Consider the following 144,179-nt stretch of genomic DNA (forward strand, 5'->3'; position numbering starts at 1 on the left):
GAGTCTCTCCTCAGTCTTATCTCCTCCAACCCTGTAGTCAAGCAGTTGTTTTTCATCAGTGTTTTTACTCCCACAGTTTATCCTCTGCTTGTGGGTAATATTTTTTTTTTAGATCCCTGCGGATTGTTCAGGGAAATTGCATTGATACTAATGGAGAAGTCTATCACCTTCGATTGTACCACAATGTATCAGTCTCTGTGTACAATGTTTTCCTGGTTCTGCTCCTTTTGCTCTGCATCACTTCCTGGAGGTTGCTCCAGTCTCCATGGAATTCCTCCACTTTATTATTCCTTTGAGCACAATAGTATTCCATCACCAACATATACCACAATTTGTTCAGCCATTCCCCAATTGATGGGCATCCCCTCATTTTCCAATTTTTGGACACCACAAAGAGCGCAGCTATGAATATTCTTGTACAAGTCTTTTTGTCCATTATCTCTTTGGGGTACAAGCCCAGCAGTGCTATGGCTGGATCAAAGGGCAAACAATCTTTTATCGCCCTTTGGACGTAGTTCCAAATTGCCCTCCAGAATGGTTGGATCAGTTCACAACTCCACCAGCAATGAATTAATGTCCCCACTTTACCACATCCCCTCCAGCATTCATTACTTTGCATAGCTATCATGTTAGCCAATCTGCTAGGTGTGAGGTGATACCTCAGAGTTGTTTTGATTTGCATCTCTCTGATTATAAGAGATGTAGAGCACTTTTTCATGTGCTTATTAATAGTTTTGATTTCTTTGGCTGAGAACTGCCTGTTCATGTCCCTTGCCCATTTGTCAATTGGAGAATGGCTTGATTTTTTGTACAATTGATTTAGTTCTTTATAAATTTGAGTAATTAAACCTTTGTCAGAGGTTTTTATGAAGATTGTTTCCCAATTTGTTGCTACCCTTCTGATTTTAGTTACATTGGTTTTGTTTGTACAAAAACTTTTCAATTTGATGTAATCCAGATTATTTATTTTGCATTTCGTAACTCTTTCTAATTCTTGCTTGGTTTTGAAGTATTTCCCTTCCCAAATGTCTGACATGTATACTATTCTGTGTTCGCCTAATTTTCTTATAGTTTCCTTCTTTATGTTCAAGTCATTCACCCATTTTGAATTTATCTTGGTGTAGGGTGTGAGGTGTTGATCTAAGCCTAATCTCTCCCACACTGTCCTCCAATTTTCCCAGCAGTTTTTATGAAATAGTGGATTTTTGTCCCAAAAGCTGGGATCTTTGGGTTTGTCATATACTGTCTTGCTGAGGTTGCTTGCCCCCAGTCTATTCCACTGATCCTCCTTTCTGTCTCTTAGCCAGTACCAAATTGTTTTGATGACCGCTGCTTTATAATATAGTTTGAGATCTGGGACTGCAAGACCCCCTTCCTTTGTGTTTTTTTTTTCATTATTTCCCTGGATATCCTTGATCTTTTGTTCTTCCAAATGAACTTTGTTATGGTTTTTTCTAAATCAGTAAAAAAAATTTTTGGAAGTTCCCTTGGTATGGCACTAAATAGATAGATGAGTTTGGGTAGGATGGTCATTTTTATTATATTGGCTCGTCCTACCCATGAGCAGTTAATGTTCTTCCAATTGTTCAAGTCTAGTTTTAGTTGTGTGGAAAGTGTTTTGTAGTTGTGTTCATATAGATCCTGTGTTTGTCTCGGGAGATAGATTCCTAAGTATTTTATTTTGTCTAAGGTGATTTTGAATGGGATTTCTCTTTCTAGTTCTTGCTGCTGGGCTGTGTTGGAATTATATAGAAAGGCTGATGACTTATGTGGGTTTATTTTGTATCCTGCAATTTTACTAAAGTTGTTGATTATTTCGATTAGCTTTTTGGTTGAATCTCTAGGATTCTTTACGTAGACCATCATGTCATCTGCAAAGAGCGATACTTTGGTCTCCTCCTTGCCTATTTTGATGCCTTCAATTTCTTTTTCTTCTCTAATTGCTACTGCTAGTGTTTCTAATACAATGTCAAATAATAGAGGTGATAATGGGCATCCTTGTTTCACTCCTGATCTTAATGGGAATGGATTTAGTTTATCCCCATTGCAGATGATATTAGCTGATGGTTTTAGATATATACTGTTTATTATTTTTAGGAATGACCCTTCTATTCCTATGCTTTCTAGTGTTTTTAGTAGGAATGGGTGTTGTATTTTATCAAAGGCTTTTTCTGCATCTATTGAGATAATCATGTGGTTCTTGTTGGTTTGCTTGTTGATGTGAGCAATTATGTGGATAGTTTTCCTAATGTTGAACCAGCCCTGCATCCCTGGTATAAATCCTACTTGATCATGGTGGATGACCCTTTTAATCACTTGCTGGAGTCTTTTTGCTAGTATCCTATTTAAGATTTTTGCATCTATATTCATTAGGGAGATTGGTCTATAATTTTCTTTCTCTGTTTTTGGCCTGCCTGGTTTTGGAATCAGTACCATGCTTGTGTCATAAAAGGAGTTTGGTAGAACTCCCTCTTTGCTTATTATGTCAAATAGTTTGTATAGTATTGGGATTAACTGTTCTCTGAATGTTTGATAGAATTCACTGGTGAATCCATCAGGCCCTGGGGATTTTTTCTTAGGAAGTTCTTTGATGGCCTGTTGGATTTCTTTTTCTGATATGGGATTATTTAAGAAAACTATTTCTTCTTCTGTTAGTCTAGGCAATTTATATTTTTGTAAATATTCATCCATATCACCTAGGTTGGTATATTTATTGCCATATAGTTGGGCAAAGTAGTTTTTAATGATTGCCTTTATTTCCTCTTCATTGGAGGTGAGATCCCCCTTCTCATCCTTGATGCTGTTAATTTGCCTTTCTTCTTTCCTTTTTTTAATTAAATTAACCAGTACTTTGTCTATTTTGTCTGTTTTTTCAAAGTACCAGCTTCTAGCCTTGTTTATTAGCTCAATAGTTCTGTCACTTTCTATTTTATTAATTTCTCCCTTAATTTTTAGGATCTCTAGTATGGTTTTCTTCTGGGGGTTTTTAATTTGTTCATTCTCAAGTTTTTTGATTTGAATTTCCAATTCCTTGGTCTCTGTCCTCCCTAATTTGTTAATATATGCACTCAGGGATATGAATTTTCCTCTAAGTACTGCCTTGGCTGCATCCCATAAGGTTTGAAAGGATGTTTCGCCATTGTCATTTTCTTCAACAAAATTGTTAATTGTTTCTATGATTTCTTCTCTAACTATCCGATTTTGGAGTATCATGTTATTTAATTTCCAATTAATTTTTGATTTGGGTCTCCATGTACCCTTGCCAATCAATATTTTAATTGCCTTGTGGTCTGAAAAGGCTGCAGTTAATATTTCTGCTTTTCTGCATTTGAGTGCCATGTTTCTATGACCTAGTGTATGGTCTATTTTTGTGAATGTGCCATGTGGTGCTGAAAAGAAGGTGTATTCTTTTTTGTCCCTATTTATTTTTCTCCATATGTCTATTAACTCTAATTTTTCTAAGATTTCATTCACCTCTTTTACCTCTTTCTTTTTTATTTTTTGGTTTGATTTATCTAAATTTGATAGTGGTTGGTTCAAGTCTCCCACTAATATGGTTTTACTGTCTATTTCCTCCTTCAATTCTCCTAGTTTCTCTATTAAAAATTTGGATGCTATACCATTTGGTGCTTACATGTTGATTAGTGATATTTCCTCATTGTCTATACTTCCTTTTAGCAGAATATATTTACCTTCCCTGTCCCTTTTGATCAGGTCTATTTGTACTTTGGCTTTGTCAGATATCATGATTGCAACTCCTGCCTTCTTTCTATCGGTTGAGGCCCAAAAGGTCTTACTCCAACCTTTAATTCTAACCTTGTGAGTGTCAACCCGTCTCATATGTGTTTCTTGAAGACAACATATGGTAGGGTTTTGGGTTCTAATCCAATCTGCTATTTGTCTACGTTTTATGGGTGAGTTCATCCCATTCACGTTCAAAGTTATGATTGTTATTTGTGGATTTGCTGGCATTTTGATATCTTCCCCTAGTTCTGACCTTTCTTCTTTAGCTTTCTCCTTTTGAACCAGTGATTTACTTTAGGTCAGTCCCCCTAGTCCCCTCCCTTGAGATGCTTCCCTTTCTATCCCCCTTCCTTTTTATGCTCCCTTCCCCTCCCCCCTCTCCTTCCCTCCCTTTTTGTACTCCCTCTCCCCTCCCCCTCCTTGGGTTTCCTTTTTTTCTTGCCCTAATGGATAAGATAGAATTCAGGATCCCACTGGATCTAGATGTTCTTCCCTCTCAGATTTGATTTCACTGAGAGTAAGTTTTAAGTAATTCCACTTCACGCTCTCTTCCTCTCCTTCTCATATGAGAGTTCTTCCCCTCCCCTTCCCATGTGTATCTTTATATGGGAAAGTTTATTCTATTGATTCCCCCCCTATTTCTTGAAGTTAATCTTAGTATTATCGCGGTTCCCCCCTCCCTTTTCCTTTCTTTGCCCCAACTTTCCCCAAATCTTCTTAATGCCCCAATCTTTCCCTATGCATGTTTCTTCTAACTACTCTTATGATGATACAATTTATGAGAGTTACACAAAACATTTTCCCCACATATTAATATATATAATTTGATGTAAATGTAGTCCTTATAGAAGAGAGTTTGACTTAAAGAAAAAGATAAGATTTATCTCCTTTTCCCTTTCTTTCATATTTACCTTTTCATGTTTCTCTTGCTTTCTGTGCTTGGATATCGAACTTTCCACAGAGTTCTGGTCTTTTCTTAGCAAATGCTTGGAAATCTTCTATTTTGTTGAATGCCCATACTTTCCCCTGGAAGTATATAGTCAGTTTTGCTGGGTAGTTGATTCTTGGTTGGAGACCCAGCTCTCTTGCCTTTCTAAATATCATGTTCCATGCTTTGCGGTCTCTTAGTGTGTTAGCCGCTAAGTCCTATGTGATCCTTATGGGAGCCCTCTTATATCTGAAGCTCTTCTTCTTGGCTTCTTGCAGGATTTTCTCCTTTACTTGGAAGCTCTTGAATTTGGCAATTACATTCCTAGGGGTTGTCTTTTGGGGATTTAGTATAGAAGGTGTTCTATGAATCCTTTCTATTTCTATTTTGCCCCCTTGCTCCAGAACGTGGGGGCAATTTTCTTTTATAATCTCCTCTAGAATAAAATCCAATTTGTTGTTTACCTCTGGTTTTTCTGGGAGACCGATGATACGGAGATTTTCTCGTCTTCCTCTGTTCTCCAGGTCTGTGACCTTCTCAGTGAGATATTTTATGTTTTCTTCTAATTCATTAATTTTTTGGGTTTGCTTTATTGATTCTTGCTGTTTTATCATCTCACTTTCTTCGAGGTGCTTAATTCTGGTCATTAGGGACTGGTTTTGCTTTTCAGCCTTGTCTGCCCTTCTATTGGATCCTTCGAGTTCTTTTTCCAATTGAGCATTCTTATCTGTCAGACAGCTGATCTCTTTCTCCCATTTTTCTTTCCAGGTTTCCATCTTTTGGATAAGTTCCAGTTTGAGATCTTCCAGAGCTTGTTGATAGTTTCCATTTTGGGAGGCGTGTTCTGAATTTTTTTGGATTTCCTCCTCATTCTCCTCTTTTCCTTGGGTACTTCCACCATAAAAGTTTTCAATAGTCACTTTTTTCCCTTTCTTCCTGGAGGCTTGATTTTGGGCCATGTGAGCCATCCCTTTGGTGGTTTTATTCCCCTTTCCTTTTTGGTCTGGGATCTGGGTTATATGTGTGGTTTTTCTGTGAATTTAGGTTGCTTCAGACTAGTTCTTCCCAGGCTCCAAGGTTTGTTAGAGCGCTGGGTCCCTGGTCACAGCCACACTGCCCAGGTATTCAGCTCCGCCCAGATAATGATGGTGTTCAGCGCAGCCTGCCCCAAGTACAGTTCCGATGGATTCCCCAGTGAAACCACCCTGAGACGTTTTTTCCTGGCAGTCCCCAGATCCCAAGGACCCTGGAGTGCCCCCCCAGACAGAGACGCTCCCCACTCACTCGCTGTCCCGGTGAGTGCTCAGGTAGCTCACTATGGTTTAGTGGGGGAGGTGGGGTGGGGGAAGGGCGGCTCAGTTCACTTTTCTGTGCAAGCTTTTCCTTCTTATTTTAGTGTGGAAATGTTCAAGCCCCACGTACCTTTGCCTCTGTGGGGTACTGGGGAGTCCTTCTGTTCCTCCAAAGGTGATTTTATGCTCCTTTGATGTAGTCTATTTCGTTTGGTGCCGGGGAGAGGAAGCGTGCGGCGTCTAGATTGCAGCCATGATTACCCGGAAGTCCCCATTTTTCCATCTTTTTAAGTTTAGGAGGATGAAAACTTGAGCAGATGTGTAGACAAAGAGTGAAAAAAAATTAGAGAAAAGGGAGACATTGCCCTTGTGAAAGACAAAGAAAATCATCATTGGAATAAGGTTTTAGAAGAGGCCAGAGGGAATAAGAGTGAGAAAGCAAGATGTTGCATAATAATAATAATAATAATAATAATAATAATAATATTCAGATAAGAATTTAAGATTTGTAAAGTAACTCTTTTATTCTATCAACATTGTTGTGAATGTCAGTTATCATTCCCTTTTTACAGATGAGAAATATTGAGAGAAATTAAATAATTTGCTCAGGTTACACAGCTATTGAGCTCCATAGGTAGAATTGTCACTATAGCCTCTTGGATTGCATGTCTTCTGCATAATTGTCTCAAGTATAAATAAAAATGATCATGGAGGTTGGGTGTATGGGTTCTGGGTGATCCACATGACCTCAGGAAGTTAGGGAATCTCTAGAATTTTTTTTATATCAGGTAAGGAAGTTAGACTAGATAATCCTTAACTTGCCTTCATTTCAATAGTTTTTTCAAAATGAATCCCTGGATATATTGACTATTTAGGTACCAGAGTCAACATTGTAAACCTTAGATTTCAAATATATGAAGACTTTGTTGATGACTCAGTCTTTATTTCCTTATTTACTGAAAAGTCAAAATATAGCCTCTGAATTCCTTTACTTGGGGAATAGATCTCAGTTCCTTTCATTTCTGTAGTGTTTCAAGGCTATCAGTTTTTATTACTTTCTTAAATATATTTTAGTGGAAGAATATTGAGATATGTTTTGTGATCTATAGATCTGATTTGATTTGATTACTTAACTTAAAAATTCCATTATTTTGTTCCTATGTTTCAATATTTACACACATTCAGCCTTTTCCTCCACATTGTTCTAATTTTAAATTACTCAATATGTTATAATGGAAATATCAATAAACAGTCTCCTATGTTGAGTTCCCAAAGATGAGGATGGCAAAAATTACCATAGAAACTTAGCTGACATCAAAAAAGTTGCAAAAATTGCCCCAAAAATACAGGTGTGAGGGGCATATTGTTTTTCACTTAGGAACACTTCAGAAGTTTGATATCTTAACTTCCAACAGCTAGAGTATTTGCAGAAGATGAAATGAAATGTGTCAGACTATGTAAATGAATTTCAAACTCACTTCTTTCAAAAGATGGAAAAATGTTTATTTGATCTGCCTACTTATAAATGCCACCAGGTAAAGGTACAGTGAAGAGAGTCTTGGTCTTGGAATAAGGAAGGCTTTAATATCTTTCCTCAGTCATTCATTAAGCACTTATTAAATACCTACTGTGTGTCAGACACTGGGATAAACCTCTAAAATACATTATGTGATCCCAGAAATATAATTTAAATTCTCAACAATTCAGGGAACTCTCTGATATCATAAATTGCAGGCCAGATACAAATATGCTTTGGTTGAGGGAAATTTCCTCATGAGAAGTTGCTTAAATCAATGAAACACAGGTCTAATCCCCATCTAAAATATTAAATATAAAAATCTCTAATTGAATATGCTGATAGACAAATTACATGTGAAATATTTTAAACATCTCCAGGATAATTTTATCCCCCCCAAAGGATATTTAGAAGTTTCCAATCTCAAAGAGTTATTAGGTATTTTTCTAGTTTGCTGATTGAGACCTTCTCAAGAATGAGGTAAATGTTGGGACTAAAATACAAATTTACAGTGCTAGTAACCTAAAGCTTTATTCCTCCAAACACCACTTGATTGTCTAATTTTAATGTGTGTGTTATTGTTGTTCAGTCATATCTAACTCTTCATGATCCCATTTGGGGTTTTCTTGGGTAGGATACTGAAGTGATTTGCTATTTGCTTCTCCAGGTCATTTTAAAGATGAGGAAACTGAGGAAAACAATGTTAAATGACTTTCCCAGGGTCACCCATTAAGTGCCTGAGTCCAGACTTGAAGTCAGGAAGATACGTCTTCATGATTCCAGGCCCACAACTCTATCTACTGTGCCATTCAGCTGTCCTCTGTGTGTCATAGGACCATGAATTTAAAGTTATTAAGGGATTCAGAAGCCATCTACTCCAACCCTACATTTTATAGATAGGGAACTGAGGCACAGAGAGTTTAAGCAGCTTGCTCATGGTCATGCAGAGAGAAAGTGGCCAGGTTGATATTTGTAGTCACTTATTTAGACTCTAAATCCAACACTTTCCTCATTGTACTCCTTTGTATTCACAGGGTCATTGGGTCAGTGAGAAATTGGAACAAGTTCTTCCAATTTTTCTCTGAAGAATGTTATCTTAGATTTATTCTTAGAATAAGAAAACTTTATAGTAAGGAAACTTAGAAAATCATGATAAAGATGAGCTAGAAACCAACATTCTAGTAGCATAACACCTGCCATTTATGTGCTCATAATCACTTTCTTGAGTTGGAAAACTTGTTACCTATACTTCAGAGAGAAGGCCAAGAAAAATTTAAAAAAAAAATTATTTTCAAGCTGCCAAGGGGGCAGTTCTAGGAACAAGACCTCATTTTCCTGATAATCTAGAAATTGGCCTTCTGATATGTCTATTGAAACCACTCTAGGGCTACACTTTTGGAGACAAGAAAAGAAAGATGCCACATTTTAAATCAAAACATCCTGGGAGTGCCCAGAAGAGCTAGAAGAGTATAAGGAAGCCTGTGGGCTGCTTTCAAAGATGAGAAAGACAATAGCATGAAAGGTGATGATGAAAAGTTATATTTTGAAACTCCTAATAGCCCTATTATATTGGTCTCTTCTGAAGTTAATATTAGCTAATTTGACTTATAGTTAAAATGTATTTGTATGGCCACCATTTTATTGTATCCCCAGTTGTTTTCCTTCTCAACTAAGTAAAGAAGCCTAGGGTAGACTTAAATCCCTTGAATCACCCTATCAGACCAAGACCAAAAGCAATAATTTTCTAAAATCCCTTTCCTGTCAAGGAATTTTGAATATCCACCAATAGCCATTTCCCCAGAAACTTTCTTTTCCTCAGACTAGCATGAATCTGTACCATTTACCAGGTCTAGCCTCTTGGTTTTGCAAATTGGAATAAGAAACGTATAATAGATTATCAGACTTTACTGTGCTGGGAGGAAGGGTGACTTATTTTCTTTATTGCATCAATAAAATGCCTAACTTGTGCAGAACTTCAATAGACTTCCCTGTCTTCATTTTTCCTATATTTTGTGAGTAAAAGTATCTCTTCCCCATCACAGGGGATAAGGACAACCCCATGATTTGGAAAATCCTCATAAAATTTGTTGGCCCTCCCTTTGTATCAGTGAAGGATTCTGAATTATTTTCCTTTTCATTCATCGGGTATTTACAGTAATTATAAAATGTGGATTAAGTGCTGATGATAGGCTTTATTTAGGGCAATGTTAAAATGCCTTTATATTTCTAGATTTTGTGTGTCATCTGCTGTCTTTCATATTCTTTTTGCAAATTTTAATTTTTACTTATTTTTACTTTAAAAATTCTGTATATTTGTGGTATTAGAAAATAATGTTAATGCTAATACTATGTACAGATTTGGTGGATTTCTGAGTTTATAAACTTTTACTTTGTCATCTACTGGACTTTGCGTATCATCTGCTGGTCTTGCAAAACTCTCCAAAAATTCCCACTTAATTTCTGATGCTCACCTATGATGCCTTAAAATCTGATGAAAGTCATGGTGTTGAAGGGCTACTTGTATTTTCTCTCAACAAAGGTGACTTGCTTTACTGAATTTTTACATAGTTCACATTTCTTTGTATATATCAAAATACATGGGAAGTAGTTCTAGGTATGATCTTCCTTGATACATTAGCAGACTGACTCAAAGGTAAAATTTGAAGGTCTCAAAATGGATTCCTTGTTCTTAAATACTTCCCCCAACCCAATGCAGCCTATGAACTGAAGTTCCTAATAAATGATGGCTCCTCTACTGTGTTAGGTGGTCTTGAGATTCAGGAAGACTTTCATTTGAAACTTGTCTCAGGAACTTAGTAATCTATTTGATACTGAGTAAATTATTTGACATTATTAAGGTTCATTTTCTTCATATATAAATGAGGATAAGAATAGCACCTATTAACAAGCATATGTGAAGATGAAATGATATATGTAAAGAAGCTTGTAGATCCTATTAGTTACATAAGTATAAATAATAACTATAAATGAAAAATCTCCATGATTATACACTTATAAATAAATAAGTTATGTAAATTAAATTTATTATTATTGACACAAATCAACATATATTTTTGTTATATTATGGATCTTTTGCCTGTATTATATTTAGTGGATCAAATGAAATATGTTAAAGCACTTTGAAAACCATAAATACTATATAAATCCTAGTTAATAATCATCATCATAGTAATAATAATAAAAATAGTTCTAGACTTTAAGTTTACTATTTATAGAAAGCTACAAATAAGCTACCCTAGATGATCATGGCATCTGTCCATTATCCTAAATCATCATAGATTAATTCACCATGGTGTCATCATATTTATGACTTAAAGAAGCTTTAAAGCTCACCTTTTTTCTCTTTATTCTTATAAAAGAAGAGACTGAGAAAACTGAAGCTGAGTATTGTGAAATAACTAGCCCAAGAATCATTAAGATACATATATTCCATAAATGGTAGAGAGAAATGCTGAGGGGTAAAATTAATCCAAAATATCACTATTGTCATGTCTAGTTGGTCTGAAGGTGGCTTAAGTAAAACTTTTTGTGTAAATATACTAAGGTTATATATCCCTCGCCACTATAGATTAGGTAATCTTGCTTTTTTTTATGTCCTGAACAACAACTTTGGCATTTTGGTGAAGTCTTTGTACCCTTTCTTAAAATAATGTTTCTAAATTTCCCAAAAAATAATACACTAGGACCTCTTTTTACATGAACTCAATACATTTGAATGAATTGTTTTGCCTTTTTTATTATGAAAACAATACATAAAATGAGAAATTTTAATTACACACTAAATCCATAACATTTTCCCAAATGGTGCAAGATATCATAGGGTCTCACAGAAATTTGTCCAATCATACTTATTCTCACTCTTAGAAATGTTAGTATGAGTCATAATATTGTTTTTGTTTCAAATATTAACTACCATTTCAGTCTTTGGCTGTAGTTCTCAGTTGTAACAAGTCATATCCAAGTCAAAGCAGTGTTTCTCTTTGTTTCATTAATGTTATTTAATTAGTTATAAAGGTCCTCAAGAATAATAGTAGTGATCCTGTAGCTCTGATAAGCCCAGAAAAGTCATAAAGTGCCTAAGTAATTTATATGAGAAATACTTATTAAATAATAGTTAACTAATATGCATGATTTTCAAATTACAGCCAAGATCTTGCAATATATTAGTTCTATAAAATGAGGACTTACAGTATATGAGATTACCAAAAGTTTTTATTTATTTTTATTCTCCCACAAATTTCACCTGTCTTACCCAACTTTTTTCAGCAAGGTTTCCAATGGTCTTGACTTTGGTTTATAATCTTTTTATCTTGTTCACCTATGTAAATACTTAACTGCTATTACTCAGACTGTTCATAGCTATTGAATCCTAGCTTATTAAATTGGAATGATTTGACTTTCCAGTGAAAAAACTGACCAGATACTCTGGATTTGATAACATGGAATAGAAATCACTATTAACCACTTTTTCAATTTACAATTATAAATTACAAATTACAATTACAATTACCATATAAAGTGTGTATGTAATATATATAATATACACACACATATATAAAACACTTTTTCTCTCATACGTAATTAGTTCCTCCTAAGTAATATAAGTAGAATTAGCTAAATGTAAAAGGATATGCAAAAGTTCATGGAATAAAATTATTCCTTAAAATTTATAAGTGGGGAAGGAAAAGCTAATACTTTCATGAGGCATCAAAAAATTAAAGCACAACAAAAATAGAAGAAAATATGAAATATCCCATTGAAAAACACTGACCTGGAAAACAGATCCAAGAGAGAAAACTTAAGAATGAATGAACTATAAATAATGAAAGTCATGACCAAGAAAAAATGTAGATATCATTTTATAAGAAATTATCAAAGTATTTCTTTCTGGAAGTGATCGGTAAAATTTTCAATTTTCAATTTATTTTCTTGTTTGAGGATCTCTGGGAAGTTTTGTGTTTTTTTTTTTTAATAATTTCTTGTAATGTGATGTCCAAGGTTTTTCTTGGTCACGGATTTCAGGTAGTTCAGCCATTCTCAAATTTTCTCTTCTAGATTTATTTTCTAGGTCAGTTGTTCTTTCTATATGATATTTCATGTTTTCCTCTGCTATTTTTTTTTCATTCCTTTGATTCTCCTTTATTGTTTCTTGGTTTATCATGAAATCATTACTTTCTAGATGTTCAATTCTGATTTTTATGAACTGATTTTCCTCTGACAGTTTTTGGCTTTCCTTTTTCAATTGATCCATTTCTCCTTGCATCACTTTCATTTCTCTTTCCCAGTTTCCTCCTGCCTCCTTTAATTGGTTTTTGAAGTCTTTTTTGAGCTCTTCTAGAATTTGTGTCCAATCCATATTTTTCTTTTGGGCTTTGAGTGTGTTTCCTTTGCTTTCACTGTCCTCTTCTGTGTATGTACCTTGCTCTTTGTCTCCATGAAAATTCTTTAGAGTTAGATGTTGTTTTTGTTGTTGTTTATTCATTTTCCCTGTCTCATTATAGGTAGGCTTGGGGGCTGATGTTATCCTTTGAGGGCTAAGATCTCTGAAAGCCCCTTCCCTCTGCTGATTCAGTTGGACCTTGTGATGCTGATAGCTTAAAGACTTGCCTCAAGTTTTGGTATAAGCTTTTCATCTCACTCTGAACTTGATTGGGTCAAGGGATGATCAAATTCTAGCCTCAGGCTTAAGTTTAAGTTTTTGGTCCCACTGTGTATTTGATCTAATCAGGCACACCTTTGATTACCCCTATCTTGGAACTCTGCCCTGAGATTTAGGCAAATAGATCAGTATTTAGTACTTAGTATTATCAGTGATCCCAAACTTTGTACTATGTCCTTATCCCAAGCCCAGACTAGGATTCCTGGTTTAGTTTTTCCCACATGGATCAGTTGACTTTAGCCCAGATTGCCCTATGCTGGGACTCTGGACTTCTCCACAGTTTTGAAATTTCAAGGGGTATGGGCTGACTTGTGCCACTATTTGCCCTAGCAGGATCTCAGAGTCTATATGTAGTCTTGGCCTTACTTTCCAAACCTTGGACAATAGATATGAGGTGAGGGGGTGTGGTATACTTTTCCCTATTTACTACAGCCTCTTTCTGTCACTGCTCTCCTCTCACCCCAGTGCTCCAGATATTCTTTGCCTAACTTTTGGGTTCTTTTCATGAAAGCTTTTTCACTCTGTCTTCTTGTTGATTCTTTCACTCCTGTATTCATTTTGTGTTAATATTTTAATGTTGGTGGGAGAGGATTCTTTTGGTGGCACAGAGCTCTTCTGGATATGGTGGCACAGAACTCCTCCTTCTTTGCTCCACCCTAGAAAGTCTCTGAGAGATTTTTTTAAATGGGTGTGTAGTACTTACTCATACAAAAATATTTATGGCAACTCTTTTTGTGGTGGCAAGGAATTTGAAATTGACAAGATGCCCTGGCTGAAAAATTGTATTGTATGATGATAATGGAATACTATTGTGCTGTAAGAAATGATGAGCAAGTTAATTTCAGAAAACATAGCAAAGATTTATGTGAATTGATGAGGAGAGAAATAAGTAGAATCAGGAGAACATTCTACAAACTAAAAGCCATAAAAGACTTAGCTACTCTCAGAAATAATCCATGACAATTCTGAATGGATTATTACAAAGAATGATATTCATCTTCCGTGAAAGAACTATTGGAATTGGAATGCAGATCAAAGTATACCATTTTCACTTCAGTTTATTTTTGTTTTTATTTTGAGATTTTGGTTTTACGTGAGTATTCTCTCACAACAATGATGTATATATAAATGTGTTTTGCATGACAATACTTTTATTATATGGATCAAATTGCTTATCATCTTTGGGACATGGGAGTGAATGGAGATAAGGAGACCATGGATCTTATAATTTCAGAAAATATATTTTGGTAATTTTTAGTACCTGTAATTGGGAAAGTAAAATATATTTTAAAAGAAAACAATAAAATAAAATAAAAAGATTAAGTTACAGAATCTTGGAGTCTATAAGAATGATGCCTTAATTATGGCCATTTTGTTGATATTCTTTCTCTTCTATATGGGGAAGGGAAAATAAGATAAGATATACTCAGATTTGTTTAACAAGGCAGACCTACTAATAGTCAAAATCCCAATCGTTGGATTGGACCAGAAAGGCAGTGGGATTTTGAAGTCTGTTTTAAGTTAGAGTTAGAATGGATGAGAAATAGCTCTTTTTGTCTGGATAGAGGAGGTTACAGTCTCAAGATTTATTCCCAGATCACTGTACATTCCCAGGATTTGGGGAAACATTCGGTTATTCTTACTAGTATCAGAGAAATTGTTTAATTATATTAGTATGGTAAAACTACCTCGGCTGAAATTCCCTCTACTAAAATAATCACAGGTACTATTCCAATTTATAAGAAGTGTCACTTCTAACATGCATAGTATTTATTGATAAGATGCTACATCCTCCTTATGTTCTCTTGGTGTCTTTCTATTATACTTTGGGTCATTTGTATTCCTAATTCTATATACCAGTGGATCCCTGATCTTTTAAAGGTGTTACCTTTTCATCACCCAATTGAAACCCTCCTTCCACTCAGAGACCAGGATAAACTAAAAGGATAATTATAACTAGGATGGAGACAATTATGACTTTCCACAGGACATATGCTGATCAGGAGCCTATTGCTCCTATTCTCAATGACACTACCACTATATTCCTCAGAGAATAATGGTACTTTCCTGCTCACCCTAGTCTGCTACTCCCAAGATCCATCATTAGGCCACATCATTCTCAGAATCTACCTCTCTTTATAAATCATGATAAGATTACGGAGACTATACCTTTTAGGAAAATAAATATATACATTACAAAGCATTATGGAATAGGTATAATATTCTGTACCCTATTTTATAACAGTTTTCAATTTCTTAAGGTAGGATTTCACAAATTTCATTTCTCAAAATTCTTGGAAATATCAATATTAGTGCTATTTACCTTATAAATATTAAATATGAGTTTACACACATATGAAGTGTTTATTATATGATAGTATTCTTCTTCACTTTCTACATCCAACCACATGTCAAATCCTTTCATCTCCTCCCGATCCTGTCTCCTCATGCTCTCATGCTACCACTATCATTCATGCCTTCATAATTTGTCATATGCACTGCATTAATGGAATCCTGAATGGCTTACTATTATAAAATCTTTCCTTCCTATAATCTCCTTCACATGATCCAAAAATATGGGCAGGTTTAACTATTATCCCAATTAAAAAATCTCTTCCCTTATCTGTGCTTATATATAATAAAGCACAAACAATTTTAAGTGTGACATTTAAAAGATTTCCAAGGAGTAGAAGGGAAAGGGAACAAGAACTTACTGAACAACAACAACAAACAAAAAAAAAACCCAAACAACCTGTTCTAAGTGGTTTACAAATGTTTCATTTGATCCTCCAACAGTCAAGGTCCAAACTATAGGCCAAAACAAATATTTATCCCTTCCATGATTTTATCTTTACCTCGTTCACTCTCCCAGATTTTACACCACTTCCATGTGCCTAGAAGATATCCTTTTCTCATCCCTATCAGATGAACTCACAGGGATTTAGAACCTTAAAAGATCTTAGAGGTCATCCAGTACACTCTCCACATTTGAGAAAAGAAGAAATGGATCCCTAAGGAGGTGAAATTATGTGTCTAGTCACACATGGACCTAGGCTTTCTTCTGCATTTCTGTCTACTGTATCATGTACTGTATTCACCTTCTCTTCCTCCCTTACCTTTTCCAGGTTATGCTCTTCCAGAAAGTCTTCTCTATAAACCTTTCTCTTCTCAATTTATTAATACATTTATCTTTCCTTATTCTCCCTTTTGGCTTGATTATGTTAATAAATAGATAAACCCAAGTAATTCATTCCTTTTCATTTTTACCAATGCTTAAAATCTTTTTTTTTAAATTTTATTTAATTTTTTAAATTTGATCATTTCCAAACATTATTCATTGGAGACAAAGATCATTTTCTTTTCTCCCCCCCTCCAACTCTCCCACAGCTTATGCACGATTCCACTGGGTATCACATGTGTTCTTGATTTGAACCCATTTCCATGTTGTTGGTATTTGCATTAGAGTATTCATTTAGACTCTCTCCTCAGTCCTATCCCCTCCACCCCTGTAGTCAAGAAGTTGCTTTTCCTTGGTGTTTTTACTCCCACAGTTTGTCCTCTGCTTGTGGATAGTGTTTTTCTCCTAGATCCCTGCAGATTGTTCAGGATCACTGCATTGCCACTAATGGAGAAGTCCATTATGTTCGATTGTACTACAGTGTGTCAGTCTCTGTGTACAATGTCTTCCTGGTTCTGCTACTCTCACTCTGCATCACTTTGTGGAGGTTGTCACAGTCTCCATGGAATTCCTCCACTTTATTATTCCTTTGAGCACAATAGTATTCAATCACCAACATATACCACAATTTGTTCATTCATTCCCCAATTGATGGGAATCCCCTAATTTTCCAATTTTTGGCCACTACAAAGAGTGCAGCTATGAATATTCTTGTACAAGTCTTTTTCCTTATTATCTCTTTGGGGTACAAGCCCAGCAGTGCTATGACTGGATCAAAGGGCAGACAATCATTTATCGCCCTTTGGGCATAGTTCAAAATTGCCCTCCAGAATTGTTGGATCAATTCACAACCCCACCAACAATGCATTAATGTCCCTACTTTGCCACATCCCCTCCAGCATTCACTATTTTCCTCTGCTGTCATGTTAGCCAATCTGCTAGGTGTGAGGTAATACCTCAGAGTTGTTGTGATTTGCATTTCTCTGATGAAAAGAGATTTAGAACACTTTTCATTTCCTTATTAATAGTTTTGATTTCTTTATCTGAAAACTGCTATTCATGTCCTTTGCCCATTTATCGACTGGGCAGTGGCTTGATTTTTTTGTAAAATTGATTTAGATCTTTGTAAATTTGAGTAATTAAACCTTTGTAAGAGGTTTTTATGAAGATTGTTTCCCAATTTGTTGCTTCCTTCTGATTTTAGTTACATTGGTTTTGTTTGTACTAAAACTTTTTAATTTGATGTAGTCAAAATTATTTATTTTACGTTTTGTGACTCTTTCTATGTCTTGCTTGGTTTTAAAGTCTTTCTCTTCCCAAAGGTCTGACATGTATACTATTCTGTGTATGCCTAATTTACTTATAGTTTCCTTCTTTATGTTCAAGTCATTCACCCATATTGAATTTATCTTGGTGTAGGGTATAAGGTGTTGATCCAAACCTAATCTCCCACACTGTCTTCCAGTTTTCCCAGCAGTTTTTATCGAATAGTGGATTTGGTTTTCCATATACCCTTACTGATTGTTATTTTTATTGCCTTGTGATCTGAAAAGGCTGCATTTATTATTTCTGCTTTTCTGCATTTGTATGCCATGTTTCTGTGACCTAGTGTATGGTCAATCTTTGTGAATGTGCCATGTGGTGCTGAGAAGGTGTATTCTTTTTTGTCCCGATTTATTTTTCTTCATATGTCTATTAACTCTAATTTTTCTAAGATTTCATTCACTTCTTTTGCCTCTTTCTTATTTATTTTTTGATTTGATTTATCTAAATTTGATAGTGGTTGGTTCAGACCTTCCCCTAATATGGTTTTACTGTCTATTTCTTCCTTCAATTCTCCTAGTTTCTCCATTAGAAATTTGGGTGCTATACTGTTTGGTGCATACATGTTGATTAGTGATATTTCCTCATTGTCTAAAGTCCCTTTAAACAAAATATAATTACCTTCCCTATCCCTTTTAATCAGGTCTATTTTTTCTTTGGCCTTGTCAGATATCATGATTGCAACTTCTGCCTTCTTTCTATTAGTTGAGGCCCAAAAGGTCTTAATACATCGTGTGTTTCTTGAAGACAATATATGGTAGGGTTTTGGATACTAATCCATTCTGCTATTTGTCTACATTTTATGGGTGAGTTCATCCCATTCACATTCAAAGTTATATTGTCACTTGTGGACTCCCTGGCATTTTGATATCCTCCCCTAATTCTGACCTTTCTTCTTTAGCTATAAACTTTTAAGCCAGTGATTTAGTTTAAATCATTCCCTCTAGACCCCTCCCTTGATATGTTTCCCTTTCTAGCCCCTCCCTTTTGGTTTCCTCCCCCTCCCCCATCTCTTTCCCTCTCTTTTTGTGTTCCCTCCCCTCCTACCCCCCTTGGTTTTCCCTTCTCCCTACCCCTGTTGGATAAGATAGCATTCAAGATCCCAATAGATCTGGATGCTCTTCCCTCTCAGAGTTAAAAATCTTTTTTTAATAAAACTTGTGGCCTTCAAAGCATTTTAAAAATACTAAACATAATATATATATATATATATATGCATAGTACAACAATGGTTTCCTCCTTAGCCACTGATATTATTAAATTGATGGCAAAAGCAAATGTCTTAATAGTAAGATTTTCAAACATATCACACTACAAAATGGAATTCTATTTTGGATAAAGATGTAGGTTTACTATTTAGCAAAATTTGGTAAAGAAGGCATAAAAAGGAACTGTCTATATTATTCAGTCATTGAGGCAGAAATTTGAATTTATCTTCTGCTTTCCCTTATCTGCTGACAAGCATTTACTGAGATCTTTGCTGCCTTTAATATAATAATATTTAATTGCAGTAGGACTGTAGAAAGTAATTTGAAGACAATGGCATATACTTATATGAACTCTTAGTTGACCACTTCAGTTCCCTCATTTATAGATGAAAATATCAAGAATAAAAGAAGTTGAATTCTATCAGATAAGAATCCAGTTATAGAACTAGGAATAGAAACCCAAGTTATTTAATATCCACTCCAGTTCCCCTTTGTACAGCACTTCATATCTGAAAACCCCCTCCCTTTCTACTAGTCAGGCGGTGATACATTTTTCTTCACCAAAACCTATGGGAGACGTTCTATTTTTTTAATAGTTTTTACTATACATTAAACTTTGAAAAACATTGTATCATTTTGTCATTACAAGTTTATGCAAATGGCCTGTCAATGATGAAGAATTCTCTTATTCCAAATAGTTGGCACTACATGGCCAGAGGATTTCCAAGAAACCAGTTGTTAATAAACAACTTATAATCAAGGGTAATCACTTCAAAAGCATAAGTAGGTTTTAATTACATGCTTATAAAATGCATTAATGAGGCTTTTCATTTCATTATTCTCTTAAGATTCTTTTTCACTGAAATATGGACTTCTAAGAGAGGATTTCTCAAATATTTCCAGAGTATAGGCTTAGCTAAGAGAACTCAATTCATTTGAAATTACTCAAAGTTCTCAAGAATCTACCCCTCCGGAAAAAGGTTATACATTTAGGTGCAGCAATGAGTTTATTCTGTTATGGTTTGAGATTCTGTTAATTGAAAGATAGAAAAATAGAATATGTATTAACTTTTTTTACTCTGTCAGGCACTGTGTTAACTGATAGGGATCCAAAAACAAGCAAGCAATAAAGGTCCCATCCTCAATGAGCTTAAATTTCAATGTGAGAATCCAACATATAAAAGGAAATCAGAGAGTAGGGCAAGGATGCCCTCATAGAATAATGTGTCATGGTAGGAGAACTTATAGTCCCCTGAGTTAGTAATATTATAAAAGTAGACACACATTGCTTATACTAAGGAAAAGTTCATCACAGAAATAAAGAACGGTATATTTCAGTTTGCATTTAGACTCTGTCAATTCCTTCTATGGTGGTAGACATCCTTTTTTAAGTCATGATTCTCTTGAAGCTGTCCTGGATATCTGCCTTGTTGAAAATAGTTGTCATTCATTGTGAGTGTGTGTGTGTGTGAGTGTGTGTGTGTGTGAGAGAGAGAGAGAGAGAGAGAGAGAGATCATAATGCCTGCCATTTCTTATAGCACAGTGGTATTCCATTATAGCCATATATCACAGGTTTTTCAATCATTTCCCAATTGATGGATATCTCGTTTTCAATTCTTTGCCACCACAAAAAGAACTGCTATAATTTCTGATATAATTAATCTCCCTTTGTGATAAAGATGAAATAGAGGGTAAAAGGTATATTCAGTTTGATGGTCCTTCACAGCTCCATAGTAATGTATTAATAATGTTCTGATTTTTCCACATCTCTTCCAACATTTATCATTTTACTTTTTTGTCATATTAGCCAGTCTGATGGGTTTGAAGTGGTATCTTAGAGTTGTTTTAATTTGCATTTCTCTAATCAATCATTATTTGTAGCATGTTTTCATATGAATAAAGACAGTTTTAATTTCTTTATCTGAGAATTTCCTGTGTGAAGACTTTGACTATTTTTTTCTGTTGGAAAATGGTTTTTATTCTCATAAATTTGACTCAGTTCTCTACATTTTGAGAAATAAATCCTTTGTCAGAGAAACTTGGTACAAAAAAATTTCCCAGACTGTTGTAAGATAAGTTCTACACTCATAGTGGACTTGAAATAAGCAGGACCTGAATTCAAGTCTTTCTTTGATGAATCTTAAGTGTATCATCTTGGACAAATCATTTGACTTTTCTGAACCTTGGGGTAAGGTCTTAATACTTGTCTACTAAGTTGTAGATGGATTACTTGAGGTATTGACAATGCTAATGTTCACCAGGATCATTTATAATATAATTAAACACATAGGAGTGTTTGAGGTGGATCTGAAGTCTTTAGCAAATTTTTTTCTTTTTCGTTTACTTTTTTCTTTTTGTCTAGATAATATGTTGATACAATTTTAATCATCATTTTCTTGATATTTTGCCCTCTCTCCAATTTCCCTCCCTCCCTAAGACAGTAGGCGATATGATATAATTTGTGTATGTATTATCACATAATACATATTTCCACATTTTTTATATTGTGAAAGACATATTGCTTACATACAGAAAAATTCATGGAGGGAGTAAAATGAATATTATGCTTCAATATGCATTCAGACTCTGTCAGTTTTTTGCTGTGGTGGTAGATAGCCTTTTTCCATATGAGTGTCTTGAAGTTGTCCTACATCATTGTTGATCATTGTACATTATTTCTGTTACCATGTACAATGATCTCTTGGTTCTGCTGACTTCACTTTGTATAACTTCCTGTAAGTCTTTCAAAGACTTTTCATTATATCTAGTTAATAATTTCTTATGGCAAAAGAGTATCGGATTTCAACCATATACCACAACTAAGTTAACCATTCCCCAATTATTGGACATCTTTTGATTTCCAGTTTTTCATCTACACAGAAAGAGCTGCACTAAATATTTTTGTACAGGTATGTCCTTTCCCCCTATATTTGATTTCTTTGGGAAAGAAATCTAGTAGTGGTATTGCACAGTTTTATGACCCTTTGGGCATGATCAGTTATTTTTTAAGAAGAGAAGAAAAACAGCTTTCTTTTACTGTTTAGGAAGGAAGTATTTATTCTGATCCTCCTCTTCATTACGCTCCTGATTGTGATTTTTACTATTTGAACTTCAATGCTGTATGTGTGCTAGGATAACCCTTCCTCTTGCACCTTTTAGCTTCCTTTTATATGTTGACTTTCCCCATAAGAATGTAATCTCTGAGCAAAATTTCTTTTTTTTCTTCTTTTTACTAGCAATTACGTGCACATGTTTCAGGAGCATGCTAGGTCCCTAGGGTTTAATAAATATTTGTTGTGTGCCCATTACCTGATCCTGATGAAATGAATATAACAGGAACAGAACCTAGTGGACAGTATAATTACCCATAGTTACATCACATTGCTTAAAATCAGAATATCAAAAGAGTTTGTTACTGTAAAAACTGATGTTGAAATCCCTTCACATGTAAGGATTTTCAAATATATAAATCAAATATATTTATTTCCTAAAGTTATAAATAATAATCTATCTATCATCATTCTATCTACCTACCTACCTACCTACCTACCTACCTATCTATCTATCTATCTATCTATCTATCTATCTATCTATCTATCTATCTATCTATCTATATCTATGTCATTCTGTGGCCTTATATATATATACAAAAATTTATTAAAAACAATAACATTTTATTTAACAGCTAGAATTATTCTGACTCATTCTTTGGGTATTTTTTCTTAGGGGAAAACTTGAGAACAACATATAAAAATATCAACTCTTTTTTTTTGTTTGTTTTGTTTTTAATTTTTTAATGTCTATGCAAAACACACTTGTATGTTGGACATTATTGTAAGAATAAACTCATATGTAACCAAAACTACCAAATAAAATCATAAATACACTGATATGAAATATGACACCAACAGTTCTTTCTCTCCAGGTGGATAGCATTACTGTCAACCTCCAGGAGGTTGGGGCACCCTTTTAAATCTCTGTCCTTCCTTGATGCTACGCTTAGCCTTATTTATTTGTTTCTGCAAATTTTTCTTATAAGATGCTATGATGGTCTTTGGGCTGGAAGTTCTGAGACACATGTTCCACTGCTGATTAAATTAACCCCATACTGTTGATAGCTCAAATCCTAGCCTCAGGCTTGGATGTAGGTTTTGACTCTCATTCTGGGTTTGATCACATCAGACACACAACACACAGCAGATTGCCCTTTCCTGGTTCTCTGCCTTGAGCTTTTGGGAAGGATCAGCCAAAGTCCCAGCATCAAGCCAGCACCCTGGGAGACTGCCCCTGCCAGAGATCAGGGGGCTCAGCTTCAGGTTTATGGATTGCCCCAAACTGGGATCTCTCTTACCATCATTGCACAGCACAGGCTGCCCTGGGCTGGAATTACAGACTTCATTGCAGGTTTGCTTGTACCTTTAAGGGTGTATGTTGGGTTGGACCACTATTGACACAGGCAGAGTCTCAGTGTCTGGATGTTCATTCACTTGGGCTCAAGTTCAGAAGATAGCACAGTAGATATGAGGTAGGTGTATAGAGTGTGGCTTGCTGTTGGCTTTCTTCTTATTTTTTTGCTGTAGCCTCCTTTTGGCTATGCTCCCCTCTCACCCCAGTGCCCCAGATATTCTCAGTCTAACTTTCACATTTTTCTCTTCATGAAATTTTTTTACCCTATCTCTTTATTGGTTCTTTCACTCATATATCCCTTTTGTGGGGTTATTTTAAGATTGACTGGAGAAGATTCTCATGGTAGTTTCAAGTTTTCCTGATTCTACTCTGCCATCTTGGCTATTGAACCAGACAAGCTTTACATGCCTGTCTGATGGAAATAGATATTTTTCCATTTTACCTCATCCTTCCAGGTCTCTACTGAGTGCTACCATGACATTAAAAATTTTCAAATCCACCACTTGGCAGCCAACTTCTCCTGAAACAGCTACAAAAAAACCCAGGTAATTATCTAATATTTATACTGTGGATCATTTGCCTACATTGAACTGATCCTCACTAATCCAGTTTGGACATTGGGCAGTAGAAAAATGGTATAATTTTTTTATGATTAGAAATTGAGTTTTATAATTTATTTGTTATGACTAAGTTTCTTGAAGGAAGTGCCATTTCCTCAGAAGACTGACATCTTTGATTTGTGGCATAGATTTTTTTTTTACTCATTTAAACCCTAAGTAACAGAGTGCTTCTGTCTTAGCATTGCTTCAGACCTCCTCATTGAAGTCGTGGGTTTTAAATCTAAGAAACTTTTCACCTATTTTTTATGTTCAGCTAACATATTTTTCTTGTATGAATCAGAATCCTCTCACTCTTTAATGAGAACATGAAAATACTTTATCTAGTTTTCTGAAGGTTTCAAGTTCTTTTACTAGAACAAACACTTTGGTTCATTGACTGATGATTTTTCAAAAATAACTATTCTTAGTGTTTGTTTTTATGGTTCAAATATATTCAGTACTGATCCTTTCTATCTGTTAAAGTTTATTTTTGAAATGAATCTATTGTTTTAAAATTTCCATTTTAATGGAAATTTAACAGCTTCATTTTTTATACATGATTATTTTTTTTTCTGTGCAAAAGGATATGACCTAGTCATTATTTTTGAAAAATAAGTTAAACCTACTTTTGTAGCACATAATATATATTATTTCAGCTCTATTCGGTAGCACAATGGTAACTATTTTAATTCAAAAGATTTGGGTTTTGTACCTGGTTTTACCAATCAATATCTATGTGATCCAGGGAAAATCACTTCATTTCCCTTGGGGTCAGTTTCCTTATATCTAAAATTAGAAAAATGAATTGGATATATTGTAAAGTCTTTTAACTTTGTTTAACCTAAGGTCGAATGATTATCAACCTATGAATGTCTGTTCTGAATCAAAATCAGAATAGTACAAAACTAGCCTAAGATATATAGTATATTAGAAAGATCACCCAGAGAGAGAGACAAACTACCACCACCTTCATCACCATCTCTTTTCAGGTTCAGAAAGAAAAAAATTGAGATCCCTGAAAATAAGGACATTGGTTGTGAAGATTAAATTAACTCTCCTTTGATCATTTTTGGATTTAATCACCAAGAGCATATACACCCCACTCACACTTGAGTGGGGGAGGTCTGTGACCCATGTGTGCAATAGTGGGTGACAAATCAGAATTGATTGACTGCTTTTTGGGCAGTCCTAAGCAAAAGCTTTAGCTGTAATTGATACATGTAAAATGAAGGAAGTCACAGGAAGTGACAAAAAGAAATTATCTTTAAAAATGCTAAGAATTTCCTGAGAGAGAGCTCTTGGGTCTTTTGCCTTCTACTTGACCTTGGAGATACTCAGGCTTAATATCTCAGACTGCATCCCTTTGGACTGACATGTCGTAAGTGAAACAGGCTGACTAGTTTCTTAGATTTTTCTGAAGGAACTAGCCTCAAGAGAGACCTACCCTCTTGAGAGATGCTCCTGCATCCTAAGGTCCTTGGCTCAAGGCCGAGGCCCTACTGGCCAAGGACTAATTATCTCTGCCTGTGTTGAGCCAAGGTCAGAGCAAAATAATTAATGTGTAGCCTAGATATCTTATCCTATACTCTCTCTGATTTTTCTTACTTTCACTATTTCTATATTTTATAAATAAATTATTAAAATAAATCTCTTTGGAATTAATTAAATACCTGGTAACACTATTCTTAAATCATCCTGTACAACCTTTTATAAAAAACCACTTTTCCACCCCTTATATATCCTTGGCATGATTAAATGATTCAGCATCATAAATTGATATTATTTTATCAGTGAAAATGATATTAAGGAAGAGGAATTATCATGTGCATTGCCATTGTGCTCTAAGAATCCTGGAAACTTTTCATTTGGCTTGTACCTAAAAACTTTCATATGTGTCATTTTCCCAATTAAAATGTGAGCTCCATGATATCAAACACTATCCTTTATATTAGTATTTCTAACATGGCACAATGCTTTATATGGAGTAAGCATAGTTTGTTTTTCTCATTCATTCATTTATTCATTCATTCCTCAATTTGGTTATCATTTGTGTGTCCTTGGTCAAGTTCCTTTGAGCAGTGCTTTAATGTCTAGCAGACTTACCTGAAAATAATTGATGCTTTATACCTATTTTCATGGGATAAGTGGGAACTGGTAGTAAAACTGATCACAGACAAGTACAAGCCACCTAGGTCCTTAGTCTTGGCAGAAGCCAAATTTGATACTCTGGGACCTTCCTAACCCAACAGCAAAGCACCACCAAACTACCTCCTGAAGTCTCAAGCTCTGTCAGTAGCCAAGAGGGAGTCTCAGAAGTCCATAACAGTTAACTATTTTAATCCAATGGTGAAGCTCTTTCTCCCGTGGTTTTGAGTCCTGTAAGCCATCATCAGAAGAGATTTAATAAATAGTTTTCAGAACTGTAAGCCCATAGGCCAAAAAACAAAGGCTGGGAAAATTAGCATACAGGAAAAGAAACACCTAACCAGAGAAAATGTCTAGGGAGACAAAGAAAAGAAGTCTCAAATTAAGTAGGAGAAAGTGAGATGAATGCAGCCAAAGGCAAAACTTCAAAGAAAAATGAGAATTGGTCTCAGGTTCTAGAAGAGGTCAAAAAGTAATTAAAAATCAAATAAAAGGTGTGGAAGAAAAATAGGTAAATGATTGAAAATAGTGGGAAAAGGTAAAATAGCTTAAAAAGTAAAATTGGTAAAATGAGAAAAGAGGCAAAAAAAAATCCAAAGAAGAAAAGAATTTTATGAAAAGCAGAATTGACCAATTGGAAAAGCAGAATCAAAAGATCATGGAAGAAAATTATTCTTTAAAAATTAGAACTCAGAAAATAGAAGACAATTACTTCACAAATGTCAAGAAACCATAAATCAAAATCAAAAGAATGAAAAGATAGTAGAAAATATGAAATATCTCACAAAAAAACTGACTGTGAAAATAGATATAGGAGAGATAATCTAACAATCATTAGACTACAGGAAAGTAATGATTTAAAATACAGAAAAGAAGAAATAATAAAAGCAATGTTTTCTTGTCATAGTGTAATAAAATTATAATCAATAAGAATCCATGGAAAGGAAAGTTACAAATTAATTGGAAACTAAATAATCTAATCTTTCAAAAGGGTGGGTCAAAGAACATATCATAGAAACAATCACTGATTACTTTAACTAGATTGACAATGAGGAAACAACATATGAAAATTCATAGGATAAAGCCAAAGTATTACTTAGGGGCTAATTTATATCTAAGAAGGCTTCTAGCAGTAAAATAGAGGAAAAATGTAAATCAATGTATTGGGCATGCAACTTAAAACGAACACTAGAAAAACAACAAATTAAAAATTCTTCATTAAAGACTGAATTGGAAATCCTTAAAATCAAAAATGAAACTAATTATCATTGAAGTAAAAGAACTATCTAACTAATAAATAAGACCAGGAGTTGTTTTTTTTAAAAGTGATTAAAATACAGTCCTAAAAATGGGAGGTCCTAGGTTCAAATCTGGCCTCAGCCACTTCCCAGCTGTGTGACCCTGGGCAAGTCACTTGACCCCCATTGCCTAGCCCTTACCACTCTTCTGCCTTGGAACCAATACACAGTATTGACTCCAAGAAGGAAGGTAAGGGTTTTTTTTTAAAAAAAAGTGATTAAAATAGATAGAGCATAGGTTGACTTGATTTTTTTAAAGGAAAGAATATAATCTAATTACCAGGAACAAAAATGAAAAGGGTGAAGTCAACTGCAATGAAGAGAAAGTTAAAACAATCATTTAGAGTGATTTTGCCCAATTATATAACAATAAACCTGCCAGTCTAAGTAAAATGGATGAATGTTTATAAAAACAAAAATTGCCCAGATTAACAAAAAATGAAATAGAGTACTTAATTAATCCTTATCTCAGGAAGAGAAATAGAATAAATCACCAATTATGTCTGTACCAAAAATTCCCCAGGGCCAGTTGGATTCACAAGTGAATTCTATCAAACATTTACAGAATAATTAGTCCCAATACTATATAAATAATTTGGGAAAATAATAAAGGAAGTAGTTCTACTAAATTTTTTTTATGACACAAATATAGTATTGATACCTAAACCAGTAAGACCAAAAATAGAGAAAGAGAATTACAGACCCATTTCTTAATATTGATACAAAAATCTTAAATAAAATATTAGCAAAAAGATTATAGCAATATATTGCAAGGATTATTAACTATGACCAAGATTTATTTATATTAGGAATGCAAGGCTGGCCTAATAAGAATAAGAAATTAAAAGAATTAAAGGTGGCAATGAGGTAACTAAAATAATTCTCACTCTTTGAGATATATTTGATCATCTAACTTAGGAAAACACATGTATAAATTTGTTATTACATGTACTTAGTAAAATAAAAAAAGTTAAAGAAGAAAGCCATTGGGTTTTACACATTCAGGTTTTTAGTCTACTGACTAGGGTTAGTCTACTTTAAAGAGGCAGTATTGCACAGTAAATAGACTTCTGGACTTGGAGTCAAGAAGGCTTATATTTAAACTATTTCTGATAGACATTTATTCACTCTGAGACTCAGGTGCTTGTTTTATCTATAAAATGAGGGAATTGAATTAGATAACATCGAAGACCTCTTCCAGGTCTAAGTCTCTAATTCTATAAGACATATATATGTGCATATATATATATGATTATTATATTTCTATAATAATTATTTAAGACCTATGAAAGTAGTCTTTCTACTATAGAGAAAGGGACAGTGATACCTGGTAATTGCTGACCAGCTGCCACTTATGAAGTAGAAGCAGGAAAGTTCCCAGAGGCAGAGAGAGGAGGCAGATCATATCAGACAAGTGAAAATATTTCCCTTCAATCTCATCTTCCCTCAGATCCCAAGATCTCTTAGTTGAAAAGTCTCATGAATAATGGTGTTGCTCCAGATTATCAGTTTTGCTTCTACACCAGTACGCAATACCACTGTCCAGGGACTTGATTCGCATGGGCATGAAACCAGACTTTGAATATGTTATAGGCCTTACCTATTAAATAACCATAGCCAATGAAATCCTATAAAATAGCAGTTCTCAACCTTTCTAATGTTGTGAACCCACAATACAGTTCCTCATGTTGCAGTGACCCCAAACCAAAAAATTATTTTGGTGGCTACTTCAAAACTGTAATTTTGCTACAGTTATGATTCGGAATGTAAATACCTGATATGAATTATGTATTCTCGTTGCTACAAATTGAGAGGTTGAGAACCGCTGCTATAAAAGAAAGTTCTCGTCATCAAAGTCCTTGGTACTACCAAATGGCTCAAAATTTAAAATGAATATTGTTTTGTCAAAGTTTAATTTGTATAAAAAGACATGTCACCAGGACTTTGCTGTTGTATCCTAAAAAGCTTCAGACCTTTTAAACTGATATGTAGCTGAAATCTCCCATATATGTTGTCTCTTTCATTAGAATGAGAGTTCTTTAAAAGCAGGGACTGCCTGGCTTTACTATTTACATATCTAACACCTACTAATGTTTCATACATACCAAGCATTTTAAAAATGCATTTTTCATTCAATCATTTATTCATTCAGTTTCATTTTGATCTCAAACATATTGAAGTTGTTTTGTAGTGAAAGGATAAACAAAGATAATTAAATTATTTGCTTAAATAATCTATGATAAAATATTTCCAGTGTTTAACTCAGGAAAGTATACAATCATTGCAATTGATAACAACTATGCATGAGAAAGATTATTCTTAAGTGGATACTTACTTCCTCTTTTATTTCATCTTTTTCCTTCTTTTATTTTCCTGACAAAATACCTGGAGGAAATAGAACAGGGGAAATTTAGATTAGACATTAAAATGACTTTCTGTAAGTAAGGAAGTTGAAATAGTTCTATTAATAAATGAGGTTATAGAAATCATAAAATTTAGGAATATTATTATGCTATTTGTATGCACGTATGTTATCAGAGGACTTACTGGTTGAAATCTCAAGAGCTAGTATGATGATAAAAGACTACTTTTTTACAGAAAAATTTACAGAAAAATGTGGGGCTCTGCCTCAGTTCATTGACCTAAGACAAATGTCTCCCACCAAAGATTTACAGAAAATCTGGGTCACTGTCTCAAGTCATTGACAAATGCTCCATCACTAGTAGAATATTGACATTTTTAATAAAGTGCATTTGCTTCAAGGAAATACTTGTTGATCTTATAAGAATTTTGTAATTTCCCAGAAGTGATCAAGCCTATGTTTTTCTTCTTTTTCAATGTATGACTCAAATCATTCTTTTTCTTTCTGCATTTCTTTTTCTTTCCCATTTTCTGCTTTCTCTGATCCGGTCTTTCTCCTCTCCTCTCTTTCCTCTTTTCTTCCAACCATCTTCCTTCTCCTATGTTTTCTCACTCTACTCCCCACACCCCAACATTCTTCAGAAACTTCTTGGCTGTTTTTTCCTATGTGGATATTTAAGTATAGACTACTTAACAAAAGTAATCATATATGAGTAAAGGCAACAGTCAAATAATCTCTCAATAATGGTATCCTTTTGGCAGAAGGACTCAAAACCATCTAAGAATACACACATTTTAGTAAGATTTTCATTGAGTATAATTACATTGCAAAAAACCTGATACAAGAAGAGAATTTAAAAAATTCAATAACTCAACATGGTTGAGTATACGTGGAAATAACAAGCTCATAAATTGAATTCCAATTTCTCTAGTTTGAATCAATCACTAAAATTAATGACTTAATCTCAAAATAAAATGAGAAATATCCACTATATCATATCTATCATTGTGGTTGAAGAGGAGAGGGTACCACTAAGAGAAATGATTATACATTACAAATGGATTAAGATAGTTAAAAAATTATGTCATGTGACTTAAAAACATGTATTTTTCTTAAATCCATCCAGCACAACTTGGTCATCTCTGCTTAATAATAATTATATTAAAATGAGCACTTGTAGAATGTAAATGTTATCATATATAAATTTGCACCAGTTGTAGTTTTATACTCCCCTTCTGTTTAGGTAATGATAAAACATTATTTTGTTGTAGTGATTCAATTAGACAATGTAGTAAAGCCTAAATAGGTATGACTGGTGTGGATAAGAGAGAAATTATAAGAAAATTCATGCAAAGGACAGAAGCTGGAGATGGGTCAGCTGTCAGTCAATTGAAGATTCCTTTTGGAATGAGACTGGGAAAAGTTGTTTGGAGCCAAGCCAACTGCTGGACTTTTTCTGGTCTTTGGGCTGATGGTGGTGACTGAAGGAGGAAGCTGAGTTTATCTCTGGGACTTGGAGAATCAAGTTGGAGGTGGCCTGGCTGATTTGAAGGCAGAAGAAGAAAGACAATAGTCCATATATCTTTCTCTGACTGGCTCTGTTTCATGCTAGTGACTGAATTGCCATTTCTCTCAATATCCTTCAACCTAAAGCTCATTGTAGATAATAGGGATATCCCATCCCTCTTACAGCCATCCTCCACCATTGTCCTGTCTTCCCCAAATAAACCCTTTGTTTGACAAAGAAGATTAAGAATTATTTCATTGAAACCTCACAGCTCACACTGAGTGACTTGAGGGAGACTGAAGAAGGGGGGAAGGGAGGCTGAAAGGCTTCTGAAGAGGGAGGTACAAAAGGGAGGAGGTTAGGCAAAAAGAAGATAACTATCTGATCCATTAGTTATCTAGTATCCATCAAATATACCCTCAAATATCATCTATTACACCAAACAATAATGTCTAAATTATTAAATTAAATAACTAAATTAAAGTATTAATTCTACAGATGAACCCTTGACAGAGCATACTTTAGTTTTCTAAACTTTTCTTTGAAATAGCAAGAATTTATTCCCTTTGTCACCATGGAACAAGAATTGGGCTGATGTGGATTACAGAACATATTTATAGTGATTCATGGTTTACAAAATTCTTTCCTTAAACCAATGATTTTATTAGTGTGAGGAATTACCATTATGGAAAATTCCTTACCCCCGTTGACATAGAACAACAACATTCTGTAATATAAATCCATAGTTTCATGAGATACTAAGAAATTAAATGACTTTCCCATAATCACACAGCTAGTTTGTTCTATAGGAAGGAAAGATGGAAGGAATATTAGGCAAGAGACAACTAGTGGAAGGAATGAGAAGAGACATGAAGAAACTATATGCTAAGAACTATACTAAGTGCTGTATAAATATTATTTTTTTAATCCTCACAACAACCTTGCCAAGTAGGTATTGTTATCATCCCTAATTTATGGTTGAGAAAAATGAGTTAAATACCTAACAAGTATCTGAGATCAAATTTGAATTAATCTCTTCCCAACTTCAAATCTAGTAATCTATCAATTTTACTACTGAGCTGCCTAGGAAAGACATTATAGCAGAAGTAGGATGAAGTTGAATCTTAAAAGATGAGTAAGCATCATCCAGGAGGAAGAAGAACATTCAAGGCTAGACGAGAAACTCAAGTAAAGGGTGATCTCCAAAAAGTTTTGACAAGATTAAGAAACAAAGAGAAAGAAATAAAAAAGAAAATAATTATTAGCATAGAATAGATCAAATACTTATTTCAATAATGCACTGATCTCATTCATCTGAAAAAGTTACCTGACCTATAACTAAGGAATGATTTGTCAATAGACAGAATCTGACTCCATTTGCATGAAAAAGTTCATAGTAAAACTTTATATTCAGAGTACCAATATATTCAGAGTAACCATTTTGTGAATTGCCTTAAATTGTTACTTTAGATAACTCTATCTATATCAACTCCCTATGTTGATATACAGTCTGAAACAGTTAATATTTTCCAAGGTTCCTGCCTTGTAACAAGATAATAATTTATACTCTGAGAGAATCTACCTTGAAATCCAATTTCCAGGTGGAGGCAGTAAAATCAGATATCTTTTAAATGATTGTTTAACACACTATACTTGGTTTCTCTTCTCTTGAAGGAAGTAATCATTTTGGAGCTCAAAATCTGCAGATCTCATTATTGTTATGTTAAATTAGAGAGATCAATCAAAACATTCTGTAAAGAAAAAAATAAAGTATATGTGGGACAATTAGAATAGAAAAAATTATGTAAAATAATAATAATTAAAAGGACTTTAAAGTTACCTAATCTAACCAATTTAATTATAAGAAAAATTAGTTTAACAGACCCAAATTTATAATAAATATAAACCATTCATAAAACACTGTGTACTTTAAAATATTACTAATTTTCTGTTTAATCACAAAATGAACATTTAGAAGCTCAGATGTAGAAGGAGCCTCTCCACCTCATAATTATAGGTGTATCTGAAAATCAGTTCCTTCTCCAATATATTTGTCGTGACCATCCAAATTTCACTTGAAAGTCTCTATTAAGGGAGAGTTTGCTACTCTCCAAGTTAGCCTGTATCACTTTGGAGGTAGTCCTAATTCTTTGGAAATTTTTCTTCCTGAAATTTGCATCCATTGTTTCCATCCTTTGCTAACCATTGGGTACAAGTAGAATAAAAGTAGTACTTAAATGTGATAGTCCCTTCAATGACACAGAGTCCTGTCTAATTTGCTAATTGTTTTTCTAAAATAAAATTCTCAGAACTGAATATAATACTCAAGATGAGACATGATCATAGAAGAGATAAATAGGACTATTTTTTCTTACTTGTTTTAGATGCTTTAATTCTTTTGATGCAATCTAATATCAGGACTATTATTTTCTTTGCATGTCACATTGTTAAAAAGTGCTTATGTATGTAATCATATTTTCAGCTGCTATTTTTTAAATGATCATTAGTTTTTTTCAAGTATTTTTTATTTCAAAAATAATTAGTGAAATCATCAATCACTAAATTGTAAAGATTAAATAATTTTGACATCATCATTATTCATAATAGTGAAAAAGTTATCTAGTTTAAAATTTAACCAAAGCTTGAAATCTCTTCTAGAATATAACAGGCATATCTTCATCCAACTTAATAACTCTACCTAAAGAGAGTTCTATATATTATAAGAAGAACATTCCAGAAGGAGCTATTCTCATTGTTAGCAAGGCCTTCCTTATTTTGAACTAAGAGCTTATAACTTCCATGTGTCTGTCCTAGTTCTGTCATATGAAATCACATAGAATAATTTGAATCATTTTCACATGAGAAGGATTCAAATTTACAAAGACAATACTCACATATCCTTTTAGTCTTCCTTCTCCAAGTCAAAAAACTTCTAATTTTCTTTATATAACATGGTCTTCATATGAGAAAATCCTGGGTAAAGCACTGAAAAAATTCTTCAAAAGATATGCCAAAATAGTTTTCTTACAGACTAAAAATTTATAAAGAATAAATGAAAACCACATATATGTGTTAGTGATATAAATAAATAAAAATAAAACCAATGATATTTAAATGCCACACTTTGAACATTAGTTTAAATACAAAATCATTGAATGACACACAAATTCCTTATTTAAACACACAACAAAATATAAAGAAGTTTATATTCAGAAGGAATCTCTCCTCCCAGCTATAGTCAAACCATTACAGTATCGTTGCCTTTATCTGAAAGTCAGGCTCTTGTAAAATAATCTTGACAGTTTGTCATGCAGAGGATGTAGCTTCCTATAATTTAGACACAAAGACAAGCAGAGGCAGCAAATTGAGTGTATGATTGAATACACACACACACACACACACATATATACTTAATGAAAACAAAACATTCTTGGTCACTGACCTTATATGTCATTGTTGTTGTTGGGCAGATTCACAGGGACCAATTGGGTAAGGAATCTTGGGGACTATCAGTGAGTGACCTAGACTTTGACTCCATTATTGATCACTAGAGCATTGTGATTTGGAAAACTTGTTAATTTTGCATTCATGGAATAAGTGAAAGTTCCTAAATTGTTTAGACACAGGAAAGCCTTAAGCATTCATTGCCTAAAAGATGGCAATTAAACTCAAGAATAATCTTGATTTATAAGAACTTTGCAGGGAGATCAATCAGCAATCAAACATGGGTCAGCAAAATTCTGACATTACAGACTCTACAGTGAATCAACAAGAATTTATTGAATGCCTACTATGTGCTAGTCATTGCACTATGTTCTTCATCATCCTAACAGCATTCTCTGAATTAATCCTAACTTTTGAATATATCTCCACAAATACAGTGGCCAAAAATACACACACTAATCTCAAGGAGGATTTATGAGTACAGGAAATGGGAGGATTGGTACTTACCTTGAAATAGATGTAATGAATTTTAATTCATTGCATTAACTTTTTTGAACAGCCACATTATACTCATATGTTGATCTCAGAATCAAGTACACACTTTATTAGTCTTTTCCCCATGAAGTGTTCTCCTCTCTAGTCTATTCTACCTTATACTTATATTGTAAACATTTTTAATTCAAGTAAAGGATTACATTTATCTTAATTGTATTTTTTCTTGGTTCATATCATAAAACTATGATTTGTTCTGCTTGTTTAGGCCTTTTTGAAGTTTGATTCCATTACAAGAAAATAGGTATTCTTCTGAACTTTATGACAGTTATGTTTTTGACAAGCTTTTCTTATATGCAGTCCCCATGTAATTGAATAAAAGTATTTTGGGGCCAGGGCAAAGGGCAGAATCTCATGATGTTTCATGACAGATTTCGTTTCAAATATTCAGGTTTATATGCACAATTACACCTAAACTATTCAGAAAACTGACATTTTAAGTGAAAGTGGCCTAGTAAGTGGACTGAAATGTCAATCTATTTTGAATCAGAAAGCTTCCCAAAAATTGTGGTCATGGTTTTCTTACAAACCTTTTATATGATTTAAGAAAACAAATGATCACAGTGCTCACTGGAAACAATTTTCCCCCCTAAGTCAAAGGATCTTACCTATTGTACATGGCAAGGTTTATTTTATTTATTTATTTTTTGATTGATTGATTGATTGATTTTTGTTTGAAGAAGTAAAGTTCTCTATTTCCTTCTATACAAATTAGGAATGATGGCACTGCTATTTACAAGGAATTATTTAAAGGTAATGTTAGTAAGGTACTGTTTACTTGAAGGGGAAGGAAGGTATTGCTCTGGATAGAGCACTAGGCAAGAAATCAAGAAGATTCATTTTCCTGATTTCAAATGTGACTGCAAACAATTATTAGCTGTGTGATCCTAGGCAAGTCACTTAACCCTATTTAACTCAATTCATCATCTGTAAAAAGGCGCTGGAAGAAAAAATGGCAAATAATTCTTATACATTTGCTAAGAAAACCCCAAACGTTTTGTGAACATTTGAACATGACTGAATAATAACTGAACAAGAAGTTCATTTTCTTGCTACTTACAACCTAATGTACAAATAGACCTGTAGCATGTAATTCTAGAAAGACAATAGAAATAATTTAGTCTAGCTTCCTTTTACTTATGTGTAAACAGAGTTATAAAGACGTGATTTGATTTTCCCAAGGTCAAGTAGCAGACAACAGAGTCAGGATTTGAATCTAGGTACTCCTATTGCCATTATGTAACTATTGGAGTTCTGGGGGTAGAGCCAAGATGGTGGCAGTTCTGTGCCACCATGAGAATCTTTCTCAACCAAAATTAAGATGTCACCACAAAATGAATACATGAGTAAAAGAACCTAAAAGGAGATAGAGTGAAACAACTTTCAAGAAAAGAAAAACAAAAAAGACAGGCAACGAATATCTGAGGCACTAAGGCAAAAGGAAAAGAGTCAGCAAGAAGCCATAGCAAGGAGGAAAGAGCAAGCGAAGAGCAAGCCCCACTCCCCACCCCACATCTGCTATCCGAGGTTTGGGAACCTATCTCTGAGGAAAAATCCAGACAATAAGATCCTATCTGAGCAAATGGAGGTAAAAGCCAACCCATATCTCTTGAAATTTCAAATTTGTGGAGAAGTCCAGAACCCCACCCAGTGAATTCTAGTCTGGGCTTGTAACAGGGACTTAATTCACACCTTGGCATGGATGACAGTTCTAAGTAATAGGTACTAATCTTGTTGCCTAAAGCTCAGGGCAGAGCTCCAAGACTGGACAATCCAAGGTATACCTGATTGAATAAAGTACAAAGTTAGCCCCCAAATTTGAGTCTAAGTCTGAGGCCAGAATTTTATCAGTCCCTGACCTGATCAAGATCAGAGTGAAATCAAAAGCTTACAACTAAATCTGAGGCAAGTATTTAAGCTATCATTATCAGGAGGGCAAATTGAATGATCAGGGGGAGGGGACTTAGAGCTCGCAGACTTCAAAACATCACATCACTCTAAGCCTACCTATAATTAGATAGGAAAAATGAGCAAACAACAACAACAACAAAAAAAAAAAAACCTCACTCTAAAGACTTTTTATAGAGACAAAAGCAAGGTAGTGATACAGAACGGGATGGTGAAGACAAAGGAAACACACCCAAATTCTGAAAGAAAAATATGAATTGGACACATACTGGAAGAACACAAAGACTTAAAAACAATTAAGAGAGACAGAAGAACATTGGGAAAGAGAAATGAAAATGATGAAAGGAAAAATGAAAGAAATGTAAGATGAAATGGACCAATTGAAAAACGAGAACCAAAAACTGACAGGAAAATCAGGTCTTAAAAAAAAGAAATGACCATCTAGAAACTAATGATTTCCTGAGAAATCAAGAAACAATAAAGCAGGATACTAGCAAAAAGACTCCAGAAAGTCATCACGAGGGTTATTCATTATGACCATGTAGGATTCATACCAGGAATACAAGGATGGTTCAATATTAGGAAGACCAACCACATCATTGACCATATTAACAAACAAACCGACAAAAATCACATGATTATCTCAATAGATGCAGAAAAAAGCCTTTGATAAAATACAATATCCATTCCTATTGAAAACACTAGAAAGTATAGGAATAGAAGGGCCTTTCCTAAAAAAAATAAACAGGATATATCTAAAATCACCAGCAAACATCATCTGCAATGGGGATAAATTAGAAGCCTTCCCAATAAGATCAGGAGTAAAACAAGGATGCCCATTATCACCTTTATTATTTAACATTGTACTAGAAACACTCGCAGTAGCAATTAGAGAAAAAAAATAAATCGAAGGTATTAAAGTTGACAATGAGGAGACCAAGCTATCACTCTTTGCGGATGATATGATGATCTACTTAAAGAATCCTAGAGAACCAACCAAAAAGCTAGTCGAAATAATCAACAACTTTAGCAAAGTTTCAGGAAACAAAATAAACCTGCACAAGTCATCAACATTTCTATATATCTCCAACCCATTTTAGCAGCAAGAATAAGAAAGAGAAATTCCATTTAAAGTCACCCCATGCAGTATAAACTACTTAGGAATCTATTTACCGAGACAAACACAGGAACTATATGAACACAACTACAAAACACTCTCCACACAATTAAAACTAGATCTAAACAATTGGCAAAACATTGATTGCTTATGGGTGGGATGAGCTAACATAACAAAAATGACCATCCTACCAAAATTAATTTACTTATTTAGTGCGATACCCATTGAACTACTTAAAAACTTCTTTAATGAAATAGAAAAAAAACATAAAAAAGGTCATATGGAAGAACAAATGATCAAGGATATACAGGGAAATCATGAAAAAAAAAATGCAAAGGAAGGAGGACTTGCAATCCCAGACCTCAAACTATACTATAAAGCAGTGGTTGTCAAAACAATTTGGTACTGGCTAAAAGATAGAAAGGAGGATCAGTGGAATAGACTTAGGGTAAATGACTTAAGGCAGGACAGTCTATGATAAACACAAATATCCCAGTTTTGAGGACCAAAAATCACTTTTCTGATAAAAACTGCTGGGGAAATTGGAAGACAGTATGGGAGAGATTAGGTTTGGATCAACATCTCACACCCTACACCAAGAGAAACTCAAAATGGATGAATGACCTGAATATAACGAAGGAAACTGTAAGCAAATTAGGCAAACACAGAATAGTATACTTGTCAGATCTTTGGGAAATGAAAGACTTTAAAACCAAGGAAGAGCTAGAAAAAAAATCACAAAATGCAAGATAAATAATTTTTATTACATCAAATTAAAAAAGGTTTTGTACAAACAAAACTAATGCATCCAAAATTAGAAGGGAAGCAACAAATTGGTAAACAATATTCATTACAAAAACCTCTGACAAAGGTCTAATTACTCAATTTTTATAAAGAGCTAAACAAGTTGTACGAAATATCAAGCCATTTTCGAATTGAAAAATGGGCAAGGAACATGAATAGGCAGTTTTCAGTTAAAGAAATCAAAGCTATAAATAAGCACATGAAAAGTGTTCTAAATCCCATAATGAGAGACATACAAATCAAAACAACTTTGAGATATCACCTCACACCTAGCAGATTGGCTAACATGACAGCAAAGGAAAGTAATGAATTTTGGAGGGGATGTGGCAAAGGTGGGACATTAATTCATTGCTGGTGGAGTTGGGAATTGATCCAACCATTCTGGAGGGCAATTTGGAACTATGCCCAAAGGGTGATAAAAGACTGTCTGCCCTTTGATTCAGCCATAGCACTGCTGGGTTTGTATGCCAAAGAGATAAGAAAAAAGAAATGTTCAAGAATATTCATAGCTGCTCTCTTTGTGATGGCAAAAAATTTGGAAAACGAGGGGATGCCCATCAATTGGGGAATGGCTGAACAAATTGTGGTATATGTTGGTGATGGAATACTATTGTGCTCAAAGGAATAATAAAGTGGAGGAATTCCATGGGAACTGGAACAACCTCCAGGAATTGATACAGAGTGAGAGGCTCAGAACCAAGAAAACAATGTACACAGAGACTGATACACTGTGGTACAGTTGAATGTAATGGACTTCTCCATTAGTGGCAATGCAGTGATCCTGAACAACTTGGAGGAATATACGAGAAAAACCACTATCCTCACCCAGAGGAAACACTGTGGTAACAAAAACACCAAAGAAAAACAACTGCTTTAATACATGGGTCGAAGGGATTTGGTTGGGGATGTAGACTCTAAATGAACATCCTCGTGTAAACAACATGGAAATAGGTTCTGATCAAGGACACAAGTAATACCCAATGAAAGTGCAGGTTGGCTGTGGGAAGAGTGGGAGGAGGGGAAGGAGGGAAATAATATGATTATTGTAACCAAGGAATAATGTTCTAAATTAACTAAATAAACTTATTCAAATAAAAAAAATAAATTAAAAAAAGGAAACAATATAGCAAAATTAAAGCAATGAAAAAAAAGAGGAAAACAGAACCTCTAGAAAGAAATTCTCAAGTGACAACTTCCAGGAATATACTTGTTAAATTCACGAGTCACCAAGTCAAGGAAAAATACTTCAAACAGTCAAAAAGAAACCATTCAAATACCATGGAGCTACAATCAGGATCACGAGGACCTAAAGGCTTTTATATTATAGGATCAAAAAATATGGAATATGATATTCAGAAAGGCAAAAGATTTGGGTTTACATTCTAGAGTCACCTATCCAACAAAACTGAGTATATTCTTTCAGGAGGAAAAATGGACATTCAATAAGATGGAAGATTTCCAAGCATTCTTGAGGAATAAGCCAGACCTAAATATTATACAACTCTTTATGTGACATTTCACCTCAGTGCCTTTTCTCTTCTAAGGTTTAACAATTTACTTTCCTTCATTCAATTATTGTCAGAAACATAATTAAAGATAAATATTTTTACCTGCTTCAGAGAAAAATTAAAGTCCAGACAGAATGTTGTCATGACTATCACAATCCCTGACAATCCATTTTCCTTATTTTTGCTATTGGTTTAAGATGATCCATACCTGTTCTAATTTCTCAGAACCCATTTGTACTTTAGTATATCATTGAGATGAAAAATTACAAATGGAAATCACAAAATTATCACTACATAAAAATTTACAATAAGCCTTCTCATTCTTCTAATCTCTAACTTTCCTAGTCACTCTTTATGTCTCAGGGGCTCTAGGCATACTGGATACTCAGTAGAATCCACTCAGATTGAATGCACATTTGCTGTCTCACTTTCAAGAATCCAAGGTAATAGTGGATACAGAATCAGCAAGACATTATATCAAGTTCCCAGGCAGAGAGTAAATCATGGCACCAGACAGATATTGAACGAAAGGGAGGAAAAAGAATTTGTTGCTATTGAGAGAAGGCTTGATTTGCTGAAACTAATGATTTTCATGCTGAGTTGCATACTGTGAGTTTTTGACACTCTTTTCTGTTTTTTTTAAAGAACAATACAAGGTCAGTATGTGTCATTTGTCATAGAAGGAGAATTGAGAAGTTTAAATAGAAAATAAATAATCCATCTTTCTGTTACAAGTGTTTTTTAGTAGCATCTTCTTAAATTAATGTCACCAAAAGATAAAGAAAGTGACAGAATTGTTATTACTAAACTTAAGGGTCATTATATTATAAAGTAACAAAATCAAGGTCAGTATTTTTAAATGACACAGGTACTAAATGCATTGTACTTGGTGTAAGGAAGATCCACTTCAAGGACTTAACTATATGAGGCACTAAATTTCTCAGTTTCCATAGCTGAAAAATGGAGTTAAAATATTTTATAATATTTACCCAACATGTTTTTTTTATCAGTATGAGATGGGATCCCAGAATTATAGGAAGTGAGGTATAACTGAATTCATTAGCCCTATATGAATTTCCACTGCAACACAGGTAACAAACTATATTTGAAGCCATACAAATAGAGGGAATACAACATCTCTTATGGAAGCCCATTCCATTTTAGCATAGTTCTATTTTTTAGGAATGTTTTCCATATATCAAGTCAAAATTGGCCACTTTGAAGCTTTAAATTATTATTAGTGCCTGCAGAAATCTGCCTGCTCTGGACAATAGAATAAGCATATTCCTTTTCTCTATCACTACCCTTCATGAAAAGAAATACTTAGCACAACTTTCATGTTTGTCCCTTCACCAGACATCTCTGCTCAGAGATAAGCATCCCTGTTTCCTTCAACAAATAACAAAAAATAAGTTTTTATTATTACAGTTTTGACTGCTATTAGTAGTTTCTTCAAAAGAATTTTATTCCCCTGAAATCTGATTTCTCTCCCTCACTTTCCTGGTACTGTTCTTAGTAAATAGTAATTTCCTTTTCGAAAAATTCAATGTGCTTTTCTCTAGACTTTAAGTAGTATTTGCAATTACTACTTCTACTGAACAGAAACAAACATTTATGAAGCACCTGTAGTACAAAGGTCCCCAGTATATATTCTGATTTTTACATTAATATTCTCTGATTCTTTTGGTTATTTGATAATCTACTCTTTTGGTTCTTTTTCTGTCACTACAATCATAAAAATGGGTTGCCCTTAGTGACTTGTAAAAGGCTTAATATTTGTTATAACATCAACTCTGTGAAATAGGTGCTGTTTCTTGTTTTATAGATAAGGATACTGGGGCTTAGGAAGTTTATGTGACTTTATTAGACTCACACAATATGTATCAGAGGCAGAGTTGAACCCAAAACTACCTTGACTAAATTCTGTGCTGTATTCATTACCCAACTTTATTGCATTAGTGTCCTTCTCTACAGACATGTCTCAGGAAAAAAAAAAAAGAGATAGGACAAGTCTGCTAGTAGTCTCTTGGTAACTGAGGATGACGATTGTCTTTGTGTGCTTTCATCAGTGATGTAGATGAGTGTGCAAAAAACACTTGTGTGTGAAGGAGATTTAAGTGGAAAAGTCGATGCACAGACAGTCCCACTCTCTCAGTGTTGGAAGCCTGGGTCCAGTGGCACAAAAAGTCATTACACCTGGAGACTTCCTCAGCTGCATTGGATGAACCTGTTGTCTTTTGTGCTCCAACATGTCCTAAGCACTCCACAGTGCTTTGCTGCGTTGCCCTCTCAGGCGTTGAACCTTCTTATTGGTTTCTTCCGTCTGTTCGGCCAAAGCAGTCTTCACATGCTAGGTGAGCAAAGCCTTGGTTCATCAGGGGTCGATGACCCAATGGTTACCCTCACAAGGTTTAGCCCGCCTGTTGAAGCCGTTGCCCCAGTGTGGCCGCTGCCGCTACTACTACTACTACTACTACTACTAGCTAGCTAGCAGCTACTAGGAGCCACAAGTGAGAGCTGGGTGTCAGGTAGGGGTCAGAGGCTGGAGAGCTGCCCTAAGAGGGCACAACAAGCCCTCCATACCAGAGATACTACTCCTCCCTGAGCACCCCATACACCCAGATAGGACAAGTAGAAAGCTACCAAACTTATGGAGGGTTATACACTCTTCATGGGCAATGGACACCTTCAATGGGCAATTAAGAATACTTTTTAAATAGTAGTTAATTTTTTGAATATGTGTTTTGGGAAATATGACCTGTGATTTCATTGTTGTTTTTTTCCCCTTTGGAGGTACCTCCAAGGCAGTATAGACTATTCCCAAGAAATGCATACATACTTACATATGTGTATGTTTATACATACACACACATATATATGCATATATATATATGTATATATACAATTCTAGCTCTGTCTGTTAGATTTTGTTTTTAATATAGGAATGCTGATATTTTATGTGGGCTTATTTAATATTCTGCTACTTTGCTAAAATTGTTAATTTTTTCATATACTTTTTTTAGCTGATTCTCTAGGATTCACTAACTATCACGTGTGGAAAGAGTGATAGTTTTTTTTTTTTCAAATGACCTATTCTTATTCATTCAATTGCCTTTTCTTTTCTTATTGCTATAAATAGCATTTATAATATAATATTGATTGATAATGATTATAATAGATATGCTTTATGAAAACTAATAATGTTGCAGAGGATTCTATTTCATCTTCCTTAGTTTCTGATCCTTTGTTTTAGATACTTATTTTAAGAAAAGAGTCTTTTATTTCTATGCTTTCTTATTTTCTTTTTTTAAATTATTTTTTAATTTAGAATATTTTTCCATAGTTACAAGATTCATGATTTTTCCCTCCCCTCTTCCCTTTCTTCTCCCTTAGCTGATGAGAAATTCCACTGGGTTATAGTGGCTCTCATTCCGCTGAGCCACTGAGCTGCACCAAATAGAGTGATATTTTAACACCCAAACCCCAAACATATCCCAGTTGATTCATGTGATCAATAATATGTTTTTCCTCTGTGTTTCTGCTCCCACAGTTCTTTCTCTTGATAATGCTCTGGATTGAAATGAGTCATTGCATTACTGATAGTAGAAAAGTCTATCGTATTCAGTTGTGCACAGTGTATCAGTCTCTGTGTACAATGTTCTCCTGGTTCTGCTCCTATCACTCTGCATCAATTCCTGGAGGTCTTTCCAGTTCACATAAAAATTCTCCAGTTCATTATTCCTTTCAGCAAAATAATATTTCAGCACCATCAGTTACCACAATTTGTTCAGTGATTCCCCAATCAATGGACACTCCCTCATTTTCCAATGTTTTGCCACCAAAAAGAGTGTGGCTATAAACATTTTTTCCGTATTATCTCTTTGGAGTACAAACCCAGCACTGCTATGGCTGGATCAAAGGGCAGACAGTCTTTTATCGTCCTTTGGGCATAGTTCCAAATTGCCCTCCAGAATGGTTGGATCAATGCACAACTCCACCAGCAATGAATTAATGTCCCACCTTTGCCACATCCCCTCCAACATTCATTACTTTCCTTTGCTGTCATGTTAGCCAATCTGCTAGGTGTGAGGTGATACCTCAGAGTTGTTTTGATTTGCATTTCTCTGATTATAAGAGATTTAGAACATGTTTTCATGTGCTTATTAATAATTTTGATTTCTTCATCTGAGAACTGCTTATTCATGTCCCTTGACCATTTGTTGATTGGGGAATGGCTTGATGTTTTTTGTAAATTTGACTTAGTTCCTTATATATTTGGGAAATTAAACCATTGTCAGACAGTTTTGTCATAAAATTTTCCTCCAGTTTGTTGCTTTTCTTTTAATTTTGGTTGCATTGGTTTTGTTTGTACAAAACCTTTTTAATTTGTTGCAATCAAAATCATTCATTTTATAAGTCTGTAATTCTATTGATTATGATTGTTGATGTAGCATATTCCTCCCCAGGAACCTCTCCATTCCTTACCCTGCAGTTCATGGTCCCTGGCTGTCTACCTCAGTAGCATTCTCCTCTAGCTTAGAATTCCATTTCCTCTCTAGTCAAACATACCTACCGTTCTTCAAATTATTTCAACATTCTCCTCTTTGCTTTTCCAGGTAACAGTTAATTAATTGAATAAATTAATCAATCTAAAACCATTAGAGCTAATGACAGCTTAATATAGTACCAGACCAAGGAATACTTAGAGTCCTAGAAGCATAGATTCTTTTTTAAAATTTTATAATATTTTATTTGATCATTTCCAAGCATTATTCATTAAAGACAAAGATCATTTTCTTTTCTTCCCCCCGCAACCCCCATAGCCGACGCGTGATTCCACTGGGGTACCACATATGTTCTTGATTCGAACCCATTACCATGTTGTTAGTATTTGCATTAGAGTGTTCCTTTAGAGTCTCTCTTCTGTCATGTTCCCTCAACCTCCATAGTCAGGCAGTTGCTTTTCCTCGGGGTTTCTACTCCCACAGTTTGTCCTCTGCTTATGAATAGTGATTTTTCTCCTAGATCCCTGCAGATTGTTCAGGGACATTACGCCGCCACTAATGGAGAAGTCCATTACGTTGGATTATACCACAGTGTATTAGTCTCTGTGTACAATGTTTTCCTGGTTCTGCTCCTTTTGCTCTGCATCACTTCCTGGAGGTTGTTCCAGTCTCCATGGAATTCCTCTACTTTATTTTTCCTTTGAGCACAAAAGTATTCCATCACCAACATATACCACAATTTTTTCAGCCATTCCCCAATTGATGGGCTAGCTTGTTCTCCAATTTTTGGCCACCACAAAGAGCGCAGCTATGAATATTCTTGTACAAGTCTTTTTCTCCATTATCACTGGGGTACAGACACAGCAGTGCTATGGCTGGATCAAAGGGTAGACATTCTTTTATCGCCGTTTGGGCATAGTTCCAAATTGCCCTCCAGAATGGTTGGATCAGTTCTCAACTCCACCAGCAATGAATTAATGTCCCTACTTTGCCACATCCCCTCCAGCATTCATTACTTTCCTTTGCTGTTATGTTAGCCAATCTGCTAGGTGTGAGGTGATACCTCAGAGTTGTTTTTATTTGCGTCTCTCTGATTATAAGTGATTTAGAGCACTTCTTCATGTGCTTATTAATAGTTTTGATTTCTTTATCTGAAAACTGCCTATCCATGTCCCTTGCCCATTTATCAATTGGAGAATGGCTTGGTTTTTTGATTTAGCTCTTTATAAATTTGAGTAATTAAACCTTTGTCAGAGGTTTCTATGAAGATTTTTTTCCAGTTTGTTGTTTCCCTTCTGATTTTAATTACATTGGTTTTGTTTGTACAAAAGCTTTTTATTTTGATGTAGTCAAAATTATTTATTTTACATTTTGTGATTCTTTCTATGTCTTGCTTCGTTTTAAAGTCTTTCCCCTCCCAAAGGTCGGACATGTATACTATTCTGTGTTTACCCAATTTACTTATGGTTTCTTCTTTATGTTTAAGTCTTTCACCCATTTTGAATTTATCTTGGTGTAGGGTGTGAGGTGTTGATCAATTCCTAATCTCTCCCACACTGTCTTCCAATTTTCCCAGGAGTTTTTATCGAATAGTGGATTTTTGTCCAAAGACTGGGATCTTTGGGTTTATCATATACTGTCTTGCTGAAGTCTCTTGCCCCCAGTCTATTCCACTGATCCCCCTTTCTGTCTCTTAGCCAGTAACAAATTGTTTTGATGACTGCTGCTTTGTAATATAGTTTAATGCCTGGGACTGCAAGGCCCCCATAATTTCTGTTTTTTTTTTCATTATTTCCATGGATATCCTTGATCCTTTGTTCTTCCAAATGAACTTTGTTATGTTTTTTTCTAAATCAGTAAGTAATTTTTTGAGAGTTCAGTGGGTATGGCACTAAATAGATAAATAAGTTTGGGTAGGATGGTCATTTTTATTTTATTGGCTCGTCCTATCCATGAGCAGTTAATGTTTTTCCAATTGCTCAAGTCTAGTTTTAGTTGTGTGGAGAGTGTTTTGTAGTTGTGTTCATATAGTTCCTGTGTTTGTCTCGGGAGATAGATTCCTAGATATTTTATTTTGTCTAAGGTGATTTTGAATGGGATTTCTCTTTCTAGTTTTTGCTGCTGAGCTGTGTTGGAGATATATAGAAATGCTGATGACTTATGTGGGTTTATTTTGTATCCTGCAACTTTGCTAAAGTTGTTGATTATTTCAATTAGCTTTTTGGTTGAATCTCTAGGATTCTTTAAGTAGACCATCATGTCATCTGCAAAGAGTGATAACTTGGTCTCCTCTTTGCCTATTTTGATATCTTCAATTTCTTTTTCTTTTCTAATTGCTACTGCTAGTGTTTCTAGTACAATGTCAAATAGTAGAGGGGATAATGGGCATCGTTGTTTCACTCCTGATCTTATTGGGAATGCATCTAGTTTATCCCCATTGCAGATGATGTTTGCTGGTGATTTTAGATATATCCTGTTTATTTTTTTTAGGAAAGACCCTTCTATTCCTATGCTTTCTAGTGTTTTTAATAGGAATTGGTGTTTTATTTTATGAAAGGCTTTTTCTGCCTCTATTGAGAGAATCACATGATTTTTGTCAGTTTGCTTGTTGATATGGTCAATTATGTGGATGGTTTTCCTAATATTAAACCAGCCCTCCATCCCTGGAATAAATCCTACTTGATTATAGTGAATGACCCCCCTGATCACTTGCTGAAGTCTTTTTGCTAGTATCCTGTTTAAGATTTTTGCATCTATGTTCATTAAGGAGATTGGTCTATAGTTTTCTTCCTACATTTTTGACCTGCCCAGCTTCAGAATCAGTACCATGTTTGTGTCATAAAAGGAATTTGGTAGAACTCTCTCTTTGCCTATTATGTCAAATAGTTTGTATAGTATTGGGATTAGTTGTTCTTTGTATGTTTGATTGAATTCACTTGTGATTCCATCTGGGCCTGGGGATTTTTTCTTTGGGAGTTCTTGATGGCCTGTTGGAATTCATTTTCTGAAATGAAATTATTTAAGAATTCAATTTCTTCTTCTGTTAGTCTAGGCAATTTGTATTTTTGTAAGTTTTTGTCCATATTGCCTAGATTGGTACATCTACTGCCATATAATTGGGCAAAATATTTTTTTAATGATTGCCTTAATTTATTTTTCATTGGAGGGAAGGTCCCCCTTTTCATCTATGATACTACTAATTTACTTTTCTTCTCTCCTTTTTTAAATTAGATTGACCAGTAATTTGTCTATCTTGTTTGTTTTTGCAAAGTGCCAGCTTCTTCTCTTATTTATTATTTCAATAGTTCTATCACTTTCAATTTTATTAATTTCTCCCTTAATTTTTAGGATTTATAATTTGGTTTTCAATTTGTTTGCTTTTAAGTTTTTTGATTTGCATTTCCAATTCATTGATCTCTGACCTCCCTAATCTGTTAATATGTACACTCAGGGATATGAATTTTCCTCTGATTACTGCTTTGCCTGCATCCCATAAGGTTAGAAAGGATATCTCACCATTGTCATTTTCTTCAATGAAATTATTAATTGTTTCTATGATTTGTTCTCTAACTAATCGATTTTGGAGCATTATATTATTTAATTATTAATTGATTTTTTATTTTGCTCTCCATGTACCCTTAGTGATCATTATTTTTATTGCTTTATGATCAGAAAAGGTTGCATTAATTAATTATGCTTTTCTGCATTTGTATGCCATGTTTTTATGACCTTGTATATTGTCAATCTTTGTGAATGTGCCATGTGATGCTGAAAGGAAGGTGTATTCCTTTTTGTTCCTATTTATTTTTTACATATATCTATTAACTCTAATTTTTCTAAGATTTTATTCTCCTCTTTTACCTCTTATTTATTTATTTATTTGATTTATCTAAATTTGATAGTGGTTGGTTCAGATCTCCCCCCAGTATAGTTTTATTATCTATTTCCTCCTTCAATTTTATTTGTTTCTCCATTAGAAATTTTGGTGCTATACCATTTGTTGCATATATGTTGATTAGTGAAATTTCCTCATTGTCTATACTGCCTTTTATCAGGATATGTTTACATTCCCTATCCCTTTTAATCAGGTTCATTTTTGTTTTGGCTTTGTCAGATATCATTATTGCTACTCCTGCCTTCTTACTGTCAGTTGAGGCCCAATAGGTCCTACTCCAACCTTTAATTCTAAACTTGTGAGTATCTACCGTTCTCATATGTGTTTTTTGAAGATTGTCATATGTGAATTCCCCAGCAATTTGATATTTTCCCCTAATTCTGACCTTTCTTCTTTTACTATAACCTTTTAAACCAGTGATTTATTTTAAATCAGTTCCCCTTGTCCCCTCACTTGTTATGTTTCCCTTTCTGGCCCCTCCCTTTTTGTTCCCTTCCCCTCCCCCCTCTCTTTCCCTACCTTTTTTACTCCCTCCCCACAGCCCCCCTTAGTTTCCCCTCTCCCTTGCCTAGTTGGATTTGATATAATTCAATATCCCAATGGATCTAGATGCTCTTCCCTCTCAGAGTTGATTTCACTGAGAGTAAGGTTTAAGTAATACCTATTAGCACTCCTTTCCTCTCCTTCTTATGAGAGAATTTTTCCCCTTCCCCTTCCCGTGTGTATCTTTGTGTGACAAAGATTATTCTATTCAATTTATTTCTATTTCTTCAAGTATATCTTAGTACCCTCATTGATTCCCCCCCTTATCTTTCTTTTTGCCCCCCCTCCAAATCATGTTAATACCCTGATCTTTCTCTATGAGTGATTCTTCTGGTTACTCTATTGCTTTTTGAATGTTACACATAATATTTCCCCCATATGTTAATATATACATAATTTGATCTAATTATAGCCCTTATAGAAGAGAGTTTGAATAAAAGAATGAAAAAAGACAATCTTCTCCTTTTTCCTTTCTTTAATATTTACCTTTTCATTTTTCTTTTGCTCTTTGTGTTTGGATGTCAAACTTTCCACTGAGTTCTGGTCTTTTCTTTGCAAATATTTGGAAATCTCCTATTTTGTTGAATGCCCATACTTTTCCCTGGAAGTATATAGTCAGTTTTGCTGGGTAGTTGATTCTTGGTTGGAGACCCAGCTCTCTTGCCTTTCTAAATATCATGTTCCATGCTTTGCGGTCTCTTAGTATGTTAGCCACTAAGTCATGTGTGATCCTTATGGGAGCCCCCCTATATCTGAATCTCCTCTTCTTGGCTTCTTGTAGGATTTTCTCCTTTTCTTGGAAGCTCTTGAATTTGGCAATTACATTCCTGGGGGTTGTCTTTTGGGGATTTAGTATAGAGGGTGTTCTATGAACCCTTTCTATTTCTATTTTTCCCCCTTGTTTGAGAATATCCGGGCAATTCTCTTTGATGGTTTATTGTAGTATGGCATCGAGATTTTTTTTAATCTCTGGTTTTTCAGGTAGACCAATGATTCTCAGATTTTCTCTCCTTCCTCCGTTTTCCTGATCTGTCACCTTGTCTTAGAGATATTTTATGTTTTCTTCTAATTTATTAATTTTTTGACTTTGCTTTATTAATTCTTGCTGTTTTGCAATATCATTGGTTTCCAGTTGCTCAATTCTGGTCCTTAAGGCTTGGTTTTCTGCTTTAATTTTTTGGCATTTATCTGTAATTTTTTGGTTCTCTAATATAATTTGTTGGTTTTCTCTTTGAACCATTTCCCTCTTCTCTTTCCAAAGGGCTTGCATCTTTCTGATGATGAGCTCCATTTGAGACTCTTCTAGGGCTTGTGGACAATTTTCATTTTTTTTCGGTTTTGCCTTCATTTGACTTTCATCCAGTATTTCCTCTGTAGCCTGGGTTTTTCCTCCATAAAAAGTTTAGAGGGTGACAGTTTTCTTTTTTTGATTTCTTGCTGGGATTTTGAAGCTCCTGTGCACAGTTAGCCATTTTTTCTGGATGTTTTCAATTCACTCTTTAGTCAGAATCAGAGTGTGCTGAGCAGGGTATTGTTTTGTTTTTTTGTGTATGGAGTTAGTGAGCAGGCTCTCAGTTTTCCTCAGTCCTTTGCAGCTTTAATTGGTACCTTACTCCAGGGGGTGTTCAGTGTCTGCACTCTCTTGCCTGCCTGGTTTTCCAGTTTATTTCCTTTTGGGGGTGGGTTCCCAGAAGACCTGGTTAATTTCCAAAGACCCCAAAACCACTCCCTGTTTGTTCCAGAGGGACTACTTTCTCATACCCTGGCTCTGGTGGGCACTGGCTCTGGGCACCTGAAGTCTGCTCTCTCTCATGTCTTGAGTTTTTCTGCCTAGCTGCCTTTGGGTGGGGGGGGATGCCCTGCTGTTCTAGTCAGCTCACAAGGGCGCAGAAGTGCCCTCTCCTCGCTTCAGAGGCTCCTCTTGCTCATTTGTCTCAGCTTGGGTTAGCCTAGGCTCTGGCCTTATAGGTCGGGGTGGGGCAGGCTGGATCCACTCGAGTTTGCATTTGGGTGGAAGCCCTTTCTCCCTCTTATAGGCTGGTAGAGCCTCAATCCCATGCACCTTCACTGCTGGTCCCCACTCTAAAGCTCCTCTGCTCTTCTGATATAGATTCTTAAGGTCTTTTGGGGGTTGATCATTATTGGTGTATGTTGGTGTGTGGCAGGGAGAGTGAGTAAGCCATGTTTAGCTGGCTGCCATACTTATCTGGAAGTTCATTTCTTGTTTTCTTAATAAAAAATGAGGATGTATTTTGTCAATGTTTTTTTTTCTGTATCTGCTAATATAATCATATTTTTGTTGATTTTTAAAATTGATATAGTCAATTATTCTTGTACTTTTCCCAATATTGTACCAGTAATGCACTTCTGGCATATATTTCACCTAGTCATAGTACATGATCTTTCTGATATATTTCTCTAATTTACTTGCTAGTTTTTCTTTTAATATTTGGTCTAGGATATTCTTTCTCTGCCTTTGTTCTTTCTGGAATAGGTGTTAAAATTATTTATGTTATTAAAAGAATTTGGTAGATCTTCACCTATTTTTCAATTAGAATATAATATATTATAATTAATTATACTTTAAATCTTTTGTAGAATTCACTTTGTTAATTCATCTAGAGATTTTTTCCTTAGGTAACTCATCGATGGATTTTTAAATTAATTTTTAAAAATAGATGTTTAATTATATTCAATTTATATTTTTAAAATATCCATTTCACTTATACTATCAGTTTTATTATTATATGATTGGGCAAAATCACTTCAATATTTGTTTTTATTTAATCTTCATTGGTAATGAAGCCACTCTTAATTTTTGATATGAATAATTTGACTTTCTTCTGCTGTTTTAAAAATAAAATTTAAGTTTAACTCTTTTTCTTTTTTCATGAAACCAAGTGCTAGTCATATTTTATTAATTTTTACTTTTTTTTCATCATTTGTATATTGGTGTTGGATTTTAAATTTATTCCCCTACATTTTAAACATCACACACTCAATTCATTGATCTAATCTTCGTTCCTTTATTCATGCAAGAGTTTAGCAATATAATGTTTTCCTTTATTATTGCTTTGGTCGAATCCCCCAAATTTCCAAATTTGCATACATTGTCTCATTGTTGTAATTCTCCTTAATGAAATTATTGATTGTTTATATGATTGATCTTTTGAACTATTTATTATTTAGGATTAGTTTTTTTCAATCCAATTTTAATCTATGCTTTCAAAGCCCTCAACTGAATATAATTTCTAACATTTTGGTCTGAAAAGGATTAATTTAATAATACTCCTTTTCTGCATGTATTTGTGATGTTTTTAATTCCTTCATATAGGTCACCTTTTTGCGAAGTGGCCATGCACAGTTGAAATATATAGAAATATATATGTATATATATATATATATATATATATATGATAGAAATATATATGTATATATATAATCTCTTTATTTTCCCATTTAGTTTTCTCCAGAGGTCTGTGATATCTAAATTACTTAAAATATCACTCATTTCTTTAATTTCTTTATTATGATTTAATGATTATAATTATCCATTTCTAAGAAGAAAAAGTTAAGATCATCCAAAGTATAGTTTTAAAGTGTATTTGTTCCTATAACTTTACATTTCATCTAAGAATTTGAATTGTCCACCTTATTTATAGTTCATATATTTTAATTATTGAAATTATTTTCCCCCCGTGGTGTCTTTTAGCAAGATGTGGTTTCCCTTTTCATCTCTTTTAATTATTTATTTTCCTTTTGTTTTGTCTGATATTATCATTCCTACCCCTGCCTGTTTTTTATATCAGTTGAAACAATTGATTCTGCTCCAGTGCCTTTTTTCAACTGCATGTGTCTTCCTGTTTCAAACATATATCTTATATATATATATGTATATATATATATAATATGTATATATATAATATTGTATTATTGTATTATATATGTTATATATAATACAATACATTGTATTTATATATATATATAATATTGTGCATGTACACACACATATATATTGTATTATTGTATTTTGATTTCTAATCCATCCTGACATCTGCTTCTGGTTTATGGGTGAAATCATTTTATTAACATTCACAATTGTGGTTAATCACTATATATTTCCTCTACCATTTTATATTCTGTTTATTCTTTTCTTTCTCTTTTTATTCTGACCCATCTAAAAATTTTACCTTGCTCTTGACTACTGCCATCCTTAAACTTTCTTTCCTTTTATCATCCCTCACCCCAAATTTTTTATTCCCTTCAACTCCTACTATATACACTCATACCTTTATGTATATGCATACATATAATATATATACACATATGTACATGTATACACATATTCAATAGAGCATAGAAATCTATCTTTGAACTGATCTATATTACAATATAGATTAAATATATACATAATATATAGATATAATAGACATTATATGTGTATACATATAGATAAAATTATATATATGCATATATATATACACATATACATATTTACACAATCTCCCCTCTTCAGATCACTCCTGATGACAATGAGTTTTAACACTGACCACCACTTCCCCCCATTTTCCAATCTGCTGGAAATGTTTTTTTTTCCTTTTAACTCTCTTATATGAGATAAATTCTTGCTGGGAGCCATCAGGCCACTATGTCTTCACGGTCACTCATGGAAGACAGTACATCGCAAAGTGGCTCCTTGGCAGAATGGAATTGCCCATTCAGCCCCCTTTGTATGACTTCTCTTATCAACATCCCTTACTAATTAAACTGACATGATTATTTTTGTTTCCCTAGTCTCAGAAGGAGTAATATAAGAGCAAAATGCTTGCACCAAAAGACCAGACTCATAAAACCAAACCCAAAAGACCATCATGGCTTAACTTTTGCTCAGGTATATAATTCCTAGCAAAAGTTGTGCCTACAAAGCCATGTCCAGAAATCCTCCATTCCCATGTACAGAAACTTATTCTCCTAAGCCAGTACATAAATCATTCATAAGGAGAGGCTTGTACAAAATGCTTTGGTATACCATGCCTCATTATGCCCCTGTGATTTGATTTACTGAACAAAACCTTTCCTGAAAAATTCCCCAAACCCTGAAAAATGACTAGTACCCCCTTTGATCCCTCCACTTTATTGTTGATTGTCTCCAGAATTTCTGGTTGATCATCTGTTTTTATCAAAGGTAATAAGTGATTTTCCTTGATTGTCTGTAAGCCCAAGCTCTGCACAGGTTAATGAGAAAATTAAGCCACCTGTCATGAAATCATTACTCTTGTGCAAAAATTTGTATATCCTGTCAGAATCAATGGTTACAATACAAGTGTATAGAATTATCTCAGAATGTTAATCAAACAATTTGTTAAAAGTTAATGTATTACTTATCCAATTATCTTTATTTGAATACATATGTTGAATAATGTAACTATGTACCAAGAAAATGGGTGTAAAAGTAAAAGCTAAACCTGGGCATTGTAAAGCAGCTACTTTATGCAGAGCTTTGCCCCAGGCAGATACACATATAGCTACCTTCAATCATTCTTTTCCTACTTGCCTTCACACCTCTCTGAAATCCCCAAAGCCATGAACTAGGCAGGTCCTGAGCTCTTGGCAAATTCTCTTTGTCCCTTACTCCTTCTCCAAGTGTATACCTCTTATCACATTTTTTTTGTTTTTTTTTTTTCAAATCTTCCCAATATAATCAACAGATAGTCATACTGTTTGTCTATGTTGACTCCTAATTTCCTTAAGAATGAAATTTTTTTTTGATTTATAATTATCATCTTCCCATGTAGGAATATACATAGCATTATTAATTACCTTATGGTTGCTTTTGTAAGTTTACCTTTTTATGCATCCCTTGAAACTTGTATTTGAATGTCAGATTTTCTATCCATCTCTACTCTTTTCATCAGGAATGACTGAAAATCTTCTGTTTCATTAGATATATTGCCACCCCCACCGCCCAGATTATACAGTTTTGCTGGATGGATGATTCTTGGATATAATAATAGATTCTTTGTTTTCCAGAATATCCTATTCCAAGCTATTTGCTCTTCTAATATAGACGTTAATTTTGTGTATTCTGACTCTGTTTCCATGATGTTTGAATGATTTCTTTCTCACTTGCAATATTTTTTCCTTAAACTGAGAGTTCTGGAATTTCGCTATAATTTTCCTAGGAGTTTTCATTTGGGAATTTCTTTCAGGAGATGATCAGTAGATTCTTTAAATTTCTATTGTGTTGTTTTGTTTTGTTTTTTGTCTTAGGATACCAGGTCAATTTTCCTTGATTATTTATTGAAATGTGATTTCTACACTCTTTCTTTGATTATGCATTTGAAATAGGCAAATAATTCTTAAATGACCTCTCCTTGAACTGTTTTCTAAGTCAGTTGATTCTCCTATGGGATATTTTCCTTTTCCTTTTATATTTTTAATATTTTTATTTTGTGTTTTTTTATTTCTTGATATTTCTTGGAATCATTGGCTTCCTTGTTTTAAAAAATATTTTTTTTTTCTGTGTGCTTTTTACTTCTCTTACCATTTGGTCAATTTTGCTATTTAAGAATTTTTTTTTCCTCCACTTAGGCTTTGTTCTAATATTATCATTTTCTTTTTTGAAGATATTATTTTCTTCTGTTTTGTGCTTTTCCTAACAAGCTATTGTCTTTCCTAAATTCTTGCATTATTATCACTTATTTTCCCATTTTCCCCTCCGCTACTTTTATCTTTCTTTTATTCTTCTTAGAATTCTTCTTAGGCTTATATCTATTTAGTGTTTTATTCTTTATTCCTTTGTAATTGTTTTCACATTATCATCTTCAGAGTTTGTGTCTTGACTGATATCATCTGTCTCTATATTGACTTTTCATGTTTTTTTTTCTTTTATTGATTTGTTTACTCATTTCCCAGCCTGTTTTTGACTGAGTTTTATTTTAAAGTTGTGTTTTGCTCACTTAATGGTTTTGAAGTGCTGTTGTAAGCTTTAGATTTTCCAAGCTGCTATTTTCAGTGCTAGTTCTCACATCTATGTTTTTTCAGTGCTTTGTAGGTGGTGTGAATTAGTAGTTAGGGGCATTACCCTCTTGGTTTGCATTCTGTCATTTATCAAGAAATCACCTTTCTTCCCCTGAAGCCATAGGCACCAGTACTTCCCTCCATCCTGGGACTGAGGCCCAGAATTATATAATGGAGTGGCCAACCAACTCCCATTTTTGTGTCTTATGTCAATTCAATTTCCCCTATAATTTCTTTCTGACCAATTAGCCATTCCCCTTACTATCTCATGACTGAGATCTCAAAAACGTGTTGCTGTAACTTTTTTAGTCATCCCCAAGGCCCACTACTGGTTTTTCCATGCTGCTTTATGTGCACTGGGTCAGTACATACTCCAATGTCATAGACCTCTCTTTCTAAATTTCTCAATTTTCTTGGACTGCAAAAAATATCTCAACCTGACCTTTATTTTTGGCTATGCCACACAAGAATGCAACTTGACATACTTTTTTAAAGATTTTGGGATGAGAATGTTAAGACAGTTTCGTTAGGATGCTACATCTGCTTTGCCTTGTGGACTCTACCTTCCATGTTCAATACAATTCAAATGTTTTAGAAAAATGTTTTAAAAAATGGAGGGGAGAAGTGAGGATGATAGAAAAATAGAAAGAAGGATAGTTCACTTTGTCATCTTTTGTTTGAGACCAAGATTGTCATCATTACATAACATTTTCTTATATTATTTTTTAAATTCATATAACTTTAGTCATATAGATTATTTTTGTGGTTCTGCTTACTTCATTATAAATTATTTAATTGAAAACTTTCCATTTTCTTGGATTTTTTATAATCCTAATTTTTTTTAATCAGTAATAGTTTATAACAAATTGCAGTTTTCTTAGTGATTTTCAGTTTGCTAGGTACTTGGTTTTCAGTTCTTTAATATCACAAAACACACTGCTATGAATATTTTAGCATATAATAATAGGAATGATAAATGATAATATTTATATTGATTTTCATGAGTAGCATTTATATGGCCCTTTAAGCTTTGCCACGCCTTTACATACTTTACTCATACCATCCCTACACATTTGTGGAGTATATTTTATTAACATCCCCACTGTATAGATAAAACTGAAGTATAGCTTGGTTAAATAATTTGCCTAAAGTCACATACCTCTTCTGTCTCTGAGGCAAGAAAAAGACTCAGGTCTTCCTGAATCAGATTTAATACCTTCCTTTAATTTTAGGGTTTTTTTAATTTGTTTTTTAATAACCTTTACCTTCCATCTTAGAATTAATGCTTTGTATTGGTTCTAAGTCAGAAGAGTGGTAAGGACTAGGCAATGGGGGTTAAGTGACATGGCCTGGGTCACACAGCTGGGAGGTGTCTGAGGCCATATTTGAACTGAGGACCTCCTGTCTCTAGGCCTGGCTCTCAATCCACTGAGTCACCTAGCTGCCCCCCAAACCTGCCTCTTTTAGTTTTTGATGATTTCTGGGTGAAAGAGCCTTAGTCAAAATTTATATTCATATTTTAGGATTGTTTGATTAATTTACAAAATCATCCAACATCACATTAGTTTCTTTGTACATCCTATACAAATCTACATGTTTCTATCTTTAATAACTGATCATTTGTTAAGCATCTGGTGAAGCCCCAGAAGTATTTAAATTTATCTTTTTAAAAATCTTAAATCTCTTTTATGATGAATATTTTATTAAATATTATTTTGAGAATTTCTTCGTGTCTTTTGACTATTATATGCTGGAGAATATCTCTCCATTTTACATTTTTGTGTAAATTCTTCACTCAGACAGTTATTTATCTGACTTTTGTCAGTGGTATTTGAGTCTTTTTCCCAATTTGACACAAAATTGATAAATGTTCCCTTCCTATCCCAGCAGCATTGATTTTATATTTTCCTCTAGGTTTTGAGTATTCAATTGTCTGTTCATAGTGTTTCTAAGTACCTTATTGCTCCTTCTTGGACTCTTTTGCTGGATATACATTTAAATACTCCCTTTAATCATGGATATCTCAAAGGACATTTTCCTGGGCCCTCTTCTCTTCTCTCTATACCATTCCACTGATGATCTCTCTATCCTGATGATTTCCAAAACTTCTTGTCAAAACAATTTGACTTTTATTTTCACATTTTTATATTTCTATTAGACAACTGAAACTGGATGTGCTGTAGACATCTTAAACTCAACATGTTCCTAACTGAACTCATAATCTTACCTGAGAAACCCTGTCTTTTCCCAAACTTGCTTGTTACTGGCAGTCACAGTTCTCTCAGGGGACAAGGCTTACAGCATAAGCAACATTTCAACTTCATTACATATCACTATCTCCCAGAAACAATCTATTGCAAGACCTATTGATTTTACCTTTACAATCATCTTCTTTTGTTTCTTTTTTTTTTCTTAATATAATTTATCCCCAAGTATCCCAGGCCCTCCTTACCCTCCTTGAATCACAGAAAGAATTATCCAGGAGACAGACATGCTCATAAAAATTAAATCTTTATTGTTTCCACCTTTCAATTTATTCTCTGGAGCTAACAGTCACAATTTATTCTTCCAGTATTCGTCCTGTAATTTTGTATGATGTTCTCTTGGACCTACTCCTTTCACTATTCTTTATCTCATTTAGTTATTTCAAATTTTTTTTTAAATTAGTCTATTCTTCATTTCTTATGGAGTAGTATTATACCATCACAATCATATACCACAATTTGTTTAGCCATTCCTCAGTTTCCAATGCTTTCCTATCACACGGAGAGGTACTATAAACATTTTGGAACATAGTTTCTTTTCCTTTTTTCCATGATTTCCTGGGGAAACATAGAGTAACAGTATTAATTAAATTTTATAACTTTCTGGGTGCAATCCCAAATTCCTCTCCAAAATGCTTAGATCACTTCATAGTTCTAACAACAATCTATTAATGTAATAATTTTCAGATATATTCACTTCTCTCCACCTTCCACTGCCTGAATTCTGTACCTTAATCCTTATGCCTGGACTCCTGAAATAATTTGCTAAAGGGTTATCCTTCCACAATTCTCTCCATGTTTTCTTTCATTTTCCACTCAGTAAACAAAGTAAATTTCCTACAACTCAAGTCTGACCATTTCACTCCCCTTCCCAGTAACCACCAGTGACTTTCTATCACTTTTATCAATTACATATTCCTTTCGAATTCCGTCGTTTGGTATTCAAAGCCATTCAAAATCTAGTGGTCTCCTCTATGTCTTTCCATTCTTTTTATACTTCCTACCACACTACAAACCTGTTTGTTATTCTTACGCCTTTAAACCACACAGCCCCCACATACTTTTTGATTCATTGATCTAGTCTGCTAGTTGTGCCTCACTAAAGTGACTCTATTTCTAAGTTCCAGATATTTTGAATGGCTGGTCCCTCTCCTTATCTCCACCTTTTGGTTTTCCTGGCTTTCTCGAAGTCCAGCTAAAATCTCATTTTCTATAGTAAGCCTTTCTTGATTCTTTTTTTTTTATTCAAGTGCTTCCACTCTTTTGATTATTCTCTTTATCCTTTATAAAGCTTGTTTGTGCATAGTTGTTTGAATTGTATCTCTTTCATTTGATTATGAAGTCCTCATGTGTGGTACTGTCTTTTGCCTTTCTTTATATCTCAAGTAATAATTCCTGTGCCTGGATCAAAGCACATACTTATTGACTGGCTTACTGATTGACAAAATCTTAAATTTTTTTTTTATGTAATCCTAATTGTCTCTTTTAAGGTAATCTCTATTTCTTGTTTCATTATAAAATCCTTCCAACAATCATAGGTATGAATGACATCTACTTCTGTTTTCTTCTATTTTTTCTTTTTATATTGTAATTACTTATATATAGATTTCAATGGTATATATTTACTGAATCCAATGAAATTACATCCAATCAACCAGGAAGCTTTTAAGTACTTACTGTATTCCAGAACCCATGCTTTCATTCATGACAAATTTCTATAATCTAATGTAAAGGTTAAAATTAATATTCAATAACTATTATATTTTAAAATTTTTATTAAAGTAAAAGTAAAAGAAGTAAAGTAACTTAAAACTAAAAGTAAAAAAAAAAAACTAAAGTAAAAGAACTACCTAAACCCAGCTTGGTCCCAAGAGAAGAGATCGAGAGGGAGGATCTATAGAATTTATAAGACAATAACATGACCATGCAAACATGGAGGCACAGGAAAGGGTAAAAGGTTTCTAGGTAATACAGAAAGGAATTTTGGGTAATGTAGTTTTAGGGGTTCAAGAACTTCCAACTATACACAGAGCAAGTGAACATTGATAATAAGAAAAAAAAAAACAGCAACCAGTTCATACCTTTATGCAGTATGCATTCTAATACTATACACAAAATGGAACGATTTCATTTGCATAGGGAATTCTTGTATGACAGAACTCCCTCTAGTGATATATCTTCCTAGCATCTTCCTTGTGACTCATAAAGAGCTATTTAGAGCAATTGCTCAGAATCCTCAGCTACTGGGACTCAAGTGCAAAATTTAAATCTTAGTTTTAGTAGAGAAGAGATGAACAAATGAAATCTCAAAAAAAAAATATTAAACCTATGGCTAAAACATAATTATTGGTTTCCCCTGCTTACTTAGGCCTTTATTGGAGAATTTCATCTTAGGAGATCCCATTATAATAAGGTGTCAGAAAATGAAGTTTTGATAGAAGTTAAAAAAAGTAAAAAAAATCATCTACCAAATAAGATTTGTGGAAAAAAAGGTGATCATAAGTCTCTATAAAGACTCAACTAGTTTTAAATTAATATTCCAAAATGAAGGCAGGCCTATAGCCTTGGTCTATATGAGAAGACCAAAGGACAAAATACAGTTTTTTTTTTCTCGTTACTTAAAAAAAAACAACACTCTAGTCTCAAATATTTATTAGTTATATGATCTTGAACAAATTATCTTATCTCTGTTTGCTTACATTTTTTGAACAGTAAAGAGGAAAATGATGATGATACCTCCCAGAGCTGTTGTGAGGATCAGAATAATATTATGATTGTGAAGTGCTTGATACAGTGTCAGCCATTAAGTAAACCCTATTTAAATATCATTTCTTGTTGTTGAATCTTTGGTTGGATGATGAATAATTAACTATCCTACATTTTATATCTTTTATAAATAAATGATCAGCAGGCTAGTGGGTTGAATCAAATGGGAGAATTGAGGGAATTATGGAAACTGAGTGAAAAACTGACTCCATCTCATGATTCAGTTTTGAATCTACCATTATCTCCTTTCTACTCAATTATGGGACTAGTTCAGTTTCTGACTGTTGAAAAACATTTTTTTTCATTAATGGGAATTGTGAGAAAATTTTATTACATTGTTTGAACCTAGCTTTGAATGGCTAGGAAGCTAGACCACCTCTCTCTATTGCTTAGGGACCTTTAACCCAAGGACCTAGGTCAGTGATGGAAAAACTTTTAGAGACAGAGGGCAGGATCCCATCCCCAGCCCACTCACCAGATGGAGTGCTATGTCCACCACCCCACCAGAGACCAAGTGCTATTCCCCTCTCCCCCCAGACTCTGAGTACCATGCTTCCCCTTTACCTCAGACAGGGGAGGGAAGAAGTGTTCCCATTGGGCAGAGGGGTAGGTGAATGTCCTCAAGAATCCATAGAGAGGAAGATGAGAGTGACCCAAGCACTCCACTTTTCTCTATCTCTGCTGCCTGTACCACCTCAACCCCTGTGCACTCACCTTGGACTGTGTGGTGGGGGGGGGGGGAGGTGGCATTAAAAAATGTGGTCAGGAACAGTGGAGAGGGGGAAGAGTGCATCTCTGCCCAAGTCCCTCTGCCTTTCTAGTAATGAACTTAGGGGTTTGGAGATAGGAGGGCAGCATGTGTGCCCACAAAGAGCACACTGTGTGCCATCTTTGGCACCTGTGCCATAGGTTTGTCATCACTGACCTAGTTATGCTATCTAGAAACCCAGTTAGATGAAAATATTGAGGTTTCTAATAATTATACATCTCAAATAACTCATATGTTTTATCTGAAAACTGACCCCATACGGGTCAGTCAATTACTTTTTCTTCCTATCTTTTGACTCAATATAGAGCTGGTATATCTTTTTCTGGTGTCAGGGAATTGTACCTTTTTGCTCCCAAGTTGGGAAGTATTTTTAATCTTTCTTCCCATTAGAAATCAGATGGCCTAATCTCACATCCTAGTTGATATCCTGTTAATTGTTTTCTTTTAATGTATAAAATCTATCTTCTGTTGTAATTGGGGTCTAGTGCCAAGCTGAGGAGTCCTCGTCTCAATTTGTTAGATAATTATCATGCATTGCTTAATAAATGGATATACCTGAAGGCTCAAACTTTTTGTTCCTCATCTATTTCAGATTTCACCCATCACAATCACCCTGGAAGTTTCTTCCTCCACTTCTCTACTCGTTATTACCATCCCCATCATGATTTGATCTTGCACATTCAGAAAGACTATCCTTTTTAGCTTACTTTGGTATATGTAGTAAGGTGGTAGTCTAAATTTGATTTCTGCAAAACTGCTTTCTACTTTTCCCAGGTCTTGACCAAAAAAGTGTTGAACTCAAAGGAAAGAAATTTCCTTTGGCTTCAAAGGATCACAAGTTTAAATGTAATGTTTAGGTTTGCCTACGTACTTATATGCTTTCCACATATAATTTTCCCTATAATTATGTGCTTCAGGTTTCTTGCTTAATGAATCTGTTTTCTACTGATCCTACTTTTTCTCATTATTATCAGTTTCAAATAGTTTGGGTGAATTCGGTTCACTTTTTCCTCGTTCTCTCTCTGTGTCATCATATATTCTTTAAGAAATTCTCTCTTCCCTGAAAACAGATACCACCCAGTAGTGTACTACACTCAACTTGAACTGCCACTAGAGAGTCAATTATTAGACTAGGAAGGTAACAATTTTGTTGCTGTTCTTGTTCAGTCAAGTCCAATTTGGCAGTTTCATTTATGCTTGATAAAATCAGAATGTGATTTTGTATTTTGTTGATTAACTAGACAATAAAATAATGTGGACATTATTAATAGTTCAGATTAAACTTTGAAGTAAGCCATGTATGTGTATGTACCACCCCCACACCACAAGGGCTGACTGCTAATCTTTATCAACACGCTACTGCTATAATTCAACATTTGAGAGCAATAAAGACAAAGCAAGTGACTGAATCCCCAAATAGCTGAATCCATGTGACAATATAGACATAGAGAGGGGAAAACTGTCCATGCTTACTTGGAGTAACTAATTTCTAGATTTAGGTAGCAAAAAAAGGTAGAGATTAATTAAAGGACTTTTTCTAACTTTTCAGTATTTGCTTCTCCTAAAACTCAAAAGGACATTGCTGGCATGGTCCTTATTTTCACGTTTCCTTCCTCTGATAGAGCAAGTATTTTTGATATATACTGCTATCCCTTATCAACCAAGGTATCAGCAGGGAAGATAGCCCATTTTCCATGGGAAAATCTAAACTTTAAAATAATTTTCAGTTCACATTCAGTGCTAAAGAAGTTTCAACTATGATTTTTTTTGGTATTTCTTAGTTTTCTTTTTTCCTTTCCTCACAGAGGCCATTCATCCTACTTGAGCTTTAATCAAGAAACAGAATGAAAGGAAATAAAACCTGGGCTGTGGAACAACAAAAGACCATCATTACCATTACCGAGGAATCTCAAACACTATGGCAAGATGAAAACAACCTTCCTGCTAAAGCTGTTAACTGTTATAGAAAATCCCTACTTCCTAACAATGAGCTGCCAGAACGACAATTTCTGCCACAGGTAGGCACTGGAGGCATTATAAAGTAGGTGGGTATGCAGGTGAGGGATCTCAGAACAAAACCTGGTTGAACAATAAGTGGGGAAGAATGGACCCTTTTCCTTGTGTACCAATTTCCCAAGCTCTTTCTCCTTTTTCTCAGAATGCTTACAAAACTGTGGACTCACAGTGATCTCCCCCTTTCTACCTCCATTCCCAAGCAAAAGAAGAATTAGTTTGAAACTTGTGATCCTTTGAAGCCAAAGGAAATGTCTTTCCTTTGAGTTGAACACGCATTCAGAACAGCAGTCTTTTTGCTAAACGATAGTTGGAGTTCCTTTCTCCTATGTACTGTTTGGGAAGGACGAAGGTGTAATTCAAATTTTGAATGGGAAAATTTTAGAGGAGAAGATCTATAGAATGACTGCTTAAGGGTGCCGCTTTGAGTGATATGTGTTCACAGGACTGAGGGCATAATTTGCAAGATGAAAGTATTTCAGGCTGAACAAAGTAAACCTGCAATCACAATATCCTGATTATCCCCAATATGAGCAACTTCCTCCTCAAATCGTAGCCTGCTCTGTAAAGAGTTTTCATATTCAGTTAGCAAATTAAAGGGACATAGATTGGAAACTCTTCCCAGAAAAATACTAGGTCCTTTATGATCATTGTCCTCCCAAAGCCTAGCTTAGAATCTTGTTCATTGAAATGTTAGCATTTAGTAAATACTTACTAAATTGAATCCACAATGATGGTGAGTGATTAAAGATACGACAATTGATAAAAAAAAAAAACAAAAAAACTATAGGACTATTTTTCTCTAAAGCAAAGAAAATAAAGGAAAACTCAATTACATTTTCAAAAAAAAAATACCTCAAGCAAGACATTTAACTTCTCTTTGCTTCAATTTCTTCACCTACAGAAGGATTGGGGATGGATTTGGTAATCATCAAGGCCCCTTAAAGTTCAAGCCTTCTAATTTATTAGCTTAGGATCTGCATAGAAGTTATTAAGTTGAAAAATTCTTTCTATCAGGAAGGCTAGGCTTAGTTATTGTCTCAGGGTCTATGAGAGCCATGCAAGCATCTAACTGCATATATGTGTCCTGTCTTTTCCAACATTCATGCTTCCATTTAGTTATCAAATAAGATATAAAATATAATGTACAAAGTTTAGACCACACAAAATGTTAGCTCTTATTATTCTAGCTGTAAATACCACCATATCAAATGCTCCCAGTAAAAAAAAAAAGTTCCTTTTGTTTGCTGAATTACCCAAAATGACTAGCAAAGTTGCTCAAATAAATCTGGAAAGTCAGCTTTCCCCTTCTATTTTTTATCTTTAGCTTCAATGCAAAATGATTAATTAAGAACATAAGGTCAGCGACCATATTGCTTCTTACTTTACTATTGCCCCATTGCCTAAAACAAGTATTAAAAATTGCTTATCACTTATGTGTTGATTGCCACTCCTCTACAAATAGTAGAAGCTTTACATTTACATAACATATATATACACACAAACACACATATGTACATAATATACCTACATACACTACATAGATAGATGATAGATTTCTTAAATTTAAATTAATTGTTAACTTAAAAGGGGAGAGAGGGATAAATAGTGCCAAAAAGGAAGAGGCACAGATGTCACCTCAGATAGGGTTTTGATTAAAAAATACATTTAAAGTTGAGCCCAACAGTCTTGTTTATTAAGTGATGAGGCTGGTATTAATATAGCAAAACATTTCTGAAAGGCAGAGACAGGTGGCATGTCCCTGAGGATAGCAAAAGTTGAATAAAGTCAAATAAATCAATGAATTGAAAAAAAAAAGTTTAAATAAGAGAGACCAGAAGAAGAGGTTATTACAAGGGAGATAATCATATTTAAGTTCAATGTCAATAATTTCCTGAATGTCAGAGGATAATTAGCCTCACTGGAACCTTGTTATGAAGAGCTAGGAATGCTTCCTAGTTGTAGTTCACACATACACACACAAGCACATATGTGTTTGAATATATAATAGATATATACATTAGGTATACTTTAAGTATAAAAAAGTATGAAAGTATAAAAATACATTTATAGATATGTTTTGTTTTTATGTTATGAAAAAACTGACATTATTCCCACTTTGTGAGAGAGAACAAAGTAAAACGTTAAAAATACCAATATATCATGAGTAACCTCATATATAATAAAAAAAAAAAGGAAAAAATACTTAAATAAGTTTTAGGACAAATGCTGATTTGTATTAACTAAGGGAGTTTCCTCATTGACTGCAATTTCATCTCAACAATGAAATAGCAGGTGTGTTACAAAAATAAAAAATAAGAATAACAATAATAAAAAATGGACCATATTGACATTATTGAAATGGGTGGTATAACTATTTTATCTTCATTTTAAAGATGAAGAAACTAACCTAAATTGTTAATAATAAATTGTTAAATGACTTGTTGAGGCTCATAGAACGATTAATATTTAATTAAATATTAGTATCCAGATTTAAATCCACTTCTTCCTGATTCCAAGTCCAGAGCTCTCTCAATATTGTTTAATATCTGGTTACTCCTCTAGACACTGAAGGAAAGGCAGAGGCAGTGTTTACATAGTTAAAATTGTGTTTGGGATCAATTTAGTTGGGAAGGCAGGTAGATGCAGATCATAGCCTCCTGTGGGTGCAGTCACACTGAAAGTACAGACCAGACTCCTACTTGGAATGGAACCAGAGAGGAATGTTAGTTAATTAGAATGGTCTGACAGTGAAGGGACTTGGGCTGAGGACCCTGGGCAATGTCATTGAAGAACATAGATGATTTCAAGGGAGAAATAATGCCAATGGCCTTAAGAAAGAGGCAACCCCTAGCTTCATGTTGGTATCCTGGGGAACCCACCACTAGCACCATCTTATAGATCTAGTTGAGGGTTACTATTCTGTTTTGTTTCACACACACCCAAATACCAGGGATAATTATTTTCTTTCTGGAGTCATCTGACCCTGATAATCAGCCAAGAATTGTATACCACCAGAAGCCAATTTCATTTCAACTAATGAATCCTTATTTCTTCAGTGCTCAATCCCAATTACTTCTGAATGTATGAAATGGGGGACATTATAAAGATGACAACTGTTTGTGTATACTAATGAATCAATGTTGCATAGATAAATCTAATTTTTCAAATGACCAGATGGTCAAAGACAAAAGTGGAGTCAGGAGATGAATTTGAGTATAGGGTCAGTATGCCCAACAATGAAGCCAACCAAAGGGCACTTTCTTGATCCTGGTCCTCTGTTTCTAGTCAATACACTGTGGTACCCAAAGGGAAAAGTTCAGAGGAGTCTAAAATTCAGTATATAAGCATCTGGCTGACAGAAAAAGAGATATTTCCCCAAATGGTCATGTTTTATATATTTCTGAATGTGAGCTAGCTTTTCATGTAGAGTTCCAGAAATAACAGTATGGATGAAATGAAACTTAACAATTAAAACATGATTTCTTATTCTACTGCCCAGAACTTTTTTAAAACATCATCAGAACCATAATTTGATATTATTAATTTAATTTTAATTCCTATTTTTTTTTCGCATTTAGAATCGTTATTTTGATATGAGGTCTATATGCTTTATTGCCAATGGAGTCCATAACATACACACAAAAAAGGTTAAGAATCCCTGCGTTAAAGGAAAGCATTCCATACAAAAACTTTTATTTTGATGTCATAATTTGTTCCTTTTTTTATTATTCCAATTCCTCTTTATGGCTGTCTTTGAGGTGACTCTGGGCTCTTGGAAGCTATGCTGATGAACCAAAGATAATTGCAAGCTCTATTAAGTAATGAAGGGCATGAAATATGGGTCCAGTGATGGACCTCATGTTCAAGAATCAAGTTAGCTTAGCTTTGAAAAGTTTGTGACCAGAATGAGGATGACTGGTGAGTTAATCCTTTTGTTCCCTATTTTACTCATGAAATAATTTTAGGCATAAAGCCATTATGATCTGCATTACTGGAGGGAGTAATGTTACTGATAACATAAAAAATCTCTTGAAATGTTGAAAAGATTATCAACTGATTTACTGAGTTTGGCTCCTACTCAGTATGACTTGTGGTTTGTTCAGTTTCTTTTATTTCCACCAATTTTACCCAATCAAATATTCAAATTTTGGATTAAAAGACAGGATTTTAATTTTACTGTTGCCTAAATTTCCCCCTTCATCTTTCCTCTTTACACTATCCAGAGAGCCATCTTCCATAACAGAATTATTTGGTCAAAATGTTTTCTTTTTGTATTAACATATATGTATATATCATAATATACTATATAACAATGATATACTATAAATTATTTATTACAAATATACAATAAATTACCATACACTTACCAAAGAGAAACACATTCTCACATTAGTTATGTCCAAAATAAATATAAATCTCATTTTTTTCTGACTCTCCCATACCTTTCCCATCTCCAAGAAGGCAAGTAATATGACATAGATTGTATATATTATCAAATAACCTACATTCCCTTGTTATTTGTGTTCTGAAACAAGATACATGTTGCTTACAGTAGAGAAAAGTTTATGGAGGAAATAAAGTGAAAATTTGTATTTCAATCTGCATTTGGATTCTGTTCCTTCTCTGGTGGTGGATATACTTTTTCATCATGAAACCCTTGTAGTCCTTGATCCTTGTCTTTATGATAATAATTATAATTCACAACTGATCATCATACATTATTCTTACTCTGTACAACATACTCTTGGTTCTGCTCATCTCACCTTGCATCACTTCATATAAGTCTTTCCAGGTTCTCTTTTGCGTGATCAACAGAATGTCTTTAAACATGAAAATCTGATTTATCTCCCTCTCAACCCAAACCCACTACCCCTCCTCAAAAAATTGTAACAATAGTACATAATCAAACAAAACAAATTCCTACTTTGGCCATGCACAACAACAGCAACATATGTCTTGATTTGTAATCTGAATCAATCATCTCATTGTCAGGTTATGTGCAGCATTTTATGAATCCTCTGGCATTATGGCTGGTTAGTGCATTGACAGACAGAATTTTTAAGAAGTTATTTATCTTTACAATGTTGTTACAAATCCTTCCAGGTTTCTCTGAAACCATCTATTTAATTTCTTATAGTACAATATGCCATAATTGTGAAAGTCTTCCCTAATTGATTTGAACTTCCTTCTTTTCTGAATCTGTCTCTGTCTCTGTCTCTGTCTCTGTCTCTGTCTCTGTCTCTGTCTCTCTCTCTCTCTCTCTCTCTCACACACACACACCCACACACACTACACACACACACACATACACACAAAACCCTGATATAACTATTTTGTACATATAGGTAATTTTTATCTTATCTCTGTTTTTTTTTCATATAGACCTGGAAGGCATATCAATCAGTTAAAAATATTCAAAAATTAGTAACTTGGGGGCATAGTTCCAACTTGCTTTCTAGAATATAAATTTAATAGCTCCATGTATATTACTATACTTGCTTTATTTATGTTAATGTTATTAGCTTAAGTACAATACAGAACAAACCATAGAGGCAAATACAAATGAACAAAGATTAAATTTCTTGAAAATACACAAACTCACTTTATTATAAACATTAGAAAGGTAAGTATACATGTAACATCTTTCTTTTATTGGATCTCCATCAAAAACTATAAATGTAGTTAGTATATCTTTAAATGTTGTAAAACATTTTTGTGGAAACAATTTGAGATACAATTGTAATTCTCATAGCTATCAAACATAAAATGCTTCTCTCTATAGAACCAGAGAGTCTGATTAATTTTGATTAATTCTGAGTTAATTTTGATCTATGACAATTTGATGGATAAGAAACAAATAAATATAGAGAAGAGGAACTTTCATTTCATTAGACTGGTAACTTGGGGGCTGGAGTCCATCAGTTCTCTACCAGGAGGTGGTAGTAGTCTCTGGGTAACCGAGAATGACGATTGTCTTTGTGCTTTTTGTGCACAAAGACAATTGTGCATGAAGATTTAAGTGGAAAAGTCGATGCACAGAGACAGTCCCACTCTCTCGGCGTTGGAAGCCTGCGTCCAGTGGCACGAAAAGTCGTTAGACCTGGAGACTTCCTCAGCTGCATTGGATGGCCATGTTGTCCTTTGTGCTCCAACACGCCCTGAGCACTCCACAGTGCTTTGCTGCGTCGCCATCTCAGCCGTTGAACCTTCTTATTTTCTTCCATCTTTCTTCTGGTTTCTTCCGTCTGTTCAGCCGAAGCAGTCTTCACATGCTGGGTGAGCAAAGACCTGGTTCACCAGGGGTCGACAACGACGACCTGATGGCTACCCTCACAAGGTTTAGCGGCCTGTCGAAGCCCTTGCCCGGGGTGTGGCCGCTGCCGCATGCCAGCAGCTACTGGGAGCCACAAGTGAGAGCTGGGTGTCAGGTGGGGGTCAGAGGCTGGAGAGCTGCCCTAAGAGGGCACGACAAGCCCTCCATACCAGAGATATTACCCCTCCCTGAGCACCCCATACACCCCAGGAGGTAGAAAGCATTTTTCATCATGAATCCTTTGTTATTTCATTGATCAGAATCACCAAACCTTTCACAGTTGATGATTTTTACAATATTGTTATTAATCTGTATGGTGTTCTCTTGATTCTGCTTATTTCACTTTATATCAATTCATATCAGTCTTCCCAAGTTTTTTCTGAAACTATCTCCTCCAAAATATTTTAAAGCAATATTCCATTGTATTCATATGCCATAACTTGTTTAGACATCCCCAGTTGTTGAGCATTCTCTAACTTCTCAGTTTTTTGCCAGCACAAAAATAACTGTTGTAAATATTTTTGGGCATAGGGATCATTTTTCTTTTTCCATTAATTCATTGGAATATAGATATAGGAGTAGCATGCTGAGTTAAAGAGCATGTATAGTTTTATAGTGCTATGGACATAGTTCCAAATTATTCTCCAGAATTTTTGGATTAATTTAGAGCTCTACCAACAGTGCAATTATGTATCTATTTTGCCCCTTCTAGTATTTGGCATTTTCTTTTCCTGTCATGTCAGACAATCTTATAGGTAAGAGATGGCACATTAGAGCAGGTTTAATTTGTGTTACTTTAATAGTCATTAAGAGCATAATTTTACATGACTATTAGTAGCTTTTATTTCTTCCTTTGAAAATGTTTTTTTCATATCATTTAACAATAAAATAGTGACTTTTATAAATTTAGCTCATTCCCCTTTATATTTGAGAAACAAGACCTTAATTAGAGAAATGTATTCTAAAATTTTCCCAGCTTCTTGTTTTTTCTTCTTTGAGTATTTTTAGAGAAAATGTTTGTTTTTCAAAGAAACAATTACAATATTATTTTACCTCTTGAAATCTTTCATATTTTGTATGGTCAGAAACACTACACATATCCATAGATCTTTTAGGTATTTTCTTCAGTCTTCCCTAAATTTTCTTATGACACAATTTATCTAAATCCTTTACCCATTTTGAACTTATCTTGGCTTATTGTGTGAGATGTTGGTTTATGTCTAGTTTTGCCATAACTGTTCTGACAATTCCAAATTTGTAATATGATTTTATATCTGATACTTCTAAAATACCTTCCTTCAATTTTTTTATTGATTTTCTGGATTGTTTTTTACTTCTTGTTTCTCCAAATGAATTTTGTCAGTATTTTTTTTTCTAGCTCTAAGATTATTCTTTAGTAATTTGATTGGCTTGGCACTGACTTAGAAAGTCTGTCATTTTTAACTTAGAAAGAACTGTCATTTTTATTACATTGTCAAAATTTATTGTATTTATCATATTTGATTATAATATTGGCTTGGGTTACCCATGAACAATAAATATTTCTTGAATTATTTAAATATGTCTTTAGTTGTGTGGAGTGTTTTGTAATTATATTCACATAGTTCCTGTGAATGTTTTGGCAGATAGACTCCAAAGTATTTTATACTGTCTGAAGTTATTTTAAATGGAATTTGTCTATCTCTACCTATTGTGTTTTTTAAATATAATATAAATGTTTATGATTTGTTTGGGTGTATTTTATGTTCTGCAATTTAAATAAAGGTATTGATTGTTTTGTGAAGGAATGGGAATAACCAGGTAACTGGATAAGAAATATAAATAGGTAAGGATGGCTCTTTGGCTCAGATAGAGTCACACTGTTCAGGTGTGAAAGGATATTCTTTATTCTCTTTGTCTACTTAGAATTAACACTTAGTCAATTCTTTTTTTTTTTTAGTACCCCTACTTAGTACTTAGCTAACCACTAAGTAAAGAGAGCTCCACCCTTTTAACCCAATCAGTCAGCAACCTGTGAATCCCATGATAAAAAAAATTTATGCCTTCAGATGCCTATAATAAGAATTAACACTTTCAGAGGTGAGAAATGGATCCCACAATACTCACCCCCCCCCGGGGCAGTTCTGGGTTATTTGGAAGCTGTGATTGGCCCCTGTAAAGAAGGGGAAGGGATAAGAAGCCAGTATAAAAGGCCAAAAATTTCTTGGGCTGGTAAGTTCACTTCAAGGAGAGAGTGTGTTCAGGAAGAGTCAGCTTCAGGAGTCATCTTTACCTCAAGTCATCTTGACCTGCCTCTTGGAGGAAACCTGGGTGAGTGAATAGCTGGCTTTCTTTTCCTGACTTCCAGAAAGAGATTAACTTCGGTTGAGAGGGTTAATAAGTTGTGCCTGGCTGAGTTGAGCACTGGAGCAATATTTAGTGTGATGACTAGACATCTTCTCTATTCCTTTTTTGTATTTCTCTATTTTCACTCTTTCTACCTCTTTTGTGAAAGTCATTTTGACTTTGAGCTATAATATTTTAAATTGGCAACCACCATATTATTTATAATTTTCATATATTTTAGTCAGACCATTAAAATTTAATTCCTACACAGGTGTGGTGGGAGTAGTCCTTTTTATAGAAACAAAGAAGAGCAAGGAGTGGCCAAAATTTGACTGATCAAGGTTCCAGTTGCTAGGACTCCAGGTTGGTTGGATGTATGAACCTATTTGCCCTTTTTCAGAATTAGAGATGTATGCATAACAGGATCGTGGGATGTCTAGGAAAGAATAGGTTGCACAACATGTTCTATTTGAGTTATATATGTTGCAAGTATTAATGTGAAGTTGCAAACATAAATGTGAAAAAATGAAGATATTCTTTAAGTGAAGTAGCTCTGGATCAACATTTTTTACTTGTTTTTAAATTTGATTCTTTAGGATTCTATAACATTAGGTCACTATAAAAGGTGATAGGTTTATTTTTTAATTTCCTATGCTTATTACATCAGTTTCTTTGTCTTATGGTGTATGATGATTGTCATAATCTATATCCTTGATTTATCCCTAATTTTATAGGAAAGAATTTCACTTTATCCCCATTTTAGTTAATGTTGGGTATTGGTTTTATGTATTATTCATCATTTGAAGAAAAGACTCACACCTTTGCTTTTTATTGTTTTTAATAAGAATTGTTGCTCTACATGAAAAAAAATTCATGCAACAATTATTATAATCATGTGACTTTTGTTAATTTTTATCAGCATATTCAAATATGCCTGTATTTTCATAATATTGAGCTGGCATTTCATTCCTGGTATACATTGATGTTGGTAATAGTGCATTATCTTTATGATATATTACTATAATTTCCGTGCTAGTTTTTTATTTAAAATTTCTATATAAATATTACTTATGGGAATTGGTCTTTAGTTTCCTTTGTCTGTTTTTACTTTACCTGGTTTAAATATCAAAATATATTTGTGCTATGGAAGAAAATTGGTTGAATTCTTATTTTTTTCAATTAATTTATAAAATTGGAAATAATTGTTCTTGAAATTTTAATAGAATTTCCTTGAAAATCCATCTATTCCTGATTATTTTTCTCCTAAGGAACTCATTTATAATTTCTCTGATTTCTTTTCCCAAAACAGGAATATTTAGCTCTTTTGTTTCATCTTATGTTAACACAGGCATTTTATATATTCAAAATATTTATACGTTTCATTTATATTATCAGTTTTATTAGTTTATTGTTGGGTGAAATAGCTCCTAATAATTACTTTAATTTATTTTCAGTGTTGGGACATTTACTCTCCTTTATTTTCGATTCTAATAATTTGATTTTCTTTCTTTATATAAATCAAGTTAGTCAATGTTGTACCTATTTAATAATTTTCTTCAAAAACAGATTTTAGTTTGTAATAAATGAAAGTAAAATATTAACTGTAATATTAATTAAATAAAGATTGTGGTTGTCATCTATAACATTAACTCTCAAGTCATGAGTCTGTTAATAGCTCTTAACAATTAAATTTTAATTAAAATGGAGATAAAGCAAAAAGAGAAAAAGGTAGGAAGGAGACAGCTAAATTACCCTAAGCCTAATCAGAAAACCTGCCAAGACTCCAAAATCCACAAAAATCCCTTGAGTGTACAGCAGGCATCACAGCTCCTGCTCAAGACCATCTTCCACCATAGTGCCAACCCATAGAGTGACCTTCTCTCATTCAACACACCTTTTTACTTCTGCCCCTCTCCTTCACACAAAGTATACATGCAAAACTGGATGCAGGGCACAACAAACTTAGGGAGTGGTTTCTAACTACCCAAGTTTAATTATTAATTCATTTTTAACTTTCAATATTTTATTTTTACCTTTGTTTTCATAATTTCTATTATCGTGTTCCATTGGAGATTTTCAATTTAATCTTTTTAAGAGATTTTTAAAGTTCCATTTCTATTTTATTGATTCACTCTCTCTTATTCATGTAATTAATTAGTTGTCAATTTTCCCTTAAGCACTGCTTTGGCTTATTTTTTTTTTTTGAGTATGTTGTCATATTGTTGTTATTTTCTTTAGCAAATTCATTAATTATTTCTAAGATTGATTTTTGACTTAATATCAGATAGCCATATACACCTTTGTATTCCCATTCAACATTCTCCAGGTAGTATATCTATTTTCCCCCTAAAATTCTACTAATATCGCTATTTTTTCTTCATCATTTTATTATGGCTAGATGCCCCCCAAACCCCAACCATTTAAATATTTTTATTTTATATCTCTTTCTGTAATTCATTTAACTTTGTCTCAAAGAGTTTAGATGCTATGCCATTTGTGGCATGTATGCTTCTGAATAATATTACTTCTTTGTTTTGGCAACATTAAATTTTCCTGCTTATCACTTTTAATTAAATCTACTTTTGTTTTTTCTTTGTTTGACATCATGATTGCTACACTTGACTTTTTTACTTCAATTAAAACATAATAAAGTTCACTTCATACCATTATTTTAGATATGTTTATCTTTCTCTTTTATGTGTGTCTCATAAATAATAATGTTGGATTATCATTTCTAATCCATTTTCTTATCTAGGTACATTATATGAGTGGGCATATTACATTCATACTCACAGTTCATTTTTAGTAAATATGGCTTTCCTTCTTTCTTTTCCTCCATTTACGTGTTATCCCAGCGAGGTCCCTATTTCCTCAAGACCATTCTTGCTCCCATTGCCATCTAGGGATCCATTGGAATCTATTTCTAATTGGGTATACAGTTCTCTTATTGTCCCTAGTTGCTGGGCTGAACCAGGTACAGATGTAATCATAATCCATAGTGCTATAATCCTGGTCAATCCCCACTCCAGTGTCTGTAGACCCCTCTTTAAGTCTTCCTGAACTACATTGATCTGGAAAAAAAGATTGTCTTTGAATTTTTCTAAGATTTTTATATTCAGAATTCATTTTAACATACCTTTAAAAGTATAGTTCTATAGAGAAGTACTATATAAAATTATAGTAAGTTCTATAGAGAACTTATTGATAGAGCTTGGTAAAAATTCTGCTTTCACTCTAAATTTTAGCTCCATCCTTTGACTTCCTTCCTAATGAATCCATTTGAGTTGATTCCCCACCTAATTAAAGCATCAGGTCAGTGAATTTCTCGTGAAGTGAAGTTTAGGATCTGGGATTATGTTATTATAAAGCATCCGCTGAGAAAAATTATTTCAATAGGCATAAATGGTGAGGAGGAAGTAGATGCATTTCTGACAAGAGAAAAGAACAAAGACAATATATTAGGGACATCTTGTTGGGCAGTGGATAGAGCAGTAGGCCTGGTATTCAGAAGATGAGTTAAAATTCAGCCTCAGACACTTAATAACTAAGTGACCATGGTCATGTCACTTAACTGATTTTTCCCTCAATTTCCTCACTGTAAAATGAACAATATAATTAGCACCTATTTGGTTGTTGTAAAGAACAAATGAGATAATAATTGTGAAGTTTGTTATGAATTATAGCTGCTGCTTCTGCTATTATTATCTAGATTTTCTAGAGCATATTTTCTCTAAAATAATAGGGTAAACTGAGGTGTGTGGATGTTGTTATCTACCTAGGGATGCCCAGTCCCCTTTAGTGCAGTAAGGCAGATTTGGCCTTACTACACTAAGGGCCAGAGCGCTAACCAGTCTTCAAAACTTCTTGGTGTAACAGTAACACATTTATTAGTTAAACAAAAAGGTAAGGAGGGAGGATTTAGGAACGCGGATGCCCTAATCTCTGAATTATCTTACTTCCCTCTTCCTTCTAAGTCCATTGTGAGATGGAGTCTTCATGATCTTGATGCTCCCTAACACTCCCTGATTCTGGCTAATTATTCCCCAAAGCTCTCTCTATACTACCTGACACTAAAAATCCTCCCTTGTTGCTTTATATGGATGTTATAATTTTTTTCAAGATGGATAAGGATGAAGTCAAGGTGACTGAGTTCACCCTGGCTGGACTGGGTCTGAGGTGTTCAGACTCTGGAGAATGCTTCTTCTTAGTAAGCCTTGATAGTATAAAGATCTTCTGTAAGTTTGTTTCTTCTGCGAGAAAAGGTCCTCCCAAAGGAATTCAAAAGGTTTCCCTTCTCTCACCAACAAGCTTGGTTAAAACTGACTCAGCAGTGAGCAGCTCCTTCCTCTCAGGCTACATGACAGGGAGAGAGTGCCCTTGGCTGTTGCACCTTCACAACTCTCTCTCCTCTCTCACTGCATTCCAGAATCGGCTCTTCAGAATTTCTAGCATGTGCTCATGTTAGCCTCTGCAAGCCAATTTTCAAATACTCTTCCTTATTTCTAAAATTCTACTATAACATTTAAAATATTTGATCTCAGGAACATTTTATACTTTTAAAAATTAATGGACACCACAAAAAACTTTTATTCACTTTTCATTTAAATATCTATACATATTTAGCAAAATAGAAAGTAGAATATAAATAATATATATATATACACATACAAAATGTACTTTTTGTAATAATAGTTGTGACCTCATAGATGTGGTAAGGACTTCTGCATCCCATTTTGAAAACTTTCATTCTGAAACAAAGATTTAGAGACATAGAATTTTTTAAGATAATACTAGAGAATTACTGGCAGCTTAGAGCCAGATTATAATTGTATTTGAATGCCAAACTAAAGAGTTTGTTCCATTTTGTTTGTATGATATTCTCATTAAATTAAGTTCTCATTAAAAAATCCGAATCTTTTTATATAGAAGTAATTCCTAGGATAATTCAAAGAAGAAGGAATGAAATTTTTCTCAAAGTAACATATGTATTACTTAGAGAATTTTATCTATCTATCTATCTATCTATCTATCTATCTATCTATCTATCTATCTATCTATCTATTGAGAGAGAAAGAGAGAGAGAGCAGTGAGCAGTGAGCAGCTAGTTAATTCAGTGGATAGAGATCCAGGCCTAGAAATGTAAGTTCCTGGGTTCCAATTTGGCCTCAAATACTTCTTAGCTGTGTGACCTGGGAAAGTTACTTAAACTTCATTGCCTAGATCTTATCACTTTTCTGCCTTTGAATCAATACATGGTATTGATTTTAAGAAGGAAAATAAACATTTTTAAAAAATAATATATCAAAAAGGAAAAAAAAATAACATCTCCTAATAAATGAACAAGGCGCCTCATAATGTTTAACAAGCTAAATATATACAAAAATAGGACAGAGTTCAAATTGAAAATTGGGTCCTAAAGAAACATTGTTTACTTTCTCCCAATTAAAGTATCATAACTACTAATGAGAAGGTTCTAGGCCATTTTAATTCTTGTAATAGGGCATAATAAAAGTTTGTTTTACAGAACAAGAATACAAGTTACATCAAGATTCTTCTTCTGTGGATGAGTTCACCAAAATTTAGTTTACCTGTAGTTATAATAACAAGACTAATAGTAGGCAAATGTAGGCAACTGTGTAGAGGGCAAATAATAGTAGTAGTAGTGCCTAGTAGTAGTAGTCTCTCAGCAACCGAGGATGACGATTGTCTTTGTGTGTTTTTGTGCACAAAGACACTTGTGCATGAAGATTTAAGTGGAAAAGTCGATGCACAGAGACAGTCCCACTCTCTCGGCGTTGGAAGCCTGGGTCCAGTGACACGAAAAGTCGTTACACCTGGAGACTTCCTCAGCTGCATTGGGTGGCCGTGTTGTCTTTTGTGCTCCAACACGCCCTAAGCACTCCACAGTGCCTTGCTGCATCGCCCTCTCAGCCATTGAACCTTCTTGTTGGTTTCTTCCACCTGTTCCGCCAAAGCAGTCTTCACATGCTGGGTGAGCAAAGCCCTGGTTCACCAGGGGTCGACGTCGACCCGATGGCTACCCTCACAAGGTTTAGCCGGCCTGTCGAAGCCGTTGCCTGGGGTGTGGCTGCCGCCGCATGCCAGCAGCTACTGGGAGCCACAAGTGAGAGCTGGGTGTCAGGTGAGGGTCAGAGGCTGGAGAGCTGCCCTAGGAGGGCACAACAAGCCCTCCAAACCAAAGATATTACTCCTCCCTGAGCACCCCATAATACTCCTTTTATAAATATGAATATACTTTTTTTAAACATTATTTTATTTGGTCATTTCCAAACATTATTCATTGGAAACAAAGATCATTTTCTTTTCCTCCTCCCCATCTCTCCCACCTCTCCCATAGCCGAGGCACAATTCCACTGGGTATCACATGTGTTCTTGATTCAAACCCATTTCCATGTTGTTGGTATTTGCATTAGAGTGTTCATTTAGAGTCTCTCCTCAGTCGTATCCCCTCAACCCCTGTAGTCAGGCAGTTGCTTTTCATCGGTGTTTTTACTCCCACAGTTTGTCCTCTGCTTGTGGATAGTGTTTTTTAGATCCCTGCAGATTGTTCAGGATCACTGCATTGACACTAACAGAGAAGTCCATTACCTTCGATTGTACCACAGTGTATCAGTTTCTGTGTACAATGTTTTCCTGGTTCTGCTCCTTTTGCTCTGCATCACTTCCTGGAGGTTGTTCCAGTCTCCATGGAATTCCTCCACTTTATTATTCCTTTGAGCACAATAGTATTCCATCACCAACATATACCACAATTTGTTCAGTCATTCCCCAATTTTTGGCCACCACAAAGAGCGCAGCTATGAATATTCTTGTACAAGTCTTTTTCCTTATTATCTCTTTGGGGTACAGACCCAGCAGTGCTATGGCTGGATCAAAGGGCAGACAGTCTTTTATCACCCTTTGGGCATAGTTCCAAATTGCCCTCCAGAATGGTTGGATCAATTCACAACTCCACCAGCAATGAATTAATGCACCAACTTTGCCACATCCTCTCCAGCATTCATTACTTTCCATAGCTGTCATGTTAGCCAATTTGCTAGGCGTGAGGTGATACCTCAGAGTTGTTTTGATTTGCATCTCTCTGATTATAAGAGATGTAGAACACTTTTTCATGTGCTTATTAATAGTTTTGAATTCTTTGGCTGAGAACTGCCTGTTCATGTCCCTTGCTCACTTATCAATTGGAGAATGGCTTAGTCTTTTGTACAATTGATTTAGCTCTTTGTAAATTTGAGTAATTAAACCTTTGTCAGAGGTTTTTATGAAGATTGCTTCCCAATTTGTTGCTTCCCTTCTGATTTTAGTTACATTGGTTTTGTTTGTACAAAAGCTTTTTAATTTTATGTAGTCAAAATTATTTATTTTACATTTTGTGACTCTTTCTAAGTCTTGCTTGGTTTTAAAACCTTTCCCTTCCCAAAGGCTAAACATTAATATACTTAATTCAATAATATTCTCCTCTTAATGACACATAAAATAATTCTTGCTTTAATCAAGAGTGTATTATAATGAAGGATTCAAGTCCTTAGAGATCAGTAATATGCACATGGTTTTAAAAAATACAATTCGTACACCTTAGCTAACATGAACAAATGCATTATCTTAGCTCTGAGCAGATAGTCTAATTCATACTCAAAACTTAGTCCCACACTTGAATTGAAAGGACTATATTTATGGTGTAAAAAGGAGAAAATAATTACTCTTTCACTTTAGTCTTTAAATGTTGGTCTAAATGAAATGTTTGTGTGTGTGCATGTGTATGTAGAAATAGGCACAGCCAAATACAAATTCAATATACTTTTGTGAAAACAGATCTAGTCAATTATTTCTCTGTAATCATCCAGCTCTTTTTTGAAGAACTTTGGTTCCTAGTGAGATCAGTACTATGGTATTTTTGCCTTTCAGTCTTTCCCAGGTGAAATACCTTCAAATTCATCCTAACTCATTAAGATTGCTACCTCATTGGTGAGAATAGTATTTCCTCCTCCTATTGCAGAACCATGTGGAGAAAGAAATTGGATTTTTCCATCAATTCTCCCCCAATCACTTTAATAGCCATTCCTTGTACACTTTGAAGACTAAAGTGCCAGTTCATGTTCATGAACCCCACAGGAAAAGATAAATTAAGGAAAAACACATACTCCCAATGTGTAACTGATTGCAAAGGACAGGATATTTTTCTTCCATATTCCTATTATATCTTAATAAACACCATCCTTAGCCTACTTCTTATCAAATATGTAACCTCCCATCTAATAGATTAAGAATTCAAAATGTCCATGATAGCAAAATCTATTTTGGTCTCCTTTCATTGCTTGGAAAATGTAAGTATGAGAATAATTCTTATTCTGAACTTTATTTTTTTCCCAAGGGGAGGAGATAAACTCTGGGAAAAAACATTGAAATACTACTCATTTCTTACCTTAATAATTTGTTAGTTAATTATTACTGCTATTAACTGATTATTACAATTAACTAGCTATTAACTTAATCAGATAAGTCTTTATTTTTATTCAATTATTTAAAATCTATTTTTTGAATAATATTATCAAAATAATAATATCAAAACCACAAACATTAAATATGCAAAAAAGATAATTTATATAAGAAACTGAACTGCTATGCACTGTATTTTGAAAAGAATATGAATATATTAAATACATTAGCAACATTAGTTTGGGTACTTTTATGTACTTTTAGTGTTTCTAAAAATATCAACTTACCCTACTGCAAATTATTAACTAGAACCTAATTCCAAAGCATATTAAAAAATAAAGATCAATGAACTTCTGATCCCCTGCTCATTGGACAATTCTGTTATAGAACAAAATTATTGTGGACAGTGTTAGGGAGGATTTAGTCAAGAAGAAAGGCAAAACAGCAGGTTTTAGAGCATAAGAATTTATGTTTCATTTCATAACATTAGAAAGAGGGAAAAAGATGTAATTTCATAATATTTTATGTTTTAGAACAAGTCCATTTGCTCTCCCTCAAACAAGTCATTTTTATCTATGAAATGACTGTGTTCAGAGAAGTTGAATAACTTGCCCAGTGTTGACTAACTTGTATATGGAATATTTGATTATTTGAGATGAATGTCTAACATAGAATTCTTTTGACAGAATAATGCTATGTCAGAGAATCTAAAGGCTGAAATAAGAACAATTTATCATTAATTTATTTATTCTTAATTGTATTATTCAAGAATTATTTTTAAATTATATGAAAATTGCAGTGTTACACATAATATTCATGATATATTAATATAAAACATAATTATTGCATTATTCAATATATTTTAAAAGTGAAAGATTAAAAATTACTATTTATTATCTTTGTTTCAGGCTAGAAAATGCTTATGAATTATGAGGCAAATGGAAAGTGGTTACCATTGAATATTTGTGATTTTTTTAAACCTATTTGCCCTTGTTTTCAAATCAAAATTAATTGGATTAGATAGTTCTCTATTTAGTGCTTTAATCTTAGTAGGGTAAGAAGTGGAACATTTATTGTGAGCAAAGGAAAGTGGGTTTGGACCCTGAGAATAGACAGGTTTGGAATAGCTGCTACAGGGCAATGGATAAGGATTTCAAGAGAGAAAACTAAAGTCTTTTGAACACAGCTTGGACCTATCTTAGGTTAGATGGCAGCTTTATAATGAACTTACCTTAGTTTTTCAATAATAAGAAGCAGCCTGAGAGTAGGGAGATAGAAATCATATAGTAGATCTATCCAAAGTTGAGAATTGTAAAACATCAGAGGACAAAAACTACAAGTGAGAATGTCATTGAAGAGACTGACCATTGGGCCAAGGTAGGAGTGAGGAAGGAAGGAAAGGAATACATATTTATGAAGTGTTTATAATTTGCCAGACACTGTGCTAAGTGCTTAAAATTATCTAATTTGATCCCTACAAAAACTCAACAAGTTAGTCCTATTATTTTCATATCATATTTGAGGAAACTGAGGCTGTGGTTAAGTGATTTATCCAGTGTTATACCACTAAAATGGGTCTGATTCAGCACTTGAATACAAATGTTCCTGAAGAGAGTGCTCACCATTCTGTTAACTGCATCATATAGCTACCAACTATAAACAGGATATAGAGAAATAAGAGTGCTGGAAGAAATACTAGAAGGAAGGGATGAACTTAGGGCAGCCATTGTGGATAACTTAGTTGTAGTTTACTGGAACCAGCTTAATCAAGGTATCAAGAAACTTACATTTTCAGTGTGAGAATTTATATCTTAGATATTAGTAAATGCCAGAAAGTAAATTATGATTATTTTTATAGACTAAAGACTGTAATGGAAAAATGTTAATAATGCAAATTAAATTTTAAAATGTCTAATAAATATATATTTTCACATTGGATAATTGGTAGTTAAATACTTAACAGCACACCCCTGACTGGAATAAAAAAAAAAAGAGGGAAACTTATGAGTTATATTAGAGGAAAAGAGATGGGTTGGACCTAGAGGAGCCTGATTCAAATCTTATCCTTAAATCTTATTTACTATGTGTTATTAGGCAAAATTCTTAACATTTCTAGGCATAACAGATTGAGAAAGAGTGATCATTTGGTTGGAGGTTATTATTGAAGGAGATAAATGATCCAGGTAAAGTGATTCAGTTGAAATTCTGTTATGAACTTCTGGGTTTCCTAGTAGTTACAATTCATAATGCTGAGAATTTTTGGTAAAAATACTCTTGACCTGCTATTTATTCTTAAAAGAAAATCTGTCCTTGTTAAAAAAAAAAATTGAAAGTAATCCAAATTTAAAAACCGATCTGGACCATCTGTACTTTTAGAAGGAGGCAAAAGGAGCCAAAATTTTAAGTAGTACAAAATAAATAAATAAAATATATAGTCACATATATGCATATGCATGTAAACATATACATGTCTAAGTAGTAAAATAGGTTTTATAATTATTATGCTTTACAAATATATTTCAAACTAATTGAAAATTACCTTAAGTGCAAGTACCCATTCAGAGATAGGGATAGGATTATGTCTCTGATTTCACAATGGAGATAATGCCCCTGTCCTTAAATTTATAATCTTAGAGAGTTATCCAGAGAACTAAGAGGATAGGACTTACCGAAGGCCACATCATTAGCATAGGCCAGAGGCAAGATCTGTACTCAAGTCTTCCTCACTTTTATGATGACCTTCTATTCATTGAAAAATATGACTTCTAAACTACTAGACTGTAGAACATGCCTTGTATGATAACACATGTATAACCCAGATCAAATTGTTTGCCAGCTCCAGGAAGGGGGAGGGAATGGAGAGAGGGAGATGATTTGGATCATATAACTTCAGAAAACTTATATGGACATTTGTTATTACATGTAATAGGTAAAAATAAAATATCTATATAATAGAAAGACAATAAAAAGTATACCAAGCCCTTCCAAAAATAAGGAAATGTACTAGAAATATGGCCACAGAGAAGAGGATAATCACAAGTAATAATCCTTAATGAAAGTAATTTATCTCATTACAATTCTTGAAGGAAATTAAAAGAAAATTCCCTGTGTCATAGAGCATTCCAAATACTGGAATATAAAATTGGGAAAGGGACTCAAGGGATAATATATGATGAATTATTGAGTATTCAGCCCACTAAGGAAGTAAAATTCAATCAGAAGACAACACAGAATCAAAGGTTCATATGCTTCAGCTAGGAAAGACTTGAAAAGTCATCAAATTCAACCACTCTTAGTTTTACAGATAAAGACATGGAGGCTGAGAAAAGCAAGGTGACTTTTAGATAATCACCTACTCATATGGGAACAATGAAATAGCCCTGAATTTCAAATCAAGATATACCTTAGAATATTACTTTTGGCAATTTATTCCCTTCATCACTTTGGGAAATTCATGTAACTTATCCAGGTCTTTTTGCTATCATTTATAAAATGGAGTTAGTAATGGCTTTTACAATCCCTGATGATTCTAAAACTTATAATGCAATTATTTTAATAGTGGTGATAGAACATAAATAAAAATGATAACAGTAATTATTGACAGTGATATCTTTTAGAACTTCTTAACTGGGGGTCCATAGACCACTAAGGTTTCTGTGGTATGTGAATTTAGTATAAATTTGAGTCCCTATTTCTTTTTAGAAAGGAAAATTTTGAAAATATATTTCCTTCTCAGCCCCACCTTTTGATTGGGTATCTATGCAGGCTACAGGAGGACACTAGAGACCTTGTGGCTTCCTGGAGTCCTAAAAGATGTCTAACTCTTGTCCTATGGGATTCCTGGCATCTAGAAGACTGGCCTCTGACCTGAACTGAGGCTGCCTGTCCAACTAGAGAGACCCTAAAAAAGGGATGTCGTTGAAGTTATAAGTTATGGATGAAGGAAATGTGCACTCTCTTGGAGAGGTAGCACTGGCATGGACTGAGATGTGAAGTGAGTGGTGTACACAGATTAGCTACACCATTGACCATGTGAATATGTGCCTGTACTCTCTCCAACCTGCTATCAATATCTAATGAATAATTATAAATGAATATACAGTCTCCAAAGAATTTTAATCCTACAGTGGATAGATTTCAGAAGTGTCATAAACTTGAAAAGGAAATATTACATCTTGATTTTCACTTACAGATAGCCAAAATGTGCCATTTTTTCTAATTCTAAACATTGACAACATAATATTACTTTGAGAAGGTCTGGAGGCTTCACCAAACTGCCAAAGGGGCTCACAAAAAGGTTAAAAATGCCAAATATTATTCAATTTGATTTTTAAACTATTTTGCTTTCATTCTTATGTCATCTTATTTGAGATAGATAGTACCATGCTAATTTTGCATATGAGCCTTGGTTTTTAGTCAGTCTAACAAAGACAGTGACTAAACCTAGATTCTTATTTCTACAAAATACATCAAGTAAAGCCATAGATACTTGTCTGAAGAAAGTAAACTAGCATCTTTTATGAACATGTTCTTCCTTCTCCTGCCACTTTTCAAGAAGTTGTAAGCCTGAATCAAATGAGAATTGAGCAGCAGTGAAAGAGAATCAGGTAAGGGATGGGAGGTGGAAGACTTGAGCATGTAGAAAACTCTAAACTTTCTGAACTGTATTTGACCAGCTGCAGAGGTCATCCATTTTCTAAAACTAGTCTTTCTAAAATGGACTGAGGCAGAATTCTCATTTAATGGTAAAAGGAGTTTTATCTTTTAAAATGATGATTTTTTTTTTCTCTTCTGGTTTCTGTTCTTTCACAGCTAGTACTATTGCTTCCACATCTCTCTTTGATCAAAGGCTGATTGTAATGGTAGGAACAACAACAGAGGGTGAATGGGGGACAATCTGAGGGAATAGATGCTCTTAGACTACTAGACATTTTTTTGAGAAAGTGATTTTTATTTGTAGAGGAAATGGGCAGGGACAAAGGGTAAACCAAAGATAGCCCACTAAATGACAAATGCTTTCAAATTACTATGATCAGACTGAGAGAGACATGCAGGAATTTTCTGGGTTTAGGACCAAAATATTTCCTTAATATAATAAACAATAAGGAGATTACTGTCACTTAAAAGCACCCCCAAAATCTAAAAATTTAGCTCTCCAGAAAGATGCTAGGGGCTAAGATGGTGTAATAAGGGACATTCAATATACTCAAACCCTTCTGATACACAAAAATAGAAACAAATAACCTCAAAATAAAGGAAATCTGTAGGGATTTCTATCATTAGAGTGAGAAGAGAGAGTATTCCAGTAAGTATGATATCTGGGGGAATCAGGAGAATGTGGACCAATCCAAAACATTTACACATGGCTTGAGGTAAGAAAAAAGGAAAAGTAGGGGAAAAGAACTTTTATTTGCAACAAAGGATAAATGGGGAACAGTTCTACATGTAGCCAACTACCAGAGGTAAGGAAACAGTAAAGATGTGGACCAGCCTATGAGACCTGAGGCAAGGAAATAATAGAGCAGGGTGGAGTCCAGCACAGGAAATAACAAGGGAATTAGCAACAGCAAGAGTGGAATCCAGCTAGACAAAATACCCCCCACACACCAAAAAGCAAGATGGTTCTCCAATTGAAGTATTTACTGAGGCCTACCCCCAAGCAATGGGGCAAACTACATGGCAATTTTATAACAGGGTTGCCTCTCCCTCAAGGTCAGAACAGAACTGCAACAGATGAACAAGGTAACAAGGGGTGGAAATGATAACTAGAAAAATGAACAAAACAAAAAGAAAAAGAAAAAAACAAAGTGAAAAACTATTTTAGTAATAAGGAATATCCAAAAACAAAAAGAAAATTGCAAAAAGAAATAGCAAAAAGAAAGTATGCAAAGCCACAAAAGAAAGTGAGAAAGGATTTCAGGTCCCAAAAGACCTTTTAGAACAATTTGAAAAGAAGTATAAAAAAATGGGAAGATTCAAGGACTTGGAAAAAAATCATCGAAGAAAATACATTGCCTAAATATTAGATTCAGTCAAATAGAAATGGAAACAAAAACATTGAAAAAAACAAATTCCTAAGGACAAGGATGGACAGGTTTGAGAAGGAGGCAAAAAAGGACACTGAAGAAAATAACTTCCTAAAACTTAGAATATACTAAATGAGAAAGGACTCACAATAGCTCAAGGACAAAAAATAATTCCCTAAAAGTTAGAATAGAAAATGGAAGCTAACAACTGCATAAAGAATCAAGAAACAATAAGATAAAATTAAAGAGTTAAAAAAAAAGAAAACAAAATGTGAAATTCTTAAGTAGAAAAATGACTGACCTAGAAAATACATCCAGGAATGACAATCCAATTATTATCAGGATATCTGGAATCTCTGATCAAGAAAAGAACCTGGAAATCATCAGGGAAAACTGCCCCAGTATCCTTAAACAAGAAGGGGAAATAGAAATTGAAAGAATTCATCAATCATCTCCTTAATAAGACCGTCAAGTCCAACATCCCAGGATTATTATAGCTAAATTCCAAAACTACCAGGGCAAACTAAAATTAGTGTAAGCAGTCAGGAGGAAAAAATTCAAATATTATAGAGGCATATGCAGGATTATGTAAGATCTGGCAGATTTTCCATTAAGGGACCCAAAGACATGAAATATTCTGAAAGACAAAGCATTTAGCTCTACAAACTCTACAACAAAGAATCACATTCTGAGTAAAACTGAGCCAAGTCCTCCAAGGTAAAGTGATATTTAGTGAAATAAAGGAATTCTAAACATTTTTGAGAAAAAGAGAGCTTAAAAGGAAACTTGAGACACAAATTGAACACTCAAGAGAAGCATAGCCAAAACATGAAATCTTAGAGTTTCAATAAATTTGAACTGAGTACATTCATAAACGGGAATGTGATCATTGTAATATTTAAGGCATCTATGATACTTGAGATATTAAAACACTTAAGGTATTGAAGATACATAAAGTACTTAAGATACTTAAGACCATTATTACTATTAGGACAGTGAAAAGGAGTCTACTTAGAAATAATAAAGGTAGTAATCTAAATAGAATGGGTAGAAACAAACAAACAAAAAAAGGCAAGGGCCAGGAAAGAGGAACACCTGGGGAGAACAGAGAAGGAGAGATAAGGGGCAAATCATCTCACATGATGGTTCCTTAGAGTTAATACAGTAGAGAGAAGATTGTGTTTGAGGGAACAATATTTATACTTTACATGCATCAAAATTAGATCAAAATGGGAATATAAACTTTCCTTACACTACAGGGAATTAGGAGAGAAGAGATAATGAGAAGAGGGGAGGGATAGAAAAAAGGGAAGGGAAATTTGGGGAGGCAGTAGTCAGAAGCAAAGCATTTATTAACAGGCAAAGGCTGATGGGACAGAGAAGTATAAACAAGAGGCAAATTAGATAGAGGGAAACATAATATTAATAACTAACTGTGAATTTGAATGGGATAAACTGACCCATAAAAGGTAAAAGGATAGCAGAGTAGATTAAGAACCAGAATTCCACAATATACTTTCTAGAAGACAGGCATTTAAAGTAGGGAGATACATAAGTCCTTATTGTGCTTCAGGTAATAGTTTAAAAAATAATTAAAAATAAAAGCAGAAGTAGCAATCATGATCTCAGATAAAGCAAAAGCAATAATTAACCTAATCAAAAGAGATAAGGAAGGAAATTACAACTTGATGAAAGGCACCAAAGACAATGAAACATATACTAAATATATACACCTTATGTAATTGCATACAAATTCTTAAAGAAGAATCTACATGTAGTTCAGAAGGAAACAGACAGTAAAACATTACTCATGGAGAAACTCAAACTTCTGTCAGAAGCAGATAAATCCAACCAAAATAATAAACAAGAAAAACATCAAGGAGGTAAAAAGAACTTTGGAAAAAGACAGGTCTCTGGAAAAAAAACAGAATAGGAAGGAATATATAACTTCATTTTTCTCAATAATACATGGTAGCTTCACACACAAAAAATGACCATGGGGCATAAAATACAGCTCAATTTAGAAAAGCAGAAGTATTAAATATATCCTTTTCAGACAATTACGCAAAAATATTACACTTAAGAAATGGCAACAGAAAGACTACAAAAGAATTGGAAAGTAAATAAACATACTGCAACATGAATGGATCAAAGAATAAATCACAGAAATAATCAAGAATTTCATTACAGAGTATGACCATGAGGAGAAAACATACCAAAACTTTTGGGATACAGTCAAAGAAAGCTTTATTTGTGAGAAATGTATATCTTTAAAAGCTTGCATTAATAAAATAAAAAGATCACTGAATTAAACATGCAACTAAAAAAAGCTCAAAAAAAGACAAATTGTGTTATCATCACCTGATTTTGAACTATATTATAAAGCAGTAATTATCAAAACTACCTGGTACTAAGAAATAGAAAAGCAAATCAGGAGAATAGGTATACAACAAAAAGTTGTAATAGTAACTTTGTGTTTGACAAAGGTAAAGATCCATGTTTTCAGATTAAGAATTCACTATTTTGTAAAAATTGGGGGATAATGAAATACAGTTGAACAGATATTAGATACAGAGCATTTGCCAAGAGAAAATAAAAATGGACTAATGACATAGGTACAAAGGTAAATATAAAGAAATTAGAAGAAAAAGAAACATTTTAGAGATAAAAGAGAAATTTGTTAATAAACAAGAGATAATAAGAACAGTGAAATATAAAATGGATAATTTTGAATATTTTCAAATATAAAAGTTTCTTGGAAATAAAACTAATGTTGCCAAGATTAGACAGAAAGTTGGCATAGAATGTCAACTTCTACTCAGTGGGTCAATGAACAGGGAATGAGAAAAATGATTCTGGGATTATAGGAGGTCAAGCTGCAGACTGACAGATCAGACACAAAGACATCCTCTTCCTGGGCAGTGACAAAGTTTAATGATTTGTGGTACATACTTCATAGGGAAAATGATGTAGGCTAAGGGATTGGGTAAGCCTTTTGCAGGGACAATGGTTACTAATGTTTTACAAGATGGAGACAATGGATTTAGATTACCTAGGTGGTTTTGAACAGGGTTTTATGTAGGATAATAAATCACAGGTAACATGTCAATTCAACATATTACTGTATGACACGGTTTTGTATAGAATACTGTATGTTTTCACAGAACTGCATCAGTAATTGTTTTGGCTGGACATACAGTATTTATGAAGGGGTCAGAATAAGTTCTCATGCTAGGGGGTGGGAAGGAAAGCTATATGTCTGGCTCTAGCTAGCTGATGGCTCTGATTTTATTGGGACCTACTCTCACTCCTGGGAACTACATCTGCTCCTTTTTTATTTAAGTTAAACAAATGAAGGCAAGGTAAGTGAACATATGGTTGTCTGGATTTTGTAAGGCTAAAAAGCTAAATTCTATTTCAATTTCCTTGAAAAAGGAGCTTTTGAAATTTCATTTTTTTACTAGGGCCTTGTTTCAGAATGTGTCTCGGAATATGCTGTTTGTGTTGACCATAGTGTTTTGTCATAGGCAGCTATTTTTTCACTGCTTTAGTATTGGAGCTAAGATGACTTCACTCAGGGATCTTTTGCTTTGAATCAGGTGGTCCAATCCTAGGGGTTACTAAGACTGCCTCCCCATCAGGCTTTTCCTCTGAGCTTTTTGCACAGCTTTTATCTATCTATCTATCTATCTATCTATCTATCTATCTATCTATCTATCTATTTATCTATAGATATCTATCTATATATCACATATATATCTATCATAGCTTCAGAGAGCTACTCTTATTAGACCTGATTCTGTCATTCAATTCTTGGTTCCATAAGCCAAATAAATATTGACTTCTCCTTTACTTATTAAGTCAAATTTATTTTATTTCTAAGTGTCCATGCTATTTTGCTGCTAAGGATCATGTTCTATTGTAGGATATTATACTAGGGTTTTGTATGATCTATTTTTTTCGTAATCAAATCTGCAATAAGTGTTTGGTGTAAGATATTTGTGCTAAGTCTTGTGAAGTATGGAGATATCATTATGCTCTGCTATCTTCTGGTGGAATAAGTGTGAGATAAGATTGAGATAAAGGAAGGGGAAATACACTTTGAAAACTTATATTTGATATAGAAGCAATTATACCTAATATCAAAATGCAAGGCTGTACATCATTATGTTACATTTTTCAAGGTAGCTGAATGATGACAATAGTAATAATTGGGCTAGGTTAATAGTTAAGATTGGTCAGTTTTAGGGAGTCTTGTCACCTCCAGGGATTGTTCTGCCATGAGAACTGTTCTTGTGGCTTGTCTCCAAAAGATGGGCTTTGGTGACTCAGATCCTCAGAATGGTCATCTGGGTTTTTCATATTTGACCGTTCCTGAAAGGTTTTCTGCTGTGGGTGTTCATTTCCTATGTAAATAAAGGGAAAACCTTGATCCCCTTATAAATATGGGATCTTTGTTTATTTTAGAGACAGTTTTCTCTGATTCAAATTCAGTAATTATCCAAATTATTTAACTTAAAAGAGATTCATTGTAACTCCAGTTGAAACAAAAACATGGGGTGGGATACAATTTCTTGAGGGAAAGGGTGTGAGTTGAATATGATGTGATGACATAAAAAATTAAAGCATGAGAAGAATGTATTGTGAGAAGAGGAAAAGGAAAAATAGAATGGAGTAAATTATCTTACATAAAATGTGGCATGAAGGGAGCACATGAACCTTACTTACTCTCATTTGAATTAGCTCAATAAGAGAAGAGCATGCACAATTAGGTACATAAATCTATTTTTAAGAGAAGGGGTATGGCTTTTTGAAAAGAGGATAAATTGGGGGAAGCTGGGTTGCTCAATGGATTGAGAGTCAGGCCTAGAGACCAGAGTTCCTGTGTTCAAATTATTTGATGGAGATTTTGAACCTTTGACTTCATTCCCCAGAAGTCCTTAGTATTTCACAAAATTCCCTATAATTTCTCCTGTGTCTCCATGTCAGTGAGATCACATTATTGGTATTTAACTGGCTGTAATTCTTCCCACACCATTTTTGGCATGATTGAGCAATCAGTGGTGATGGTGGTAAGGTGGGGATTTTTGAAAATGGCTAGCCAGCCATGGGCATGTGGTTTTTATTTTGTATCCTCTTTCTTCCTTGATTTCTAATGATCATTTATTAAATCTCCTAAAATAATTTTTTTATTTTTTGAGATTAAATTTTAATTTTTACAAAATCTGACCTCATACACTTCCTAGATAATATGACCCTGGGCAAGTCACTTAACCCCCCAATTGCCTAGCCCTTACTGCTCTTCTGCCTGGGAACCAATACACAGTGTTGATTTTAAGGCATGCATGAGGGTTAAAAAAAAGAAAAGAGGACAAGTTGGTGGATGTGGTGGTCAGAAACTAAAAAGGGGGAGAGAGTATGGAGGATAATATTTAATAGTCATAAGGATGTAAAAACTTTTACAAGTATCTCTAATCAAAGGGCACATTTTTCAAATAGATAGAGAAATGACCCAAATGTATAAGAATATTAGTTATTATCCCAACTGACAAATGGTCAAAGGATATGAATATGCAATTCTCAAACAAAGTAACATTCTCCATAGTCATACAAAAATGCATTAAATCACTATTAATTAGAGAAATGCAATTTAACACAACTCTCAGATACCACTCCAGACCTATCAGATTGCCTACTCTAACAGAAAAGGAAAATGATAAAACTTCGAGGGGATGTGGGAAAATTGGGATACTAATACACTCAAGGGAGAGTTGTAAACATTTTCAACCATTCTGGAAAGCTATTTGGACCTATGTCCAAGGGACTATTAAAGAGGACATACTCTTTGACCCAGCAATACTATTACTAAGTTTGTATCCCAGAGATTAAAAAAAAAAGAAAAAGAAAAAGAAAGGGGAAAGGACCTAAGTGAACAAAAATATTTAAAGCAGATCTTCTTGCATGGACAAACTATTGGAAAAGTGAGGTGATACCCATCAACTGGGGGAAAGCTAAGTAATTTTTAGAATACTATTATGCTGTAGTAAATGGCAAGCAGGAGGAACTCAGGAAAACCTGGAAAGACTTACACAAACTGAATCAAAGTGAAATAAGCAGAAGCAGAACACTGTACACAGTGACAGAAGTATTGTACAATGAACAAATGTGAATGACCTAGCTTTTCTTAGCAATATAATGATCCAAAACAATTCCAAAGGACTTATGAAAAAAAATGCTATCAGCATCCAGGGAAGGGGGTGGGGTGAGGTGCTGATGGAATCTTAATCCAGATAAATGCAAACATTTTCCACTTTTTTTGTTTCCTTTCCCAAAAGGATTAATATAGAAATAAATGGTTTTTTTTTATTTTTGCACATGTAAAATCTATGAGATTAGATTGTTATAAGAGTTAAAATAGTTGGTTGCCATAAACTGTAGTGATTAAAATAGTGGATGATTTAAATTGTGATAGATAAAAGAGTAAATGAGTAAATTGTGACCGCAGAAAATTTGTTTCACTACAGTGTCTTGTTTTAAATCAAATATAAGGTGGTCACCAGGGAAATATTCCCAATTATGAAATATACTCAAGTCAACTGGGTTTTATAGAGATTTTAATTAATACAAATGAGGAATTAAGAAAGAGAGAAAGAGAGAAAAAGGAAATAATGCGAAAAGGGCTATACCAGCCTAGGCCAGCATGAGCCAGCCTAGGAAGAGAGGGATCAGTCAGTCTTTTATCACTCACCACAAGATTTGTCCAAGCAAGGATTCAGAGGGACAGAGTCTCCTCAGAAGGAGTTCCAGCCAGAGTCAGCCTCCCTCAGACTGTCTTCAACACACTGTCCTCAGGAGACTGTCTTCAAGAGACTGTCTCCCAAGAGACTGTTTCTCTTCTCCTTTTAAAGGGAATTTTCTCCTATGTCTCCTCCCCTAAGTTCTCACATCTACCAATCACAGTAGACGTTTTTCAAAGGACAGACCATTCTTAGTTCACACCTGAGTAGACTAATCTTTTGAGTAATTCACACCTGAGTAGACTAGAATCTCTGAGTAAATTTTCACCTCTTTGCTCCTTGTAAGTGCACAAGTTGCCTGACCTTTATAGGTACTTAGCAACCTTTTGTATTAGATCTAAAAATAGGCACAGCTTAAGAACTTTTTGTCTTATTATAAGTATGGGTTTAAGTACTTTTCACTGTTCAGCAAGGAGTTTACAACTTTATCTTCCCCTAAGGCATGCTTAAGTATGGTGAAGTAGAGTTCTCACATTCCTGATCTAGTACCTTCACTGCCCAAATGGGGAATGGTCCCAATGGGGAATGGTCTTAACCCAACCTTACGAAGTAGGGTCTGGGAATTTTTTAAGGTTCACAATCCTAACCTTATGAAGTAGGGTCTGAGAATTTTTAAGGTTCACATTGTTTACCACCTATGATGGGGTAGGGAATGTGGTGCAGGAAAGGATAGAAATCAAAGCTCTAATTTATTTGAAAAAATGTTGGAAACTCTTTTAAAGGTAATTGGGGAAAAATAAAAAATGTAAAAGCATACCATGAGTAATTTTTAAAAATTCCAAATAGCTGGTTGTTAAATATTTTCTGTTATGCCTCTCTAAACAAAAGTCTCTTTTGGTATGGTGCAGGCCAATACTTTATCCTTATAGATTTTCCTTTGCCCCTGACAACTGATCCAATTCACCTTACATCAAGTCTAGTGTTCTTTCCATGACACCATACTTAACCACTACTATGGCTGGATGAGTGTAGATGTAATACAGTGGAAACTCAAGAAGATGTAATAGATAACTTAGTTCCATTGAATTTTATAATTTGAAGAAATTGAGTTCAGGGTTGTGCTGGTAAATGTTTAATAACCAGCTCTCCAAGGGGAAAAATATATAGATAATAAAATTTTAAATTAATCTTCATGCTATATAATCATAGTAAGTCTAATCAATCAATAAAATAATATATCAAGACCTAATTTTAGTATTTTCTAACTTCTGAAGTATGATTTTCCAAAGCGAAAATTTAACTATTAGTTTTTATTATCCAGTTCAATCTGGCTCCAGGAGAGCTTTGTGACCAGTACCATAGAATGAAGGGGTCATCAAATTCAATCTCTTCATTTTATAGATAAAAGCATTGAGATCCTGGTAATTTACTTAAAGGTCACAAAGCAATAGTCAGAGATAGTACTAACAGATTTTCTCTGAAAAATAAGCACTCGTTTCAATTAATGTGATATGCTTTCTAGTGATTCCGGATAGTCACAGAGAGAGATAACCATATATAATGTGAAACACCTTAGATTTCATGTCATAAAATCTGGATTCAACTGGCAATTTGTGTATTTCCTTGAAGTATGATCTTGTCAAGTCAACTTGTGGCTCTAAGTCACAGCTTCCAAGTTTTTAAGATGAGGGTCCAAATACTGAAACTAGCTACCATACCAAGCTCTTGTAATGAAAACATGATGTAGTCTCCTTTGTTTTAAGCTGAAAGGGACTTTAAAGGTTGTCTACCCATAAAGTTTTTGGATATCATAGATTAAAATTGGAAGGAATTGGAGACATTGTCTAATCTAGTTATCATACCTTAAAAATTTGTAGTTATGAGAAGTTAAGTGGAATGACATGACCAGTGTCTCTCAGGTAACTGGAACCAGAGTCAGGATTCTTACTTGGACTCCCTAACTCTAAGTTCTTTGTTCTTTCTACTGCACACTCTCAAGTTAAGCTCAATAGAAATTAAGTAACTTCCTCCATATGACAATTAGTCAATAGTAAAATCCAACTTCAAACCAAATCCAGTATTTCCCCACTCTATCATACTACTATGTATGTAATATGGACCCTCAAATGCAGCCTACTGATCAGAATTTAATATTAGGATGAGTTCTTTTAAGACTCTTGGACCATGAAGAAAAACCCAATTCAATAAATGTCTTGAGAAAAGAGCCAAGCATCAGAGAAAAAGGGACTATTATTTTTATTATTGGCAGGGAGGCAGATGGGAGAAGTCAAGGGATTTTATTAAGTGCCTACTTCATGTCAAGCACAATTTTAAGCACTTTCCAAATATTATATCATTTTATCTTCATAATAAACCTCTGAAATAATGGTTATTATTATACCTATTTTATAGCTGAGAAAATTGGGACAGATAGCATTAAAGTCACTTGCCCAGTATCACATAGCTAATGAATATCTGAGGGAAAATTTGAATTCAGATCTTCCTGATTCCAAACCTGATGTTCTATCCAGTGTTCTATCTACCTAGCTGTCAATTAAGGAGAATAATAAAAGTGAGTTAAAGGAACTTCAACTCAACATCCAGTACTATCCTGGAATAGTCAATGATGTGATCAATAGATAAGGAAAATAAGTTCTGATACTAAGTGATGTCATCAACTTTTACAAATCTCAGAATTCAACTCTTCCATTAAGAAGGAACAGAAATATGAAAGGAAAGCTCCTGAGATTTAAATAACCTACCCTTCCCTCTACTAACTCTTTGGGTCTGAAATTGAGTGACAGGGTGAATGTTGTTCTGCTCTCACTGCTACCTATTTTGATCTAGATAATGGAAGGTAATTGACACCAGTGAGCCACATTAGGCTGAATGGACTACCCTGTTGTTTTAATTTTGTGACATGAGACTTTAAAGAATGCTGTCTTTTTCTAAGACACAGATGGCAGATGGGCTCTTAGAAGACGCTTCTGTCTAAATAGCTACACTAAATAGTAAATAATGCCATTATTATTATGTGAAATCAGAATGATGCAAAGGATTCAGGTACATGAAAGCCTGACAATGTGGCACTCAAAAACTCTTTTTTTGCCAAAGCAACTTCCATCTCGACCACATGAAAACAAAATCAATTCTGCTTAAAAATAACATAAGCGATCCCATAATTGAGGCAATCCTTACAGTACAGCTTGTGCAGTGACAGGAGGAAATGCAAGTCATTTTTTATTTTGCTAGAAAATGGCTCAAAGGCAAAGTGAGCTTAGCCCTCTGAGACCTGCAATAACCTACAATGAGGGCAACAGCCATCCTACAGAAAATATAACAGATGGCAGCATGGCTGCCTTACTCTCAGACACAGGTTACTGAGCAGATGCCTGTATGACTTTAATATTAGAATCAGTTATTCTTTGAGGGCTCTTGGACCAGGAGGCAAAACCAAATGTAATAGAGTCTTGGGAAAAGAGCAAAACATCACAGGGAGAAATATCAACTCGGATCCAATGCCCTGAATGAGAAAGGATAATGGAAAGAGGTCACAAAATGATTGTAAATATGGTAGCAGAAGTCAAACTAATTGAGCCTATGTGTTGCAAAAAATGCTTAAAGACCAGCAGCAATAGAAAAAAAATTCATTCAGGAAAAATTCACGTCTTTATAATCCATTCATTTTTGTTAGCTGCTCCACCTGCATGATTGGCACTGAGTTCACCTGTTTTACTCCCTAGCTGTTTGGCCTGCAAAAACAGGGATGTTTGAGTATTTATCTGTCTAGACCGATAATAGTAAAATGTCATCAGAGGAAAAATATGTAGATTGTAATAAATACTTCAAAGACAAGACTGGAAGAGAGGGAGGAAGGTAAAGATGAGATAATAGCCCCCTGGGATACTTTTTTCCCCTACTTTCTCAACCATAAAATAATGATTACTTTCCCAGGGATAGCCTCTACCTTGTGATACACTGATATATTTCTTTGTGTTTGTGGCAAATGTTCAAATGATCAGTTCTGCTGTTATAGGTCAACCAATCCACACGTTCAGAATATTATTTAATTCAATGTCCTTCTGCAAGGAGGGTCTACTTAATTCCAATTTGCTTACAAAATATGTTTAATAGAATTATTCCACTCCATTGCATTAAAAGAAATGTGTCCTCAAATGCCCACCTAATGTCAATCAACAATCAAAAAAATTTAGATTGATGTGGGTTAGACTAAAATTCTTCTTTTTCAAATTACACTAAACATCAGTTATTTCACTTGGAGTGGGATTCATTTTTTTCCATTCTCCAGGTTAAGTAAAACCGTTACCTTCACTTGACAATGAGAGATGACCTGATTTCTATAAAGTCTAACTGATAAAGCAGATGGGGAACTCACCCAATAAACAGAAATATGCTGTCTTGCTGTTACAGTGTGCTTAAAATTTATACAAAGTCCCATAGGAGAAGGAGAAACAAACAAAAAGTCTAATCGTAATTGAATGCGAGAATGAAGAGAATATATGAGCACACAATCAAAGGTTTGTTTGCATTTTATCCTGACCCCCTACCCCAGTCCCATGTGATCAGAAGTCACCAAATGCAAGGAATCAAAGACTGGATAAGTCTTAATATGAAGACAATTCAAGTTAAGCCCTCCCAGTGTGCAAAAAAAACATGCTAAGCACTAGGGATACAAATATGGGTCAGTAGGGAATGCCTGCCCAGGAAGAATTTACATTGAAACAAGAGAGGCATCATGCAAACAACTTCCTTGAACATATGAATATATACAATGTAAGTAAAAGGTAATTGCTGAGGTAGGGTAATGGCAGAGGGGAGGTAGAGAAAGTCCTCTCAGAGAAGGTAGAATTTGGGCTGAATCTTGAAGGATATCATGAAAGCCAAGAGGCAAGGATCAGGAAAGAGACAATTTTAGGAATATAGGGCAGGCAATGGAACAGCATGGAGGTTGGAGTGGGGTAGCAGCAAGAAGGCCAGTGCTGCTGGATTATTGAGTACATAGGTATTCCGCTTAAGAAGACTGGAAAGCTAGTAAAGGTAAGGTTGTAAAGACCTTTGAAAGCCAAACATAGGATTCTATATTTGATTTTAGATGGCGTAAAAAGCAACTTGAGAATATGAGGGGGGATATACAGGCAACAACAACTGAGGGGGGGGGGAAACGTAAAAATATTAGAGATGCATCATCTCAAACAAATTAATGTCTTCTCACAGCATTAAAAAATGCAAAGTAATAATCTCTAAAGATGATCAGGCCTTGTTCAATGCTTACTAGGTGTCAGTTAGTATGCTAAATGCTAGGAATACAAATTTACGAAGAAAAATATCAGGTCCTTTGGAAGCTTGAAATCTAATGATACAATGAATAAAACAAAAAAAAGTGAGGGAAAAGTACATGGGGGAAGGAAGAGAAAAATCTAGAGTATAGGCTATAGAGGCTACAGACATACAGACATAGTTGTCTGGCTATCCTCCTTAAATTAAGATTCTGGAAGAAACTATCCAACAAGAAAGAGAGAGACCTGAGGGGCTGAAAGTTCTTACAGTGTGTTGGACTGAACAGCCAGAATTAAAAGTTTTCTGGGCATAGCAGAGAAAGTTCAGAGTACAGCCTGGAGAGGAATGAAGACTAACAGAGATAGTTTAATTGAAAGATAACATAATTTCAATGCTGAGCAGTGAACGGAAAATATCTATTTCTAATCTTAAATTATTTCTTTTCCAAGAATATTTCTATATTCTCTCATGTCACCCTTTCCTCAAGTAATTTCAAATGGGTCTAGGTTTCCAAAATAATTTCGATCGAAATATTTTTCTCCCTTGAAATATTTAGACTTTTTAAAAACTGATGTGAAACAATGATCAAATTTTCTAGCATTTACATATTACTTCGACCTTTGACAGATTTCCTTTAAAAACGTCATAAAGCCATTTTTAAGCAAAAAAAAATATGCATGAAGTTTCAGAATAAAAGCTAAATAATCATCAGTTTAAAAAGTTAACAAAAATATGAAAAGAAATCTCTCAAAAGATTATGCCTTTGAATGGTGCAAAGTAGAAAAATTGCTACAACAGCAAAAAGCTGTGCTATTAGCTCAACTGTTTAACCTTGCCACCTAGCATTTTTATCCAAATGTCCAAGAGATCCTCATTGAAGTCTTAGAGCTGAAATACTTAATTGGTGGCTATTTTTCAGCTGAGGCCTGACCTGAAAGCCAAGGTGTTTTCATCACTGCCAAACATGGCATATATATGTTATTAAAAATAATGTTATTTTTTGCAGTCATCCCCAAAAGAGGGAAACTTTGGCAAAGATACAGTAAGAGAATTCATTTTATACCTCTCAACAATAAGAATTTCAAAAGTTAGAATTTCATTGAGACAGTGATGACAATCAGTGCAGAGACTAAGAAAATGGGAAAATTAATAATAAAATTAAAAAGTAGTATAATGGAATATTTTAAGAAAATGCCAGGATAAAATTCGAACAAAAGACTACAATTCTATAGAAAATTCAAGTATATCTTCAGAAAACAAAACAGGTATTAGAAACCTGAAGGTAGTTTGAACTCCAAAAAAGAGAAATAAAGAAAAAGTGAAATTAGAGCTCTTTAGAAGGGTGTGTGTCTGTGTGTTTATGAAAGGAAAATAAGCATTTTAGAGCATAAGTTAATCTTAATGAAACAGTTGATATTGTGAAATAAAGACTAGAAAAAACATCTTAAAAGATCATTCAAATCAAAAAGTAAAGCAGATCTAGAATAAAGAAAAATTGAAATTCACTGTCAAAAATTAATTCTAAGGAAAAGGTATAAGGCAAAAAATATTCTTCACATTCCCTGATAAGAATATAACCTTAAAACCTGGGTGCTGAATTTCAAGAAATCATAAAAACAAATTACCAGAAAGTATTAAAGCCAGAGGATCAAATGAAAAATAGAATCCACCTATTACCACAATTAAGAGACTCCAAATTTGAAACATGCATAAATTAGATGATCTGATTCCAAAGTTCCCAGGTAAAAAACAACAACAAAAATCACATATGAAAATTGTCCTAGAAACCAGGAAGAAATATAAAGAAATCACACCAGAAAAGACACAAAGAAATCCTATACAAATAAATAAAGGCAGAATGACATGGGGTTTTATATGTAATAGATTATACAATGGAAAATATCAAAATACAAATTTTTGCAATGGATACAAAGACCTTTTCCCAAAGATTCCTTATTTTAACTTGAAAAGATTAAGTGATGATCATGTGTATATATCCTAAAAGAGGGAAAAAAAGACTATTGTTCCTTCAGTTTCTCTTTACCCCCTTGTTTGCAATCAATCCTCAGAGAATCTAAATCTTCTGCACTGAGTAAGACAGGAGGCCAACTTGAGTCTATAGTATTTAAAAAGTATTATGATAAAAGAAATATCCTTGAAAAAGGGTGTTGGGAGGAGTATTAATAAACATTGTGTTTTTTCTTGTGTTTGAGGCCATGTAGAATTAAAGTTTTCAAACATGGAGAAGAGTTCAATAAATTGAGTAATTCATTAATTTTGTTCCTAATCTGTCCTAGACAAAAGAAAGTTGGGGCAAACTAGAGTATAGTGGTAGAAAATAAAGTACAAACTCTGAGGACTGATTAAAAGCAAAAGGAAGGAAAGATAAACTGAAATAACTGGTCCCAATGGTTCTGGTATAGTTTAAGAATAGGGAGAGAGCGGAAAGCATTGATAATGGATTATTGCCAGTTTGGGGGAAAAAAAACAGCAGGAACAGAAATAATAAAAGCTAACTTTTTATAGTTCTTTAAAGGTTTCATAGTATTTGACATATATTACCCACGCTTATCCTAATAACATCTCTGTCAGATAATTACTATAAAGATGAATGAACCAAATTAAAAGTAGTATTCATTGCCTTTTGGTTCTCTTCTTTAAGAAAATATCCATGACATATATCATGATGTATATACATATAATTCCAAAATAATTATTCACAATTTGGAAGAGATGTTGCAGAACATTTATTTTAACCCTTCATCTTAAAGATGAAAGAACTGATCAAGGAATGTTATGTGATTTTCCTAAAGTCTTAGTGCTATCAAGTTTCAGAGGTTATATTTAAAGTGAAGTCCTCAGAGTCCAGATCCAGTGCTCTATGTAGTCTACCAGACTTTGACTTCATTTATTCCTGATTCTTCATCCCCATTTTTCATTTTTTGTTGACTATGGTTACCTATCTCCACCTTCACATTGAGATCACTAAGTATCATAGTATATTTGTATACTAATTGGGTGACTTTTATGGAGCTCTTCATAGAATTCCTTTACCTTTTCATCTGAAACAGATGGCAGTGCATATGGTGTTGTTATTTCCATGGTGATCTTTTCATCATGAGCACTACAGTACAAAATGTTAAAGTATCAATCAATCAGGAGTTATTAGGTTCCTGAGACACACCACAGACTTCCCAACCCAACTTAGAGATATGTCTGCTCTGAGGTTCATTCTCATGAATATTGAGTCTGTAACCCAGACCATCATTTCATGAGATATTAAAATCATGCTTTCTTCTCTCACTCTTAGTTTCATTCTTTCCTCTCAAGCATTCATTACTTCCTTGATAACTATCTTGTCTCTGTACAGGTACCTCCCTCCTCTCCCACACACTTCTTTCATGTTATTTGTTGCCATTTTCTAGCTGTACTTTATTTAGATATTGTCTTTCCTGATTAGAAGACAACCTCCTGTGTGTTTGTGTTTGTATTCCTATTATGTAATGCACATAATAAGTGTTGAATTTATCCATTTTAGTAAGTGCTAGGTGCTGCTATGCAATGAAATGATGTTTTTTATTGCTTTTGGATTCATGATAAAACCGAGTTTGTTAATTCTTTTATTTATCTCTCCTGGAGAAACTGTAAGCTATAATTGAATATAGCTGTTACTTCTTTCTGTCCTCTGGTTTAATTCATAGCAAAAATATCAAGTTGAAATGATTCAGCTCTTCAAGTTGTATTTCTTACTCAATGGTCATTAAATGATGATCCTGCATCTAGATTAGCAATGTAAAAATATAGCTTCACCTACTGTGTAAAAGCTAAGTTTTGATATCTTCTGACTTCTTTTCCAGCACTAAGTCAACATCATTAGAAATGCAAAAGGGGGAAAATGGTAATCTGGTGTATTTAGTAAAAGGCCACATTACTGTGATAATACTCACAAATAACTATGTAAAAAACAAGCTATTTAGAAGATAAATCAAGAAGAATTAATGGAGAGAATGAAGAATTACAAGAGAATGAGAACATCTTTCTTCAGAAGGTGGGTTTTAGCTAGGTTTTGAAGTAACCCAGGGAATCCAGGATTCAGAAATAAAGGAAATTGTTTAATACAATGAAAATTGAAAATGCACAGTTACCAAATGGAGAGTTGTTCAAGGAACACTAAGTAGGTTAGTGTCCCTGGGTTGCAGAGAACTCTGGAAGGTAGATGAGATACAATGGGTCTCAGGTTATAAAGGGCTTCAAACACCAAATAGAAGATATATTTCAGCCTAGAGATGAGTGAACCTGGTCAGACCTATGCTTGAGGAAGATCACTCTGACCATGGGCTTCATCATCTGTAAAAGATGTGTATTGTACTAGATCAAATCTGGGGTTTCTACTAGCTCTGTGCATCAGAAATCTCTAATTCAGAGATGGGAGGTATCATATGAGGAACCTCCCTATTACAACATGATTCCCAAGTGGAAAAATCTTGGCATTTTCCATTTCTCACTGCCAGAAAGGATTCCCTTACCAATGATTTTGGAAACCCAAAACAGCATGTACTTCTAAATGGGAAGTTTTGTATGGTAAAGAGTCATTAACTTGCAAAAGTACACCTCATTTTGTTGGCTCATTTTGTCATCATTCTACCTCATCACTTATTTGTGTATCAATGTTTCCTGTACCTGATCTAATCCTTGTTGAACATTGCTGTTTTCTCTGGTTGAAAAAGATTGCAACGTTAGAAGAAGTCCAATGACCATGAAATGACAAATGAAAAGTATTACTTCAAACACTTATAAAATAATGTCAATAAGAAACATAGCATGATTATTTTAAATTAAATTTATAATATTCTTCAAAGTCATTATCCTCCAGGCTAAATTTGAGCTTGCATTCTAAACTGAATGATCATATTCATGTTCAAATGACAGAAATACATTTTAAGCAATTTTATGTTCACTTAAATATTACACTTTTGTGAAAGAGCAATGTTTGAGTTTAGTTCAAGAAAGAAAAAAGTACATAATCATTACTTTACCCAACTTTCAGAAATTCAGAAATGTTTTACATCATTTCATATGTATAAATGGTATGTCATTTCTCTCCTTTTCAGTGAAAGAGAGAATGCATTTGGAAAAGAAAATTTAAAAAATCCGAGTCTAAATCCATTCAGACAAGTACAAGATGCAAATGAGAGAAATAAGAAATATCAGAAAACAACATTACTACAACAATGTACATGGAAAGAAAACAACAAAAAATGAAAGTGAACAATGTATTTAAGACAACCGAGATTGGGACTTGGAACTATAGATGGATGGGTTGAAGCATTTCTTTACCTGTCTGAAAAAGTCCAAGAAGGGGTAAAGATTCTCCAGAAGGAAACCATCCCTGGGTTGTGACCTCTTACATTCACTCCATATTTACAAAGTGCTGGTCTTTACCATAGAGGTAACCCAACATATAACAGGGACCCAACTGATTAAATATCACCTGCACTTTGCCTGGCATCCCCGTTATCAGGAAAAGTAGAGAAAATGAGTCATACTGACAATAAAATTCTTGGGTTCAGACACTTCCCATTGGGCTCCTAAGGACATTCATTGCCTCCTCAAGCAGATTTAGACTTAAGTCGATTAGAGCTCACATACAGGAGACCTTTCCTTACTGTAGACACACTAGGAGACCTAGGGTAATATGCTCTCAACCATGTCATTCAATGAGTAGTAGCCACTCACTCAGTATTTCACCATTATGCAAACATGCTTCTGTCTCTGTGGTACCTGATGCAGAGGTCCCATTTCCATATCCAGAAGATCTGTTTTACCAAAAAATCTGGAGACTGGATGATTCAGCTAGTCAACCACATTCTAAGTGGAAGGACTCTTCCATATCCATCTTGGTCACCTTAACTGCTATAAAGCTGGAGGGGCAGCCAACATACACTCACATTTCTCATTTTAAGTCTTTCCTCCATCTAGGCTCAGAGAATATCTCTGAGACACCCAGATACTCCTATGAACCTCTACAGTGGGGATTTGGAGTTCTTGTTCAAGAACAAAAAATGAGCAACCCAGAAACCAAAGTGACCTCTCTGAAACCCTTGCTTGAATTAGATGGTTTTCTTTCCATAGGCTAATTATGCAGTGCATTTGTTTTCCTCCTTTTTATCTGCATCCCTACAGGCTTTCAGAATACAACAATAAATGTGAAATATTTTCTTCTAACCCTCTAGGATGGTGCCCCATGGAGAGAACCTTATTAATCATTGAGGAACCAAGTTTCCCTTTGGGACTTCCTTAAGTTTCTTCTCCTCTTGGGCACCTGCTGGCATTCCCTTCTACCTACTTTGCTTACATTATTGCTACTTTTGATATTTGGTCAATCCCTGTTTAATTGCTTTGTTAAATTTGTGGCCTTCCAGCTTTCCCAGTTCCAGTTCCATAGGGTGGCTACTGAGTGACAAGTACACCTGCAACCACTGGATGCTGCTACTGTTGTTGCCTTTCATTCACAGAAGTCTTGTGATGACCCCATCAAGTAACGCAGGACCCCGTGCTCATCCCTGATAAGGCACCCGTCCTACTCAGCAAGAAGTAATTCTAGAAGACTGATCATCACCCATCTCAGTTTTGGGCCCTCTGTTACTTAGAATGGGGGATGACCTGTCACATAGCTGCACACAATCAAAAGAGCATGGAAACAATAGCTAGTTGATTAGTATGGGGCCACCTTTCAGATAAGATATATGGGTTGCTTAGATTGACAATTATAAGAAAATTCCTTACATAACTAACTTGGGTCCTTTTTGGGGGGCCCTTCAGATTTCCAGTCACACAGGACTGGGTTCAAACAATGCTCAATTTCTATAATTCCTTCCTTAGACTCAGTGGAGAAAAGAGCAACAATTGAACAAAAATTTCCTGAAGTGTTCAACTTATCATTGGTGTCTCATTTACATTATCATGTGATACACTTCCACCACCAAATCCCCTCCCATGGGATAACAGTGAATTATGGGTAAAACCACCAAAGTAAGCCTTGGATAAAATGACATCATTTCTTGGGAAATTACAAGACGACTATCCAAACAAATGACCCCTTCCTTAGTAACTAATCAAGATAAAAAGGCTTCCTGAAAAATCCTCACCTATCTACTTTATCTCCTCTTCTCCCTTTCCTTACCTTAACTTATCTTATCACCCTTCATACCTTGCCTTACTTACTTACTTGCTCCTTCTTTTACTACCTCTTTTACTATATGTTCTCTTTTAATAAAACTTGTTCCCTCAGCATGAAATCAGTCTGTTATCAGTTTCTTAAAGGAGACTCTAATTCCTTTGCCCAAATCAAGATGAACAACGATATCCCTCTCACCATCTAATACTTTTATTCTCAAAAGCTTGACTCGATATTAGCCCAAGAGATCAAACAGGATCTCTAAGACTTCGGTCTACTTATATCTGGACTCTTTATTCCTCCTCTTTTTTAGAACCTGTTCTCACCCCAGGTTTTCCTCTTCTAAAAGGATTTTCCATGCCCATTTATTTAGATTGCTGCTTTGCCTATCAGCCTTAAGGTACCTCCTAATTCTACATCTAGAGTTCTTAACTTGGTATCCATGAATTTGTGTATTAATATTTTGACAATTGTCTTTCATTACAGGTATAATATTATATATTTAAGGACATGATTCTGAGAAGGGGTCCACAGATATCACAGGAATGCTTGGTGTGAAATCCCTGCAGATCAAGATGTCCCTGACATAAGAAAATGATCACTTGAAATCTCCTCATTATGCTGTGTAAATCATTATAGGATATAGTCATGGGCACCCAGGTGGCACAGTAGATAATCAAATTCCAGGTATGAAATCAGGAAGAACTGGGTTCAAATCCTGTCACAGATACTTACTAGCTATGTGGCCCTGGGCAAGCCATAGCTTGTCTCAGTTTCCCTATTTGTAAAATGATTTGGAGAAGGAAATGGCAAATCATTCCAGTATCTTTTTATAGAAAAACCCAAAAGGGGTTAGTTACAAAGAGTTGGATAGGACTCAAACATTTTTTAACAACAAATAATGATAGGCTACACACATTCCCACCTCCCTCAGTTCCTCTCCCCACTGATTAGATGGCTATTCCAATAATGGCAACTTATTACAATTTTTATCTGTAGTTCTATTTAGTTTTACCTCAGGGAACAATATTTCCCTGTGCTGGGTATCCTATCATATTCTTTCCACAGCTCTTCTAGAACCTATCCACTCCACACCTTCCAGCTTCCTTTTGTATGTTGCATTTCCTCCATTAAGACATTTTTCTTGGGCTGATTCGGTTTTGGCTTTGGAGATCAAACCCTGTAGGTAGGGAGAGGGTAGAAGAGAATAGACTTAACTTCCTGTAATATTCTGTCATCCACGACCAGAAATGAACTGTCCAATATAAGACAGAGAAGAATGGCATAGAGACCATCCACTGACTGACCAACTACTATTCGATACATGTATATACATACCTATATGTATCATGTATACATATTTTCATTCATGTCTGAATGACCCCTTAGGGATTTTCTTGGCAAAAATATGAGTGATTTATGATTAATTTTATAGTTCAATTTATGCAGTAGGAACTAAGGCAAATGAACTTAAATAGCTTGCCCAAGTCTTACACACATATAGTTAGTAAATACTTGAGGCCAGATTTGAACTCAGGAATATGAGTTTTCCTGACTCTAGATTGGCACTCTATACACTGCACCAAGAAGATACTAATATATGTATATTTATACATATTTTTGTGTATCTATAAGAAAGCATAAACATACATAAGTTGAATGGAATATCTCTCAGGTTATATCCACCACCTGAATACATATCTGGCTTTGGAGAATCAGTCCAGCTAAATAGGAAAAATCTCATTGCCAGAATTTTGGCCTTCAGACAATGATTTTCCATTGCCATATCAGGCTGACTGACTAAGATGGCCCTATCAATTTTTGGTTGGCATCTTTTGAAGGACTCCCCAATCTGAAAATATAATGGATACCAAAAATATGGAATTATTTTACCTATATACTGGACTTCCATGTACTTTTTTTTTAAACCCTTACCTTCTGTTTTGTCAATACTGTGTATTGGCTGCAAGGCAGAAGAGTGGTAATGGCTAGGCAATAGGGGTTAAGTGACTTGCCCAGGGTCACACAGCTGGGATGTGACTGAGACCATATTTGAACCTAGGACCTCTCATCTCTAGGCCTGGCTCTCAATCCACTGAGCTACCCAGCTGCCCCTTCCATGTACTTTTAAAACAATTTAAAACTCCAGTTTGACCCTTCTAAAAATATTCAGACTGAAGTTGTCCCTGTCCTCCTGGAAGGCAAGTCATTTCATTGACATTCAGGCTCCATGCCTTGTTCCTTGAGGAACAAAATAAATGTATTCATTTTTTTTAAATAATAAATTAAATGGATGGTGATAAAAAAATCTGCTGCCAATTACATGCTTCATATATTTAAAGAAAGGCAACATAACTTGGAAATGAATAGCTAGTGCTCAAGAGCAAACAGTTGACTCAGCAGGTGCAATTCAGGTACTTCATTATGCAAGGAAATACCCTCACCCAAAAGCATGGCAACCAGAAGAGATGGACCATATCACTCCCATTCAAGTTTTATACACATTTGTGAGATTATTCAGACAAAAATCCAATTTTTGCTTCTATTTAATCAACATAAGAAATTCTGACAATTTTGAAATTATAATACTCAGTACAAGCAAATATTAATCCAATACATTCATTCATAACATCCCTTCAACAAATTTCTTAAATGTCTCTTCTTTGCAAAGTTGTGAAAGGCTATGTGAGTTGATAGAACTTCCTTAAAGAGGGGAAAAATTAGGTTCAAATCTTTCCCTTGACACATACTGAACTGCAACTATAGCCAGTGATCACAATGAACTTTTCAGAACTTCCAAATAAATGTCTAAGTAAGGAATAAAAGTGGCAGGCATGATTTTGATCTTAATGAAGGTAGCATTCAAATGAGAGTTGTGCACACCTTTTAAAAATTTCAGTTCTGGAATGACAGTGAAATTCTAGGTACATAGGGAGAGACAAGGATGAATAAGGCATAATCTCTGCTTTTGAGGCTAGATGAAAGTTTGTTCTCTCCATAAATAAATATAAAAAAGGAAGCCAGAAACTCATCAGACACAAAACTCTAAGAATATGATATATTTGAGAAGAGAGGCTATTTTACTTTTAAAATATTGTATCCTCAGCATTTAGCATTGCACTTTGCACATAGTAAATGCTTAACATGCTTTTTTCTTAATTAATTCACTTGTTCAAGTACAATCAAAATAAAAATAGATAACAGGTAGATATGTTATACATTTATCATTATTGATCTTTTTGTTACCTCAGTTATTCCTTACTAATTACATTTTTTCCAGATTACACATTGCTTCAATTTTTAGCAATCATCTTAGACATTTTGCAATCCATGTTGTCTTCCTCCCTCCCTCTTCTTCTCCTCCCCAAGATATTAGGCAATATATTATAGGTTAGAACATTATCCATCCATCTATCAATCTAGCTATATATATATATATATACATATATCTATCAATAATGTCATACAATATTTATTTTCATGTTTGTCATGTTTTGAAGGAAGTCACATCATGCGTACAATTAAAAAAAACTCATGAAGGAGATGAAGTGAAAAATGATATGTTTACATCTGCATTCAGCATCCAGCAGCTACTCTTCTGGGGGTAAATAGCTTTTTTCCTCATGAGTCTCTTGACCTTGACTTGGATCTTTATATTGCTGTAACTATTTATAGTTTATAACATTTAAAATCTCCTGTTTTTGCTCATTTCACCCAGAATCACTTATAGACCTTTTGAGGCTTTTGTTATGATTAACCTATTCATTATTTCTTAAATCTCAATAGTATGCTATTAAAATTACATACAACTTGGTTAATCATTCTCTAATTGATGGACATCCATCAAGTTTCCAGAGCTCTGCCACCACAAAAAGAGCTGTTATAAATATTTTTCCAAAAGTAGGTCTTTTCTCCCATCTTTGATCTTTTTCGAATACATACTTAGTAGTAATATTTCTGGGTCAAAGAATATGCAGTTTGATGACCCTTTGGACATGGTTCCAGTTGCTCTCCATAATGGTTGTGTCAGTTCGTAGCTCCAACAATAATGTATTTTTGTCCCGATTTTCCCATATCATCTTCAACATTTATCATTTTCCTTTTTTGATTGTATTAGTCAGATTTATTCCAGATATGATAGATGTGAAATGGTACCTCAAAGTTTATTTTAATTTGCATTTCTCAAATTAACAATGAGTTGGACCTATTGTGATTTTCCTATCACTAAAGATATTTTTAATTTCTTCATTTGAGAATGACCTGTTCATATCCTTTGAACATTTTTTCAATTGAGGAATGCCTTATATTCTCATAAATTTGACTCAGTTCTCTATATAGTTGAGAAATGGGGCCTATGTCAGAGATATTTGTTATAGATTTTTTCCCACTTTGTTGTTCTCTTAATTTTCGTCAAGGGGATCCCTACTTTTGACATTTCCCAAACTATATATGTCTTAATCAGTTTCCTGATTTCATGAGCTCTCTCATGGGATAGGTAAAATATTTCATCATGAGGCCATACTCACTTCACTTGCCATCAGTTCATATATGTGTTCCTGTTTTGTCTGAAACTATACAGTATCATTTCTTATATAGCACAATAGCATTCCATTGCATTCATAAACACTAATTTGTTCAGTGAACATCATCAAATGATGTTCACTTCCTTAGTTTCAAATTCTTTTCCCCAATAAGACAATGCAATAAAGAAAATTCATTTGGAAGGATACAAGGTCAACAGTCTAAAAAGAATTAATGGAAAAAAGTAAAGGTAGATATCTTTGCAGTGCCAGATCTCAAATGATGTCACAAAGCTGTAAAAATCACAATTTCGTACATGTTAAGAAATAAAGGGGTGAATCAGTGGAATAGATTAGGTATACAATATACATTACCAAATGATGTAGTTATCTAGTGCTTATTAAATGGAAAGACCCAAGTTTATGGAACAAAATCTCAGTATTTTAAAAAAATGTACTGGAAAAACTGAAAAGTAGTTTGGGACAAGCTAGGTACAGACCAAGACTTCACACTGTATACCAAGATAAGATACAAATATGTATGTGATTTAGACTTTAGCAGTGATAACATAAGCAATATAGGGTAGCATAGCATATTTTACATGTCTCATCTAAAGATAAGGGAAGAAATCATAGCCAAACAACAGATACTCTTCAATTTGGGAATAACTGAAAAAGTTGTGGTATATAGTTATGAGGAAATATTATTGTGATATTAGAAATGAGAAGCAGAATGGTTTCAGAAAATCCTAGAAATACTTGCATTAACTGATGCCAAGTGAAGTAAGCAGAACTAGAAAATCATTGTATACAGTAATAGAAACTACTACATGTGTGATTTAGCTAACATTGGCAACGCAATGATCCAAGAAAATTGCAAAGAACTAATGATGAAAAAAAAATCTATCCAGCTCCAGAGAAAGACCCAATGAATTCTGAATTCAGATTGAAGCATGCTTTTTCATTTTTTTCTTGTTTTTGTTTTCTTTTGCAACATGACTAAAATAATACTATATTTTATATGACTCTACATGCATAATTGATATCTCGTTGCTTGTCATTTGATGTAGAGGGGACAAGAGGGCAGGAGGAAGCAAATCTGGAATTAAAATATTTAAAAAGTCAAAATTTAATAATTATTTTTACATGTAATTAGAAAAAAATAAAATATAGACAGCCAGAGAAAAAGAAAGAAAAGCATGAAGACTTCTTCACTGGCCTATGAGGATTTTTTAAATAACTCTTGAATCATTGTTAAACTATCAAGTACCACACAACTTCATTTACTCCTAATTATTCAATCCCTGGATTTAGATTTGGAAGGAAATGTAGTAACATGGAATTCTAACTCCATTTTATGAAGAGGAAAAGTATTAATTTTAAAATATGTTCCAGGAGCTAAACCTAATCCCATCAGGAGCCCTCAGAGCCCAGGGAGGCCATGATTAGAGAGCAGGGTCTTCTGAAAAAACAGGAACCTAGAGTTGGAGTCAAGATGGCAGCCTAGAAGGAGCATAGACCTGGCAGCCTGGTCAGAGCTTTGGAGATCCTCCATATTTGTTCCAGCAGTCCAGGAAGTTTAAAACTCAGAGTAAACCCAGCCTAACTAAGTTGAACCCAATCCCATCAAAAGTCTCCAGAATGCAGGGAAGCCCAGGCTCCCCACCCATCCTCATTGACTGCTGGACTTTAAGCCAATCAAAAGCCTCCAGAGGACAGGGAAACTCAACCCCCCAACAACCCTCCCCCAGAGACTACACCAAGAGATCTTCTGTTAAAGCTCCAAGAGGCAAGACTGATAGAAGTCCCAAAAACAGCAAAAAAAAATGAGAGGAACAAGAGCACAGACAAATATGGGGAGTAAAGAAGGGGTGAATTTGAGCAAACAACAGAAAAAGAAGAAAGAAACTACAATAGACAGCTACTACTCAGCAACTGGAACAGAGGGGGATAGATCAGCAAACGATGAACCAGAAATCCCAGCGAATTGGATACAGGCTGTGGAAGAACTCAAAACACAACTAAGAGAGGCTTAAGACAATTGAAAAAAGAACTTAAAAATTAAGATAAGTCATCTGGAAACAGAGGCATTTGAACTAAAATGAGAAAATAGTGTATTGAAAGCCAAAATCAACCAGCTGGAAAATGAGGAAAAGGAGATGAAAGATTAGGCAAAGGAGATGAAAGACAAGGTAAAGAGGATGAAAGACAATCTTCAAAGAAAATCAGACCAGAAGGAAAAAGATGACCAAAAAGCCAGAGATGAAATCCAATCTTTAAGAACCAGAATAAAACAACTAGAATCAAGTGACCTCACAAGGCAGCAGGACACTATAAAACAAAACAAAAAGAATGAAAAAATTGAGGAAAATGTGAAGCATCTCATTCACAAAACAGATGATTTAGAAAATCGTTCAAGAAGAGACAATTTAAGAATAATTGGACTACCAGAAGACCACGACAAAAGAAAAAGCCTGGACATAATACTAGAGGAAATTATCCAGGAAAACTGTCCTGAGATCCTAGAACAAGAGGGGAAAGTGGAGATTGAAAGAATCCACAGATCACCCCCTGTATTCAATCCCTAACTGACAACACCAAGAAATGTTATAGCCAAATTAAAAAACAATCAGATGAAAGAAAAGATATTACAAGCTGCCAACAAGAAGCCATTTAGATAACATGGAAACACGGTGAGGTTAACACAGGATCTGTCTGCATCCACACTGAAGGACCGAAAGGCATGGAATACAATATTCCGGAAAACATGGGAACTAGGTCTACAACCAAGAATAAAATACTCATCAAAACTGACTATATTCTTACAGGGGAAAGTATGATCATTCAACACAACAGAAGAGTTCCAAGCATTCATAAATAAAAGACCAGACCTGAACAGAAAATTTGATGCCCAACCACAGAACTCAAGAGAATCATCAAAAGGTAATTAAAAAAGAGGGGGGAAAAACAAACAAAACAACAACAAAATTTTTTTAAGAGACTCAATAAGTTAAAATGATATGTATCCCGACTTCCGGGTAATCATGGCTGCAATCTAGACGCGGCACGCTTCCTCTCCCCAGCACCGAACGAAATAGACTACATCAAAGGAGCATAAAATCACCTTTGGAGGAACAGAAGGACTCCCCAGTACCCCACAGAGGCAAAGGTACGTGGGGCTTGAACATTTCCACAATAAAATAAGAAGGAAAAGCTTGCACAGAAAAGTGAACTCAGCCGCCCTTCCCCCACCCCACCTCCCCCACTAAACCAGAGTGAGCTACCTGAGCGCTCACCGGGACAGCGAGTGAGTGGGGAGCGTCTCTGTCTGGGGGGGCACTCCAGGGTCCTTGGGATCTGGGGACTGCCAGGAAAAAACGTCTCAGGGCGCTTTCACTGGAGAATCCAGCGGACCTGGACTTGGGGCGGGCTGCGCTGAACAACTCGTGCTGATTATCTGGGCGGAGCTGAATACCTGGGCTCGGAGGCTGGGAAGAACTAGTCTGAAGCAACCTAAATTCACAGAAAAACCGCTCTTATAACCCAGACCCCAGACCAAAAAGGAAAGGGAAATAAAACCACCAAAGGGATGGCTCACATGGCCCAAAATCAAGCCTCCAGGAAGAAAGGGAAAAAAGTGACTATTGAAAACTTTTATGGTGGAAGTACCCAAGGAAAAGAGGAGAATGAGGAGGAAATCCAAAAAAATTCAGAACACGCCTCCCAAAATGGAAACTATCAACAAGCTCTGGAAGATCTCAAACTGGAACTTATCCAAAAGATGGAAACCTTCTGGAAAGAAAAATGGGAGAAAGAGATCAGCTGTCTGACAGATAAGACTGCTCAATTGGAAAAAGAACTCGAAGCATCCAATAGAAGGGCAGACAAGGCTGAAAAGCAAATCCAGTCCCTAATGACCAGAATTAAGCACCTCGAAGAAAGTGAGATGATAAAACAGCAAGAATCAATAAAGCAAACCCAAATAATTAATGAATTGGAAGAAAACAGAAAATATCTCACTGAGAAGGTCACGGACCTGGAGAACAGAGGAAGACGAGAAAATCTCCGTATCATCGGTCTCCCAGAAAAACCAGAGGTAAACAACAAATTGGATATTATTCTAGAGGAGATTATAAAAGAAAATTGCCCCCACGTTCTGGAGCAAGGGGGCAAAATAGAAATAGAAAGGATTCATAGAACACCTTCTATACTAAATCCCCAAAAGACAACGCCTAGGAATGTAATTGCCAAATTCAAGAGCTTCCAAGTAAAGGAGAAAATCCTACAAGAAGCCAAGAAGAAGAGCTTCAGATATAAGGGGGCTCCCATAAGGATCACACACGACTTAGCGGCTAATACACTAAGAGACCGCAAAGCATGGAACACGATATTTAGAAAGGCAAGAGAGCTGGGTCTCCAACCAAGAATCAACTACCCAGCAAAACTGACTATATACTTCCAGGGGAAAGTATGGGCATTCAACAAAATAGAAGATTTCCAAGCATTTGCTAAGAAAAGACCAGAGCTCTGTGGAAAGTTCGATATCCAAGCACAGAAAGCAAGAGAAACATGAAAAGGTAAATATGAAAGAAAGGGAAAAGGAGATAAATCTTATCTTTCTCTTTAACTCAAACTCTCTTCTATAAGGACTACATTTACATCTAATTATATATATTAATATGTGGGGAAAATGTTTTGTGTAACTCTTATAAATTGTATCATCATAAGAGTAGTTAGAAGAAACATGCATAGGGAAAGATTGGGGAATTAAGAAGATTTGGGGAAAGTTGGGGCAAAAAAAGGAAAAGGGAGGGGGGAACCGTGATAATACTAAGATTAACTTCAAGAAATAGGGGGGGAATCAATAGAATAAACTTTCCCATATAAAGATACACATGGGAAGGGGAGGGGAAGAACTCTCATATGAGAAGGAGAGGAAGAGAGCGTGAAGTGGAATTACTTAAACCTTACTCTCAGTGAAATCAAATCTGAGAGGGAAGAACATCTAGATCCAGTGGGATCCTGAATTCTATCTTATCCATTAGGGCAAGAAAGAAAGGAAAATTAAGAAGGGGGAGGGGGGAGGGAGTACAAAAAGGGAGGGAAGGAGAGGGGGGAGGGGAAGGGAGCATAAAAAGGGAGGGGCTAGAAAGGGAAGCATCTCAAGGGAGGGGACTAGGGGGACTGACCTAAAGTAAATCACTGGTTCAAAAGGAGAAAGCTAAAGAAGAAAGGTCAGAACTAGGGGAAGACATCAAAATGCCAGCGAATCCACAAATAACAATCATAACTTTGAACGTGAATGGGATGAACTCACCCATAAAACGCAGACAAATAGCAGATTGGATTAGAACACAAAACCCTACCATATGTTGTCTTCAAGAAACACATATGAGACGGGTTGACACTCACAAGGTTAGAATTAAAGGTTGGAGTAAGACCTTTTGGGCCTCAACCGATAGAAAGAAGGCAGGAGTTGCAATCATGATATCTGACAAAGCCAAAGTACAAATAGACCTGATCAAAAGGGACAGGGAAGGTAAATATATTCTGCTAAAAGGAAATATAGACAATGAGGAAATATCACTAATCAACATGTATGCACCAAATGGTATAGCATCCAAATTTTTAATAGAGAAACTAGGAGAATTGAAGGAGGAATTAGACAGTAAAACCATATTAGTGGGAGACTTGAACCAACCACTATCAAATTTAGATAAATCAAATCAAAAAATAAATAAGAAAGAGGTAAAAGAGGTGAATGAAATCTTAGAAAAAATAGAATTAATAGACATATGGAGAAAAATAAATAGGGACAAAAAAGAATACACCTTCTTTTCAGCGCCACATGGCACATTCACAAAAATAGATCATACACTAGGTCATAGAAACATGGCACTTAAATGCAGAAAAGCAGAAATATTAACTGCAGCCTTTTCAGATCACAAGGCAATTAAAATATTGATCGGCAAGGGTACATGGAGACCCAAATCAAAAATTAATTGGAAATTAAATAACATGATACTCCAAAATTGGATAGTTAGAGAATAAATCATAGAAACAATTAACAATTTCGTTGAAGAAAATGACAACGGCGAAACATCCTTTCAAACCTTATGGGATGCAGCCAAGGCAGTACTTAGAGGAAAATTCATATCCTTGAGTGCATATATTAACAAATTAGGGAGGACAGAGACCAAGGATTTGGAAATGCAAATAAAAAAACTTGAGAATGAACAAATTAAAAACCCCCAGAAGAAAACCATACTAGAGATCCTAAAAATTAAGGGAGAAATTAATAAAATAGAAAGTGACAGAACTATTGAGCTAATAAACAAGACTAGAAGCTGGTACTTTGAAAAAACAGACAAAATAGACAAAGTACTGGTTAATTTAATTAAAAAAAGGAAAGAAGAAAGGCAAATTAATAGCATCAAGGATGAAAAGGGGGATCTCACCTCAAATGAAGAGGAAATTAAGGCAATCATTAAAAACTACTTTGCCCAACTATATGGCAATAAATATACCAACCTAGGTGATATGGATGAATATTTACAAAAATATAAATTGCCTAGACTAACAGAAGAAGAAATAGTTTTCTTAAATAATCCCATATCAGAAATTGAAATCCATCAAGCCATCAAAGAACTGCCTAAGAAAAAATCCCCAGGGCCTGATGGATTCACCAGTGAATTCTATCAAACATTCAGAGAACAGTTAACCCCTATATTATACAAACTATTTGACATAATAAGCAAAGAGGGAGTCCTACCAAACTCCTTTTATGACACAAGCATGGTACTAATTCCAAAGCCAGGCAGGCCAAAAACAGAGAAAAAAAACTATAGGCCAATCTCCCTAATGAATATAGATGCAAAAATCTTAAATAGGATACTAGCAAAAAGACTCCAGAAAGTGATTAGAAGGGTCATCCACCATGATCAAGTAGGATTCATACCAGGGATGCAGGGCTGGTTCAACATTAGGAAAACTATCCACATAATCGACCACATCAACAAGCAAACCAACAAGAATCACATGATTATCTCAATAGATGCAGAAAAAGCCTTTGATAAAATACAACACCCATTCCTACTAAAAACACTAGAAAGCATAGGAATAGAAGGGTCATTCCTAAAAATAATAAACAGTATATATCTAAAACCATCAGCTAATATCATCTGCAATGGGGATAAACTAAATCCATTCCCATTAAGATCAGGAGTGAAACAAGGATGCCCATTATCACCTCTATTATTTGACATTGTATTAGAAACACTAGCAGTAGCAATTAGAGAAGAAAAAGAAATTGAAGGCATCAAAATAGGCAAGGAGGAGACCAAATTATCACTCTTTGGAGATGACATGATGGTCTACTTAAAGAATCCTAGAGACTCAACCAAAAAGCTAATTGAAATAATCAACAACTTTAGCAAAGTTGCAGGATACAAAATAAACCCACATAAGTCATCAGCATTTCTATATATCTCCAACACAGCTCAGCAGCAAAAACTAGAAAGAGAAATCCCATTCAAAATTACCCAAGACAAAATAAAATACTTAGGAATCTATCTCCCGAGACAAACACAGGATCTATATGAACACAACTACAAAACACTTTCCACACAACTAAAACTAGACTTGAACAATTGGAAGAACATTAACTGCTCATGGGTAGGACGAGCCAATATAATAAAAATGACCATCCTACCCAAACTCATCTATCTATTTAGTGCCATACCCATGGAATTTCCAAAAATTTTTTTTTACTGATTTAGAAAAAAACATAACAAAGTTCATTTGGAAGAACAAAAGATCAAGGATATCCAGGGAATTAATGAAAAAAAACACAAAGGAAGGGGGTCTTGCAGTCCCAGATCTCAGACTATATTATAAAGCAGCGGTCATCAAAACAATTTGGTACTGGCTAAGAGACAGAAAGGAGGATCAGTGGAATAGACTGGGGGCCAGCAACCTCAGCAAGACAGTATATGACAAACCCAAAGATCCCAGCTTTTGGGACAAAAATCCACTATTTCATAAAAACTGTTGGGAAAATTGGAGGACAGTGTGGGAAAGATTAGGCTTAGATCAACACCTCACACCCTACACCAAGATAAATTCAAAATGGATGAATGACTTGAACATAAAGAAGGAAACTATAAGAAAATTAGGCGAACACAGAATAGTATACATGTCAGACCTTTGGGAAGGGAAATACTTCAAAACCAAGCAAGAATTAGAAAGAATTACCAAATGCAAAATAAATAATCTGGATTACATCAAATTAAAAAGTTTTGGTACAAACAAAACCAATGTAACCAAAATCAGATGGGTAGCAACAAATTGGGAAACAATCTTCATAAAAACCTCTGACAAGGGTTTAATTACTAAAATTTATAAAGAACTAAATCAATTGTACAAAAAATCAAGCCATTCTCCAATTGACAAATGGGCAAGGGACATGAACAGGCAATTCTCAGCCAAAGAAATCAAAACTATTAATAAGCACATGAAAAAGTGCTCTACATCTCTTATAATCAGAGAGATGCAAATCAAAACAACTCTGAGGTATCATCTCACACCTAGCAGATTGGCTAACATGACAGCTATGCAAAGTAATGAATGCTGGAGGGGATGTGGCAAAGTGGGGACATTAATTCATTGCTGGTGGAGTTGTGAATTGATCCAACCATTCTGGAGGGCAATTTGGAACTATGTCCAAAGGGCGATAAAAGACTGTCTGCCCTTTGATCCAGCCATAGCACTGCTGGGCTTGTACCCCAAAGAGATAATGGACAAAAAGACTTGTACAAAAATATTCATAGCTGCGCTCTTTGTGGTGGCCAAAAATTGGAAAATGAGGGGATGCCCTTCAATTGGGGAATGGCTGAACAAATTGTGGTATATGTTGGTGATGGAATACTATTGTGCTAAAAGGAATAATAAAGTGGAGAAGTTCCATGGAGACTGGAACAACCTCCAGGAAGTAATGCAGAGCAAGAGGAGCAGAACCAGGAAAACATTGTACACAGAGACTGATACATTGTGGTACAATCGAAGGTGATGGACTTCTCCATTAGTATCAATGCAATCCCTGAACAATCTGCAGGGATCTAAAAAAAAAATACTACCCACAAGCAGAGGATAAACTGTGGGAGTAAAAACACCGCTGAAAAGCAACTGCTTGACTACAGGGTTGGAGGAGATAAGACTGAGGAGAGACTCTAAATGAACACTATAATGCAAACTCCAACAACAGGGAAATGGGTTCGAGTCAAGAACACATGTGATAACCAGTGGAATCATGCGTTGGCTATGGGAGAGGGAAAGGCGGGGGGGGGGGGGGAGGGGAGGGGAGGAAAAGAAAACGATCTTTGTTTCCAGTGAATAATGTATGAAAACGACCAAATAAAATAATATTAAAATTAAAAAAAGAAAAAAAGAAAAAAAAGAAAAAAAAAGAAAAAAAATGATATGTATCCCTATAAGAAAAGAGGTCATTGGTAACTCTTAAAAACTGTTGCTATCACCTGAGCAGCTAGAAGAATTACACTCAGAGGGAACAGTGACAAACTGTATAGGATGAAAGGACAAGACATAAATAGGTATATAGATATATGCATGCATAAATACATATACTTGTGTATGTATATATATATATATATACATGAACAGAGCTAAAAAAGAAAAGAGGTTATGACTAAAAGAAATGGGAAAAGAAACAAATGGGGGTAAATTTATATGTCACAAAGAAGCTCATGGCAGGAGGAGGGAGAACATCGATACACTGGAAGGGTAAAAAGGTTGGAGATAAGAAATACTCAGCTCTTATGTACTTTGAAACTGACCCAAAGAGGGAAGAAAAATCCAGTCTATTGGGGAAAAGAATAGATTAGCGCCCTATAGGGGAGTAGAAGGGTAAAAAAGGGACTGGTGGGGAGGCAAGCAGTACAAGGGAGGTAGAGGGAGGGGGAATTTTAAAAAGATTGCTGGGGAATATAAGGGAGGGAATAAGAAGCGAGGGGGGTAGAAAGGGAAGTAAAATAAGGGGAGGGACAGGGGGGACTGACTATAAACAAACTTTGGAATAGAAGGAAATAGTGAAAGAAGAAAAGTCAGGACCAGGAGTAGAAATCAAAATGCTGGGAAATACACAGCTAGTAATCATAACTCTGAATGTGAATGGAATGAACTTACCCATAAAACACAAGCAAATAGCAGAGTGGATTAGAATCCCAAACCCTACCATATGCTGTCTACAAGAATCACACATGAGGAAGGTAGATACGCATAGGGTGAAAGTAAGAGGATGGAGCCAAATCTATTGGGCATCAAATGATAAAAAGAAGGCAGGAGTAGCAATCATGATATCAGTTAAAGCCAAAGTAAAAATAAATCTAGTTAAAAGAAATAGGGAAGGTAATTACATCCTGATAAAAGGCAGTACAGACAATGAGGAAATATCTGTACTCAATATGTATGCACCAAATGGCAGAGCATAAAAATTTTTAAAGGAGAAAATAGAGGAGCTCAAGGATGAAATAGAAAACTATACTAGGAGGAGATCTGAACCTTCCCCTATCTAAACTAGATAAATCAAATAAAAAAAATAAATAAGAAAGAGGTGAGAGAAGCAAATGAAATCTTAGAAAAATTAGAGTTAGTAGACATATGGAGAAAAATAAATAGGGACAAAAAGGAATACACCATCTTTTCAGCAGTACATGGTACATTCACAAAAATTGACCATGTACTAGGGCACAAAATCATTGCAAACAAGTGCAAAAGGACAGAAATAATAAATGCAACCTTCTCAGACCACAATACAATAGAAATAATAATTAGTTAGGGTACATGGATAGTTAATCAAAAATTAATTGGAAATTAAACAATATGATTCTCCAAAACCAGCTAGTTAAAGAACAAATTGTAGAAACAATTCGTAACTTCATTGAAGAAAATGACAATGGTTAGACATCTTTTCAAAACCTATGGGATGCAGCCAAAACAGTACTCAGGGGGAAATTTATATCCTTGAGTTCATATATAAACAAATTAAGAAGGGCAGAGGTCAATGAATTGGGCATGCTAATTAAAAAAAACTAGAAAGTGAGCAAATTAAAAACCCTCAGATGAAGACTAAATAAGAAATCCTAAAAATCAAAGGAGAAATTAATAAAATTGAAAGTCAAAGAACTATTGATTTAATAAATAAGAATAGAAGCTGGTACTTTGAAAAAACAAATAAAATTGACAAAGTACTAGTCATTCTAATTAAAAAAAGGAAAGAAAAAAACCAAATTGACAATATCCAAGATGAAAAGGGAGACCTCACCTCTAATGAAGAGGAAATCAAGGCAATCATTAAAAACTACTATGCCCAATTATATGGCAAAAACATGGCAATCTAAGTGATATGGATGAACACTTACAAAAATATAAATTGCCTAGACTAAGAGAAGAAGCAATAAATTACCTAAACAACCCCATATCAGAAAAAGAAATTGAACAAGCCATCCAAGAACTCCCTAAGAAAAAACTCCCAATTCCAGACAGATTCACAAATGAATTCTATCAAACATTCAAAGAACAGCTAACCCCAATACTATACAAACTATTTTACAGAATAAGCCAAGAAGGGGTTCTACCAAATTCTTTTTATGACACAAACATGGTACTGATTCCAAAGCCAGGCAGGTTAAAAACAGAGAAAGAAAATTATAGGCCAATCTCCCTAATGAGTATAGATGCAAAAATCTTAAATAGGATACTTGCAAAAAGACTCCAGCAAGTCATCACAAGGGTTATCCACTATGATCAGGTAGGATTCATACCAGGAATGCAAGGATGGTTCAATATTAGGAAAACCATCCCCATAATTGACCACATCAACAAGCAAACCAACAAAAATCACATCATTATCTCAATAGATGCAAAAAAAATCCTTTGACAAAATACAATACATATTCCTATTGAAAACACTAGATAGTATAGGAATAGAAGGGCCTTTTCTAAAAGCAATAAACACTATATATCTAAAACCATCAGCAAACATCATCTGCAATGGGGAAAAACTCAAAGCCTTCCCAATAAGATCAGGAGTCAAACAAGGATGCCCATTATCACCTTTATTATTTAATATTGTACTAGAAACACTAGCAGTAGCAATTAGAGAAGAAAAAGAAATTGAAGGCATTAAAATTGGCAATGAGGAGACCAAGCTGTCACTCTTTGTGGATGATATGATGATTTACTTAAAGAATCCTAGGGAATCAACCAAAAAGCAAATCGAAATAATCAACAACTTTAACAAAGTTGCAGGACACAAAATAAACCCACATAAGTCATCAGCTTTTCTATATATCTCCAACCCAGTTCAGCAACAAGAATTAGAAAGAGAAATTCCATTTAAAATCACCCGAGACAATATAAAATACTTAGGAATCTATCTGCCAAGACAAACACAGGAACTATATGAACACAACTACAAAACACTCTCCACACAATTAAAACTAGATCTAAACAATTGGAAAAACATTGATTGCTCATGGGTGGGACAAGATAACATAATAAAAATGACCACCCTACCCAAACTTATCTATCTCTTTAGTGCCATACCCATTGAACTACCAAAAACTATTTTACTGAATTAGAGAAAACCATAACAAAGTTCATCTGGAAGAATAAAGGATCAAGGATATACAGGGAAATAATGAAAAAAAAAATACAAAGGAAGGTGGCCTTGCAGTACCAGATCTCAAACTATATTACAAAGCAGTGGTCATCAAAACAATTTGGTACTGGCTAAGAGACAGGAGGATCAGTGGAATAGACTTGGGGTAAATGACCTCAGTAAGACAGTCTTTGACAAACCCACAGACCCCAGCTTTGGGGACAAAAACCCAGTATTTGACAAAAACTGCTGGGAAAATTGGAAGACAGTGTGGGAGATATTAGGTTTGGATCAACACCTCACGCCCTACACCAAGATAAACTCAGAATGGGCAAATGACTTGAATATAAAGAAGGTAACTAGAAGTAAATTAGGTGAACACAGAATAGTATACTTGTCAGACCTTTGGGAAAGGAAAGATTTTAAAACCAAGCAAGACTTAGAAAGAGTCACAAAATGCAAAATAAATAATTTTGACTACATCAAATTAAAAAGTTTTTGTACAAACAAAACCAATGTAACTAAAATTAGAAGGAAAGCAACACATTGGGAAACAATCTTCATAACAAAAACCTCTGACGAAGTTCTAATTACTCAAATCTATAAAGAGCTAAACCAGTTGTACAAAAAATCAAGCCATTCTCCAATTGAAAAATGGGCAAGAGACATGAATAGGCAATTTTCAGTTAAAGAAATCAAGACTATTAATAAGCACATGAAAAAGTGTTCTAGATCTCTTATAATCAAAGAGATGCAAATCAAAACAACTTTGAGGTATCACCTCACACCTAGCAGATTGTTCAACATGACAGCAAAGGAAATTAATGAATGCTGGAGGGGATGTGCAAAGTAGGGACATTAATGCATTGCTGGTGGAGTTGTGAATTGATCCTGCCATTCTGGTGGGCAATTTGGAACTATGCCCAAAGGGCAATAAAAGACTGTCTGTCCTTTGATCCAGCCATAACACTGCTGGGTTTGTGCCCCAAAGATATAATAAGGAAAAAGACTTGTACTCATAGGTGTGCTCTTTGTGGTGGCCAAAAATTGGAAAATGAGGGGATGCCCTTCAATTGGAGAATGGCTGAACAAATTGTGGTATATGTTGGTGATGGAATACTATTGTGCTAAAAGGAACAATAAAGTGGAGGAATTCCATGGAGACTGGAACAACCTCCAGGAAGTGATGCAGAGCAAAAGGAGCAGAACCAGGAGAACATCGTACACAGAGACTGACACACTGTGGTACAAGAGAACGTAATGGACCTCTCCAGTAATGGCTTTACAATGTCCCTGAACAACCTGCAGCAATCTAGGAGGAAAAAAAAAAAACTATCCTCAAGCAGAGGACAAACTGAGGGAGTAAAAACACCGAGGAAAAGCAACTGCTTGACTTCAGAGGTTGAGGGGACATGATGGAGGAGAGACTCTAAATGAACACCCTTATGCAAATACCAACAAGAAGGAAATGGGTTCAGAACAAGGACACATGTGATACCCAGTTGAATCGTGTGTCGGCTAGGGAAGGGGGGGGGGGGTTTGGGGTGGAGGAAAAGAAAATGATCTTTTTTCCAATGAACAATGTATGAAAATGACTAAATAAAATAATGTTTTAAAAACTAATATATATATATATATATATATATATGTTCCAGGCTAGGCACTGGGAATACAGAGTCTAGAAAATTTAAAAAGGTATTAAAATAATTAACCAGTCCCTACTCTCCAAGTAATGTCTCACAATACAGTAATTATGCCCCAAGGTTTTATTTATACTTTGATTTTGTATTATAATATTGAGTTATTAAAAGGAGAAATAAACCCTAAAAGAAAATGTTATAGTGGGATATTCAGTTTTGATTCAATTGGTATAATTTAGTCTTCGCTGTACATCTCTTCAAAAAATTTAAACTATACATACCTACATATGATGCATATATTTGTCTGATTTCCTGTTTTTTCCAGGAAACAAAATTTTATTAAAGCCCACTCACCTGGTCACCTGAACTTTCTACTTTTGTTGTTGTTTTCCTCTTTGTTCTTTTGCTCAAATCACAACATCAACTTCAAATATATACCTATCTTAAGAAATATGCCTCATCATATGATCCAATGTGTTGCTTACTGCTCTTAGAATACAGTCCCTCCTGTTATGTCTATATAGTTTGGGAATTAGCCTTCCTTTTTTTTTTTTGCAAACCTATAAGACAAATCTACTTGTCTAGTCTGTGAAGTGTTTGGCAGTAAGCTTCTCCTTGGAATACTGTCATTAATTTGTCATTTCTCACTGCAAGGCATGTGAAAAGTCTTTGCACCCAGCAGGGTCTCCCTCTCAGTGCCATAAACGAATTAAGAAATGACTTCTCCCACTGCTGTAATGAAATTCACTGAGCCTCTGAATAGGAGTGATCAGGTTTAAGAACGCATCCAAATCCCACAGTAAAGGTGGTGATGGAGTTGATAGCAAACCAGACGTAAAGCCTTCGAAATCCAGACAAGTGTATATTGAGGTTGAAGACAACTGGCATTATTTCTTCAGACTCTTGTGATTTTGCAGTACTACCAAGTGGCAGACCTAATAATGGCTCTTACCAAAATGTTGAGCTGTGAATTTATTCAGCTCAAATGATTTCCCTTGTTGGAAAATAGGGCAGGAAGAATGCAAAAGAAAGGAAACCACAAAAAATTCACCCTTCAAAAAACAGTTCTCTTTCCAATATGTATACTTCAACAAAGATATTTTAAGAGACTTCTATGCAAAAAAAAACAGTATTGTGGTGATGATCCAATAAGACCTGTTTCAGAGTCCTGATTCTGAAAAATAATTACTGTAAAACACTAGTCAAGTCTCTTGGCAACTCAATGTCCTAGACAGAACTCTAAATCTAAGTCTATAAACTATAAAACAATTACTTATTTTTCATTGTTAGAGGGAATGCTCTCAGAGGGAGCTCCTTATCTTAAAGAATCACAGATCTAGAAACATTACTTTCCAGCTTCATACTGTTCCTTCTCCAAAGGTCAAGGACACTGAAGGTACAAAGTTGAAAAATATATAATAAAAGTGTATATTTTGAGTTGGAAGGTATTTCAGCAGCCCTCAGGTCTAACTCCCTCATTATATAAAGAAGGAAACGGAGGAAGGATTTATAATATTCAAATCAGTGGTCATTTGAGACAGCATTTAAATCCATTTCTTCTATCTTTTGTAAGTGGTGAATTTGGTGGTTGGACTTAAATTATATGAAGTAGTGTGGTCACCAATTTATTATTATATCTCAAGTTAGGAGTTTATTTACCAAAATAGAGGGGAAACAATAAAGTAGAGAAATTTGAGAGAGGTTAGAGAAAATACCTATACTATTCCTCACCAGGAGGGCAGGTAGTGAGGTAGTGAGTAACTACAAAGCCTCCTCTAAGATGGAAGCTGGTCTCTTAGGACTCTGGGAAAGGAGTCATCCCTTTTCACTCACCCAATGAAGTAGTCCAGGAGTCAGAATCTAAATTGAAGCTGAGCTCCAAGCCCATGATCCAAGCTGCAATCTACAGCAAAGATCCCTTAAAGATGCTCCCCAGTCAGAAGACAATCTCCAGAAGGCAATCTCTTCAGATTATCTTCTCAAAGACCATCTTCCCAGACTGAGTTCAGGGCTTGCTTTTATGGTGTCTCCTTGTCACCTCCCCTCTTCACATGGGCCAATCACAGCTTGAAAGTAGACTAACATTGCCCAGGGGACATTTGTGGGACCCAGTTCTCACCTTCTGATGGGGTTAAATACTCATTGAAAGGGTTCTCAGTTTTTGAATGTGTGAACTCTTAAAAGAATTCAAAGAGTTTCTAACTGTTTGAGTTAGAAAAAAGGGTGAAGTTCTCCAAGTATCTTGCTGGTTTCTCACCTAGCACTTGGTAGGTTGTGAATTCACCTAATGGTTTTCAAGTTTCACCACCTAGTTCAAGCTTATGTTGATTCAATCAAAAGGTAGACAAAGGAGAGTTAATCCTGTCTTCACAATCTAGTGAGGTAATTAAGTTAGTGTTAACTCTTATAAGGATATAGGAATTAGTAGGAACAAGAGAAATGCTACAAACCAGGAGCAAGAAATCCTGCAGGGCAGAAGAGCAAGATTCTGGAACTCTGAAGAGACAGAGACAGTTTCTGTTCAGGGAGAAATAATTAAGCATCCAAGAACTGAGTCTGAGCCTAGTCTTTGTAGGGTGGACCTAGATAACTACACTCTTTCCTGTGGCTTTTCCTTGTGATCCAGCCTATACCTGTGAATCCTGTTGATGCTGAGAGTGTTTTCCAACAGAGCTTCTCAAGGCTCAGAGGACAACTGTCAGTGAGACTTTCCTTTGACACTATACCTGCTACCTTCAAGTCCTTACCAATTTCATATATTAACTAAGAGGGTTTAGTTTAAATAGTTATAGGAAGTAGATTTGTAGGTAGGGAAGTATTAGATAGTATGAGTTAACAACTTGGTTTTGAATTTTAGAAAGATCATCCCAATTCCCTTCCCTTCTTTCCTTTATCTTAAAATAAACTATTAGTTAGTTATATTTATTAATCTATATATACCTATTATTTAATATACACATTTCAGTTAGTGAGTTAAGTAGGTTGAATCTACAGAAATTGGGCTAGGACAGAAGAGTTTGTAAGAGTATAAAACTGACAGTTGGGGCAACTTGCAACATTCCATTTTTCCTTGGTGCTCTTTGTGGTGGCAAATGAGGGGGTGTCCAATCAATTGGGAAATAATTGGACAAATTGTGGTATATGTTGGTGATGGAATACTATTGTGCTGAAAGGAATAATGAACTAGGGGAATTCCATGTGCACTGGAATATCCAGGAATTGATGCAGAGTGAAAGTAAAACATTGTACACAGAGAATGATACATTAAGGCACAATAGAATGTAATAGACTTTTCTACCAGCAGCAATGCAATGACCCAGGACAATGCAGAGGTACTTATGAAAAAGAACATTATCCTCATCCAGAGAAAGAACTGTAGGAATAGAAACACAGAAGAAAAACATATACTTGATCACATAATTTGATGGGGATATGATTAGGGTTTTGATGTTAAAGCATCACTCTACTTCAAATTTGAATAGCATGGAAATAGGTTTTGAACAATGATACATGTATAACCCAGTGGAACTGCTTGTCAGTTTCAGGAGTGGGAAGGGGAAGGTGAGAAGATCATGAATCATGTAATCATAAAAATATTCTAAATAAATTAATATAAAAATAAGCAAAATTAAGTGTATTGTCTCAGTTGAAATAAACAAAATAATCAGTAATATTAGTGGTTGTGGTTTTTATTAAACTGTACATATAAGAAATAACATTTTCCTGAGTATGCTAGGTGCATTAGGTGTTATTTCCACACCCTAATTTATGTCATGCCTACAGTGACAATAGAGCCTAAATATGGAAATAAGACTACATAGCTTCAGCTAAAATTTATGGCACATAGGCTTGTGCATACATTTCCCAAATCTCCTTTCACCTCTGATATGATGCATCTCTAGATATTCAGTGAGCCATATATTACTTCTTTGGGGCAAATATGTTTCTCCTTTCATCTTTTCCCCTAAAACCAAAATATCCTTTGCTCTTCGTTGTGATTTCCTTGCATGAAAGACAAGTTCAGACAGAGGGTCTTATTGGTCTATTAAGTCCTGAGCATTTAAATACCCTTATATCAGTTTATGTTCAGATTACCTCAACTTGGTACCCATTTGCTGTGCAAATGTAAGTAGTATTGAGGAGCATTGGACCTATAGTCAGCACGACTTTGGTTCAAATTAAACTTCAGACACTCACTAGTTAGCAAATTACTCAATCTCCATCATTCTCAGTTTCCTTATTTAAAATAAGGATAATAATATCTCCTTCCCTGTGTGGTTGTGAGAATAAAATGAGACAATATTTATAAAATCAGCTTGAAAGCAAGCTGATTTCAGTGCTGACCATAATCATCAAGAGTAGCATTGACATGAGTAATTATTCCTCCAATTAGTGTCTAATAAATGCCATTCATCAGTCCAATAGACACCTGATTCCCTTCCCTCTTCTCATCCTATTTCCTCTGAATTTTTTGAAAAACAAAATTATAGTAGCATTTTTAAAAAAATAAAATAGTTGTTAATATTAAGAATCTGGACAAGGTTCCTTTAATTCTAAGGACAGGTTGAGAAGGTCCCACCGTGATTTTAGAAAGAAAAAAAAAGCACTTGTTTGCTTTAAAAGTTTAGTTTAGGATCATGGGATGGTAGATCGAGACCTGGAAAGGACCCCAATGGTCATCTAACTGAATTTTATAGATAAGGAGAGGCTGAATAAAGTATACGAGATCAAAAGTGGCATAGCTGAGATTCCAACTTAACTCACTGATTTCAAGTTAAATTTTCTTTCAACTGTACCCTATTAGGTTTATACCTAATAATAAAAACCTTCAATAATCAAGGAAGTTTAAATTTTGTACCAGAGGCAATAGGACATAACTGAAGTTCCTTTAACTTGGATTTTGTAGAGACAAACCATCCCTAACAATAAAAATAATAATAGCTAATGTTATTTTAAATTAGCAAAGAACTTTACATACATTATCTCATCTGATACTTCTGACAACATGCTGAGGAAGGTAATATCTTTATACTCTTTTTACAGATGAGAAAACTTTAATCACGAGACCTTAGTGATTTATCTAAGGCAGTTTCTAATGCATATTTCAAACTCAAGTCTTCCTGGTTCTAAGACCAATATGCTATACACCATACCACCCTGATGCCCAAAATTTGGACTCACTCTCACAGTGAGAAATCCAGTCTCTGTAATAAAATGTTGAGGAACCAAGAAAATTCCTTTGAATATATCAGATGAGTAACCAAACTTTGACTCTGTTTTATGCCCAGTGACATCATGGGCATACTGATAATGTGTAGTAACTCATTGAAATTATAAAGGAATTAGAATTTTCTTGCCTTTCTGAATTTTATATGCCTTCTTTCACACTTAAAAACATAGAAACTGGTTACTTAACAACAAAAGAAAAATTTATACTAACAAAGGTTTATGTGAAACAAAATAATAAATCACCTTCCTAACTGGGAAAGTTCTGTCTGCTGACTCTAACAGATGCTTTCCTTTCCACACATTAAAGGTGGAACAGAAGTTCATGTTTCATATCAGCATGCATTTAGTCTATGAAGGCAGTAGCCCTGTACAAGAGATGTATCATGTATGCAATGTGCCAATTGCTCAGATAGCAAAGCTGGATCATTTAACTATATCAAAAATTATGAGTATTATATATGCACCATAAATTTAAAGCCAGAAGGGAAATTAGAGGTCCAACCTTCTTCTTTACAGATGGATAAACTGAGGACTAGAGAGGTTAAATGATTTCCCAGGGTCATACTCATAAGTGGCAGAGTTAAATGAACTTAGTGAATCAAAATTCAAAGCTAACATCATTTCACAACTCTATCATTCCCCTCTGAAAAGAATTTAATATGTCTTGAGTTGAGAAATTCTGAACTCCTTGGGGAGTTGCTAGCCATAGAATATATATGCATATACACATATGTATACATGAATATACATATCTTATATCTCTGGTCTATCTCCTCTCTAACATGGACACTGTTTCCTCATTGATCTTCTAGAATCATGCTAGATCATCAAATTGAAAGTCAATATTACTTTCATATTTGTATTTCTTTAAAATGTCATAGTCTTTTTATAAATTTCTATCATTCATGCTTTTGATAATTGCATTTTGGATCAGCTCTTACATCTTTCCAGTTTTTTTTTTGTTCAGTTTTAACTTCTTTCTAAGGCAAAATAGACCAGGGCATTTGTTTGAAATAATTTTGCATTCATTCGCCAACTGAGGAGCACTTACTTTATTTCCTTTTATTTAATGCAATAGTGTGTGTAAATATTTTTGTGCATATTGCTCATAGCCTCCTCTCTTTGATCTCTTATACTATTTGTATTATTAGATCAGAATATACACAGTTTAGTGATTTACTCCTGCTATTATTGGAATGATTTCTTGTTGTCATTATATATATATATATATATATATATATATATATATATATATATACAGTAGTAATATATCTTTTGGTTTTAGATTTATTTTACCAAAATAAGAATTCTTATATTCCTTTTCCTTAGGGATTTTAGACATTTATGGATATGGTGCTTTGCAAAAGAATTTTCCTATAGAATTTTTAAAAATTATGTGAAAGAACAAACTCAATATCAAGTACAGGGGGCAGACTGAGAGTCAGGCCTATAGACAGGATGTCCTGGGTTCAACTACTACGATGGATACTTGCCTCGGGTGGGGATTCTGGGTTGGTCACTTAAGTGCTCTGTATATCAAGTTTTTCTTATTTAATATGAAAGGTTTGAACACAAGGTCCATTTTTAGTGTAATTCACAATCATAAGAAGATCACAATCTTATTACTTCATATTCATATCCAATACTGCTTTTATAATATTTATTTAAGTTGAGAGGTGATTAATTTGTGTTTACTGAGTTTAATGAATAGAATTGAATGAAGAGATACAGCATTCCCCGAGAGAGGACACCTGAAGAGAAATTTTTTTGACTAAGAACCCTAGTATTCTAAGAGTAAGCATGTGATACAAGGAAACCCTTTCTACTTCTCCTCCCTTCCCCATATGAATCCCTTTAGAGGGATCCATATCTCTGTAGAAGCACCTGAATTCCTTAGCATAGATGATAAAATTAATTAAATACCTAAATAATTGAGTGTTTAAGTATGGAATATCAAGGAACTCTCTTTCCTCTTCAGTACTTTGTCTATAATCAAGATGAATTTCAGCCAAATAAAAGATAGTGCTTTCTTAAGGCTAGATGCAATCCTTTGTTATAATGCTCCATCTTACATATCTCAAAGAAATTTGCACCAATATTTTTATCATTCCGAGAAAGAAATAATTCAGTTATGAGAACAGAAAATTCATTGTCTGCTTAGATTCTTTAAAAAGACCATGAAAGGAAGGCTGGGGTTGTAGAGAGGATATTATGTTCACAATGAGGAAAGCCATAACAGATTTAAATTGAGAAGTGTCTAGACCATTGTTCTAGCTTGTTGGAGACCTGGATTTCCTTCCCTTTGATTAAGCCCCCAGAATCAAATGATAGACTCATGAAAGTGGTCAGGTCTTTAGTCCTGGGTCCTAAGTCAGTGGTCTTCAAAAGGCTGGTACCTGTAACACCTGACAGCTAGAGACAAGTCTTTCTATTGTAGAACTTCAAGAATTGGACCCAAGGCTCCAACCCACACCTCTGAATTTATTAGCTTTTTTGTTCATGGTATCCAGTATGCATTTCTTTAAATTGCTCAAATTTTTTTCTTTCTTAATTTATGCCATTCATTGCAACTTGTTTTTAATAAATCTTGTGCTTTCCCTTTGTGAAAAATACTTTCCATCATAAAATCAATATTTTATATTAGTTGCAAGACAGAAGTTCAGTGCAAGAGAGAGAAAAATGAGGAGAGAAAGAAGGGAATGTTGGTAAATATAAATGATGGAAATGAAGGTAGTTAACAAAAAAGTGTATTAAAAAAAAAAGTACAAACAGAGATTTGAGCATCCCGTGGTGGTTATATGAAATCTCAAAGATGACTATTTTAAACTTGAGACATCAAGAATAATTTTAATACTTTTGTAGTTTAGAAAGCCAAATTGAAGCTTGATTTCTATTTGGGAGGAGAATGATGAATGTAAATAAGTTTATTCTTTAATATTCTACAATTATGGTTATCTTTTGACCAAAAGTTGTGTGAAGGCAGGGACTTGGTCTTATCTAAACCTTGTGTCTCTTCCATCACCTTTTATAGTTTTTAAGTGACTTTGACTGTTCTGTTTTTGCCTTTGTCTCCCAAGTGTGGCCTAGTGACTTTCATACATCAGTGCTTCCTAAATGTTTGTTGAATGAATATATAAAATAGTGAAAAATGTAATAAGTATCTGTTAAATGTTTAAATTTTTTGTCTTTATATTTATAGCTATTGTATAGTACCTTTAAAGAGTTGTGCTCCATATACACTTATTGAATTTAATATAGTGTGATCAAAATTCAGTCAAAACTTTAATGCATAATTAAATGAATACATGTTCAATTGAGTTCAATTAGGGCATTCTAATCCAACTAAAGGAGTCAGGCTTCTCTGGGAAAAGTTAGCAGATTGGAAATTAAAGCTTTAACTAGCCTACTCAATGAAAACACAAGTTTTCTGCTACTAAAATTTCTTCAGTTCTTAACAACTCCTGCTAACAATGATCCCATTGGCAGAAGAAGAAAAACATAATTTGAAATTCATCTTTGCATTAGCAACTTGAACTCTCAAGACCAGAGGTTTTTTTTTTTTCTCTTAAGTTTCTCTGGTACAAGTCCACATTTTTACTATTAACTTTTTAAGATTTTATACCTGCTCCCCACAATTTCATATTTGAATTTCATCTACTTCTATTGGTCTTTTTAACATCCATTTTTAAGTCAAAGAGATACCTCTGCTTTGTGATTTAAACTCACCTCTGAATGAGATTAGAGTGATACCTAAAAAAGAAATTTCATCTCAAAATTAAGATTTTGAAACATAGTGTCAAGAAACTTCACCTTAGGAAAAGAATTGGACTCAACAGATTTTGTTTGAATGTGTATGTTGTTATAATAGTTTCCTAACCCTTATTGATTATTGATATAGGCTGGTAATACCAGTAATTATGCCCTATGTGGACAGTCTGATGGATTTGACTATTGAAAAATATGGATTCCCAGAGCATCCTAAGAATATATATATATAGCAAATATATATATATATATATATATATATATATATATATAGCATATATATATAATATAAGCCAGATATATAAAAAAGATTTTATTATGGATAAAAATCTAATGAAAGGGACAGTAAAAGGAAACAAGTAGAAAAAGAAATTTGTATGATATATAAGTCCCTAAGCTAAAATTTCTTACTCCAATGACCCAAATCTGATCCTCCAGGATCTCCTTCTTCCCTAACAGAGTTGAGGCTATCCTTTCTTCCTATTCTATCTAAACCCCCCTAAACCTTAATCTATCTACCCTATCTAAATTATGCACAAGGGAAATAAGTTAGGTCTCTCTCTTCCTTGCTGTATAGATGAACAACAGCTTTGAATTGCCATAGCCTTCTCCACTCACCCAGAAAACTTGTTGGGCTTGCACTGATGTTTCACCAAACAATCTCCTTCGCTTGTCAGGTCTTTTCGATGAATATTTTATATGAAAACATGGACATTTTCCAAATCTTGCCAAGCAGCTCTTAGGACCTCCTTTCAGGTCAGGGTCACCCCAAAGAGACCAAAATCAGTTGGATATCTGTCTCACAAAGCACTCTGAGAAAATTCTCTCTTACCCGTAAGTCCATCTGAGATACCATTCAGATATTTTTAAAGAAACCTAGCTCATAAATCTCTTATGTATCTATTAATAACTTATGCTACTTAATTCTATTCCCTAATTACTCTTAATTAATTAATAATTCTCTACAATGTACATACATTAAATATGCCTCTATAACATATCCATGTATAGTTATATGATTTCTATTTACATACACACATATACAGGTTTCCAACTTCTTACTTTACCCCCTTTGCTTCTACTCTGCCTTTTATGCTTTATCAAAGAAAGTTCTAAAAAACAAAACAAAATCAATGTCCCTTCACTTGTTTATAATTTAACACTGAGCCTGTCACATAATAAATACTAAATTCTTGTTGACTGCCTACTACAACTACTATGTTTCTTTTTCTCATTAAACCTATAATATTGTCTGACATTAGAAAGATTGTTTCCATTTAATATTTGAAAAAATATGAACCCAAGATGATTACTTTCACTTAACCATATTGTCTTTCTTTAAGGCAGTATAATAGTTGCCATAGTTTTTTCTCAGCTTACTCCACTCCTCCCCCAAGAAACCCCTTCCCTCAGTTTATAAGTTCATGGAATTCTTTTAGACCACAGAATCACATTAAATATAGAGTTCCATGAACTTGCTTACTATTCAATGTGGCCTGAATTTGCCAATTTCCAAATTGATGACTGCACTTTAGAGAAGTCAATTTGTATAAATGCATTTGCCTTATAGTATTTTTTTATTCCTAAGACATATTCCAATTTGTCCAACAAACCAAAGAAAACTTTAGTACATGAATATGCCATTTTTTAAAGCTCAAGATCACTTTTCCTTAAAGTCCAGAAACATTTTTTTTAATTGGGGACTTAAAATGATAAAATTGTCTTAATGGAGTTTTGAAATTTAGCAAAACATTATGGTAGATAGAAGAAAATGTTGCTGCCATGGAGTATATGAGCTTATTAAAAGTGAAACAGAGAACATTTACAAGTAAAAAAACAGTATCCTTTATTCACAGAGCATTGCTTTGACTCAGGAATGTCCTACAGTGGTTTTTGCTTTTATTTATTTATATTTTACAATATTTATGCATCTGAATAGGCTAGCATAGTCTAGGAAATGGTGCACTGAAATGAAAACTCGTTTCCAAAGCTGACTATTATCATTAACAATATATAGCTTTGGCTAAGTCACTGTTTTTGGTTACCTCAGCTATGAAGAAGTTCATTGCCTTACCAGTCTTCTTACACTTTGTTCCCCTTCACACAATCTAGCCATCTTGATTTATTCATTGTTCCTCACATTCCTCATTCTACTCCTTTTCTCAATTACTTTACTCTGACTGACTTCTGTGCCTTAAATAAAAAGCACCTTTTCCTTAACTACATCTCTTAGAACCCCTGAGCTTTTCATAGCTTAGGTCATGTACTGCCTTCAACATCCAGCCTTTTTCTGGTCCCCTCATATGCATTTTTCCTTCCTTCCTCCTTAAATGTGTTGCTTTTCTCCAATTTCTTACATGAAAGAAAGCTCCTTGATAAGAAGGACAGTCAGTATGATCTTTGTATCACTTAAGCCAGTGCCTGGTACATGACAATCACTTAAATGACCAGATTTAGTGCCCTAAATGGATATTTTAAAGATTCTAAAATATATTTTGAGATTGAATGAGGCAAAGTAGAAATAAAATGACTATTCTTTGAGATAATAAGGTAGTTCTTTAGAAGATCCCATTCAGTCAACTAAATAGTAATTGAAACAGCTAACAATTTCAGCAAAGTTTTAGGGTATAAAACTAACCATCATTAAACTATGGGAGTGGAAACACCGAGGAAAAGCAACTGCCAGAATACAGCGGTTGAGGGGACATGACAGAGGAGAGACTCTAAATGAACACTCTAATGCAAATATTATCAACAAAGCAATGGGTTCAAATCAAGAAAACATGTAATGCCCAGTGGATTTACGCGTCGGCTATGGGGGGGGTGGGGGGGAGGAAAAGAAAATGATCTATGTCTTTAACGAATAATGCTTGGAAATGATCAAATAAAATATATTAAAAAACTAATCATCATAAATCATCAGAATTTTACATATTAACAATAAAAACCCAAAAGGGAGATATAATTTTTACTTAAATAAGTACAGCATATTTAAAATATTTGGGATTTTAACTCCCAGAGCACCCTAGCAATTATGAGAATATAGATACAAAACCAATATAGAAATGTGAATCGAAATGTTTAACAAAGTATTACTTTTCGCAATTAGGTCAAGCCAACATAATAATTATGAAAATGCAATGTAAGATTGAAAGGTAGATTCAGTACTTTTTGAATGAAAAAGAACTGTCTAGCTTGCATAACAGTCAGACTTCAGCTTATAATTTCTAACAACAGAAAGACATAAAATGGTTGGAGAATATCCATAAAGACAAAGAAGTAATTGCTCAATAACAGATTAAGAAGAATTCTACAGTAACTGATTTATTTGAAAAATTGTAGTAATCAAAAAATCAAACAACTTCTAACACCTTTATCTTGTGTTAGTTCATTGCACAAGGTGATGTTCATGTTTTCTCCCTCAAGTCAACTATAATCTCTTTGATTTGGTCCCATCAAAAGTTTTTCACTAGCATTGTGTATTGATTTTGGGAAAATACTCTGTATGTGGAAATGAATCCATTAAGAGAAATGAGTCCATTAAGAGAAAAAAAAAGTGTGTGTGTGTGTGTGTGTGTGTGTGTGTGTGTGTGTGTGTGTCCAAATTCTTCTTCATTTGCATCAAAAATTCAGACCAGCTAAAGATGTCTCTTGGAGCTTTCAATATCAAGAGAAGCTTCAGTGGTTTTTCAATAGAACATTTGAGTGGCGGAGGATTATCAGTTTTAGAAGATTTTGAGAAGGCAATCATCTTTCCCCCGGCCAGATACCAGAGGGCAGTGGTGGGGATGGAAGACAGGTGATTTACATCTGACCCCATTGACCACCTGGAAACAAAAAAAGAAATGCTAAAAATAAACACAGATGTTGATTGAAAATCAAAAGTCCAGGAACTCAACACAGCTAGAATGCTGTGTAATTGTTGTTGTTTTGATATTGTTTTCCTGCCAGGCTGAATAACTCAGGAGAAGTGCTACACTCATACTATTTATCTCACTGGGTTTTACCAATAAATTGCTTTGTAAATTTTATGCTACTAGATAAATGAAAAGTGTTGTTTTATTATTATTGTAATTATTATTTTCTTTATTATCCTAGTAATTGAGAAGGATACATATCCATCATTCTTTTAGCAGGTTTCTCTGCAGTGATATGATGAAAAGGACAGGTTTTGATATCTTTTCCTAGACCCTTTGTTATAGCAGGCTTGTCATGACAAGCTGGTTCCCTTCTCTCCTACCCACCCCCACTTCCACAAGGTATTTTTGTGAAATAATAATTTGTTTTACTGTAAGAGCAAAATTCCACTTTATCAAGTATCATGGTATAAGATAATAAACCTGTAGCAGCACAGTGTATTTTGTTCCCAGGGCTTTATCTCAAGTGAGAAGTATCACTGCTGTCAACAGCTGTCAGGAGATCCACAGGGGCTGACAATTGCTTTATCAGGTGAATCAACAATGGGATGCATGGGAGTTTTCAGAACCTTTCCAAGGAGACCTCTCTAGAGTTTAATTTGTTTCATAGCTACAGTACTTTCAATCATACTAACAAAACCTAAAGTGAAGAAAATACATCTCAAGACTTCTTGGGTTTTGAAGCATATTTTTTTTCAATGCACATTTATCAGGACATGGTTGTTTAGAAATCCCAGACTATTTACCATGATCCTGTTCCAGAAAGTCAGAGTTTTAGAATCATAGCTTTGGAAGAGACTTCAGAGGTCACTCAACAACATGCACTAGGGCAAGAGTCCTTTCTACAACATCAAATAGCCATCAATGAAGAATAACCTGCCTTTCAAAACTGGTGCAACTACAAGCAAAAGGAATGGTTTAAATTTCATTTAGGACATTTAGAAATATTATTTAATTTGCCAATATGGAAATGTTTTGCATGATTATATACATATATCCCCTTGATCAAATTGCTTTCCATCTCAGAGAGGATGGAGGAAGGGAGAGAGACAATTTATATCTCCTACTTTTGGAAAACTTTGAATTAAAATTATTACATGTTATTTAAATAAAAAGAATTCAATTAGTTAAAATTAGTATTAAGTATAATTGGGTAAATATGTTGTTTTCAGAAAGAAATGTTATGAAATATCATAAACATTTGACATACTTAAATCTGTGGCTTCTTTTGCATTTTTTTTTGCCCACTTCCACTAATTCTTCCTTTTGAAGATAAGTGAACATCTTCTAAGTGCAAACCAGCATTTACATACTGACCCATAAGGAAAAAAAAACAATCCAGATTTGATTATTTTTCTTCCACTGTTTTAATGTGATTATGACAGTATTCTAAACTATGTCTCCTGAAAATTTCTCCAAGGCCCATTTATACTCTATATTCTTATTAAGCCAGTTGAAGAGTTGGACTTAAAGGCCACTTGTGGATGGGTAAAACAAATATAATTAAAATGACAATCCCACTTAAACTAATTATTTTTTCAATGCTATCCCAAATAAATTGCCAAAAAATTGATTTAGAACAAATAATAAAATTCATTTGGAAGAATAAATAAAAGGTTAAGAATATCAATGGAATTAATAAAAATATTCAAAGGAAGTCTAGCAGAAAAAAGATTTTAATTGTATTATAAAGCAGTAATATCAAAACTATCTGGTACTAGCTAAGATATAGAAAGGTAGAACAATGGAACAGAATATACAACAAATAACAGTAAAAGAGTATATTCGACAAAAGAATAGATTCAGGATTTGGGGATAAAAAAATCACTGTTTGGAAAATGCTGCTGTGATAACTGGAAGCTAGTTTGGCAGAAACTAGGTATATACCATACTCTTACACCATTCACTAAAATAAGATCAAAATTTAAAAATGATCTAAAAATAAAGGAGACACCTTAAATAAATTAGAAGAACAGGGAATATTCTAACAATCAGGTTTATGCATCAGAGAGGAATTTAAGAGTCAACAGAAGATGGAGAGTAATATAAAATGGATAATTTTGATTATATCAAATTCAAAAGTTTTAGAAAATTAAATAAATGCTATCAAGATTAGAAGAAAACATCAAATTAGGGGAATGCATTTAGATAGTTTCTCAGTGATTTCATACATAAAATGTAGAGTGAATTTTGTAAAATTTATAAGAATAAGAGCCAACTCCCAACTGATAAATGGGCAAAAGACATGAACAGACAATTTTTGGATAAAGGAACATAAAGCTTATATAGGTAAATGAAAAAATGTTCCAAATCACTACTGATTAGATAAAGGCAAACCAAAACAATTCTGAGATATCACCTCATATCCACCAGAGGAATGACAGTGAACCTATGGCACATATGCCAAAGATGGCACACAGAGAACTATCTATGGACCCTCAACTGACCTCTAGCACTCCAACCCAAAAGCAGAGAGACTTGGATAGAGCTGCTCCCTTACCCCTCTCCATTGTGCCTGATAGCATTTTTTACATCCTCCACCCCTCTTCCCAACAGCCTAATGAAAGCACAAAAGGGTTAAGGGGGACAGCTCACAGATGGTAGAGATGGAGGGGAGAAGAGTTCTTGGACAACTCCTCTCTCCTTCTCTACACTTGCTGAGGACATTCCTCACTTCCCCTCCCACTCCACCCAACAGCTCAAAGAGAGCAATTTCTCCCTCCATTGTGTGGGGTAAAGGGAGGGGCAGAGCATGCCCTGCACTTGGTTGGAGGGTGGGAACAGCATTCAGTGGGGGGGGGGGGCAATCAGGGCCTAACTCTCTGTATCTAAAAGATTTGCCATCACTGCACTAGATTGACTAAAATGACAAAAGGGCAAAGTGACAAATGTTGGAAGGAATGTAAATCTCCAATAGACTGCTGATAGAGCTGTGAACTTATCCAACCATTTTGGAGAGCAATTTAGAACTACACTCAGAGTTATGAAACTGTGCATACCTTTGGATCCAACAATATCTGTTGCAGGGGGTTAGGGAAAGAGAAAAATAATCCATAAGTTCTAAAATATTTATAGCACCTCTTTTTGAGGGTGACAAAGCATTGGAAATTGAGGGGATGCATATAAATTGGGTAAAGAATAAAAAAATTGTGGCATGTGACTGTGATGGAATACAACTGTGCCATAAGAATTGATGAACAAACTGATTTTTTTTAAAAACCTGGAAAGACAAATTAATATACTTATTCAGTGCCATACCTATCACACTACCAAATACTTTTTTTTATAGAATTAGAGAAAATTTTAACAAAGTTGATCTGTAAGAACAAAAGATCAAGAATACCATGGGAGCTAATGAAAAAAAAATGTGAAGGATGGGGATCTAGCAGTACCAGATCTTAAACTGTACTATAAAGCACTGATCATCAAAACAATATGGTACTGGCTAAGAGACAGAAGGGTGGATCAATGGAATAGACTAGGGCTAAATGATCTCAGTAAGCTAATGTTCAGTGAACCCAAAGAGCCTAGCTTTTGGGACAAGAACTCACTATTTGACAAAAACTGCTGGGAAAATTGGAAAATATGGGGAAAATTAGGTTTAGATCAACATCTCATACTCTATACCAAGATAAATTCAATATGGGGAAATGACTTAAATATAAAGAGTGAAATCACATAAAACAGGTAAATACAAAATAATATGCCTGTCAGATATGTGGGAAAGGAAGGAACTTAAGACCAAGCAAGAGAGAGAAAGAGACCATTGCAAAATGTAAAATGAATGACTTTTAATATATGAAATTTAAAAAGCTTTGTACAAACAAAACCAGTGCAAACAAAATTGGATGCAAAGCAATAAACTGGGAAAAATTATGACAAAACTCTCCTACAAAGGTTTAATTTCCCAGATATATAAGGAAGGAAGTAATTTTTTTTAAATCAATACATTCCCCTATCAACAAATGGTCCAGGGATTTGAATAGACAATTTTCAGATAAAGAAATCAAAATGATCAATAATTATCTGAAAAGGTGTTTTTAAAACCCTCCTGATTAGAGAAATGCCTATTGAAACAACTCTGAGGTATCACTTCACAACTAGCAGATGCCAATATGGCAGCAAAGGAAAGTAATAAATTTTGGAGGGGATGTGGCAAAATTGGGACACTACACACTGTTGGTGGATTTGTGAATTATTCCAAACATTCTTGAGGGCAATTTGGAATTATTCTCAAAGGGCTTTAAAAGACTGTCTGACCTTTGATCCAGCCACACATCTGCTGGGTTTGTATCCCAAAGACAAAATAAGGAAAAAGATTAGTATAAAAATATTTATAGCTGTACTCTTTGTGGTGACAAAAATTTGGAAAATGATGGGGTTTCCCTAGATTGGGGAATGTCTGAATAAATTGTGGCATCTGATGGTTATGTGATACTATTGTGCTGAAAGGATCAATGAAGTGGAGAATGTCCATGTGAACACAAAAGACCTAAAAGAGTTGATACAGAGTGAAAGGAGCAGAACCAGAACATTATACAAAGAAATTGATTCATTGTGGCACAATTGATTGTAATAGGATTTGTTAATAGCAGCAATCCAGTGATCCAGGACAATCCAGAGGAACTCATTAGAAAGAATACTTTCCACATCCAGAGAAAGAGCTGTGGGACCAGAAATGCAGAAGAAAAACATAATTGACCTCGTGGTTCAATGGGGATATGTTTGGGGTTTTGGCATTAAAAGATGACCACTACAAATATGAATAACATAGAAATAGGTATTGAACAATGATATGTGTATAACCCAGTGGAATTACTTGTCACTTCTGGGAGAAGGGAGGAAAGAGGGGTTGGAAAAATCATTAATCATGGAAACAGGGGAAAATATTATAGATAAATTAATTTTTAAAAATTAAAATAAAAAATTAAAATTTCTGGGAAGAACTATATGAAAGAATGAATAGTGAGAACCAAGAGAATATAATACACAGCTACAGAACAAATACTAGAAGAATAAACTGAGACGTTATCTCCAAAAAAGTGAACAGAAAGATAAAACAGAAAATATTTAATTTGTATGAACATGTTGGCCTTCATGATGAGATCCAGTGAGATGTGAGGAGGGTAAGCAGGGGTTAAGACACTAGTAGATGTGATATATTACAGAGATATGAAGAAAATTGAGTTAAACATATAGGATAGTGATGGCAAACCTTTTAGAGATAAAGTTTTGGGCCTCCTCTCTGCCCTGCCCCCACTGTATATTTTTCATAAAGTCCATGATTTAAAGAAAATTTTTTAATTTGAGAAAAATTTTTCAGGAAAAGAAGCTTGGTAACTCCTTGAATCAAGAAAAATGAACTGTTTGGAGAAAGTGCCATAAAGAAACCTGTACTGTTTCAGAAGATCCAGAATGAATTTTGTGGTGTAGTGATATTGAACTATGGGGGTTTGAACACATGTATTTTGAATGTAAACTTATGCCAAAGGGGTCTTCCCCCTAATTGACTTTTTGTCAATGCACCTTACAAACATTGGTTTTGCTCTCTCTCTCTCTCTCTCTCTCTCTCTCTCTCTCTCTCTCTCTCTCTCTCTCTCTCTCTCTCTCTCTCTCTCTCTCCTATTTCCCTCTTATCTCTAACTATTATAGTTTCCACTTAGAAAGTGCAATATTGTATGTACCTTTAGTTAGAAGATCTTTAGAGGTACAAGATAGTTATGTTTAAATTATCCACTGGGGAGACTAGTCTCCCAAAGAATCACAGGGGGAGATTGTGTAATTAGAATCTGTTACACTA

At 34.6% G+C, this 144,179-nt stretch overlaps 1 long non-coding RNA gene across 1 annotated transcript; it reads left to right on the top strand.

Annotated features, from left to right (window-relative positions):
• The first annotated feature begins 8,733 nt into the window (after positions 1-8,733).
• LOC103093522 (uncharacterized) lies at positions 8,734-105,547 on the top strand. The gene is made up of 4 exons (XR_008912956.1): positions 8,734-9,002; positions 64,089-64,301; positions 103,313-103,503; positions 104,567-105,547. It is a non-coding gene; the product is annotated as an uncharacterized LOC103093522 (long non-coding RNA).
• Positions 105,548-144,179: the final 38,632 nt, after the last annotated feature.

Source organism: Monodelphis domestica, chromosome 6 (assembly GCF_027887165.1).
Source record: "Monodelphis domestica isolate mMonDom1 chromosome 6, mMonDom1.pri, whole genome shotgun sequence".
Classification (NCBI taxonomy): domain Eukaryota; kingdom Metazoa; phylum Chordata; class Mammalia; order Didelphimorphia; family Didelphidae; genus Monodelphis; species Monodelphis domestica.